This window comes from Centroberyx affinis, unplaced genomic scaffold (genome assembly GCF_046629955.1).
Source record: "Centroberyx affinis isolate AG114_WGS23_722 - 3 ecotype Tasmania unplaced genomic scaffold, CSIRO-AGI_Caff_v1 ptg003189l_1, whole genome shotgun sequence".
Classification (NCBI taxonomy): domain Eukaryota; kingdom Metazoa; phylum Chordata; class Actinopteri; order Beryciformes; family Berycidae; genus Centroberyx; species Centroberyx affinis.
Window position 1 is genome coordinate 21,007 of NW_027281232.1, and position 142,908 is coordinate 163,914.

At 42.2% G+C, this 142,908-nt stretch overlaps 2 protein-coding genes across 2 annotated transcripts; both read right to left on the bottom strand.

The window, feature by feature from the left end:
* Nucleotides 1-36,033: 36,033 nt before the first annotated feature.
* On the bottom strand, nucleotides 36,034-43,724 carry LOC139660004 (glutamate receptor U1). Its single transcript, XM_071538043.1, has 9 exons — nucleotides 43,650-43,724; nucleotides 40,932-40,963; nucleotides 40,436-40,615; nucleotides 39,658-39,881; nucleotides 38,085-38,182; nucleotides 37,536-37,753; nucleotides 37,103-37,322; nucleotides 36,704-36,954; nucleotides 36,034-36,608 (listed from the first exon to the last, which is right to left on the bottom strand). Exons 1-9 carry the CDS (start codon nucleotides 43,711-43,713, stop codon nucleotides 36,510-36,512), a joined length of 1,386 nt encoding a protein of 461 aa, XP_071394144.1. The 5' UTR covers nucleotides 43,714-43,724; the 3' UTR covers nucleotides 36,034-36,509.
* A 3,147-nt stretch (nucleotides 43,725-46,871) lies between these two features.
* Nucleotides 46,872-120,784, bottom strand: plch2a (phospholipase C, eta 2a). The gene is made up of 23 exons (XM_071538042.1): nucleotides 120,520-120,784; nucleotides 109,331-109,477; nucleotides 101,764-102,007; nucleotides 99,841-99,970; nucleotides 90,926-91,096; nucleotides 85,729-85,822; nucleotides 83,604-83,807; nucleotides 82,347-82,467; nucleotides 77,062-77,233; nucleotides 75,291-75,398; nucleotides 72,341-72,496; nucleotides 70,163-70,261; nucleotides 68,449-68,549; nucleotides 66,156-66,244; nucleotides 65,817-65,819; nucleotides 65,108-65,290; nucleotides 64,533-64,640; nucleotides 64,222-64,346; nucleotides 63,427-63,511; nucleotides 60,918-61,064; nucleotides 59,459-59,538; nucleotides 54,565-54,949; nucleotides 46,872-49,786 (listed from the first exon to the last, which is right to left on the bottom strand). Exons 1-23 carry the CDS (start codon nucleotides 120,782-120,784, stop codon nucleotides 48,102-48,104), a joined length of 4,902 nt encoding a protein of 1,633 aa, XP_071394143.1. The 3' UTR covers nucleotides 46,872-48,101.
* Nucleotides 120,785-142,908: the final 22,124 nt, after the last annotated feature.

Here is a 142,908-nt window from a genome sequence, read left to right on the forward strand (position 1 = left end):
TAATTCAAAGGGATTTGGGAGAAATTTAAGGACATTTTAAATCTGTTTAAAACATGAAGTTTTTTTAACGTATCGATACGAGGGGCTGGAAAATCGATACAGTATCATGGAAAAAAATATTGCAATACTCAGCTGTATCGCTTTTTTTTTGCACAGCCCTAATATTTTGGGGGATTTTGCTCCAGAAATCCCGAGAAATTCTAAGCAACGAGCCACATTAGTGACCCGTTCATAAAGGTTAAACACACCTAGAGCAAAGCCTGCCAAGACTACATTGGGGGGAATGTCAGGGGAAGATCTGGACACGTTACTGATCCTGATCCCTGCTTAAAATGCTGAAACCTACCCAAGTGGAAAAGCAACATAGGACTTGGTGCCGGTCGGGACATTCAAATGCGTTCAGGTTGCTCAGTCACCTCGCACATACAGTCCGTCACTTTCAAGCAAGAACGTCATGATTAAATCATCAGAGGAGCGGCTGAAAAGGAAAAAAAAAGAAAGAAGGATGTAAAGGATGGAGAGAGGGATGAAGGAGATAGGCAGGGGTACGTATCTACCTCGGCGCGCCAAGAGGAATGACCTTGATTTATCAAGTCTGCGCCACGTCAAGCCGCCCCCACCCCCCATAAATCCAAGGCTAGGTCCCTACGGATAGTTTTGATGATCAATAAAACATAATTGGATTTTTTGCACATATTTGACCAGAAGTGTTCCAAAACCAGATGGAAAACAGTAAATTCTGCCTTTTAATGCCAGGCAATGGCACTCGCTGTAAATAAATCTCCCGGAACGGCCTGCCCCTTGAGCCTTTATGTGGTGTCTACCGAGAATAATTATTTCCTAATGATGCCCATGTCGGGGCCTTGTGTTCAGTACAAATTGAAAAAAATCCACATACCTATTACAACACACCACATTTTGAAAAAACTGCTAAATGTGATTCTTGTCTACAATGTGGTCAGGAGATATAATAAGATGCGGTAGTTGTTCCAAAATCATCCAAAATCATTCAAAAAACATCCTGGTAGGCTAAAGCAGTGATTCTCAACCTTTTTCATATCAAGGACCCTAGTTTACATTAGGGCCACGGACCCCCATTTGATGAGATTTTGTCTCTCTGACCTAAATCTGAGAATATTTTTTATTGTTAGATATGATTTTGTCCAGAATTCCATGACTATCTGTATTGTAGGTAGAGAGATAACAGAGAAGCTATGATCTAAACAGTCATTCTTCTACGTTCTCTAATTGTGTTAACTTCTTGTAGATGAAATAATGCTGAAGTTTAACAATTCATCAATTTGCTGGGGACCCCCTGGAACCCCCTCAAGGACCACTGGTGGTCCCCGGACCCCACGTTGAGAACCACTGGGCTAAAGTGTACACCAGGAACTTACAATGGGGGTTGAAATTTGATATCTCTTTCCCATCTTTCCTGTCACTTTCCTTTCCATGCTATCTAATAAAGAAAAGAGGCCTTCAAAAATAAAGATCTCAGCTTCCAGACTGACATTTCCATGTAAATAAGTGTCAGCCTTGCTACTATTTATAACAGATTCATATAACACAATAGTGAGCCAAATCTATAGCCAGTTTATGAAAGCTTTGCTGTTCTAAACACTCGATGTCTGATAGGTCTTTCCCGCCAAAAATGCTCCGCCACACAGGAAGTGATGCGTTTTTACGTTTCTGATTTGTTTGGAATAATCAGACGAGCTGGGTAGTTAGCATGAGCAGTGATAGCCACCATGGCTGAACAGACAGAGAAAAGAGAAACTCAAACGGCATCAACAAAAAATTCAAGCTCCGCCCACACTGTTTGATTGACAGGTGATCTCTGGGAAGTGAACAGCAAAAAACACCACAGCAATGAGCGCTGAGCAGCAAAGATGGAGGCAAAATCGCAATAATCCAAATGAGATTCATCAAAAAAAATAATCAAAACGAGGATTTCGCAGATTATTACAATAAAGTCCCCACTAAAATCCCATTTCAGGCCCTGTGTGTTTCTTTCCTCTTTTCTCTCCTCTCCTGACTCCTTCCTTAGGTGCAGCTGATGATGACTCGTTAGCACCTTTGGGTGCAGGCCCTATGAAGACGACTGGTGGGTTTGGAGCGACGGACAGCATTCCCACTATTTTTGTTTTCTTCTTTCTTCCTTTTGGGGAAGGAGGCCCGGCAGTCCAGTTTTCACAGCTTTGTTTATTAGTTTAGTTTACTTATGGTTTTGGATTTTACTTTGAATATGTTTGTGATTTTCGTTATCAAATGGGGACATTACACTCAAAAATGACAGACTTGATGATGTTTTCAGAATCCATCTCAACATGCTATTGTCCACTAGCTTGCGGGTTGTTGGATGTGCGCTGGTGGTTCTCAAACTAGGGTCCCGGGATCCCCTGGGGTCCCTTGAGGGTGTTCCAGCGGTCCCCAGTAAAATATGGAATAGTTTAATTTCACCAGAATTCATTAGAAATTATCCCAATTAGAGACTGCATAAGAATGAATATGGTAATCCTAGGTTTCACTCTGACCACTATTATGTTCCCATATACAGTGCAGACAGCGGACAGTAAACATGCGCTGAAATATGTCAGCATCAGTAAAAACATTCAGTCTAGAGTTTAGACCCTTTCAACTCATTGACTCTGAAATTGAATCCTAAACTCTGATGGGAGGAAATGTGCTCCTGAAGCACAGGAAAAAATGAAGTAAGACAGAGAAGGAGAGAGAGAGAGAGAGAGAGAGACAGAGAGAGACAGAGAACACACTCCATTAAATCAATTAAGTCGGCATGCAGCAGGAGCCTGGGCAGGAGGATAATTACTTAGGGAGAGCGATCAGAGACTAATCTAATGATGATGCCCTTTGCTCCCCGCTACCAGACTTGATGAGGCAGCACTCCTGAGGGACTGGGCCCTGGCTGTGAAACTGAGGAAACACACACACACACACACACACATACACAGGTGGTAGATGTGTATGTGTCTCTGAGTAAGTGTGAGAGAGAGAGGGTGTGTGTGAGGAAACAGGTTGGGTTCAACCCATATTGGTTGAACCCAACTGCTGATGGCTGAATCCGATCAAAATGTCTCATGAGAATGAATTCAAGTTAAGGAATTCCCTCAGACAACCAGTGTAGTATCGATTCTACAATAAATATGTACTCAAACAAACTGCATCATATCCATCATATCAGAGGTGGATGACACTGACTGGACCAGATCCGATTTTATAATAAAAGGCCAATATCTATCCCGTATATCAGTCTAACCAAAATCAAGAGGAGAGGAGAGAACGAGTTGGAAAGCAAGAGAATAGGGTGGAGGGGCAGAAAAATTAGACCCCGGGGGGGCTGCTTCCTCACCCAGTTCAACTGCTGTGAAATGAGCTGAGGCCATGAGGGAATTAACAAGGTGCTGTTTGGAAGCCACTTAAAGGAATAGTTCACCCAAAATGAAAATTCTGTCATCATCTCCTCCCCCTCATGCCAAATGAAACACAGGTGAAATTTGTTAGTCCATATAACACACAGGGAGGTTGCCAGCACAACTTTAGTAGCAGCCTTCTCCAAAACAACTGAAGTCAATGGGGACCTGTTCTTTAGAGTTCCAAAACAAAAACAGCCAAACAATCACACTGTGAATAGAAAGACCTATACACCATTATTTGTTGCAAATCAATCAGCTGTAGTTAAGATTTGCACTAAATGATGGTGTAAATATACTGTAGGTCTTTTTGGAACTCTGAAGAACTGGTCCCCACTGACTTCAGTTGTTTTGGAGAAGGCTGCTATGGAGTTGTGCTGGCAGCCTCCCTGTGTGTTATATGGACAAACTTCACCTGTGTTGCATGAGGGTGAGGAGATGACAGAATTTTCATTTTTGGGTGAACTATTCCTTTAACCGTCCCTCCAACATTCCCTCTCTCTTTATCCCTCTCTCTCTTCTTCTTCAGCATGTTTTTTCCTCTGCTCCCTCTTCCTCAACCTGTGTTCAGAGGTTTCGTCTCACCTTATTCACAGGAGTTTGATGGCTTCACTTGAAAAAGTGGTTCTGATTGACATCTTTCTACAGTCCAGCCATTGCGATTGCTGGTTTTGGTTGACATCTTTCTTGATGAGACAACGTAGATTGGTTGAAACTCTGCTTCAGAATTATATTTTTAGTCTATCATGCTGCATATTAATCCTTTAACACCAGGCATGGCAGCAGCAAACCCAATGTCTTCTTTCCCAGATAGCAGACGATTCCGGGCCAAATATGGTTGAGTTTAGCCACTTAAAGACCCATTTTTTGCTTTAACTTATCATTATGAAGTAAATGTTGATTGCACAGTGTAATGTCTATAGAATAATGACACCATCTGCGTTTAGATTGGTTCCCTATAAGCCTCGCTTTCACTATGCAATTCTGTCTGCCACCGGGTACGATCTCCCGGGAGAATGAAGGCTCCATTTACGGCACAAAGGAAGTGCGTCATCCATTGCGCAACCAAAAGAGGAATAGGATAGGTTTTCCCCGGTAGCTATCGGTAGCTATCCCCAGTAGCGGAAATGGCGGACGGTGGAACAAGCAAAGTGACAGTGGAAACTCTGCCCGGCAAGAGAAAAAGAACCCCGTTGACGGAGGAGGCAAAGAAGGCGAAGAGGGAGAGTGATAGAAATAGAGGTAAAACAAGAGTGAACCTTGGACGGGTATTCACTCGGAGAGAGCTCCGGGACTTGAGAGGGTTCAAAACCGACGTTCAGTTGCCATTCTTTCTACTGGATCAGTAAGTAACACAACCTGCCTACTTATTAATACTACCGGATTTTTACTCTGCCTTCATCATAGCACTGAGATCGGGGTTTCTAGTTCAAATTGGGATTCTTACGGTTGTTTCTTGCTTTGGACAGTAGCCAAAGCAAAGGAACTCGGTTGCTACCTATAAATGGTCCTTGGTCAAGGTTATTGGTCACAAATAGCCAATGGACATTTTTCCTGCTGTTAATACTAGGAGGGGGGAGAATTTTAAGGTGGATAGAGTCCTTAGAGTTGAAGCTGATGGAATTTCACTTTACCAGGTTGGCCCAATTGCTCCTTGAACACCTCTTTGCCTAAATGTGTGCCACCTAGAGAGAAGTTGTGTCCACCTTGCTCCGTTGGCCTTGCTCCTTCCGTTGACTTTGCCTCCATTTGCGCCACCTCTAAGTGTTTTTTCGCTTCCCGTTTTCTAGACTAACACTCTCCTTTCTATTAGTCAGTCTCTCTCAATCTCTTTTTTCTCACTCTCTCTCTCTCTCTTTCTTCTCTCCGCGACATGGTGAAGGCAAGGATTATCCCTCCAGTATATTTCCACTTGACAGAGACGGGGCTGCTTTTGAACTCTCACCGGCTGAAGCGCCCTCTCGATCCGAGGCACGAGTGGCTGAGAGAGAGGGATGGAGTGGGCTGCGAAGACGGCGGTGATGTAAGGAGATAGGGTAAAGAGAAAGAAGTGGAGGGGAGGAGAGCAGCGGGGGCAAAGGGAGGGACGGCAGGAGAGGAACAATAGGAGGAGTTTACGCAGGGAGGCCGAGGCTCAGGTTGGTTGTTCAAGACACAGCTCAAGCTCCATCACCTCCCACTGATCCACTACAGCACCTTTGAACAACCGATCCCTAGTGACTTGTGGGTCACTGGGGATTGAGATGAAGAAAGAGTGTGGGCCTGCAGGGCCTAAATAAAAAAGAAGATGGTAAATTGACGGATTTTAAAAGGAGAGAACAAGGGGAATGCCACTAGAGTCATCAATGCCAGTGTTTACCTTTGGCGTACCGTAAAGGGCAATTTCTTACATTGGGTCGAAGACCATTGGGTCCAGTACAATGACCAACCTAGATTACTGTAACTTGTGCATTTGTATGCCTTGCACATCTTGCTGATTGCGAGAGTGTTTCAGTACAAAGAAGCAGACATTTACTCTGTGTACTCCTTCATATTCATGACATTACCAGTAACACACTTTAAACGCGCCCCAAAGTTGAATGGATGGTCAGACACGATGTGCCACAGTTCGCCATGTTACTGAATATTTCCTAGCTGCTTCTATGATAGATGTCAAGGCATGTGGCATCATCAGCTTAGTGAAATATTACACAATTTCCCAGAGAACCAATCAGAGTTAGCCGTTACTTCCCTCTCTTTTTCAAAGAGTCAATCGTCTAAGTGACGGGAGTATATACACATCACCTTCTATGCTATTGCCCTTCTCTCAGATCTATGCCGTATGCTGCTGTCATTCCAGTCGCTGTGCTTACCTTCATCCCTCCACCACCCCATCACCACCAATGTCCAGGCTCCAGAGGAACTCCCCAGGGGGACAGAGCTTCCTAATTCCTACGTCTGTCCCAGATGTACTCCTAACTTCACGAATGGGAGGAGTTCCTCCATGGAGCTTACGCCAAAGTTTACATCTTGTTTCATATCATGAATAAACTTTTTCATTCGAGCATTCATCCTAGTCTCTCCTGATTGAACTGCTCTCAGAGATACCAGGAGATGGACCATAGACTGTAAAAAAAGATGGATGTAGTGAGCGTGACGTCACCCATATGTTTCTGAAGGGACGTTTTGAAGCCAAAAGTTGGGGTCTACGAGCGCCGCCATGTTGACAATTTTTTGAGCCGGAGCAGCCAGGGCGAAGCCGGGGGTTTCCCACCATATATATATTATATTCCCGTTAAACGCCATATGGACACATTTTAGAAGAAGTAAAATTAGCTACTGAGGCCATAATCTCTTGTTGAAAAAATTTATTGACTTTATATTTTGAGTGAGAAGTTGGACTGTGGTCCCATTGACTTGAATGGAGTTGGGCAAGATTTGGAGCTTTTTGGAGCCGACTCTAGCGGACATTAGAGGAACTGCAGCTTTCAGCCACTTCCTTAATCGGCTTCAAAATTCACCCAGGGTTTTGGCCGCTTGGTATGGACACTTTAATCGGGCAGTGGGGGTGTCTTGGAATTCCACAATGCAAGGAATTTTTGTTCCAAAACTGGGTACAAGCCAGGATTCTTAGCAGTCATTGCTGTTGCTATACAACCCTATCAACCAGCAGATATATTATTGCCATTTTGTACTATGAGGCAGGAAAACCTTACTTATTGCACCTTTAAATTGACACAACTATATGTGAAACACCATATCCACACATTATCTGAGCTGTCCATGTGAATAAAGGGAGTTACTGGTGGCATAAAGGGGATCTGTTCATCTGAGCTAGACTGTGGATTGACCCTCTCCTGACGGGCCACCCCCTCCCACACCAGCGCCCACCCACCCCCCACCCACCCGACCCCTCCTTTCCTGGATAGAGAAAACACTGTCATAGTCAACAAGACAGATTTCTACGCTTGCAAAACACATTTGCAGATATTGAATGGGTAACATGCCTCTCGCAAAACACTTCCAAGTCAAATAAGTAAATCATGTTTTTAATCGTTTCGAGGCATATCTTACTTCTGTGGCTGCTCTGATGCTCTGTGGAATTTAACAAAAACAGATGTAAAATCTGTATCAATCCCATCTAGTACGTTTTCCTTTATTTTTCTTTGTTACTCATAATTTCTTTCTTTTCCCCCCTCTGTTTTTGTTGCTATCTGTGCTTACTGTGTATTGACTATTCGACTAAGTGTGTGTGCATGTGTGCGTGTTGCCCGTGGTATTGTGTTTGTGTGTGTGTGGGTGCCAGCGTGAGCGTTGTGCGTGTGGGGGGTGCATCTGTGAAGCGCTAATGAGGATTGTGTGTATATGTTGCTTTCAAGTGAATAAAGGTTTAATTTTCCATCTTTTTCTTTCATGTCTTCCAGTAGAACTCCGGAGATAATTTGTATGATCACATGGAACCTGTCAAACCCCTGGCAAGTTTTGGACTTTTTACCCTGCATGTTCATTCCAAACCACATTTCTTTCATGTAAAAAAAAAGAGATATATAAAGATGTACATGTATATAAAAATATATATGCGTTTTCGAGTTAAGATTACTTTATTATCCAGCGATTTCACTCAATCAACTGATAGAGAGATACCAATAATAAATAGACCAATAAATAAATGAAAAAATAAAAAAATAACAAGAGCCACACACATTCCTGGCAATGCAACGCTACATTTTTCTGCATCATTTATCATAATATATCCGCCAAAACACACACACACACACACACCCGCACACACACACATCTACTGCAACTACAGCATAATCATTAACATTCCCAACAGCGGGCGGTCTAGCCTTTTTCAACTCTGGAGGCGGGAGAGTGAGAAGGAGCCTCTTGTGTCTTTAATGGACCTCCATATGAAATATTTAACACCCTCCCCATCCTGCGCCTGGTAATTGTCTCAGGCATGCTAACGGCTAGCGACCGCCTGTAATAGGTGGCCGAGGAGGAGGGAGGAGGAGGAGGAGGAGGAGGAGAGGAGGCGGAGGGTGAGTACTGAGGTTAAAATAGCATTAACCTGCCAGCAGGTAAGTAGCATTTAAAAGGCATTAATGACACTGATCAAACACCCCCCACCCCCTCCTCCCCCGCCCCTCAGCATGCTTCTTTTACCCTTCTGCTGGTGCGGTGTCTGCCGGCCTGCCTGCCTCATGTGCTAATATGCTTTTTTTGTAGGAGTTGCTTGTATTTGGGTGGTACATGTATTACCAATATATTTGTTTGCTGATGTAACAGTAGTGAATTTACCATATATTTCCATGTCTGTTTTGTTTTCCTACTGGTTTTATTCATGCTAATCCTGGGGGCGGATTCACAAAACCCTCTCAAGAAAAAAAATCTTCTCAAGTGCCATTTTTTTCTTAGTCTTAAGAAGAAAAAAAAAAGGAAAAAAATGCTATTCTCAAAAACAGTTCTTATATATTTTCTTAACTTTCTTCTTATGTTTCTTCCTAAGAAAAAATTTAGGAATAAATGGTATTCTTGAAATGAAATTTCTCAAATTTGTTGTTGATTTTTTTCTTAACTTTAAGACAGCCCTTCACCTGTCTTAAAACTCCTACAGTGAAAAGGTAAGCCTCTAATATCATATATTTAAACACATTTTAGACAAGTAGGTTATAGTTCAAAGTCTTCATAGGTTCCCCTACACCTAACATTAAGATGAACATTTATTGTAAAGCTTTATTTGGTGTAGGGCCAGGTAGGCCTCTGTCTCATGTTTACTGAAAATAAGCTAGCAAATTTTATAGTTACCAACAGCAACCAATGTTTAAATCTTTTCATATACTTCATCCTTGTAGTTGCCCTAAATAGGTTTTTACCCAATTGTTTTGTAGATGGAAGCACTTTGGGTTGCCTTCTAGCCTTGTCTCCTAGCCTCCTAGCCTTGTCTCCTAGCCTCAATGGCAGTAAGCCTAAAGTTTATTAACCAGAATTAATTCAGGCCCTATTCTGAGAAGTTCTTATGTAGGAAAATTAAAGAAATTCGTAAGAAATGAGACTGTTACTAAGAAAATATTGAGGAATTGCACTTAAGAGCCTTCTTAAGAACTTCCTAAAATTTCCTCTTACGTCATTTCTTAAGATCTATCTTAAGAACACATTGGTGAATCCGGCCCCTGGCTGTGGTCAAGTTCTATGGTTCTGGTTTAAGCTCTGGTGAGCAGTGGTAGGTAGAGATTCAACCTCCGCTCCTTTTATTAATGTAAGATGTTGTAAAAACGTGAATGACAAGCCAATCTGTACATATTATGTGATTTTTAAACAAATTGTGAATGTTTTGTAATTGTCTTTGTGTTTCTACATAATCTCCATTTTAAATCGCTAGCTTAATACCATCAGACTTTTGTTTAATTTTTTGTTTTTTTATATGCATGTACAGGAGTAAGGAGGAGGATATTTTGTATCATCTTGACCGAGTTATTCTTTTTCTGCCAATGCGTCACCTGCCTGACCGAGAGAGAAGTGGTCTTCAAAATAAGGGTTTACACTGACACAAATTTTCTGTTACCCTATTAAAAAATTTTTCTGTGATATCGGACTCATGTTTTTACTCCAAACAAAGCTCCAGCGGTTTGCGAACGTAGTGAGAAACCTCGCTCTCGACAAGGTCTGCTGCGTTTGTATATGGCCAAAGGAACCAAACTAAGGGAGAAACTGAGCTAGAATTCAAAATAACTGCTCAAAACGCACCAGGTGTGAAAACGCCCTTCGTGTTCCGTGGTTTAAATGCTGTTTCAGAGGCTTTTCCGCCCAGATAACAATACAACTCTGAGCGAAACACCGAATACTTCAATATTTTGGGCATGAAAATGATCAAATTTAAAGATATTGAATTTTGGCACAAAATATGAGCTATCGGCAGCTTCTGTTCTTATTTTTGTTACTATTCTGGGTTTCAGTTGAGAGTTTCAGGACATTTTCAAACCAATTTGACTTTACTGCACTGGCTTGGTTACGTTTCAAACCATAATTTATCAACTAAAGCCACATTGGAGCAGTCATTTTCTTCACTGGTCAGAAATTCGCTGTGGGAAAGGACTAAACCAACACGGAGCATGAGTATCAGCTGTGCTTGTGGATCATTGCATTTGCTGTCAAACTCTTTGTGGGAATTTGTATTTCTGTTGTGGTCCTCATTATCCCTCTGTTGATGGAATGAGATTCTTAATAAATAATTGATAGCTTTTCACTTCATTTCTCGGTTTCACATTTCAGCTGGAAACGGGAGATTCTGCTGACGCTCCTGCAAGTTAAACAACCGTGAACATTTTTTCAATTTTCCTATTAAGCATGTTTCTGTGACACTGGACTCGTTTTTAACCCATAATGCAAAGGGCTTCCTGCCGTTGTGTGGGATCATGGTTGGACCTTGTTACCACTCCAGATGAAGCTCTAGGGTTGGTTTGGAATCGTGCCAAGAAACTGTTCTGTCAACAAGGTCTTGGTCTGACTGCTGTGTTCTCATATGGCCAAACAAACTAAGGGGGGAAACAACCAGGATTCAAAATAACTGCTCTAAATGCAGTAGGTGTGAAAATGTCCCAAGTGTCCCAAGTGAATACAATTCTGAGGGAAAGACTGAATTTTTTGCATGCATATTGTCAAATTTAAAGATACTTAAAGGAGTAGTTCACCCAAAAATGAATGAAAAAACAAAATTTGATCCATTATTTCATGCAAACCAAGTCTTTTCCATTCTGTTTAGCTTCCGCTTTGTGCGTGGAGGAGAGTGCGACAGTGTGCGACTCCATCTCCATCTGTGAGGTTTGGTATGCATGATTTGCATGAAATAATGTATCAAATTCTGTTTTTTTTTTCACTCACAGAGCAATCGTATGGCATCAGAAGACTTGGATTATGCTACATGAGCTGTATGGAGTAACTTTATGGTTATTTTTTGTTATTTTTTTTGGAACTCCAAAGTTCGGTCCTCAAAGACTTAAAAAAAAGACGTTTTCCAAAAAATATTGGTAACGGTTAGAGCTGCAACGGTTAATCGATTAATCGATTAGTCATCAACTATTAAATTAATCGCCAACTATTTTGATAATCGATTAATCGGTTTGAGTAATTTTTTAAGAAAAATAAGTCAAAATTCTCTGATTCCAGCTTCTTAAATGTGAATATTTTTCTGGTTTCTTTCCTCCTCTATGACAGTAAACTGAATATCTTTGGGTTGTGGACAAAACAAGACATTTGAGGACGTCATCTTGGGCTTTGGGAAACACTGATCCACATTTTTCACCATTTTCTGACATTTTATAGACCAAACAACTAATCGATTAATCGCGAACATAATCGACAGATTAATCGACAATGAAAGTAATCGTTAGTGCAGCCCTAGTAACGGTATTGGCCTTCAAACCCATATCGATTGAACCCTAACATTTTACCTTCGGCTCCTGCTCCTGATCTGCTCCTGAGTTCTAACAATGTCTTTTCTTTGAATGGTTCCCAGTAGCTTTGCATTTGTTCCTCAAAGTTGTTTTAGACAGCCTGACCCCCCCCCCCCCCCCGAAACCAGCCCACTGGCACTAAACTCCACAAGGAGGTGCGGTATCCCTGTGCTGTGAAAGCCTCCACTCCTCAACTAATTGAGACATCTGCAAATCCTGATAGAGTCACATCTCAGCCCCAAAACTTGGGGGCTCCCTGAGGGAAATCCTAAGTGTATAAGCATATTACAGCAGCCCAAACATCCAAGCTGCCTTTTAAGTCACAGACTAACAGAGCTGGGGGCACTCTGTGCATTTTTACATTTTCCTACCAAACTCAGCCAGCCACGGGCTCTCACAGCGATTGGCCTAGTAATATTCTCTGGTCTCTCTGAAATAAGCCTTTTAGGAGATGGGGAGTGAAAGAGGGAAGAAGCAGAGGATGACAAAAAAAAAGAAAAGAGAGGATGAAGAGATTACGCCAACAAGACAGACATTAGACAGATGTTAATGCAAGCTAGAGTTAGACCGATATATTGGTGTACCAATATACTGGGCCAACATGGCTTTTTAATAAATATCCGATATGTTGTCCACCTCTGATGGAAGTTCCTCCCTGACCACAGCTGCATAAAATCAGTCTGTACAATACACAATTTTTACAATTTTATTAATTTAATGTTCAATAATGGATAGGACCTGAACTCTTTTTTCCCCCCATCTTTTTTCATCATACCGATCGATTCTGACCAAAATATGTGTTGTTTTAGCCTCCCATGATGGTCTAAATTGCGATTATTTTGACTGACTACGATATGATTTGCAATTGCGATATGATTTGCGATATTAGAGGGAATCACAATTTTTACATCATTCTTCTCATTTTCATTGAAAAACGCATTAAAATGATTATGGTGTGATTTTTGCGGGGATCTGTCACAAACAAAGATGTTTTCTTAAGTCTGTAGAATATGATGTGTAGGCCAGGACATCTCTGCAGCACCACAATATTTCATTTAAAATGGTTTTTTGACACACATTTCACCTTTAACAAATATTTGAAAATTGCAAATTGCAGTAGGCCATATTGCGATTTCGATAAAATTTCGATTAACTGTTCAGCCCCAGTCTAAATGCTGTTTCAGAGGCTTTTCCCACCCTGATAAGAGTATAATTCTGGGGATAATACTAGATATTGAATACCTTGAAACCCATATCGGTTGAACCCGACTCTGAAATAAGCGGTTTAGGATTAGACGGGACGTGAGAGAAGGGGGAAAGAATGGCAAAAATAAAAGAAAGGACGAAGAGCAAAAAACAAGACACATGTTAATGCAAATAGAGGGGTGATTTAACACACGTCCACATGTGTGTGTGTGTGTGTGTGTGTGCGACTAAAGGGCTTGCTGCCATATGTATCGCTATCTTCCCTCACCGTCCAGGTAGCCGGGGGTGGCAGCTCTTCCGCCCCCGAGCGCCGGGCCGTCTGATCGGCTTCCAGACTCCCACTCGCCCTCCAGGAGTGATGAGTCAGCCTCCGCCACCGAGCCCGATTTAGCCCCCCCCGCCGCCGCCGCCACAGCCGCCACCGCTGGCGTGGGGGGGGGCGCCGGTCCTCTGGAGCTTTCAAAGGCTCTCTCCATCAAAGGGTAGCTGACAACCTGAAAGCCACTAAGTGAAGGCAGCGAGAGAGAGAAACACAGAGAGAGAAAGAGAGGGAGAGTGAGTATGTGTGTGGCGGTAGTGGGAGAAGAGTGATGTATTGTATGGGTGGAAGAGCGGGAGATGGAAATGTGAAGGAGGACAAGAGCGAAAGTGGATCAAAGTGGGCGAGAGAGAGACAGAGGGAAAGAATGGAAGAGAGAGAGAGAGAGAGAGAAAGAATATCTGACCTTACTAGAACAAGGGTTTCGACCGATACTGGTTTTTGAAGATTGATGCCGATATTTTTTACACTGAAGCTGCCAACGGCTGATATTTTGTGATGGTATTCAATATATTTAAAAATGACAATTTTCACGCTGAAAATGTTCCACCCTGAACAATGCTCTGTGTGTGTGTGTGTGTGTGTGTGTGTGTACTGTTGTGGCTGCATTGCATTCTGGTCTATTGAGCTTAGGGCTGGGCGATAATTCAATATTATCGTTTATCGTCTTTCAGTGGAATCATATCGTGATATGAAGATATTTTGATATCGTGACACACATTTCTGCTGTCTAAATTGATGATGACAAGCAAATTTTACTTAAAAACTCTCATAAAATGAGGTATGGTAGGAATATTATTTGAATATTTCTGTTTTGTTTGACATCACACCTAACATTACCATTCGGTTCAATGAGATGAACATTCATTTGATTATTTAACGTGATTTTGCATACATGAACCATACCGTGATATATATTGATATCGAGAAAAATCCTTATGATTATCGTGATATTGATTTCAACCATATCGCCCAGCCCTAATTGAGCTATTATCAGAGAAAAATTGCTCTCTCTGCCTCTTCTACGATGGATTTCTCCCTGTATGATTGTTGAATGTTGGTGCAAAATGGCGGCTCTAGAAAGAAGCCCTTGCTCTTGGATTCTGAGGGACATTTACGGTTTATAATAATAATAATAATAATACATGACATTTATATAGCGCTTTTCTCGGTGCTCAAAGACGCTTTACAAACACAGGATAAAACAATTTAAGAGAGATATATATAAAAGATAGAAATAGATGAGAAAAGACGTATACATAGGGAGGAACGGGGGAGGGGGGAGAAGAAGAAGATTAGAGGTCAAAAGAAAGAGTGAATAGGTGGGTTTTGAGGGCTTTTTTATGTTTTAGATCGCTGAAAAATGTTCTGTTATCAAACTGTATTGTAGCCCCACTGGCAATATCTCAATCTATGTTTGGCTAGTTATCCAGGGGAATAAGAAAAATACATCACCGAATAACAAAATGGGTCCTCAGATGCAATATACTATCGCCAATAGCTGTGTTTTTAACTTTATTAAAAGGTGTACTTTTCCTTTAGTGGACGACTTTGACTGGCCAATATCCGATTTTTATTAAAAGGCGAGTCTCGGCCCAGTATATTAAAAACCATAAAAACCAATATATCGGTCTAACCCTCACCAGAACACATGTACATACACAGCAAACATTTCTATCTAAATTCTTGCCAACTTGCCAAGAGAAACATAGACAATACCATTTTAGACTCAGTACATCCTGCTCTTTGAGATGTGTTCAAAACAGAATGGGGCCAAAAACAGGATTAAAGTCAAACAACTATACAGTAGCTATGTCTAAACAGCTAAAAGATGGCATTACAGACATATTGGCATGAGCCGCGTTAAGTAAAGGGATATTGTCGCTGCCTTTTAGTCACCAACAAACATGACTAGAGCGTAGGAGCACATACTTTGGCGGCGAATCAAACCAGGGTCCTTTTCTGTCCTGACATATACATTTGTTCCCCACCTCTCATGGATTTAAAACGCATTGAATCAGTTTAAGTGTGGGCTAGAAGGAACGCACCAATCCGGTGATTTTTTTTTTTTTAAATTCATAAGGAACCGTGGAAAAGGATTTTGTCAGGTAACCCAATTCAAACGATTCTGGCATGTTGGCATCTAAATCCGATGCTGGCATGGGTTGGCGTCACCTACAAGGGCGTCTGGATGGCACTTTCTTTGATGTCCTTGGCCATCTTCAGCAGACTGGCAGACGAGGTTGGAGAGAGATCAGGCATTCGGATGCCTGCTGATATCTGCAGGACCCTGCCGCTTTCACCTGGGGGAATCAAATCAAATGTATTTTTTTAAGTACAAATCACTTACAATACAAAAAACAAGCACAAGTGATTTCAAGTAATTTAAATCGTAGCCGTTACTCGGTTAGTTGTTTAGCAATTCTAAAACCATGAACCATAATTAACTATTTCAGTCTGCCAACTCATGTAAACAGATTATTGAGAATGAATGCAAATATAGCTACAGAGTTTAGTATGCCGTCTAGCCTCTGATCCTGTCACTCCCTGCAAGCATACACTTAGCCATAGCCAAAGAGAGCAGGGAGTGATAATAGGGAACTTCCCCCCGGGGGGAAACCTAGAATCAGAGCCTACAGGTGGATGCTGGGGTGGAGGTGGGGATGATGAAATGATGTATGGTGAGCAGCAGTAATAACTGAGCAGCAGTAACCAGCATATCATTGTTTTCCGTTTCTGTTTTAATTAGTGCTTTTTGAAAAATACCAATGTATTGGGGTCCTGGAGGGACCCCAGTCAAAAGCACCCAATTCCGCCTATGTAGTTTTAATAGATGGAATTATTTATTGAGTTCATGTTTGCCATGGGTCCTAATTTAAAGTATCACACACTATCAGGGGACACAGATTTCCTCATGTGTTCTGTCGATGACCCTAAGGTAAGATGATGTTCAAAGTCACAAATACAATACATCATTTAATTAACTGTAACTTTCCTAAAATAATAATAATCCGTTTTTTTTTTTCAGATGACATTAATTACATAACTAATAATGTTTTGAGAAGAAATAAGTTAACATTTTGCTATGATGGTTGTTTCTTACAGTAGTTTATTCTTGGGGTCCCCAGGAACCCCAGTCGGTAGTCCTTGTATGTTAAATATGTTGGTAGGATGAGAGTTAATAGACCGCCTTATTGAGAGGGGGGCGCTTGATAAGAGTTGCATGAGTAGTGTGTGTATCACGTGTTAAGTGTGTGTAGTGTGTGTATCACGTTTAAGCTTTCCTTTTCATCAGTCCCGTTAATCATACAGTATGTCCTTCAGAGTGCCTTGGATAGCATTTTTCCATGAGAAACTGATTCAAAACGTGGTGAGTGTTATTGTGTATATCACTAAGGGCAAACCACTCTGGAAAATTTAGCTGGTTGATGAACAAGATTCCTCCCAAAGCATTGAGCTCCAGATGAGGGACATCTTCATTCAAACTGTTATTTGTATGAAATGAAATAGGCAGCTATGACCTTTACATTGGTAGTTTGGTTGTATTTCTGTTGGAAATAACGGAACAGTAAGTAGAAAACGGTGCTGGATGGTGAGGCTGTGGCATTGTGCAGGCATTGTTGCCATAGTGGACCTTGGATGAACTCATCGGCCTTGAAGGTCCCAATTGTGTACGGATTGTGATGGGTCCACCTGGTGGTCATGTGCACATTGGCTGGATGGGCAGGTGTCACATGTCAGACCCAATCTGAATTGATGAGCCGTCAAGCTGCTTAGCACTCTGGTGGTGGGTCCATTGTGGAGGAGGACCTTGACCACCTTAACATGACTCTGAAAGTGACTGGGACAGTTGAGATAATACTAATACTTGTAATTTGTAGAATAAAAAATGTTGCTGCTAGGTAAATCAGGTAAGTATATTGTTCTTTTTCTCTTCACAGGTACATCAGGCACTAATTTTCTTCCATCCACCCATCCATCCAACCATTTTCTAGCCGCTTATTTGGGAGAGAGTCGCGGTGGCATCAGGGCAAGTAGAGCAGCCCAGATGTCCTTTTTCCCATGCAACTTCCTCCAGATCCCCAGGTGCTCCTTACATGGTACCCAACTCACCGAAACTGATTCCTCTCAATGTGGAGGAGCAGTGGCTCAACACCGAGGTCCTGTCGCGGGGTGGTACCGCATGGGACATCTGAGGCTGCTGGAGGGTTGCCAGATATCAGACAGAATTGTCAACTCGTTCCACTCCATTTCCATCTTCAGTCTGATGTTGCCTCCACTCTAACCGATTTCCGTGGGTCGAGGGGGATTCGATTTTCCCTAACCAATCACTAGAGACCGACGTATCCGCCTGAATCTAACGTCATTTTAAGTCGACACTGATGCGTAGCCATGACAACACCAGAGACGGTTCAGAAAGTATAGAGCATCTTTGACAACACGGAGCGAAGGAAAAACAAAGTATTTCGGATTTCAAAGTAATTGGTACTTTTAATCGATTTAGAACAGCCTCGATAGCAGCGTCTAAGTCTGTAGCGGTCGCCATTGTTGTTATTACTCCTCCTTGGTTCCGCTGTTACCCCTGTTTCATGTCACGATGCCAGACCAGAATCAGTCAACTCGGTGGAGTGGGCGGATTCAAAGGTCTGGACCCAGGCAAGCTGGAGGGAGCTGTGCCGCTGGACCAATGAAGTTCTGCGATGTCACGGGTGATGCAGCAGGGGACCGTCATAGCTGCTGGATAGCCCATAGCCCCGCGTCACAGGGGGGGTACCATGGGTGGAGGACCTGGAGTGGTCCAGTAGGAGGCGCCGCTGAGACCGGAGCCGCTGGTGGCATCGCTGTTGGGAGTAGCTTCGGGGGAGCTGCATAGCTGCATATGCTGGTGCTGGGGGAGGAAGTGCTGGCTGCTGAGGTGTAGAATGCCAGAGGTGAGGGAAGGGTGTCAGCCTGCATGCAACATTTGCAGGAGACATAGGAGGTCTCTGTGGTATTGAGGAAGGGTCTATTGAGTGCCGTCTTTAAGAAGGAGGGTGACTAGTTTGGTTACTTTCATATCATTATCTGCTTTATTCAGGCAGCGCTTCCCCTCCAGTTGCTTGGTTCAGGCGTCTCTGGCCTTGAGGGCTTCCTCCTCTAATTCCTTAGCTTGAGCCTCTAGCCATTGGCATTCGATATCGGCACTTAAGTCCTCATCTAGCTGGTGGCTAAGATCGTCTGCTTTATCCTCTCCTCCAGAATTGCAGTTAGGACACTACCCACTGAGCAATTTTACGTTGATTAGACGTTTAAAAGACGTCTAAATGGCCATAGCCGTCTAGGCTAAATTAAGTTTAAATGGGGTTGAAAAGTGAAAGTTTATTAGATGTCTATACATAGACAATATTATCCTGGACTATATGAGAGCTACGCATAGACGCAATGTTGAAATTACTTCTTGTCCTCAGATAATTATCTTGTAGGCTAGTCTACAGGACTTCTCTGGTGCATATTTTTGGTATTTACAGATGTTTATTCATTGTAATAATGTATTTACTGCTTGGTCTAAAATAGGTCTATACATAGCCGTAATGATCCTGGGCTATATGAGCGCTAAAGCATAGACGCAACGTTGAAATCACATCTTTTGCTCAGTGGGTAGAGAGAGAATGAGCCGGGCACATGTCTACAGAGGCTGAAGTGATATTCACCATCTGGAAGGGTGATATCCAATGTCATAGTCGGTCAAGTAAGCAGGCAAACAATGTCACCTGCGAGGTGGCTTCTGTGCCTCTGGTGCGTCTGCGGCTGCACTGTCCCTATCGTCTTGTAGGTTGCGCTAAATCTGGCTCGAAGGACCACTCAGCACTGAGGGGGAACGTCTCACAGGCATAAATTAATCTGCATAACAAGCATTACACTTTGGTGTGGAACTATGGCTAAATGACCAAAAATAAGCAATTATTAATTACAAGGAAATAACCTGCATATCGCTGCTAGCAAGCAACGTCAGGACCAGCAGGCTGCCACCTAGTGCAGTGGTTCTCGACGTGGGGTCCGGGGACCACCATGGGTCCTTGAGGGGGTTCCAGGGGGTCCCCAGCAAATTGATATTGTTTTATTAGATAAAAATTACAATACAACACAAAACAAACATAACTACATGGCAACTGTCGAACAAAATATAGTAAGTAGACAGAATAGAAATCACAGCCCAATTATGAACAAAAAAAAACCTTCAACTTTTTAAACATCACCATTATTTATTTACAAGAAGTTAACACAACTAGAGAATGTAGAAGAATGTAAAACACTGTTTGATCATAGTTTCATTGTTATCTCTGTTCCTACAATACAGATAGTTATGGAATTCTGGACAAAATCATATCTGACAATAAAAATATTCTCAGATTGGGGTCCGAGAGACAAAATCTCAGCTGCGGAGTTAACACACTATAGACAGGATAATTACACTTGCATTGTTCTCATGAACGCACAAACAATAGAAGATGTGGAAGAAAGAAAGTGTCCATGAATGTTGGAGGTAGTACTGGTGCACACTGCCCCTTTTCGGGGGGCAGCATCTCAACTCTGACCGGTCTTCTCACAGCATATTACGAAAGACAGTTACAGAAAAGACAGTCACGGGGTTGTTGGATGTTTCTTCAGTTGTTTCCATCGCCACTCGTCACTCTCCCAAAGGGGCCCCCCTCCTTTTGTTTCCTCACCTGTTGTCTTCTCCCCCTCCTCCGCCTGCAGCCGTACTTCCACACAAAACGGAGACTCCTGGAAGACCTCCAAGACGTCGCCTCCCTCGATCACCATTTTCGACGCGCCACCTGTGGTATACAAACAGGTTTCAATGTCTAATCAAGACCATTCACTGTCTACCCCCCCCCCCCCCGTGCCTCGCGCAGAAAAAAAAAAACACATTTCAAACCCCCCCCCCCCTTTCTATACCAACTGTGAATTTTCATAAAACTATACACGCTCATTAACAGCTCTTGAGCGCAGGCTGGAAACCCAGTGGATTGGGTCAAAGTGTTACAAGCAAGGAAGACAGCTCTTTCTCTCGCTGCCTTTCAGCCTTTCAGTCTCCCTGCCCTCAAGGTTAGCCGATTAGCATACAACATCAGATAAGGGTATTCTGAGCCATCCAGGAGGCTGGTGGGGTCCCAGCTCATGCATACACCGCACAAGTGCTATTAGCATGCACGCCAGTCTTCTCCCTGACAAAATGGGTCATGTCATGTTGTGTCCTGGTATGAAGTTACATTGTGTAGCTGTCAATGAAAATCTGGAAGGATGCGCAGTGAGCTTGTGCTTAGTGTATTTATGTAAGTGTTTCCTATATGTCATATAAGAAAGTCTTATATGAGTTTATGAAAACGTTTACAAATATAGTAAAGCTCACCACAAGACCTCTAACTAGGGTGAGAGGTCTTTTGAAGGCCGATACACATATTTTTGAATTATCTTGAGCTGATATTCAATATCTTTAAATTGGGCCATTTTGATGTCAAAACATTAATTACAAGGATTCCTCTGTTTTCTGCAGAATTGTATTCTTGTCAGAGTAGAAAAGCCTCTGAAACAGTATGCAGACCATGGGACACTAAAAGGCTCCACTGAAATCCAGGATAATAATTATTTGAAAGCATGAATTCATACTTGTGTGAAATCCCTAATCCCTTGGCAATCAATTATCAATTATACCAGTGATTCTCAACCATTTTCATATCAAGGACCCTAATTTGGCACAAATTAGAGCCACAGACCCCCATTTAATGAGATTTTGTCTCTCAGACTCAAATCTGAGAATATTTTTATTGTCAGATATGATTTAGTCCAGAATTCCATGACTATCTGTATTGTAGGAATTATTGTAGGTATTGTCGGTAGAGAGATAACAGTGAAACTATGATCAAAACAGTCATTCTTCTACATTCTCTAATTGTGTTAATTTCTTGTAATTGAAATAATGGTGAAGTTTAATAATTCATCAATTTGCTGGGGACCCCGTGGAACCCCCTCAAGGACCCCTGGTGGTCCCCAGACCCCACGTTGAGAACCACTGAATTATACAATAAATATGTAATCAAACAAACTGCATCATATCTATCAAATAGGAGGTGGACGACACTGACTGGCTGATATTTAATGTGGGGCCAGTATCGGCCTGGCAAACAGCTAGAGGGGTGTACCTTACCTCTAACCAGCATAAAACCATTACAGCCTACACACACACACACACTCTACAACAGTAAACTTTACTGCTGATGTAAGATTCACTGCAGCTTGGAGAAGTCCAGAGTTGATAAACCTGCCAACCCTTAGCTACCTGCTCATCAGCATTCAGCAGGGTAGCACAGGTGCAGGAGGCATTAGGACTCATAATAGGCGATGATGATCGGCCCGGAGTTGGGGGAGGAGGCTGTAAAACAATGGGGACACAAGCGATGAGAGGGGAGATCAATAACCTGGGGTGGGGGTGGGGGTGTGTGGCTCCTCGCTGACAGCAGGCATTAACCATAAAGCGCCAACAGATGCCACGGCTGCCGGATGCCTAATCTGGGCAATTTACACCCCTGTCAGGTCCGTGCAAGTTCCAACGAATCGCGAGGGGCGGAACTACCTACTCACTGCCCTCCCCGTGCACATAATGGCCCAGAGAACGCACAGGCACAGTGGGCGGGGGTCCCACAGAGGAACGCACGCCGCATTGACATAGGCAAGCACACTCCCAAACATTCACACTCGATTTTACGGTGCAAGTTACATTTGCACATATGGGCATACATGCATATGGATACACAGTACGCGGTCTACCCATACCCTTGATAGCACGCTTCCTCAGCAGGGTATGAACACAGCTCCTGTTCCAAAACTAGGATTCAACCGGTACTGAAGTCGCTGGTAGATGATATCCCATGCCGATATTCCAATGAAATTCAACCTCTTACTTCAAATATTCACTGTTTTCCCCCACAGTTTTATTCTTGTCAGGGTGGAAAAGCCTCTGGAACAGCATTTATACCATGGGACATTAAAACTCTCTGCTCCACAACGGTAGGGGGAAATTCGGGGATGCATTTGGCCTTAAAATGTAGAATTAATTTACAAACCAGAAAATATGCCTTTGTTTTATCATTGCAAGGACAGTCTTTATTTATTGAACATATATAATTGATGTCAATTAGGTCAACTTTGGTGTCTGCAAAAGTAAGTGACAGCACTTTCTCAGCTACAGTGGTAAGCAAAACATTATGATGTCACAGTGAAGTTGACCTTTGAACTTTTGGATATATCATGTCATCACTTCATCATTTTATCCTATTAGACATTTGTGTGAAATTTTGTCATAATTAGCGTATGAATTCTTGAGTTATGGCCCAAAAAACGTCTTTTGTGAGGTCACAGTGACCTTGACCTTTGGCCTTTGACCACCAAATTCTAATCGGTTCGTCCTCGAGTCCGAGTGGACGTTTGTGCCAAATTTGAAGAAACTCCCTCAAGGCATTCCTGAGATATCGCGTTCATGAGAACGGGACGGATGGACGTACGTACCGTAAACATAACCCGAAAACAGGCAAAACAGGAGGCATAAAAACATATCTGAACAAAGAAATGAATACATAAAATGTGCAAAGAAAATCTCATTTCATTGCAGGTTTTCCAGACTGTTCTGAGGAATCTCATCATAACTGCAGTGGACGATACCGACTGGCCAATATCCGATATTCAATCGGTCTAACCCTAATCCAAACCTCACCACCCGCCCCTCCACAACCTGCCAGGTAGATGTCAAGCCGGGTGTACCCCACAGAGCAACCGGCCTCTCCTCCCCCTCCTTAACCTCCTGCTCCTGCCGTCCTCCGGGGGCCTCACCTGTCAAGGCTGCTTTCTATAGAACCCTATAGCTGTCTCTGGATGTGGATGTCAATGCGTGGCAGGCCTGTTGGAATGTGTTAAAACACTCGGCGCTGTGATATCTGTCTCCAGCCACCTCCTCCTCCTCCCTCCCCGCTGCCGCCACTAGGCACACTTTCATCCCTCCCCGAGGACCATCAATAATGCAATACGGAGCTCCTCAAGCTGTGCATATACACACACACACACACAGGCGCAAATCTTCAAAATACATACACACACCGTGGACACCCCAGTCCGCTCTCCCCCGGTGTGATTTATAAGCGGGTACTGTAAGGGGCTCCTCTAGCGGAGGCCATTATCATGCAGGCAGGCACATCTGCAGACATCAATAAGTAAGGCGGGGGGTCCGGGGTCACCACCGTGGGGCGCCCCTGGTGTCAGCAGGCCCCCCCCCCCCCCCACCGTCCGACTGTCACAGCCTTCCACGAGGGGCCCCAGACAACAAACAGCGTCCCTCCTCGTCATTATGTTTCCACCGCGGCTGTCAGTCAGTCGGTCGGTCGGCGGCCCCGGGAAAAAGACCAAGGGGCCTCGCTGAGACATGTGTATTAACAGGAGAGAGGCCAAAGAGCAGTTCCAGCCTGCATCGGCGCCCACACACATTGCGTATGGAGGCTGTATCCCAGAACAGAGCCTGGAACAGGTTTTGACGGTTTCTCGTTAAATGATTAATGAGATCGCAACGCTAAACTCACCGGAGGAAAAGCAACGATGAATTATGCGGATAGCTTCGACTCGCAAAAAAATACAAACTGGATGGTAGGTCAATGGTGGAGCATGGTGCTAATCAACACAACATTATAGATGGGATTCTTGCTGGGGCTATTCATATAAAGTCACCTAACTGTGTGCTAAATTGTATAACATAATGTTTGATTTGTCTGAAGGAAGCAAAGACATTTAATATACAGTGTTTGACTTCTCTGAATGCTTCACAGTATGTTACACTGAAAATTATTAGGAGAAAACCTGGCGGTGAAATTGTCAATTTATATCCTTGATGCAACAGTAATGAAAATTTTATACATCTGGTACAATGGAAATACCTTCTCTCTTGAACAAGCCTAAGACATTAAAAAGGTCATTTTTCACAGCTCTCACAGCTTTTTGGTTCAAAACAATAAAAATGGTTGCCATGTGCTGCGTTTCTGTTGTCACTGCAATGACAACAAATGACAGATCATGATGGAAGGGCATAAAAAAAAGCCAATATCGATACAGGCTTTTACCAATACCGGAACAAACATTTGTGGTTTCAAGTTGCTGCTAGACAATATTTGTACCAATATTCAATAACATTAAATTTGACCATTTTCAACAGCATTTAGGCCAACATGGCACACTAAAACTCCATTGAAAGCTGTATTCATTCTATTAGGTGGGTTAGAAGCTCTGTAAGGCAGCCCCCCCCATCCCCCTCCAAACACACACACACACAATCTCACCCAGTGGCCTCCCATTCATCCACAGGCCTTCATAGGTGATTCCGGAGGTGTGGATCATCATCCCCTGGCCATTGAACAAGTTGTTCCGCCACTGGCCCTGAAACAGATACAGGGAGAAGAGGTAGCGCAGTAAAGACTCCATACACTGTGATTATGAATGGTATTTATTCACAGCAATCTGATCTAACAACTGGCACATGGGGAAAAAAAAAAACACTAAAGCAAACGCTAGCATTACTGCTTTGCAGCAACTCTACAGATTCATTGAATTCCAACACGGGTCTTTTTTAAGTGGCAGCCTTGCTGGCGCTACAGTCCTGCTTCAAGGCTCTCACTACGTTTCTGGCCATCTTATTGAGGCGATGCCATGAATTGCAGGCAAACCTTGTCAGTCTTAGATAAGACTTGGTCACTCAATGGCTTTAGGTGGGATTATCATCAATAAAAAATTGTGGAGGAGGGCAAGAGAAGAGAGAGAGCAATAAAGCACCACATGATTATCGCCGCTACCAACACCTCGCAACTGTAGAAACCAAAGGCAGGGATTAGATCGCAAAACACACAGCTTACATGAAAACGTTATATCAAAATATTAAATTCCAAGGACACTAATATGTGTATTACGGTAACACTTTACAGTAAGGGTACACTAAGTTAAGGGTTAATTAATGCTTAATAAGGGTTAGTTAATGCTTAATATGGGTTAGTTAAAGCTTAATAAGCATTAACTAACCCTTAATTCACAGTTAACTAATGTGTAATTTACTAATGGTGTTCATGGTAACTAAGGTATTCATTTATACATTATTTAATAGTTTATAAAGATTGATTGACTGATAATTTTTATTTCGAACATGTAAAAAATAAAAAAACAGATAAAAACAAATCAAGAATAACAATAAGATGAAATAAACAATAAACCTGTACAGCAAACTCAATAAACAAATTCTAATAAACTAATGAACTAATAAACATAATCTAACAAGATGACTATTAAATAAAGTATAAATGAATACCTAAGTTAACATGAACACCATTAGCAAATGATTACCAGACACATTAGTTAACTGTTAATTAAGGGTTAGTTAATGCTTATTAAGCATTAACTAACCCTTAATGAATGTACCCTTATTGTAAAGTGTTACCTGTATTACACATGCTGGCATGGTATGCCAACAGTTTTTGCGTTAAGGAGCTCGGAGTCAAAGGCAGTCAATTGAGAAATAGGAAGAAGCGCCTTCCCTGAATGACTAAAGGAGACACTTCAGTAAAACTGCTGAAGCCTGCACATCACTTGCACTGTATGCAAGGGATGCGTGTTCGTGTTCGTGTGTTTTGAACGTGCGTGTGTGCAAAATAGGGGAAAAAAAAAAAAAAAAAAAAAAAAAAAAAAAGAGGGCAGAGGAAAGGGAGAACAAGAAACAGAATGAGCGAGCGAGAGCGCGGACGGGAGAGAGAGAGGAGAGAAAAAAGAAAGAGACCGTCAAAGTCAAACAAATTCAGAGGGATCAATGCGCAGACGCTCGCCTGGCATATCCAAGGGAGCGCCAGACTCAAAGCTCTTCAAGCCCCCGCACTTCAAAGCGGTGACACGTCCATTAGAATTTCTAATTCTGATCGCATCGACAGGCCTAGGGCTAAGGCACAGGCGGAGAATGGGCTAAGAAAAATCTAGGCCACTGCTGAGTTGAGTGAGGGAGGGAGGGAGAGAGAGAGAGAGAGATTACTGTATACTCTTTTTTTTTATTCCTGTAAAAAAAAACAAAAAAAAAAACAAGACAGCCGACGTACGAGCCGTCCTGATTTTCAGATGGGTTCCCAAAAAGTTCAAGTGTAGCCTGGGAAAGTTATCTGAAAGGGGGGGGGGGGGGGGACGCTTTCGAATGCTGGCCACGTATTCAGGGAATCGTTGTCGTATCTTTGGTTAAACAATAACATGCAGTAGGGTTCGGCTGTTTTCTTCGAAGGTTCAGGATCTTTCAATTGAACCTTTTTGCCAATGCCAGAAAATTCAAAAAACATTTACAATTATTCAGCGTTTTCCACAGAATTTTGTTCCGGTCAGGGTGGAAAAGCCTCTGAAACAGCATTTAACGCCACGGAACACTAAAACTCTCCATTGAAACCAATAGTAATGATAATAATGATAATAACCTATGCATGCTTTCTCAGTTCTAGAATATATGTGTAATCAATCAAGCCGCATCGTATCGATCGTTATTATAGGTGGAAGACGTTGACTGTGCGATATCGGATTTTCAATAAAAGGAAAATATCGGTTCAATACATCGGCAAAGCAGTATATCGGTCCAATTTGCGAAAGGTCTAAGATGAAGAGGGCTGTCTGGAATTGAAAATAATAATAAGTGTTCACAGCAGACTGACTGTATGAAAAATGAAAAAAAACGCTATACTGCAAAAAATCTCCATACTAACAAGTCATTCTGTCCTAAAATACTGATTTTCTTAAAACAAGTGAAAAAAATCTGCCACTGCGGTGAGTTCATTTCACTCGTTCCCAATGCTTGTTTCAGGAATTTTCTAGAAATGAGTGTCAATGAGTGTGAATAAGGCAGATCACTGCACTACTATGAAGAAAATGACACTTGACTCTAGAAAATTCTTGGAGCAACTTGATTTGCATCAGAAACAAGTGAAATGATCTCACCCCAGTGGCCGCTATTTTTCACTTATTTTAAGAAAATTGGGATTTTAGGACTCAATATTAGACTGAATGGCTTGTTAACATGGAGATGATAGGGGAGGGAAAAAACAAGTAAACCATGGGTCAACACAACATGGCACAAAAAATACAAATTTTTCCACGTCTTCGACTAATACATAGGCATAGACCTCATGAATTCCATTTACACCCTCATTTCCACATTCATAAAAATCAATAAGCAGGCTTTTAATTTTTGTTGGGGGGGGAGAGAATGTGTGTGTGTGTGTATGTGTGTGTGTGGGGGGGTGGTGTCAGGAAATCTATGAGACTTTACGGCTTAATCTGTTTAGGCACTTCCCTGTCGGCTGGTTTGGAGGGGAGTATGTGCGAGCTTAGTGCAGCTGTCAGGAGCTGCCTCTACCTCTCTTTCCCTCTCCCTCTCTCTCTCTCCCTCTCTCTATCCCTCTACCCCCCGCTTCCTCGGCTTCAGCCCCGTCGGCTTCCCCCTGCCAGCGCAAAATCAATGAGTCCCGAAACTGATTAGCAGGTTCAAGTGCAGGTCATCTCCCACAGCCAGTGCGTTACTATTCCGATGGAAGGAGGAAAATTTCTCAAATGAACGTACTTGTACTTACTGTGGAGACACATCAGAGAAAGAGCTTGGTTTTATCAGTTTTATCCACCTTTTTATTTGCATTATTTGCATATTTTCATGTCTGACATAAATCATTATGGTGTGAATTCATAGTATATATCATAGTAAGTAGTGTTAAATTGATATTAAGTTACATGATAGGTATGGTTAAGGAAAACAACCCTGCTTTTCTGAAAGTATAATTGATTTTTGTTGATATTGGTGGTTGTTTGCCTTATGATGATCACCTGGAGGTCAGAGTTGATCCACCTTTGAACTTACCACTACATCACTGGTTCCCACATCTTATCTACTGCAGTGATTCTCAACCTTTTTCATATCAAGGACCCCTAATTTAGTCCACATTGGGGCCACAGACCCCCATTTGATGACATTTTGTGTCTCAGACCCAAATCTGAGAATTTGTCCAGAACTCCATGACTATCTGTATTGTAGGTAGAGAGATAACAGTGAAACTATGACCAAAACAGTCATTCTTCTACATTCTCTATTTGTGTTAACTTCTTGTAAATGAAATAATGGTGAAGTTTAACAATTCATCGATTTGCTTGGGACCCCCTGGAACCCCCTCAAGGACCCCTGGTGGTCCCCGGACCCCACGTTGATCTACTGGACCATGGACTGTACTGTGAACACACCTCATGCATACTTTTTACTCATGGGGGTCTAAATGTTCAGCAAACCGAGCCGCAGTAGGCTATGGCCTTGTTCAAGTCTAATATTAAAGGCAGTAGTGGGCTGCATGTGTGTGTGTGTGTTTTCTAAGTTGTTCTTCAGAAGTAGAATTTGCTAGATGATCAGAAAAGTGACCATAGGCATGAGTCAGACCTCACATGGGCCTCCATAAAAAATACAATAGCACCTCCAAGTGGCCGAACATGTGCATAACAAACCTGACATTGAAAGGCAAGGTGCACAGACTGGGCAAGAGTAAATCCATTTCTGTATTCAATAGCAGCCACTCTCATTCACTCTTTTTGCAGTAGCAAATCATTAACTGTGCTCCGCCGGTCCCTTGCATTGTACAATATTTATTCTAAATATAGATACTACATCATTTTTACTAGATTGAATACATGATATACCATACTACACACAAACACACTCATGTCTATGGGCAGTTTAGAGTCTTCAATTCACCTGACCTACATGTCTTTGGATTGTGGGAGGACTGATGCATGCCAGCTGATGTATATGATTTAGTATATGACATATACTATGTATATGATGTAGTTAATGATGTATATGAGGTATGTAAATGACGTAGTATATTCTCAACGTGGGGTCCGGGGACCACCAGGGGTCCTTGAGGGGGTTCCAGGGGGTCCCCAGCAAATTGATGAATTGTTAAACTTCAGCATTATTTCATTTACAAGAAGTTAACACAATTAGAGAATGTAGGAAAATGACTGTTTTGATCATAGTTTCATTGTTATCTCTCTACCTACAATACAGATAGTGATGGAATTCTGGACAAAATTATATCTGACAATAAAAATATTTGGGTCCGAGAGACAAAATCTCATCAAATGGGGGTCCGTGGTGCTAATGTGGACTAAATTAGGGTCCTTGATATGAAAAAGGTTGAGAATCACTGGTATAGGATGTAGTACGGTGTACTGTATATGATGGTATGTAAAGCCCTTTGAGACAAGCTTGTGATAAAGGGCATAAATAAACGTAGGGATCATGAATGCTAATTTTTTGAAATCACAGTCATGCATGTAATACCATATTTCAGTTTAAATCAAAGTGTTGCCATGTAAGGGATAGATAGTTAAATCTGTTCCAATTTCAAGACTTTGAAGTTTGTTGTGTACCACTGACTCATACCTCATACACTGATCCATCTCCAAAGCGCATCACTCCGTGGCCTTGCTTTTGATCCAGAAGCCAACCGCCTTCGTACTGATCACCGTTCCTGACGACGTAGAAGAAGAAACAGACAACACCTTGTAGGCTTTGACAGGAAGTCACACTTCTTCAGTACACTTAGAACTAACGACTAGTTAGTACCTGTAGCGCATTTGGCCTTCACCGTGCCTCTTGTTTTGATAAAACGACCCCTCATACGTCTGTCCATCCTTATCCACAAGGGAACCATGGCCTGTGTAGAAAGTGAAGAGAAATAAAGAAGAAGAAAGAAGAAAAAACAGAGAAAACAGTGCTTGCCTTAAAGGGGCATTAATCTATGACTTTTATAAAATACGTAACTATCAGCGACTCAGGAATTACAACTAGGGATGGAGAGTCAACTCCAAAAGAGTCGATTCTCGATTTCACCACGTCGATTCTGAAAATCGATTCTGCTAATAAACGGAATTGGAGTTGACTCCTGTTGCAATCTTGACTCCAAACTCTGGAATTGAAGAAACAGTTTATTTTAAACAATTTATAGAACATTTGTACCAACTTCTGTACCATTTTGTGGTGTTGATTTTCATTTTGGAATCAGGAGTCAGAGTCGGAATTGACTCCAAAAAAAGGTATCAGGATCAGTTTATGGTGGCCAGTAGCTGACACAAACAATAAAGTCACATTTATAGAAGAGAGATCCAACAGAAACGTCTTTGAAATGCTCACGGATTCACACTTAGACACTCAAAGTTGAATTTTAAAAGTAATGCTGCACTTTTTAATCCGTATTAGACTTTAATCCAGACGGTCACTGCTTAAAGGAATAGTTCACCCAAAAATGAAACTTCTGCCATCTCCTCCCCCTCATGCCAGTTGAAACACAGGTGAAGTTTGTCCATATAACACACAGGGAGGCTGCCAGCACAACTCCATAGCAGCCTTCTCCAAAACAACTGAAGTCAATGGGGACCAGTTCTTCAGAGTTCCAAAAAGACCTACAGTATATTTACACCATCATTTAGTGCAAATCTTAACTACAGCTGATTGATTTGCAACAAATAATGGTGTATAGGTCTTTCTATTCACAGTGTGATTGTTTGGCTGTTTTTGTTTTGGAACTCTAAAGAACAGGTCCCCATTGACTTCAGTTGTTTTGGAGAAGGCTGCTACCAAGTTGTGCTGGCAACCTCCCTGTGTGTTATATGGACTAACACATTTCACCTGTGTTTCATTTGGCATGAGGGTGAGTAGATGATGACAGAATTTTCATTTTTGGGTGAACTATTCCTTTAAATTCCCTTGTTCCCCCGGTTCTGCAAAGATGTTGCAATGCACGGTTACCCACCGTCTCTCTGGCCATAGGAAAACTGTCCTTCATATCTCTCACCGTTGGCTCTCTGCATCACTCCAAACCCATGGAGCTCACCTCCAGTGAACTGACCAGAGTAACTATCCCCTAAAATAAAGCAACAGAAGATGATGCAGATTTGGTCTATTCAAAGGAAAATGGAAATAGGAACACAAGTTGAAATATTCAAAAAGATTACAAGTATTCAGGGCTTTCCACAGAATTTTACTCCAGTCAGCTCAAAGTCAAGTCAAAGCTTTTATAGTTCTCTAATTAGAACCACTTTTGTTTCTGTGCCAGTTTATTATTTTGTGATCTTGGAATTTTTTTTTTTTTTTTTAAGAAACATTTGCGGTTACATATTTAAAAAAGACAGAAAGTAAATGCCAAATGATATGTCCAATCTTTGATGCTCAATATCTCTGAACTGCACTCAGAACATTGTAACTCCAAGGTCCTTCTCCCACATGTATGCAATTTCCCGTGAGATGACACATGATAGAGATATGAAAGTTGGCAAAGTTATAAATAATGATATGGTCGGATGATAGTGCTATGAGTAAAGGTAAAACAATTGTCACATTTGCATGCCCACAAACAAAGTCTAATTTGCATTAATTTTGGCACACATACTCAGCTGTCCTCCCAGATCTCCTCCTACATACTTGTCAAGAACCATCTATAACCAAGCTCTTTAAAAGTTATAGGTATAAAAATTTAGGTTTGCATCTGGGAATATGTAAGTGATGGTGAGAAACTCAGAAGGCAATTTAAATAGTGACAGATGATCTGTCTTTCTAAAATGTGGCATGGAAGAAAATTTGCATTTGTATGCAAACCTGAAATTTCCTGAACTTTGTATTTTTCAGTTTTTCTTAACTGTACCTTTACACCTCAAATAGGGCAAAGTAATAAGTCTAAATGTAGATTAGCAAGTCAAGTCCATGTCATTAATGTCAAGTCTCAAGTCTAAATGTAGAACAGCAAGTCAAGTCAGAACAAATCAAGAGTCCAGTATCAATTTAATATCTTAAAGAAAACGAAATATCTAGGACTTTTCAACGAAATATGGTTTTAATAGGATAAAAACTTGGTAAGAGCATCATGAGTTTGATTTCTAGAATCAGTTTCAACTTCAACTAAATTCAATCATTCCATACAAATTCAGAAAACAGAATTTAAATTCAGTCGTCTGCTGGAACAAATCTCATCACTTTCAATCTAAGTCATTTACACAAACACAGGATCTCAAATCAAGACTTTAGAAACCTTTTCAAGTCATCAGAGTACAAGTCAGAGTCAAGTCCCAAGTCACCAGAACCCAGGTCAAGTCGAGTCTCAAGTCTTCTCTTCATGCAGCAAGTCAAGTCTCAAGCAATTCAAACTACATGGACTGTCTCACCTGTCTTAGCCCAGTATCTCGACCCGTTTCCCTCAATCTCTCCGTGGCTAAACTCGCCCTCGTAGTAACTCCCGTCTTTCATCAACAGTTTGCCATGTCCTGGACAAAGAGGAAAAAAACTCAACATATGGACACAGTACAGGGACAATATGGATCTCACATATGGTGCAAAAATATCAACTTTCTGCAGTTCTGTGTGTTCAGCAGTGACATACAGTACAGTTGCAAAGGGGAAAGAACAAAAAACAGAATTCTACTGTCTGAATCCCTCAAATTTTGCAAATTGCTATTGATATTATTCATTTAAGAGAATGGTGAATTGCTGTGGCTTATTCAAATTGCGGTTGCTTGCTTGTTACATTTAATGCATTACCAGGGTTGTCAAAACTGTCATGTGCCACATCTGTAGGACCAGAATGCATGCTGTTGGTTATAGAAATTAACATTTTTCAAAGTTATGTCTATAACCTAGTTGAACTGCATCAGATCAATGAGTTTAATACGATGAAGTTTATGTATTTATGTATGCCTGAGGGGAAATTGGGTATGAGGTTTCTCCAGTCTCTAAGATGTTGAGATTTCTTTGGATATGGAAAAGGCTGTAGCCAAGGACAGGATTCAAACCCACGTGTGGACAATCCATCACCTTCCATTGGTCTCCAACCATGTTCCATGGAGGGTCAACAGTCTGCAAGTTTTCATTTCAACCACTGATTGATGCCCATGGTGTTGGACCTCCATGGCATATGATTGGAAACCACGTCAGACCTACTGAGAGTACTGCTTATCCTGAATCTGATTCATTTGAAACGTTAAGCTGCTAAGGTGAGCCAAATTAACACTCGCTGTTGTCTTTATTTAAATGTCCCAGGCTAAAATACTGAAACGTAAATAAATGTAAATGAACAGTGACATCTTGAGGCGTTTGATCTAACTTGCACCCAGTCCCAGTTCACTCTAACATCAAGTAACAAGTGATGAAGTGGGTCTCATCCATTTTCATATCAAGAACCCCCTAATTTAGTTCACATTAGAGGCACGGACCCCCATTTGATGAGATTTTGTCTCTCGGATGCAAATCTGAGAATATTTTTATCGTTGGATACGACTTTGTACAGAATTCCATGACTACCTGTATTGTAGGTAGAGAGATAACAGTGAAACTATGATCAAAATGTAATTCTTCTACATTCTCTAATTGTGTTAACTTTTTGTAAATTAAATAATAGTGAAGTTCAACAATTCATCAATTTGCTGGAGACCCCCTGGAACCCCCTCAAGGACCCCTGGTGGTCCCCGGACCCCACGTTGAGAACCACTGTTCTAAGCTACACTCTGTTGAGGTTTCAAAAGATACGGTATATGGTAATTTCCCCTTGTTCTTTTGAATATCAGCTTTAAATATTAATGTTGATAGTGGCCACAAACTCCATTCAAAAATGTGGCAATTTAATGTTGCTTTGCTTATCTGTAAACGTACATACCTAGTAAAAGATGACGTAAGACCTTTTAGGAATCGTTAGGACTAGTAGACATGTTCGGCATACATTCTATAGACCGAGCAGCATTTAGTTCATGAAACTTTTGTAATTGTGTGCGCCTGTTATTTCCACAATCTCCTTCCACCAAATAACCGTGGTGGGGGTTAGCTAGCAGTGTGAAGTAGTTCTAAAAGCTGAGATTTTATTGAACAACAGCCCTGATAGGTTCGGTTCTCTCCTGCAAATTCGGCAAGTGAAAATTGCAACTTTTGTAACCGATTCACCTACTCGGTACAGCTCAGCACGTCGTCTGTTGGTAGGAGATTCAGTACTAAAACTTGATTTGTATTATTTGTTTTTTAATAAAAAGGTGTTTAGTGTATCAGATGCATGCCGAATTGAAAAAAGGAGTCCTACAAAATCGTTAAACGCCAGAAGTAATGTTTTCGTTAAGTCCCTTTGTCTCAATTAAAATGCATCATTAAACAGACAGATTTTTGAATGATGTTTGGCGTGACTTTCTCTTATTTCAAGGGAGAACGGAACCTATCAGGGCTACCAACAGGCCACCTGACTCACCGTGTTTTTCTCCCATACTCCACTCTCCCTCATATCGAAAATAGCTGTTTGGGTATACATATATGCCGAAACCTAAGGACAGAAATGGTAATTAACATCAGCAGTGTTGACAACAACCAGAGTCGGCTTAGTCTACACGACTCGGCCTTGGTGAGAAATTCATCATAGCTAACAGTAACTTTAAAACCGTGACAAACGACTTGAGTTTTAATGAGAAACAGAAAGAATTTTCAAATGTGGTTACCGTTTCTCTTATGGTTTTTGACATCTCCAACATATCTAGAGTTTTCTGCTTGTTTTTTGACGGCGGCCATTTTGCTCAGGAGTGCGTCCTTGACAACAGTTACTATAGCAACCAACCGTAGGGGCAGTCCCACTTTGATGTAGCGCAAGTGATGTCTGTCTGTCTGTATCTGTCTGTGGGTACTTTTTATTGACTTTATTTACTATTATTTATTCAAGCAGTAGTAACACACTTTTGAGACATAATGGACAACATAGCAAGAACGCTTGCTATAAGGACTTATTAACACACTGTCCCACCCACCATACAAATCAACATTTGGCACAGTAAGCAATAAACAAATTATTTGTGTTCCCCATACAACATGTAAATATATTGCAAAAATCTACATCAACATACGCACAAACACAGCTCATATTGACATATTGCACAATATGGCACACTAACATAATGACGGTAACATATTGCATATAGTGACATGTTGACATCACACTGATCAAGGCTGATGCACCTTTTTTATACACCAGGCCTGTTCAACAATCACTGTACTTTAATATTAAAGGCAAGTAGTGAAATGCTGGTGTTTACATCTCTTTAACTGGTTTTCCTTTGCTGATACAGATCAAGGTTTTGTCCATCTCTCCTTACCAGCTCAACTAACTAGAAAGAGCTTTCATACTAGTATGCATGAATGTTATTAATCTTATTCTTAGGATCCTGGGTTTTACAGCAGAGTTTTAGCGTCCCATGGTGTAAATGCTGTTTCGGTGGCTTTTCCACCCTGATAAGAATAGAATTCTGGGGGTAAAACTGAATGCTTGTATTTTTGGGATTTTGTTTTCTTTATGCCCCTGAATGTGACCCCAGACTTTCACGTGAAATTATTTTGTATTTATTAGTGGGGGAAATGCATGGGGATTTTCTCAGATATGAACACAGATGAACACAAGTTTCTTCACAAAATGTAGTTTGCTGACGACACTTCTTGGTTTACATGACCGGCTCACAGTATAGCTGATAGGACACATATTATGAGACAAGAGAGCATTTTGGGATATTGAGGGATTTATTTGGGAAACACAGTGGTTAAAGTGAACCAACACTATTCTAATACTATTATAATACAAGAAGAAATAATTAATGGGAGGGAGGAGGGGTGGGGAGGTGGGTCAAAAGAGACGTAGATATTTGATAACACGGCACAAAAGTCATTACTAAACAAATCTGAGGGTTAGTAATCTTTGCAGTTTGAAGCAACAAGTCCCTTGGTCTCTTGCTGTTTATGTAGCGGCTTAACACATTGTAGCTCAGTCTGGAAATGCTAATTCATGTGATCCTATCCTATCCTGGAAAGAGGTACAAAACACAGATCTTGCAACTGAGCAATGGTACAAGACACGAGTCCTACTAATGAAACATAGACTGCTATCTACTGTATCTGTTGGAACTGAACCTAAGTTCTTGACGTAGGCATAGAGCGTACTCTCTTCTCGGACTCTACCCTGTTGAAGGCTCGCCTGTAAACATTTCCTTTTAAGCTTTGCTTTTGTCTGAGGTCTCTTGGTCGGCGCTCTCCCCTCCGCTGCCAAAACGCCGATTCAGCTCCGTCGTCAATGCTGAGCAGCACGATTTCTGCAGAGGACAGATTGAAAGAAGAACAGAAGAAATGGACAAAGATGAAACGGCTATGTGAATACACCAAGTACTGCTCTACTGCTCCACCCTACCTTGCCGTCCTTGGCTTGGCCGCGGGCCTTGGACACCAGCTCCAGCAGGGCCAGCAGCAGCCCCAGGCCGAGTCCCAGGCCCAGAAGGAGGAAAAGACCCCGCAGGTTGTGGGGCTGCAGGGCCCCGGAGGCCTGGGCTCCGTCGGCCCCCACGCAGCTGTTGGCCCACCACTTGTTCCGCAGGTAGGTCAGCTCGCCGGACTCGCTCAGCTGGAGGATGGCCACCGTCAGGTTTTTTACGAGCGGGGAACCTGGCGGAGGAACGGGAGGTTGATGAGGGTGATTGAGACAAGAAAGACAGAAAAGTCAGGCAGGATATTAAAGCAAAAATCGAATGCAAACGCCTTTATCTCTGGCTAACCCTCGTCAAAAAAGTTCTGACAGGCCCAGAGGACTCACCCAGTGGTGCTGCAATACTGTAGCCTCTCATAGCGATGACGTCCTGGGAACGGGTCAGTTGACAGTAGCGGGCCACAGCCAGGTCCAGGGACACGGCCTCACCGATGAAGGCAAAGTTTCCCTCCTGGGCACGGCGAATACCCTCCTCCATGTTGGACACATAGCTCTTCTTACGCTCCATATGCTGGTAGATACGCCGGTAGACAGGATTGTTGGAGTTCTGGAATAGAAAAGATTGGAAAAATGCATATAGATATACATACTCGCCTATAGACAGATTAAAGAACGAGTTTAAAGCCTTGAGACACCGAGACACAGATTGCGTAAAAGGGGTTGGAAGTCCGTATTGGGAAGGTGGTCGTATTATTTTGTCCATTCCGTATATATCAAGGGACTTTAGGCATTCATCCTGACTAGGAACTACTGGACGTACCTTGAAGAAAGACATTGAGGAACCAGCTTCAACTGTGCCATAATCTAGAACGTCCTGGTTGGCAAGGTCTTCGAAGCTCTTGATGGAGACATGCTGGGTGTCGGAGTGGAGCATGGAGTTGAAGTTGGCAAAGTAGCAGGCCAGCAGGACTACAGCAAACACCCACCAGATGGCGCTCACTATACGTCCAGACAGGGCTTTTGGGTGAGGACCAGCACCTGAGAAGGCAAAGACACAGAGAGCAAATAGAGTTTAAGTAATATCAAACCAAGGTAAGTTACATGAAGATGTTTTAAAGGAAACAAATCCCAAATCAATGTTGTTCTGAAACAACAATTGATTTGATTTCCTATTTGATGGTTGTTTGCCTGGTGATGATTGGCAGCTTGATCACCACCTTTTAATTTCCCACTACACCGCTGCCCACGCCAGTATTAAAATTATAAGGATGCAACTCAGTATATTTAGTCTGAGAGAGAGAAAGTACAGAAGCAGACAGCAAAATGTCTTTATGTGCCTGTGGTTCAGTTTTGCTGACTGCTGCGTTACCTTGCAGGGTGAGAGCTCCGGTGATGTACCAGAAGCTGTGCAGCAAGGTGAAGCTGTGTTCCTCCGTCTCTGGTTCAGCCCATTCGGTAGGACTGATCCTGGAAATGCAGGGAAACACAAGTGTCACCTGTCTTATCAGCCTGACTCATGAAGGGCTGCAGCAGAGAAGAGTGTCTCTGATTGAGACAATCCCCACTGACTGAGACGTTGTAGATTCACCCTATTTGCTTTAAACACCTTAAGTTAAGATTTTCCTTAAAGTCTGAGTTAAGGTTTCCTTAAAATAAAATCGGTTGCACATAACACCCTTAAGTCTTCTCCTTATGGTTTCCTTAAATTGTTCACTTAAGTATTTAAGGTTTTCTCCTTATCTCGGTCTTATACTTAAGGAGTCCCTTAAAGTTAGTTAAACCGTTGCACAAAAGACCTTAGCAACCAAAGTAAGGAAAAAAACTTAAGGTACCTCTGACTCTATCTTAACCTCAACATGGCCGTGTTTATGGCGATAAATGAAGAAGTTGTCATATTTTTTTTTGACCTCTTGCATGGACCTCTTCACCAGACTTCGTGAATTAATTTTTGTTGCAATTTCCTCCCACATTCGTTGTTTTCTGTTTGCTGTTATTTGCGGATCAAATTTACTTTTTAGTACGTGCTTTCTTTTATTGTATTCCTCCAGAAGTATAATCTTTTCCTCCTCTGACCAATTTGGTGTTCTTGTCTTCTTTTCTTCTACCATTTTTTTACTATCTATAGGCCAACTTTGTAAGACGATAACAGGTGAGGCGATAACAGGTATCACAAGCGCAAGTGCAAGCAAACAAACGGTCTCCATGGAAACTGTAGAATTTTACCGCTGTAAAATCTCTAAAATCTCTTAATGTTTTTTCCTTACCTAAGGAAACCTTTTAAGGGATTCTGTGCAACACCCTTAAGTAAGTCCCTCAGCTAAGGAGAAATTAAGCCTTAAGTGTCATACTTAAGGAGAAAACGTAGGGTGTTTTATGCAACCGGCCCCTGGTGTGGGTATGGTCACTGGCAGGAAAATCTTCTCCACACAGGAAGTGACAAATTGAAACTTAAAGGCAAAAATACAAATGTGTCTCCTAAACAGCAGTGAGTGAGCACTCCGTCCAGAGAAATCTAGACTCACCAATGATGGCTGAACCCCCACCACACACTAAAAAGAAGACACTTAGGACCGAGGAGTGCCCATATTCTGACAGGATTTCAGGGTAATCAAGTTCATCAAACTTTCAGAAATTCAAACAACGGTCTCCCGCTGCCAGTTGGTGCCGCCAAAGTGCGACATTGCCTAGAGCAACTTGATATTCATGGCTTGACGGTCATTTTTACTGAACAATTTCTTCTGCCTGTCCTGGCCCAGTTCATATACTTTGCACACCCAGTGTTTCTGAACCAGTGCTAAATTCTTTGAGTCTGTTACCAGTCGAGAGGCTTTTGCTGTTGCATGGATAATGACAAGGAAACCACCATTTTTTACATATGGTATACTTGAGCATTTTGCATGATCAAGTTAAAGTTCTATGGTCAGGCATGTCCAAGCACTCACCGGGCCACCAGAAAGATGCAGAGGCCAGTTAGCAGGAAGGCGATAAGGATGCCCACCCACATCTCGGTGGAGAAGGGCGACAGGAAGCTGAAGTGGCTCTCGTCGGACGCCAAGTCTCGGCGCAGGATGAAGCCGATTCCCGTTTGCATGAAGGGAGTGGTCATCTCCACGAACTGCTCCCTGACCGCCGTGAGGGTCAGCGGGGCCACAGCCAGGTCAGCCTCCTGATATATGATGCGGGTAAACACATCAGGCCAATATCACTTCCAATATTTTAGAGTGAACTCGTCTTATACGCATTATATTAAGAATTCACTTTTTCTCCCAGACTTTGATTCTTGGCAGAGTGGAAAAGCCTCTGAAACAGCATTTAGACCATCATGGGACACTAAAACTCTCCACTGACACCCAGACTAATGAAATTCTTTTAGGGTTAGCAGCTCTTTAAGGCATGGTGACCCACCACATCTATTGAAGGGAACATCTGGGATACATTACTGCCTTTAAATGAAGAATTAGTTTCCAAAAAAACTATATTGTCAGCAGTGGATGTCGCTGACTGGCTGATTTTTAATGAAAGACCAATATTGGCCCCATATATCAGCAAACCTATATATCGGTCTAATCCTACACAGTACATATTGATACATATGGTACATGGACAACAGGACAAGTGCAAAGGGTCAATGTAAGATATAAGATGGAGAGTATTCAGTGACTATATCACATACATCACTGTAGAGGTGGTAGACCCGACCCTCTTCCCTGAGCGACTCACCCCTCGGATCACCTCGCCAATCATTCCATTCCAGTTCCCGCTGGGATCGAGCGAGCCGTAGCGGTTGTCCTTCACCAGGTTGACTTTGTACTTGAAGCCCAGCTTCTTGGAGAGCTCATATAGCAGGTCGACGCAGTAGCCCTCCAGATCAGAGCCTCTGGACATGGTGTACGGGTCTTGCTGAGGGGGTGACAGAAAAAAAACCGGCCTCGTTCAAACGCCTCATGACTTTAGGGTAGATTAGACACATGAAAGACACATCAAAGAATACGATATAAATAAGAATATACCAAATGGGGGTTATATAAACATATATCAAATGACTATTCCAACACTCAGACATATTAAGTTGAAATGCATGAATGGAAATGTGCAAAAAAAGTATGGATTCCAAGACGTGTTGTTCCTATTGACGGACTAAATCTTTGCTGAGGCACGATCACTCTGTTTCACAGTTGTGCAAAGTCACTGAAAGGGAGGGAGAGAGAAAGAATACCTTTATAGTGGTGATGGATAACTCCTTGGCGTCTAGAATGGAAAAACAAACACCTCAGTAAATTCTCCTATCAAAGCAATCGAGCACGAGATGAGAGGATTTACCCGGAGCCAGTTCTTTGCTTTTGGCCCGATGAGCCGCGTTCGTTTCATGTCTACAAGCGGGGGACCTGAAACCCTAATGAACCCATATTGTCGCTTTTGTGTCCCTCTATGTGTTTTTTCTCTCAGCCACACGGAGTAAATAAGCCAGCGGAGGACAATGGCAGTCTTGTTGTCAGTGCTTTTTCCAAGGGGGCTTGTGAAAAGGGCTCCATACAGAAGGGACAGTTGCAAGGTACAACAGAGGGGACATTACGAAACATTCTAAGCCCCATGTGGTGAGATCAAAGCGGGGACCCTTCCCTAAAGATGTGTTCCGGCGCTCCTTTCGCACCCCCCCCCCCCCCACCATGTAATCAGAACAGGGGGAGAACCCTAACCCTAGACCCCCCCCCCCCCCTCTCTGTCTGGTAAGTATTGCACATTTATCCATGACTCTCAAACTTGTTTTCTTTTCGCCGTCAACTGTGACCAATGGCATTCGCAGCGTGTCCGGCGGGACCTAACATGCCCTGCCAGGGTTGGTCAGAGAAAGGGGGGCGGGGGGGTGCGGGGGGGGATAAGCGGAGGTCCCAGGGGTGCCACTTCTTCATAATTTCTTGCCATACAAAAGCGAGCCCGGTTGGGTTGGAGGGGGGAAAACGTGCAGGGGCACCCTCCTGTCCCCCGTCTATCCCCCCATATAAAGCCGATGACACCCCGTCAGCCTCCTCTAGAGAAGATGGCAAGACCTATGAGCTGCGGAGATGCCTGTCAGTTCATGGCCCTGCCTGCCGAGTCTTCCCCCCACATAGTTAATTGATTTATCACAGTGCTTTGTGGACCACAGCAAGGCATTATCCCCCCCCCCCGCTCCACCGCCTCGACTGGTGAGAAATGGGACGCTGCCACAGTCGAGGCCCCCCCACCTCTGCACTTTGATAGGGCTCCAGCAGTCTCATCCAGCTGCCAATGGGGAAAGAGTCAAATGTGGAGAATGATTTTGGAGTGCGCCCCTTTCCCATAGAGCAGCCACAGCCTGCCAGCAGCAGATTGGGGTTTTAATCAAACAGACATTTCTCGGAGGCGGAGGCGGAGCCGCTCCGGAGGCAGAAATTATCTTATTTGTTGAGCTAAACCTCAATGGCAAAGGAGGAACTCAGGTCAAAATATAAATTACATCTTTTTTTCATTTATTAATTCATGACCATGGCATTCATGATCTTGGATGGTTCGAAGGCTAGCTAACTAGCTTACCTAGATACAGGCTAGTATGGGTAGTTTGAACTTGGAAGGTCGGCTAGGCTATTGGTGCGTTCCATTTGAACTGGGAAGTCGGAATTTCCGAGTTCCCAGTCGGAAATTTCAACTGGAACACCCCCTGAAGTCGGATTTCCGACTCGGAAAGTCGGAAGAACCTCACCAACCCTGACCTCAAAATCCAAGATGGCTGCTCCGCACCTCAAGCTGTAGTAATATACTGTTTATTAGCATTTCTGTCTTATTTGTGTCTCATTAAATCAGTCGTATACATAGTACTGTCCAACTTCTATCTGTGGACATGTTGCTACGGTGTTTGTATGCGTAAAATACCGCGTAATGCGTTATCAACTAGTATAGCTAAAAACCTGGCTAGAGCAAACCCCACTTCCCCCACCCCGTGAAATAAAAAAAAAAAATTGGTTTTCCGACTTGTTGTACTGGAATGCGGTCAACTCGGGTGTGACGTCATTCCCAGCTCCGACTTCTGACTTCCGAAGTAAATGGAACGCAGCATAACTAGCTAAGGCCATTCTGCGTTGTTCTTCAGTTAGAGCGCTAGGCTTCAAAATATTAGCTAACGTTAGGCGACCTCCCCTCTCGACGCCTTGCCTTTTTCCTCTGGGCTTCATCACTTGGCCAGAAAAACAATAGTTCTTTGACTCCGCCCACTGAGGTTTAACCCCAGTGAGACTCAAACAGGATTTACATTATCAACCAATGAGATTATTTCGGCCTCCAGAGCAGCTCTAGCTCCGAGAAAATTTTGTAAAACTAAAACTCCAATCTGCCTGCTGACATGCTGGAGGCTAGTTTTAGCTCAGTTATTATTGTAATTACTTGAGTTGCATCATCAGCATAGTCTTCTACACAAGTGGTTCTATACCATTTTAGCTAACAGCCCCAAACTGCCTTCTGTTTACGTCCGATATGTCTTGTTTTTCTTCCCATGACCACTCCCGGGCACCATACAATGTTAACAAATCATATTACCATAAAAAAAAGCAATATATCAATGAGAAGTGGCGACATGGAAAGCAAGGCAAGATGCACAACTGGTTGTTTTTTTAACCATCTGTCAAACCATGTATCAATATTTCACGTTTGACATTGACTTTAAAAAGCGGCTGGTAAAAAAATGTGAGTGGCTGGTAGAAATTAGGAATCTAGACACAGTGGCTATATGACAAATTAATTTCCCACCCTGATAGCAAACCAATACACCAATGATGCTCCTTTACCTTTTCATTGAATAAGCGGAGTTAAGACTAGGCTCTGTAAATACTTCACAAGAAAAAAAAAAATTATTATTAAAACTCTAAACATGATAATATATTTGTCCAAAAAGGTATGGCTGGTAGTGTTGTACTAGTCTTACCTGCAGTGTGTACACCTGCAGTCAGTGCTGCCACACATAAAATGAGAGCCAGGTAGCCTTTCATGATGCCACGCTCAGCCTGAAAATGACACCGAGGATGATCATGACTTTCTGGCACTACTTCTTGTCATCATTTCAAAAAAACATCTAACCTTGACATTAACCAAGAGCAACATATAAAAACTTGTACGCTTTGAAATTTAAAGATGTGCTGGTAACACTTTACAATAAGGGTCACTAAGTTAAGGGTTAGTTAATGCTTAATTAACAGTTAACTAATGTGTAATTTACTAATGATGTTCATGTTAACTAAGGTATTAATTTATACATTATTTAATAGTTTATAAAGATGACTATTAAATAATGTATAAATTAATACCTTAGTTAACATGAACACCATTACTAAATGATTACCAGACACATTAGTTAACTGTTAATTAAGGGTTAGTTAATGCTTATTAAGCATGAACTAACCCTTAGCTTAGTGACCCTTATTGTAAAGTGTTACCAATACGCTTAATTATGCCATATATTTTGTTCAAAGTTTTTCTCAGAGATGGAAGAACAGTTCACTTTAACCACTAACACGTGTTAAAATTGGAAAAATAGTTACACTCCAGTAAGAGTGTCCTTACCTTAGATGCACTGTGAGTAAAAAACACCTTGACTGAGCTTGCTGATTTGGGTGAGTGGGAGGACTCCAGGCAAAAATATGAGAGTTACTACAACTCCTGCAAGTGGCCAGTGGGAAGGGTCGGGCGCAGCACAATCTAGGGGGGATTTATATGGGGGTGGACGCAGAGGGATGAGATAGGGCTTCAAAAGGAGGGGAAAAAAAAAAGCATGTGACTGTTGGGAAGTGGGCTGGGAGAAAAAGGAGAGTTTGGAGAGGGCTGTGTATGAAATTACTATTGGCCGGATGTATTCCACTGTTGTGCAACATCCACAGTGAGAAAAATACCATGCGTTCGATGGCGGGGAAATAACCCAAATAAAAACAAGGTACCAGGATGTTTTTAAAGTGAATCAGTACATACTATTATCTAAATTCAAATTATTCCATTACCAAACTACAGAGCTTGGAGGCCAGTAAAAGCCGTTTTTTTTTTTTACCACCTTTAGATTGAAGTCATTCCTGAACGGTAACCATACTTGTTTTTGTAAGATTACATAACAGAGCATCTCAAGCCAGCGGGGGGTGCAGGGGTGAGGGGATGGACTGGAGGTCCCAGGGCGTCTGTGGTGGAGGGCTAGATTGTTTTTCGGGGCCAGATTTTCTTTCCTGACAAACCCTGAGGGACTCCTGCAAACAGATGTATGGTCAGTGGGAAGTAAGCAAAGTGTTCTTTAAATCCCATTTTCTAAATGTGACAAAATAACTGTGCAATGAGCTGATAGCAATTTCACAGAAAAGTCCCTAATGTAATCTAAAAGAACACATTGCTTGCAGTGCATTATGATGCATTATAAACAGATTAGAAACCCAATAATAGGGGTTTCTTTTCTTGCAATATGAACAACAGAAAATTAGATTGAATTCAATCTCATATTAACTATACAGTTTTTGCACATCGTTAATTACGCCATCATACCGGCTTATACGAGTTTAATGGGTTTAACTCTATAAATGTGCGCTTCCACAAAGCCTTTTAAAAAAAAAACAAGCGATGATTTCATTTCGAGAGGGGGGGGGGGGTAGGGGGGGGGACGGGCCGCATTCAGCCCTCGGTGACAAAAACATTCCCCCTCGGCTCCCGAAGTGCTCGACGGGGCTGGAGGTTTTCGGGCCGAAGAGGGGGCCGAGCCGTGCCAAATCGTCTAGATAAATACGGCTTTAAGAGGGAGTCGGCGGCGTTCCTGGAATCCTAATGAAGCCGTCTTTTGTGTTTTAGTGTGCCGGCGGGGGGGGGGGTGGGGGGGGTTGCTTTTGGGGCCCCCGAGTCTGTGGCACCGAAAATGAGCATGTCGCGCTCCAGAAAGCCCCACAGAGGCGAGGAAGAGGGCCGGGCAGCGTCTGACAGCTCGCCAGAGGTGGCCATCAGCCTGGAAAGCAGAGACTTGACAATACCCAGGGCCTTTGACTGACAAGCCAGTGAGCAGAGAAAGCATGGAATAGCTGCATGGCTACTTACATTTAATTGTGATTAGGGTTAGACCGATACATGGGGCCCGATATTGGCCTTTTCTTAAAAAATGAGATATGATCCAGATACCGTTGTCCACGTCGGTTTGTTTGATTACATATTTATTGTAGGATTGATCAGTACTACACTAGCTGTCTATGGCAGTGGTTCTCAACGTGGGGACTGGAAACCACCAGGGGGTCCTTGTGGGGGGGTTCCCCAGCAAATTGATGAAGTGTTAAACTTCTGCATTATTTCTTTTACAAGAAGTTAACACAATTAGAGAATGTAGAAGAATGACTGTTTTGATCATAGTTTCACTGTTATCTCTCTACCTACAATACAGATAGTCATGGAATTCTGGACAAAATCATATCTTAACAATAAAAATATTCTCAGATTTGGATATGAGAAGAGAAAAATCTCATGAAATGGGGGTCCATGGCCCTAATGTGGACTAAATTAGGGGTCCTTGATATGAACAAGGTTGATAATCACTGGTCTATGGGGGAGGAGGGGGGGTGAAAATGTTCAAACGTAAAGCACAAAACATCGGCTATCAGGAGCTTCAATGCAAAAAATATGGGGCCTTCAAAAACCCACATCGGTCAAACCTTAATTATGACTGGCTTTTATTCTATATAAAGCAACATGGGAGGTAAACAGCTTTTTCCAGAGTCTAAGCAAATAAACAAAAAGCCTAAAAAAAAAAAAGTATGCTTTTTAAACTCACGGGTGGGCAAGTATTACTGAAAACATGTTTTTCTCTTCTTCAACAACTGACTGAGCTTGTCGTCTATTGTGCGGCCGTAAATCTTTGTTCTGGAACATTCTCCCTTCCCGCAGGGGGTCCGGAGGGTTTTTGCCAGAGAGGTTGAGAGAGGTGATGGCTGGTAAACACAGACCCAAGCAGAGTCCATAATTAGAGCAGAGAGCGGGGCCAAGGGCTTTTACATGTCAACTTGTGTAAGGCTCATTTTAACTGGATGCCCAGTTTGTTAACGACTTGTCTTTGTTTCAGCGCTGAGACAACAGTCAACCGATTAAGAGTGAATGAAACAAATGAGATGTGAAGCATTGCATTAATATTCATTTGAGATTTATTCAGGTCATAATTACACATGGTTTGAATTAAATATTGTCCCTAAAATGTTGCACGGGGAACTGGCATGGCAGTGCAAACGATACAGTAGGCCTACAAATAAACGTGCTTTGATACGAGTCATTCCCATCTCGTTTTGCCACAGACCAATGAGAACACGGGGATTCAGACATGATGCTCTAGTGACCCATAACCATTAGACGATCTGGAAAGAGGTTGGAAATATTAACAAAATCTTCATATAAAAAAAGTCATTGTAAAACAAAGCAGACCCTTGGGATAAATATTCCAGTGCATAAAAGACATGCAGTCAACTTAAAAAGGGCTAAGGTTGGTAAGGTGTCTACTCTACCGCTACTTTAAAGTAGAAGATCTTGGTGGAGTAACATGCCACAGATATGGAAGGTTCGCAAAATATTGGCAGCTCAGTCAAATTACAATGTATCCACTACACAAAGAATACTAAAAATCAAGACCTTTTATCCTGCATTGTAGGAATAATTCCCTCCTATTTTTGCAGCAAAGACATGAGACAAGCCTCTGCTTTTTAGCATCCAACTGTACATAATCTTCAAAATGATACAATGCCGTCATTTTCAAAATATTGCTAGCGCATGGCTGGGCTACTGATGATAATGAAGTCTTAACATAGAGTAGTCAGGTCTAATTTTCTAATCAGTTAAAAGTATATCATTACAGTTCAAGTAAATAAAAAGAATGGGATCATTTAAAATCCAGTCCTCTGCTTGTGATCTATTGCTACTGTATGCTCATGTTAAGTTCCATAAAAATACTCAAAACATAAGAGTAGATCACAATCAACTTAAACAGCCATATAAAAACTCCTAGGGGAGGGTATTTTTTTTTTACTAAATTCATTCTGGCATTTATACAACATTTGGTGCAAACAGATGACAGGGCTGTAATTGATGCTTTTGCTCTCCAAGAGAATATTTCTATATGGCATTGGTTAAAAAATTGGATCTTGCACATCCTTAAGAGTTAATCAGTAATGTATAACTAATACAGTGGAACACAGTTTTCTGGAAGATGTAGAAATAGTCTGTATTATGAACCAGTTTCTGCAGCAAGTTTGAAGATATACAACTTTTCCTTTTCCTGAAAAAGAAAAGATTACAATTTCCACTTGAGAAAAGCTGGATCGTATTCCAAACAAGTTTCTAGCTGTGTCTCTCACGCTCAGTTCCAAAGCAGTCAGTCAAGTTCTTAGAGCTTGAGCATGAAAAAGACTTCATTGTTGTCAGGGTCTGGGGAGGACTGGGACTGTCTAGGGGAGGGGGACCCCAGGGAGGTGAGCTGACTCAGCAGGTCCAGACTGGTGCAGGGACTCCGGGCCACGCAGCACGCCCCCTCGGGGTTCCCCCGCTCCTCGATGGGACTCGCGCTACTGCCGCTACTGATGCTACCGCTGAGGCTGATGCTCGCGCTCCTGCCCTGGACCAAGCCCTGTAGCCTCTGCCTTTCTTGGGCCTGCTTGGCCCTGTTCGCGATGTAGCGCACCCGGCTTTGGCTCCTCGAGGACGTCCTGCGCGCCAGGGGCTCGTCCGCGGCCTCGTCCTGGGACTCTCTGGGCCTGTTTTCCGGGGCGAAGTCGCTGGCGGTCAGGGGCTCCACGTCGGTCAGCCTCCGCAGCCGTTCGGTCAGGTCGCCGGGCGGCCGGGGTTTCTGCGGGCTGCCCTTGCGGAGCTGGTCCCTCGCGGGCCGGACGATGAAGCTGCGGCTGATGCTGCGGTACTTGCTGTCGAAGTTGCAGGAGATGTCGTCCGAGGTCAGGTCCCCCAGGCTTTTGGACATGGAAGCCGCCGCGGAGGGGGCTGCGGCCGCCGGGGAGGGGCTGCTGGCCGCCGACTGCTTCAGCCCTTCCATGTAGAGCCGGCTCCAGGTGTGCCTCCTCTGGGTCGGCCTGTCGGGCGAGTCCGCGGCGGCGGCGGCGTCCCGGGGCGTCCGCAGGGGGCGGGGCTGCAGCTCGTCTTCCGGACACTCGCCCTGCCGGAGGTTGGGGTTGGACTTGCTCTTGCTGACCCGCAGGGCGTCGCGGGAGACCGGGGCCGAGCGACGGCGGCTGACCCAGGGAGGGTCGGAGGGGGCCGTGGGCAGGCTGGTGAGGCTCTTCCGGACCAGGTTGGGCAGGGACAGGTCGATGACGGTGTCGCTGGAGGAGATGCTGGAGGAGGAGGACATGCTGTCTCGGTAGCTGCCGGGCTCCAGCTTGCTCCACAGGCGGTCGTTCATGGTAGCGTCCGTGCAGACCTCCGGTACCGCCGACTGGCCCTGCCCGACCGAGGCCGCGGCCGCGCGGACGTGGCCCTCGCTTTTGGCCCTCCTTACCGGCGTGTGTGACGGCAGACCGCTAAAAAGTGCTCTCCTGGCCTGGGCTGTCTGGGCTACAGAGACTAGAGGGGTTTCAGTGGGAAGAGCCACAGCAGGAGGCCGCCCTCTATGGTCAAACTTAGGCTCTGCCATATCGTTTTTCCTGTCTGTCGGTGTTCGTAGGGTGTCCTTCCAGTCTGGTATGTGCTCCATGGATGGTCGCGTGCCTTTGCTGGCCCAGGGGTCTTGACTGCACTGTGATGGGACAGTTTTGGAGTGTGGCCCCTGAGGAGGAAGGGGTGTCAGAGGGAGCGAAGTGGTCCTGGGAAGGGCGAGGGGTTTGTTGCAATCTCCCTTCACTCTGGCAGGACTGCCCACCGGCCCGTTGGAAGGAACGGGCGACGGGGAGGCCGCGATTATTGCTGTGGATGGTGAGTGCAGTGGCGGAGGTGGGGAATGAGGTGAAAGTGGCTCGTCTTCTGGAATGAAGGCGGAGCGAATGAGACGTCGGTTCCTGGCTTCTTCAGAGATCGGTGCAAGCGATGGAAGAGGGGGAACTGGTCTCTGCACTGTGGAACAGTCTGTGGAAAGACAAAGAGGACAAGGCAACGGTGAACATGTCATTCCCCTGAGAAGTACACAAACACAGCGCTCCCCTCGGGCCAATCGATGCAATTTTAAAAATGTCAGAATGGAGCAGTGACACGCATCATTCCACAAAGTTTCATCAAAATCAGTGGTGTCTGAGATATTGTGTGTGGCAGATGGATGAATGGACGGACTGGGGCCGATCCATTGTCCCCTGATTTCATCATGGGGGACAACAAATCACTACATCACTGAGACATTAAAAGTTACTCTATGAAGTAGCTTAACGCTTTAAGGAAAATTCAACTGTCAGACACTCTTATACCAATCTGTGATGTTTAGTGCATTCCAGGAATTATTTTGTGATTGTGTTGTCATTTACACTGCATTCTAGTCTATTGTCGGTGGAGAAACCGGTGTCTCTTTCTTTCTCCCGGTATGATTGTTGAATGCCGGGTACGAAACGGTGAGTCTGGAAAGAAGCCGGTTCTCTTCAATTCTGAGGGACCGACACCAAAACCTGATGTTGACACTGCAAAAAATCTCCATCTTAACAAGCCATTTTAGTCTGTTATTGAGTCCTAAAATCGTAACTTTCTTCAAGTGAAGAAATCTGCCAATGGGGTTAGATAGCTTCACTTGTTTCCAATGCAAATCAACTTGTTTCAAGAATTTTGTAGAATCAAGAGTCATTCTCTTGATAGCAGTGCAGTGATCTGCCTTATTCGGACTGACTGCATTGGAAACTAGTGGAGTTATCTCACCTCACTGGCACAATCTGTCACTTGGTTTAAGAAAAATAAAGTCTGGAGGCTGAATATGAGACTAAATGACTCGATAAGATGGACGTTTTTTGCAGTGCACCACTGATGTTTTATATTGTTGAAAGTTTTGGACCCAGGACTGCAAAGTGCATTGCTCGCAGCTGTGTTTTAACAGTGTTCAGCTGTTTCAGGGTGGATTTGTCCTTTAAACGCTTACACGACAAGAATCTAATTTATAGAAATTCCTGAGAATAACTGGCCAATCATAGATGATGTCATGTTGAGATAAACGGTAAATGTCGGGTTTATCGTCAGGTTTGCACCACCGATGTTCAGCCATCACACCGGGAGCAATCCATCGTCAAAGAGGCAGAGATGACCAATTTCTCCACAGACAGCAGCCTTGATAGACCCTAATGCAATGTAATGTTGCAAGACATGTTGTGTTTTGAGTAAGGGGCACGACTCTCGCTTTTCCTCGACTGGAAAAACTTGCTCTCTTGCACCTACATGCACTACGCCTACTAAACGTTCCGGCATTCATATTCGAGGGAGAGATGATCCTTTAGGTTGCAATTCTTCACTTCCTGTGGGTGCAGAAGTGACTATACCCGACGCCAGAATTACATTTGGGCAATTAAAGGAATAGTTCACCCAAAAATGAAAATTCTGTCATCATCTACTCACCCTCATGCCAGTTGAAACACAGGTGAAGTTTGGTCTTTCGATTCATTGTTTGGCTGTTTTTGTTTTGGAGCTCTAAAGAACAGGTCCCCATTGACTTCAGTTGTTTTGGAGAAGGCTGCTACCAAGTTGTGCTGGCAGCCTCCCTGTGTGTTATATGGACTAACAAATTTCACCTGTGTTTCATTTGGCATGAGGGTGAGTAGATGATGACAGAATTTTCATTTTTGGGTGAACTATTCCTTCAAGACAAATCTACAGTGTCTCAATTAGTGTCCAATTAAGAATTGTCTGAAAACACAAATACACAAACATAAACAAACACAAATGATGATGCCACTCCCAGTGCCCATCTACCATCAACTAAGCCTTCCCATAACACAATGGAAAATGGTATACATTGTACACATTACAAGCTTTCATGAATTCTAGAGCTTATTCGGTTATAGTGGAGCCAAACTGAATCCCAAGTATTTCCACAAGTGTACTCTGACCCCGGCTGGCTCTGCACCCTTGTACACTGATGTGAACCGAGTGAACAAACCAAAGCTGGCATGGTGCCCTCATTACTTCCACTAATGTCGTATCGAGTTAGTGCAGGGTCAGAAAAAGAGAAAAGGGAGTGGAATATAGACGCTCGATCCCGGCGTTTCGCGGAGAACAAGAGCGGTGACATACGGGTCGTGAAGGAAGCGGGCTGGCAGATGGAGAAGAAGTGTGAAGGTGCAAGGTGCACAGGAGGCGTGCGACTGTTTACCTGGCTCTGGTCATCCCCTCAATTCTGCACTAGGAACAGAGAGAGCGTGCAAAAGGGACAGAAAGGAAAGAAAAAAAGGAGTTTAGCACAATTGGAGGAGAGAGGGAGAGAGGAGGAGAGGAAACCACGCACGAGACAGAGAAAGCACATTAAAAAAGAGAAGCATCACAGATTGCCTTCCAGATTTACATGAGAACAAACATTACAGCATTTGAAAAGAGAACCAAGATCATTGCGGGGATCTACTGGTAACGTGTCTGGGAAATCTTAAATTCAACTCTTGAAACATACTTTTCCCCCAGAAGGTTGAACTTGTGATACATTGATAGCGATCACATGACGAAATTGGAAAGATTAGGGGAGAGCGGGGGCGGGTAGGAACAGCTGGTGTTTATCAGGGAGTGGACTGCTCCTGAAACATGTCATGTGAAGTAGGAGGACGGCGTCTTTTACTGGACCCAGCAGACAGGCCAGTGGTCATTACTTGAGGCTTGCAGTTTCTAGTGCTTCTTTGGTATAAGACAGTGTACTGAAGTATGCAAAACCATGCATGTTTCAAGATTTGAATGTAAGATTACGCAACTGTGTAAATGTGCGTGCTTATGGATACTGCTGTACTTTCACACTTAATACAAGAACAAGAATCTGTTTGTCAGCAGATTTTATCACCATACTTCCACCGACCATTGCGTTTTTTTCTTAGCATTTTAATCTGTGGCAAAGACAAACTAACAGAATTTGTATACACATTGTCTTTGATTCGGAGCCCCGAGCACAGCATCCCATCACAAAGAGATTTCAAACAAAATGTACAAAAAGTACAGACCAAGCTACACTTAACAGGAAGACTGCAGAAAAATTACTTTTAGGCTATTTTGAAATGCAAAGTTCTTGTTGGCTTAATTATTTAGAATTTTTTGTTGTGTTCCATCTCATAAGGAATTCATAAGGAGAAGCTTGTAGTTAGGTACATCGCTTAAACACTCAAAACATTGTTTCACCTGATCTTTAAGCTTGATTCTTGCAACAAAATTGGTCAAACTTTTTTCCCAAAAGGCTTTAAAGCAATCACATAATGATCGTACTAACATTAGGGCAGAGTGGGGTGTAGGAATAGCTAGTGTTGGTTGGTAAAGTGGGTCTTTATTTGAGGCTTACAGTTTAAAGTGCTGCTTTGGTTTTATACAATGATATTAGTGCATACTATATCGTTTATCAAGCAATCTAGTTAAACTGGAAAATATTGCTATTCATTTTGGGTTATACACTTACCAGTTCTTTCATCTGTCAAGCATGTGAGTGGGTTCAGGTGTTTTTTAAGGCAAAAGAATGCAAGCAAAACAACTTAATTGAAATATTCTTTGATATCTTTTAGAGGTTTAAGTGAATGCTAGAGAAACAAATTGATGAGAAATTCAATTCTACCTGGTCATACTAGGACAGATTGACGGGTTAAGAAACTATGGCTCTAGATTTTAGGTCAAATCATCAGGGGCACATGGGATCACAAGGTGTGCTATTAAGAGATACACAGCAGAGGGACGCATTCTACAGCACGTGCTACAAAACCAGTGGTCTTGCGATGTATGGAGGCTAACTGGAGAGCTATCATCTGCATAAAGGACGCACTACAGCCACTACAGCAGGTACTGGGCGACTGATAAGCAAGGCTGCGTCGGTTACATCTTACCAGCGAAGAACATGGGGGATTTAGAGCGCAACTCTTCCATTTTCTGGGCAAACAGGGCGTTCATCTCGCGCTGCAGGGTGCCCACAGCCCTCTTGCGGCTGTCGAGGACAGAGGGTGGAGGCAGCATAGGGGGCGACTCCAGGCAGCCCGGGCTGCCCAAGCTGTCGCAGCTGCTGGCGCCGCTGAGCGACAGGCCGTCGTCGGCGTTACCGTTCGCGAACGGGGCGAGGGTGGAGCCGTACGCGGCGCCGTAGTCGGGGGGCGGCCCCTGCTGCCGACGGAGGCCGGTCCGGCGGTCCGGGGTGAGCGTCGGGGCCGGCGTTACAGTGTTGGGGAAGCGTCTACGAGGAACGCTGCAGGACCGGGCGTTCCTCTCTGACGGGTCAGAGTGAGGTCGGGTGTGGTGGGCGCCCAGAGTTTGCCGGGCTCTGAATCTGGGGAGGGCGACGGGCCGGAAGACGGCCTGGGCCGAGTGTTGGGACTGGGCCTCCGGGTGGGACTTGAGGTGGGGTAGGGGCTGCTGTGAGTCTGGCTGGGCGGCTAGGGGCCGGGGCTTGGCTATGGGCTCTGGCTGAACCTGCCTGTCGGTCGAGGAGGAGAGGTTACTTTTTTCTTGTCTCTCGCTGTCTCGCATTGTGGCCCTATCTCCCTGCCTGTCCTCCGCACCGCACTTCCTGTCAGTCTCCGGACTCTCCTTGGAGCCGATGACGCACGTGATGCAGTTGGAAGACACCCCCACCCTCCCCGAGCCGCTGAGCGCCACGCGGGCGAACACGCCCTGCTTGGCGTCCGGGGGGGGGTCCTGGGAGCGCGGCCGAGCGGCCCGCTTCAGGGGCTCGCTCATGGGACACCGGGGAACAAAGCGCGGGCTCTTACCTTTGCCCTCCTCGGGGTGAAAAGCCCCGTTGGTGTCGGGACGGTCCCAGGGGCCCATGGCTTGACGGGATGCCGGTGTGTCCCCGTTGTGGTGGCGTGGTGGCGTGGGCTGGGCGGCGGCGGCGGCGGCGGCGGCCTCGTCTCGGTCCTCGGACTCTCGCTCCTCGCTGGCGCCCTCCGAGCTGTAGTCTTTGGTGTCGATGGCGATCTCCGGGAAGCCCTTCTTGACTTTGGGCTGGCCCTTGGTGGGCGCGCTGGCCGTGCGCCGCAGGAGGTGGGCGCCGAACGGGTGCTTACGGCTGCGCTGTGCAGCAGCATGGCTGTCCAGGGAAGCCTGCTTTGGGTTTCTGTGAAAGAGCCCTTTTATGCCGCTGGCTGCCCTGGCCTGACAAAACACAGAGAACCAGAATGAAATGGTCAAAACACACACAATGAATTTTAAGAAACCAAAAGACTCGTGAAAAGAAACCTCAGAAAAGACACCCATTTAAAAAAAATAATAACGTTTGCCATAATGCAGGTGGTTGTTACTGCATTATTGCGATAATAAATGGGCAGTTATTGTACAATGAACGTGCTTGAAAAACTAGTTTCAAAACTCTTAATTACGTCAATATCCACATATTTATCAAAGACATTTTCTGCAATAACACTGTCAGACAATACTACAATGTAATAAACACATCCTATCAATATGATAGAATGTCACAACACAACATAATTACAATGGTTATTCAGTTGTAATCCATGCCGACTGGCTTTGAATTCCGTCTGGATTCAAGGTCTTAGCCACTGTTAAAGGAATAGTTCACCCAACAATGAAAATTCTGTCATCGTCTCCTCCCCCTCATGCCAGTTGAAACACAGGTGAAGTTTGTCCATATAACACACAGGGAGGCTGCCAGCACAACTCCATAGCAGCCTTCTCCAAAACAACTGAAGTCAGTGGGGACCAGTTCTTCAGAGTTCCAAAAAGACCTACAGTATATTTACACCATCATTTAGTGCAAATCTGAACTACAGCTGATTGATTTGCAGCAAATCATGGTGTATAGGTCTTTCTATTCACAGTGTGATTGTTTGGCTGTTTTGGTTTTGGAACTCTAAAGAACAGGTCCCCATTGACTTCAGTTGTTTTGGAGAAGGCTGCTACCAAGTTGTGCTGGCAACCTCCCTGTGTGTTATATGGACAAACTTCACCTGTGTTTCAACTGGCATGAGGGTGAGGAGATGATGACAGAATTTTCATTTTTGGGTGAACTAAGTTGTTACATGTTGAGGGTCGAGGCATTCTGTATAGCTGTAATCCCCGTAGGAAACAGTGCGTTAGTGTGATGGAATTATGAAAGCAGGCGCTTGGAGACTACAAAGTTAAAATGTTAATTGTTATTGTTGGTGCTTGTTAATCCTGGCAACACTGAATCATGCTTAAGATACCATAACTTTATATATGGCATTTACAATGTTACGTGAAAGCGTTACTTTCACTGGTCTGACATTCAGAGTATGCAGACAGTGTGTGGAGATGTCCTGTGCCATTGAGTACTGCATGGCAAGGTAAAAGGTCACAATGGTGGGGACGATGATGAGGACGATGATGAAGACATTCAGAGTGGGGACGGTGACACTGATCGCACTTTGACAGCCACTCTCACAAATGACACTGGGCAATCTGTAGCGCTATTCAAACCAACACACATAAATGTTAAGTGTGTTCTGCAGCCAACTGGAGCTTTTCTGGGTGAAGGTATCGGATACGTTACCCAAGAATCCTTGCCATTTCTCGGACATCAGAAAACTTGTGTTTCAAAGCATGCGAGTAACCCAATGTCATTTCAGAAACAATATGAAAGAAGTAGATCCAAATAGTCGACAGAAGTTGACAGCTGGGTATAATGGTTTGCTGGGACATCTATGTGTTCAGTCAACAAGGCAGTGACAGTACAGACGAAAAAGACAAGACAAGAAAGGAAGAAAAAAAGAAGTCTTTGGTTGAGTGGAAAAAGGAGAAAATGGGCTAAATGCTGCAGAATGTGTCAGACAGGGAGCTGAACATGCACTCGTTACCAAGCTACCACAAACTTCAGATCGCCATCTGAGCTGGAGTGTGAAACCGGCTTAAATTGAACAAAACTTTGCCTTGAAGCACTGCACTTTAAAACCTGATAAAAGCTAAAATGCTACATTCACAAAACCCTCCCCCCAAAAAAAGGATCTACTGTATAGAGCCGTGATTTAAAAACCTTATAAAATCCTTAAAAGTGCAAAAGATAAAAAAAAAAAGATTTGGAGATCGGTGTTACTGTGTGGTTGAAATGGTGTCCTCTGGGATTTTCATTGATCGGGGAAAAAAAAAAAAAAAGGGCGACGCAATATGATACTGCAGTGCAGTATGCTGGGGGGAAAAAAAAAACTCCTGAGTTAAGGGGAAAAAAATGCTCTCTGCAAAAAAAACAAAAAACAGAAGTCATTGCAGCTTGGCAGATTCCCTGACTCACACGCTTGCTCTTCTCTCTGTTCTAATGCTGCAGGTTAGTGACATTGGATCTACTTTGGGGGTCAATGAAGATGCAGGCGGGGTCAAGCTTTCTTCACAACTCATGTGAAGCATGAGTTGGCCTTTTTTATTTTTTGGAATGTTTTGCAATTGGCTGACGAAAAGGGGGTGTGTGTGTGGGGGGGGAGGGGTCGTTTAGGTGGCAAAGAGGGTGGTGGTGGGGGGGGGGGAGGTTGTGGCTCATGCAAGATGCCGATTGGGTCTCACTACACCTGAGTTTTGAGTGGCAGCTTCAGGGCTCCTAACAATTTCCTGCCTCTAAACGCAGCGTTTGGAAAAAGAGGGGCCCACTGAAATCACAAACAAGACAGAGGAAGAGAGCAATAATCAGAGGAGGAGGAGGAGGAGGAGGAGGATGAAAGACAGCAGAAGAGAGAGAGAGAGGGAAGGGGGGGGGCGGAGAGAGAGAGAGAAAGAGCGAGAGGAAGCACACGCACAGTAACAGCGGAGGAAAAGGAAGTTGAAAGCCAAAGACAACGCGAACAACAGAGTGGTCATTTTACAGCGTGGCTGAAGACAGCTGAGAGCATTGAAATCAAACTCCTGAAAGCCTGTGTGTCGATGGCAGAGATTTCATTATGTATGCCCAAAGAATACAGAGAAATGACTGCAATAATACACAAAGCCGATAACAATCTATGATTACATCTAATCTGCTGCGATCCCATTTTCGTTTCGCTGTGCACTCGTGTCCTGTGCACTGAAGCAAGGTTATTATCGTTAACGAAAACTAACGAAATAACGAAAACTAGGGGTGAAAAAACATTTTCGTTAACTGAAATAAAAATAAAAACGAGGCTTTACAAAAAAACTATAACTAACTGAAACTGTATTGTACGGAGCCCCTAAAGTCCCGAAAAGTGATATTTTTTTATTTTGTGCGCACAATATAATTAACTTGTGCGTACAAGATAAAAAAATATCGCACAAGGTGATATTTTTTTATCTTGCGCGTACAAGACAATAACTTGTTCCCACAAGTTAATTAACTTGTGTGCACAAGATAAAAAAATATCGCACAAGGTGATATTTTTTTATCTTGCGCGTACAAGACAATAACTTGTTCCCACAAGTTAATTAACTTGTGTGCACAAGATAAAAAAATATCACTTTTTGGGACTTTAGGGGCTCCGTAGTATTGTGTGTTTACAAAACTAACTAAAATAAACTAAAATTATAGAAAAAATGTCTTTAGTTTTCGTCTTTGTCAATTTATTTCGTACATAAGCCTAGTATTTTGAATTTTTGAATCTCGCCCCTGACAAATACCCCATATTACAAAAAAGACAAAACTAAGCATTTTCAAAAAATAAAAACTAAACTAGCAAACCCGCTTTAAAAACTAATTCAAACTAAACTGAAATTGAAAACAAAAAGTCAAAATGAAATAAAAATAAAAACTATTGAAAAATGCAAAACTATAATAACCTTGCACTGAAGCCAAATTTAGTGAAACTATCCAATGAAGTGTTTCCCATGCACATAACTGCAGCAATATAACTAAAACATAGCAGAGGTACGGCTATTTGTTCACATGACTTCCAAATTAACTGAGAAACAATTTCGGAACTTCTTTTCTTGATTTTCTTTGTGTTTTTTCAACATTTGCTCTTGTCAGCTGGTAGTAGTGGAGGAAACTCTGGTTTTAGAGGAATGATCGACATCAATATTCAGCCAATGGGAGAATCAATGGGAACACACAGATCGCACAGATGGTCTATCGCAGTGATTCTCAACCGTTTTCATATCAAGGACCCCTAATTTAGTCCACATTGGGGCCACGGACCCCCATTTGATGACATTTTGTGTCTCAGACCCAAATCTGAGAATTTGTCCAGAACTCCATGACTCTCTCTATTGTAGGTAGGGAGATAACAGTGAAACTATGACCAAAACAGTCATTCTTCTACATTCTCTAATTGTGTTAACTTCTTGTCAATTAAATAATGGTGAAGTTTAACGATTCATCAATTTGCTGGGGACCCCCTGGAACCCCCTCAAGGACCCCTGGTGGTCCCCGGGCCCCACGTTGAGAACCACTGGTCTATTGGGCTATTTCCCCCTGACAGTTCCAAATACTAGTCTAATACTAATTCTAGTCCATGTCTTTTGTAGGTTTTCCATTACTTGAGGAACCCTGCATAGTTCTGACATTTTTGTGTTTTAGCGCTCATTAACAGACCCTGATTGTAGTTTCAAACAATCTCACAACAACTGGGGATTTAAGATATATGATTTCAGAAAGTGGTCATTTTTTTGGAAAGTGTGTGTGTGTACAGGCAGATCTTTATGAAGTCATGCTGGCAGTAGTCGGCCGTCTCTCTCGGTGGTACCTACCTTACCAGTGATGTCATTCACAGCTACATGAACAAAGATAGAGGCCTCCTCCATACCTTCCAAGTAAACGTGGCGATAACCTGCAGACAAACATGCAAGCATTATCAAAGATGCCATCTTGTTTCAAAGTGTTGTCAATCAGCAGTGAAACTAAGAGATACTTCAACATGCAAGCCCCAAATACGGTGTGTTCGAGGGTTTCACCGATATGGGATTTTGTAGGCCGGTAGCTGATATTGAGTATATTTTAAATTTGACTACTTTCATGTCAAATTCCAAATATTAAAAGTATTCAGTGTTTCCCCCGGAATTTTATTCTAAGCCTCTGAAACAGCATTTGGACCATGGGACACTAAAACTCTCCACTGAAACCCAGGATGATGATAGTAATAATAAAACATATCTGTGCATACTTGTTTGCCGGTCAAAATGTCTCATTAGAATCAATTAAGGTTCAATTCTTCCCATAGACAACCAGTGTAGGGTTGATCAATTCGACAATAAATATGTAATCAGTCAAACTGCATCATATCCGTCATATCAGAGGTGGACGCCGCTGACTTGGACAATATCTGATTTTTTAAATAAAAATCCAATATCAGCCCCGTATATCAGCAAACCAATCTAGTGTGTCCTTACTAGAGTTGTTCGGTTATCGATACCAGTATCTGAAATGCCTCCGATACAGCCTAAAATGCTGGATCGGGTATCGAGTACGCGAGTCTATGCACCGATCCGATATCACGTAATTTATAAAAAAAAAAAAAATCAACTTTAAAGTAGTTTCACCCAGATCATCCCGGAAATCTATACTTATATACTAAATTTATACTGTTACTGTACTATTTAAAAATTTAAATCTCATATATTTTACTAAATTGTGTTTTTTTTAAAGGAATTGTTATTTATTCCTAGATTTATTTATTTATGTTCTTTTTCAGTTATGACTGACTGTCAAACTAGATAATAAAGTCCTATAGCATTCATTCTCTGTATGTATTTGTTCATGTTTTACAAAGGGTTTAACCTGAGCCAAGCCATACAACAATGATAGCGATCACATCACATCCATACAGGGTTAGTAGTATACAGCTGTTAAAAAAACGCACTGGTATCGGATCGGTACTCGGTATCGGCCGATACGCGAGTTCAGGTATCGGAATCGGAAAAAAAATGGTATCGGAACATCTCTAGTCCTTACTCCTCTTACTCTGCAGCCCTCACCAAAGTGAATTTCCATGTCTGTGGACCGATAAAGCATCAGATCTTACTCAACGGGCACTTGAGTAGAGTCTAAAAACGTCCAAAAAACGGCACTAAAAAAAAAAGGTTTTAGAGGTCAGTGCGGGAACGTGACCCGGGGAGAGGTGGGGGGGGGGGGGGGGGGGAGCGGATCGATCGGTTCCGTCTAAACGCCGGTCGGGGGGGGTGGGGAACGGGGTGCTTTACGGTGCCTTACCTGGGATCATGCTGTTGAAGGCGATGGTGCGCTGGCCGATGAAGTCCTGACCGATGGGGTCATGGTCCCACACTAAGAAACGCACCAGGGCCAGCTCCGGCATGTGGAGGGTGAACACCAGAGTCTCCTCCCACATCGGGTTGAACCCTGCGCGGGACGGGGGGGGGGTGGGGGATGGAGGGATGGAGGAGGAGAGGGGAGGGGGGGGAGAGAAAGGGGTAGAGGGAGGACAGGAGAGGAGAAATTGAGAGAGACGGCAGGAGAGAGCGTGTGACAGAAACAAATAGGGGAGAAGGGAAAGTGAGGGGCGAGTTGAGGAGAGAGGGAGAGGAAGAGTGATAGAGATGGAGAGAGAGAGAGTGGACAGTCCAGGAGGGAGTTGGAGAGCGAGCTCAGCAGTCATGAATAATTCAGGTGTGTGTGTGTGTGTGTGTGTGTGTGTGTGTGTGTGTGTGTGTGAGCAGCCGGAGAGGTGCTGCCTGTGCACATCTCCCCATGCTGAGCTCATCCATTATACATCAGAACCCGCACAGACAGATAGCTCGAGTGTACACACACACACACACACACACACACACACACACACACACACACGAATAGACAGAGTCATATTCAACACATGCATCGCTCCCAACCACCACATACATGCATTAATCACATGTCACAGTCACACCACAACAAACCACATACAAACACTAGGAAATCCTGTGTGGTTCAATTCCCACAGGAGCCAGCTAGCCGTGTTTATTCGCTCATTGTAGTGTAAGGCACTTTCGGGGGGGGGGGGGGTGTAATTTTATTGGGATGTCATTTTTATTCAGTCCAAACAAAACACTGGCTATGTTAACATGCACAGAGACAATAAGCAATAGGCTTAATTGTAGACGGGGAGGCTTGGCTCGATTCGATGCAATTTAAATTGGTTTTTGCTGTCTTTGAAATCTATTTGACGTGTTTCTCAAGTAAAGCCAAAGATGGGAGAGGGAGAGGGAGGACAGGAAGCGGCACGGTTTACACTAGGGCTGAGCGATTTTGAAAAAAAAAAATCTAATTGCGATTATTTTGACTGATATTGCAATTGCGATATGATTTGCGATATTAGAGGGAATGATCATTTTTACATCATTATTCTCATTTTCATTGAAAAACGTATTAAAATGATTATGGTGTGATTTTCTGCGGGGATCTGTACCAAACAAAGATGTTTTCTTAAGTCTGTAGAATATGATGTGTAGGCCAGGACATCTCTGCAGCACCACAATATTTCATTTAAAATGGTATTTTGACACACATTTCACCTTTAACAAATATTGCACCTCCTGCGATTTGAAAATTGCAGTAGGCCATATTGCAATTTTGATAAAATTTCAATTAATTGTTCAGCCCTAGTTTACACTGCCCGTCAAAAGTTCGGACACACCACTTTTTTCTTTATTTTTACCATTTTCCACATTTTAGAATGGTAAAGACATCACAACTATGAAATAACACAAATGGAGTTATGCAGTGACCAAAAAAGTGTTACACAAATCAAAACTATCTTAGATTCTTTAAAGTAGCCGCCTTTTGCCTTGATGGAAAGGCAAATTTGTATATAGGCATCAACATCTAAGAAACTAATCAAGCATTTAAGCATAAGCCTTTAGATTAAAATGGCTTTGAGATACAATTCAATCAGGTGGATCCAAACTTTTGAGGGGCAGTGTATGTGGTGCAATGTGGTCTTGGAGGCTCCTCTTCATCTCGATTGTGGTCTTCAATGTTTACAGTATTTATACCAAATTATTACACGGCTTTGTTGAATACTCGATTCTGATTGGTCAATTACGGCATTCTACGGTCTGTTATTTCTGAATAGCAGACCGCTGCTATGAATAACAGACCGTTGCTATGGACGCAGTTCTGATCATAGACTCTGGAGGAACACGTCCAATCATATCAATCCGCAGAAAGAAGTCCGGTAAATTTAACGGTTAATTTAAATTTACCGACGTCAGCTCATTCGCGACACCCTGTGGCAAAAAAACGTTAGCTTTCCATTACTCCATCAGAAAACACCATGGAAGATTTTTCGAATATTCATTTTAATATATTTGGAGAGCACGAAACTTTCGATTCATGGTTAATGGCTGAACTGTCCCCAGTAAAGACGGGTAAGAAGGCTACAGAGTTTACGTTGCTATGGACGCAGTTCCAACCGTGGAATCTAACGGACTATTTTTTGTAGCGGAAGCAATAAAATCAGTTTTAAATCAATATTTTGTGTCAATTATTGATTTCTTTAGTAAGTAGCCGTGTAATAAGCGGGATAATGTACGTACGTATCAAAGAGCGAGGGGGAATATTCTGTTAACTGGATTATCCATGGTAACAAGGAGATTCAATCACAGAGTATCAAAGCCTCATGGAAACAGATAGTTCTCAATAAGACCTGAACCACAGTATGGACAACAGCCGGGTTACTCTGGTGTGGAAACATATCCACTGATTCAAATTCCATCCAGCTCACCGTTGTCGTCCACCACCCTGGTCTGCTCCTTGCAGCAGTCCACCGGCAGGCCGATGATCTCCACCTCCACGAAGGGGTCGATGATCTGACAGACATAAGCAGGACATAGTATGAAGTCGTCACTTAATACTCTAGTTGTTCTGATGTGAAATTCCATGACTTTTCCATGAGGGCATTTTGCCGGTCGTCACCTCTTCAAAGGGCTGGTTTAGGGTTAGGATTTGGGATTAGGGTTCAGATTAGAATTAATATTAGGTTGAGGTTTGGGTAAGGATTAGGGATGGGACGATATGCTTATGTCACGATACTCGATATGGGGTTCCCGATCCGATACAACCACGATACGATGTAGTAAATAAAAGTTCAATGACAACAAAGTATAACTGTGCAGAATTATGTTTATTTCTGACCCACAAATCTTTCTAGCGATGGCATGGGCTTGCTAGAATGTAAACAACAATTGAAAAATGTCATTACAAAGTGCATATAATATAATTTTTAATGGATTGTGATGTGGAGGCCGTCTCATTTGTGATTACTACAGTTGAGTAAAATGCAAAATTGCGATTACATTTTCTGCCCCACGATATATATCAATATATCGCATTTTGGCATTGCGATATATTGAATTCCGATATATGTGGTCCCATCCCTAGCAAGGATTAAGGTTAAGGTTATTTTAGGATTAAGATTTAGGGTTAAGATTACAATTAGGTTTAGGGGTTAGGGAATAAATCTAGTCAATATTAGGTCCTCACAAGTATAGCAATACCAGGATGTGTGTATGTGTCCTACCTCTCCCCTATCCCCTAGCATGGAGTCTTTGGGTTTGGGCAGCTGCTGCCCACTAATGATCTTCAAGACCAGTTGTTTCCTCATCTGGCCTGGTAGCGGGTCCTCCAAATTGGGGTTAAAGGCACCTATGGTGGACAGGAAAGGACGAAAACACCCATATATAAAAACACTCTTTACATATGACCATTTTAACCCATTTTAGTATGTACTCTAATTTATGTCTGAACAGTGCTTGAGACTGCAAAATCAAAATATCCATGCTATCCCTATGTTAAAAATGACATGAATGAATCCATGTGTTATGAGCTGACCTTCGCACATGCAGGTGGGCTTGAGGATGTAGCCACAGTTGCCATTGCTGTAGAACTTGGCTCTGTTCAGCTGGAGGACCCGGCCCTCTGACTGGTAGTTCAATGCCACTGAAATCAAATCAATTCATTATCGTCTCTAGGCTGAACTAGCCGAATACGCAATTGACTCAAAATGACTGCAAGAAGTACTGTTTGCAAAGTGCTTTAACAATCAAATAAAAGTAGTAAGAGTAGTACTAGTAGTTTAGCGGTATCAGTAGTGATAGAGCATGACTAGAGCCTGGTTACCTTTAGTCTTCAGTTAGACTTTGGCTCATATTATATGTTATATATCATATGTGTCTGGGATACGGCTTGGGTTCAAACCTAACAGTGCTTTAAAAGTGACCATTAAAAACCTCAAAAATCAATTCTAAACCTAACAGGTAACCAGCAATGTGATTTGTTCTGTTTGTACCAGTCAAAATCTTCAACATTTGCTCATTCTGAACAAGCTGGAGACATGAAAGACTCTGTGGGTCGATGCCAGAATACAGAGTGAGAGCACCCCCCCCCCCCCGCCCCTCCCGTCGTACCGAGCTGGCATCCGTTATTCCAGAAGGGCTGGGGGTTGAAGTTGGAAGAGTCCACGCGGTAAGAGGAGGGGTAGATGCGGGAGAGCTGCCGCTGGTTGAAGTGGATGAAGGAGGTGGCTTTCTGCTGCATGATCTGGTGGGCTTTGGTCTCGCTCAGCGACGACACCTGCCAGCTGCAGCTGGCTGCAAAAGGACGACACGTTGACATCTGGACTTTAGGCCGGTTCATGTTCTTCACTAGGCACTCGTAGCATTGGGGGGGGGATACGTTTCTAGATTTGCCATTCAGTTGAAAGGCTATTATCGAGTACGGTTCGACTGATTTTTTAAAGGCCAAGCTGCAGAGAGACAATACTTTGCGCCTTTATATTTGACCATTTTCATACCCAAAAATAAACAAGACTACAAGTATTCAGTGTTTTCCCCAGAATTGTATTCTTGTTAGGGTGGAAAAGCCTGTGAAACAGCATTTAAACTCTCCACTGAAACCCATGATAAAACCAAGAGTAAGAATAATATTTATGAGTACTTGAAATCTAATCAAAATTTCACATTAGAATCGATTTAGCCTCACAAGCCAGACGAGTCATTAAAAGACAAACAAATAACTGAAGGCTCTTCTCAGGAGATGTTTTCACTCGTCTCCCCAACAGATTCAGTATGTCGCACACAAATGGCAAATATTGCTGAGCTACGTCACATTGTCTACCAGCTAACCTTGTGATTTCCATGACAGTGGAGCTTGAACGCTTGTTGTAGGGCTTGTTCTGATTTGTTTGAGCATTTAGTATAAGGGGAGGCGACAATCTCCCTGAGGGAAATCGCTCCCAGGGAGAGGGAGGCCAGATGTGTCTTGCGATCAACTCGCAAACTGCATCATATCCATCCTATCAGAGATGGACATTTTTATAAAAGCCCAATATCAGCCCCATATACCGGCAAACCCATATATCCGTCTAAGCCAATTATGAAGGTACCCATTTGTTTGAATGAGAAAAGCTGACAGTGCTACAGATAGAAGTTTATCCCAGTGGGTGGAGCTGCTCACCTTGTGCCTCAATATCATGGAGGCCCACAGACCGGGTGTATTTGACCAGGTCGGACAGAGCTCTGGACAGCTTCATAGTCTTCTTCTTCCTAAAAGGTCAAAAGGTTAAAAAATGACTCTCACATGGAAACAACAGAACAGGGCACATTTATATAGACTCTTAGTCAAAACATATGGCACAGATCAACTAAACGACTAAACGCATTTGTGTTTTTGTTGGCCTGTAGTGATTATGTTTCAGCCGATATGGCTTTTGAAGGCCGATACAGATATTTTGTGTATCAAGTCAATCATATTTTAAGTACTCAGCATTTCCACCAGAACTTTATTCTTGTCTGGGTGCCTCTGAAACAGCATTTAGACCATGGGACACTAAAACTCTCCATTGAAAACCAGGATGATAATGCACACTTAAGTGGAATCCATTACATTACATTCATTTTGCATTACAATTCATTCAAGTTAAGGACTTCCCATAGACAACCAGTGTAGTATTGATCAATTGTACAATATGTAATCAAACAAACTGGATCATCGGATTGTTGATAAAAGGCCAATATCGCCCCCATATATCAATCCAAGTCCAGTAATGATGTCATCTTAGTTGTTGGACTGTCAGCCAACTGTTAAACAGTAAAAATAGTTTACTTTTTAATATTGAGAGCCATAAAGTAAGACTGGTAGCCAGTTAGGTGTATCTGATGTGCCATGTTTATCTACATATTGACTAGAAGATCATATGGAGATCAAGTCAATTTTCACTGCATGGTATCTATCACTAGATGAAGGGTTTCACAGCAAAATGCTGTATTTCCAGTTTGGTGAAAAAAAATGTTACCTTGCCCAATAATCAGCCATTGGTTTTTATGGAAGCCCATTTCCGCCAGTGTGATGAAAAAAAAAAGATCCTGTAAGTCATTATAATGAGAAACTTCCTCAAAATAATGAGAAACTTCCTCAAAATAATGACTTGGTATCTCAAAATAATGACTTTGTATCTCAAAATAATAAGAAACTTCCTCAAAATAATGACTTGGTATCTCAAAATAATGACTTAGTATCTCGAAATAATGAGAAACGTTCTCAAAATAATGAGAAACTTTCTCAAAATAATGAGAAACTTTCTCAAAATAATGAGAAACTTTCTCAAAATAATGAGTTAGTATCTTTGAGATACTAACTCATTATTTTGAGAAAATTTCTCATTGTTTTGAGATACTAACTCATTATTTTGAGATACTAACTCATTATTTTGATAAAGTTTCTCATTATAATGACTTACAGGACCGTTTTTTTCATCACACTGGCGGAAATGGGCTTCCATAGTTTTTACATGTAGGTGGAGAGAGCAATAACAATAGTGATAGTAATAGGAAGAAAGCTAGGGAGTTTCCAGTTGGGAAAAAGCTAAAGTAGCGGCCATCACTCAAAACACAACATGTCTTGCAGCTGCATTGCATTATGGACTACTGAGGATACTGTGGGTGGAGAAATTGGCCTCTCTGCCTCTTCTATGATGGATTTGTCCCTGTACGATTGTTGAATGTCGGAGCAAAGTGGTGAGTCTAGAAAGAAGTTCTCAGCAACTGACACCAAAACCTGACATTTACTGCTGATGTTTTCGATCACTGAAAACTTTTCTCCTATTAAAACTTGTAGGTGTGCTGGAAATATCTTGACGTAACGATCACATCATCTACATTTGGCCACTTATCCAAGGGAGTAAGAAAAATACACAAACATTTTGGTAACACTTTACTTTAAATGTATGTGTAAAGAATATAGAAGTATACAATAATCACATCATAATGATATCATAGTATTATGTATCTGATATGACATGTTATGAGTTTGTTAAAAGTCATATATTCACCCCACGTGTCATGAGTCGCAAATGTATTATGAGCTCTGAAATTCATAATGTCTTATAAGTAATTCATGAACAACATATTGAAGTCAAGTGGTTTGTAACAACATTATAATTGTGCCATACCAGATTCACAATGTTCAGATGTTTGGTCATTTTCTAATGTAATTATGATCTAAATATTATGCGATTATGAGCATTTTATTATTATGACTATACAGTATATAATTGTTCCCTACCATATTCATAATGCATTTTGATACATTTTCTGATTTGATTATGATGAGCTTATATGGGAATATAATGCCTTATGACCAACATTTCAAGTGTTAACAACTTTTTTCCTTATATTAAGTGCACATCTCTATGGGAAGACAGCCGTGGTGTGTGTGTGTGTGTGTGTGTGTGTGTGTGTGTGCCGCATACTTGCTGTGGTGTAAGGGGGCTCGGGAGGCACTGCTGCTGCTCTCTTGGTCTGTATCCGTGTCTTCAAAGCTGGACGCCTTCTTCAGCTTAGTCGTCTTTTTCTAAAGCAGCAACAATTACTCGGTTATTCCTCCACAAACACAAACATAACAAGTAGGACACCTGGGAATATCGATGTGGGAGATCTTTTCATGTGTCACAGGGCTTCAAGGGAGGGCTCTGCAGCGAGCTGGGCCCTTTGTTTCCAGGGAGAAAATTGAAGAAAATTGAACATGAAAACTTCAAAGTATCCTTGAGGCTTTTGAAAAGATAATCTTACCAAGATTAAAGAGGAAAAGCGGAAATGTGTTCAAAGGAACACGGCAAGTTTCTGAGTTTTTGGGAGATTATTTGGTTGGTACTCTTCCCCGTAAAGTGATGAGAAAAAAAGACACAAAACTATCCATATGTATATACTTTTTAGCATACACTGTGTTGATGATAGTAGACTCCATGCTAACACATTAGCATACACTATGTTGAGTGAGAGTAGGCTCCATGCTAACACTTTAGCATACACTAGGTTGAGTGATAGTAGGCTCCATGCTAACACTTTAGCATACACTATTGATGATAGTAGACTCCATGCTAACACTTTAGCATACACTGTGTTGTTGATAATAGACTCAATGCTAACACTTTAGCATACACTATGTTGAGTGATAGTAGGCTCCATGATAACACTTTAGCATACACTATGTTGATGATAGTAGACCTAGTAGACATAGTAGCAGTAGTTTTTAGGCTGTATGCTAATGAGTGAAATCACCTGCTAGAGTCTATATGACCTGTAGTCATATATTTAAAAATTTTAATATTAGCTCAATGTAGCAGATGTAGCCAGGTGTATTTTTTTAATTATTTCAGGTGAGAGTAGCCCATGTGAGTTCAAAACAGTGGTTATTTTGCATCATATTTCATGTTCATTTAACCAATTTACACCAAACTGCCAGACTTGGCCTCATATCATCTAAATTATACATGGCTTTGTTGAATACTGCTCAATTGGCCAGTGAAAGCGGAGATGTGTTATTTCTAAATAACAGACCATTGTTTCACATCTAACCATATCATTCCAGTCAAGAGGTCTGGACTAGTGACACCTTGTGATAAAACTAATCACTGCTTGGTTACTACAGACAGTCCGGCTGGTCTATTGTTTTGGCGGAAGCTTGTAAATTAATTTAGCAATATTTTAAAATGAATATTTCATCAATGATTAATGCCTTTAGTAAGTAGCTGTGTAGGATAATGTAGTGCGAGTCAGTCATTAAGACTTGAATCAAGACTTGAATGACCAGCTGTACATTGTCCCTGGCTTACTGTTTAGCTTCAGAACTGCAGCAAGTTCTCATTTTCTCACTTTTGAGATAATCGTAATCACCTACTATGACTCAACATAGTGTTAGCACAGAGCACCAGAGCCAATAATCTATGATGATCTGTGTTCTGATCACTTAACAAGCAAGTTGACCAACAGGACAACCTGACAAAAACTTGGTGCATTCCTTTAAGGAAGGTGAGGGGAGAGAATACAATTTAGGCATTTAGCAGACTCTCTTATCCAGAGTGACTTACAGTAAGTAACAGAAAAGCGCAGGATAAGGGAAAGGGATGAACCAAGGAAGAAAGAAAAAGACTGAGCAAGTTTGGAGAGCAAAACAAAAGGGCCAACCTTGCGTTTGGAGAAGCTACCCATGAAGGAACGACCGGTACGCTTGTTGCTGCTGGGGTTCGCCTCGTCCGCTGTGTCCGTCCCATAGTCAGTTTTGCCCTGAAAGCAGAAGAGAAACTGATTTAGTAAAGAAACAGTTTTAAGAGAGCTGAGGAAATCAGACATCAAAGAAATACAGTTCCCCTTGACAACTCAAAGAACTTGTATTATAAAACTGGAAACGGGTTATTCAAGATGAATCCCTTGTTCAGTCAGAAACGCTTTCGTCAAAGGAGATTCGTAGAAACAAACGGTTATGCAGTTGTATTTGGCGGAAAAGGCTCTGCTCTTGAGGACGCTCCCCAACTGAATCCAAGCAGCATGTGAGAGATTTTGTGGGGAATATAAAAAACCCCATGGGTATACAGAACAGAACCCAGCAGGCACATATCACCGAGATATGGAATATACATAATGCAGAAGGCAAGAGATGCCATTGCAAATATGATTCATAAGAAACCAGAACAGGAGGAGGCTGGGGTGGTGGAGGGGGAAAAAGCAGCAGGAGGAGTTAGGAGTAGCAAGTAGGAGAAATCAACATAACCAGTAACAGCAGCAGTGGCATGAATGATCAGCATGCAGTGCTCCATCTCTGTTAGGCAACTTTCTTATACTTGAGAGCTAACTTATTTGTTGGTGTTTGCTTTTCAGTCTCCTCCACGTTGACTTCAGTAATGCTACTGAGCGCGTGCAAAGCCCACCATCCTTTCTTCTCATTATCAGTTATTGGATTATCAGTTATTTCAAATCTACAGCAGTGGTTCTCAACGTGGGGTCCGGGGACCACCAGGGGTCCTTGAGGGGGTTCCAGGGGGTCCCCAGCAAACTGATGAATTTTTAAACTTCACCAGTATTTCATTTACAATAAGTTAACACAATTGGAGAATGTAGAAGAATGGCTGTTCTGATCATAGTTTCACTGTTATCTCTGCCTACAATAAAGATAGTCCTGGAATTCTGGACAAAATCATATCTAACAATAAAAATATTGACAGATATGAGTCCGAGAGACAAAATCTCATCAAATAGGGGTCTGTGACCTTAATGTGGACTAAATTAGGGGTCCTTGATATGAAAAAGGTTGAGAATCACTGATCTACAGTACTGAAGGGCTAAACTCAAAGTGGTCTCTTAATAAGCAAACATGGAAATGTGTGTTAGAGTACAAAGCAAGAAGCAAGTCACTTCACCATATTTGTTTTCTTCCAACTTATCAAATGTGACAGAGTCATTTGCATGCTAATAACCACAGTATTGAAAGTGATTAAGAGTTTGGACTGTGAGGCCTGCACTAAGTGACGTGAAACACTTCATTCGGTGCCACTCTTTAGTGCAGTATGGGTAAAAGACATGGCTTTCCCAACCACTACCCACGCTTCACACATTCACACTAGGAGCTGTCCAGTAAAACCGCAGTCTTCTACTGTTGGTCACTGAGCAGCTCCACTGGAACAGTTGGGGTTAATCGCCTTGCTCAAGGGCACATCAACAGTAGTTTTTGAGGGAGAGGAGATTGTTACTCTAACCTCTAAGCTACTGCCATCCGCCAAACCTGATTACAGGAGGAAGACAGAAAGAGACGGAGAGGCGTGAAAAGGAGGAATAGTCAGCACCAAGTCTGGCTCTATTGCAATGCTAATGCATCATGCTAAATGAGAAAAAATCTCAATAAAGACAGAATAAAGACCTTTCTCTGGGGAGGGGCTGCCTTAAAAATATTGCTAGAAGGACTGAGACTGACTTTTTAGCACATCAAGACAACAAAGCATTGAAAATCTGGGCCATTAAAGCAGAAACGTATGGAGATATTTTAACATGAAAAACATTTCATCCTCAGTGTGCGCTCCTTTCCAACTAAAGCCAGATAAAATCTAATGAGAATGCAGAGAATACAGGATGGGAAGACACGGAGTCTACAATACCATAGATGGCAGTGTGTTATGGGCTATCACTTAAATAAAAGGGACTTTAGACCTCTCTACTTGCTATGCATCATTAAAAGAGATGAATGAGCCTCTGTGATGGACTCTTGCACTGTCCAGGGGGGGGTAAGCGCGTACCCCTAAGTCACTTCTCACCACAGAAAAAGCAGGTAAAGTCAAATTATTGGTTCGAACAAGAATGACTTCCTTTCTTTACCTTCAGGCCAGCCGTGTCCGAGGGCTTCCCGGCGGGAGGCAGCGCAGCGATGGTGAAGCTGTCTGGGTCCTCTCTGTCTCGGATCTTGGACTCCTTCATCAGGTTGTCCAGCTTCTTCTTGGCCAAGTTCTCCATCTGCTTTCTGTTGGTCGAGGTCTGGAGAAGGGAGGGAGTAAGAGTTATAGAGAGGGAGAGGGTGAAGGATGGAGATATGTATGTGGTTCAAGACATGAGGGTAACTAAGGACATTCAGTAGAACCTCAGCTATTGAGCCTCCTCTCTAGAAACAACTGAGAAGTCAACCTACCAAGTGAAACTTTACAATTTCATATATGGTATAAATTGGATTTATTGTAGCAGTTAAGCATTTCAATTGATTGACTAGTGTGTTTCAGTAAGTTTCCAACATTCATCCAGATGTCCTATTTTGCATGGGCCAAATAATGCTTTAAATGAATTTGTTGTTCAGAACAATCTACTATGAAAGTATATTTGGGTTTCTGAGGTCCTACTGTAAAAACAATGTCTCTTTTAGCCTGGTCTGACCAGATCAAGAAAAGAAAAAGAAAAACATCATGCAGGATCTTACAAGAATGTAAGAGCTCAGGTTCCATGGAGAGCAAAGATGAAGCAATACACGGTCTGCTACATAATGCATAACCTCCCAGAGCATTTGATGGATGACGAGGCATTCCAGATGTGATGGAAAATGGAAAGTGTGACATTATATAATAACGGTGAAATGGAAGATTTCCTTGGTGAGAGAGTGCTGCTCTATGCCCACCTGGAATAATAAGCACATGCTCACTTCAGCCACTAGGTGGCATAGTGTATCCACAAACAAACTCAGCTTGGCACCAGAATGCACAGGGAGTATACTCTTTCCTAAACATAGGTACTCATTATAGATGTATTCCAAATAGGATTAGACCAATGGAGGCAATATTGAACTTTTATGAAAAACAGGATGTGCTCCAGTCAGTGTCGTCCACCTCTGATATGATGGATATAATGCATTTGAAGATACTGAATATTGGCTAAAATACTGGCTATTGGCAGCTTCAATCCAGAAAAAACCCCAAAACAAATGAATAAAAATTTGACTCGCAAAACCCCAATTCTCACTGGACTTTTGGGCCCACAGTGCAATCATTTGGCTTCAGAACCCTTGAATTATGCTGCACCAGCTGTTTGGAATAATTCTATGGTAATTTTATGCCCCTTTTGGAACACTAAAGAACATTCGTTCATATTATGTGGACATACAAACTTCACCAGTGTTTTAACTGACATGAGGGTGAGTAGATAATGACAGAATGTTCCTTTTTGGGTGAATTATTCCTTTAAGAGCCTGAAGCCTCAATATTTATGCCCCATTTTGTAGTTATGGTAAAACTAGTTTGGAGATTTGTTTGGTACCAGATCCAGAATCCTTACCTTAAGGTCAGAGGAATACAAGACCTCTATTCCAACATGTTAAAGAATGTAACACTTCGTTGGACCTCGCACTTTGAACAGAGAGTTTCTCAGGCAGTATGACAGAGTATGGCAAATGACTTGGATGAGGGTTTCTAAAGAGGTTGAGAATGGGCATTGTATACAATACCTTCCACTTTCAAAGAAGTAAGCAACATTGAAAGGAGGAAGGGAGGGGACATAGAGGTGAGAGAAAGAAAATGAGAACGGATACCCACACAAAAAGGGAGAGGCAGAGGAAAAGAAGAGAAGGAGCAAGAGAAATAGACAGAGATACCAATATAGGAGATAAACAGAGCAGACTAGGACCTCATGGACACTCACAGACGCTTAAATGAGGCACAATCCATCAAGAACAGACAAAATACAAATTCACATTTCAGCTGCTGACAGGGACGTGCAGAGAGTTGTTCAGGGGCAGGTGCTCAGATGAAAAAAGGGGCATCTACAGTGTCAAACAGTCTGTGGAAGAATCTCTGTGTTTTAGGAGTGCAGCAATGCGGTATTGTTCTATCCCTTTACTCCTCTGTTATATTTGCTTCCATCTCTTGTCTTTCTGTCTCACTGTCCTCTTCTTTGTCCCCCTCATCTCTCTGCATTTCTGTCTGCCTGTGCTAAATATTAAATACAATAATATATACATATATCTTAGTGATGAATACTCAATTATCTTATTATATTTCTATCATAATAGCACAAGCTGAAGATTCTAAACAAAAAATAACAATCTTTGTTGGACAGATTTTAAGATAAAGTCACTAAATCTATTTTTTTCCTTGCATGATGAAGGTAAGTCAGGTGCCCTGACACCGTCTGACTCCCAGTCTGCCTCTCACCTGTTGTCTTGAGTCCCTCTAGCTGTCCTTGTGCTTTACTTTCTCTTGCAGCCACTCACTATATAATATGTAAAATGAAAAAAATAATGTTTGCAAACGAGAGAATCTGGGCTACTGGGCAAAGAAAGTCAATATTAGCAGCAGCATCAAACTAGTTAGCAATAGTCAATTTGGTCCAAGTTTCAATTAGCTACACTGATTCACTGATAGCCTACATGCTAAGAAATAATTGCAGGATATGTGATTTTTTGCCAGGTTTAACTAATGGCTGCAGCTATATTTATTAAACTAACCGATACCTATCGCAGTAGGTGTGTAAGTGTGATTCTGTTGATAGCGCAGCTCTGTCGGACGGGGTGGGGGTGGGGGGCGTCCACATGTGAGAAGGACAGAAAAAGGGGCAATGTGTTTTGCAGTTGCTCAAATACTTTCGCTAGTATCACTACAATTTATTAACTATTTGGAAAAAGGCCTAAAATAAAATAATACGTTTAGATTGGAAGGGGCATTTTGTTCAATTAAGGAAAAAGGACCCATAACCCCCCCCCGCACGTGCCTGGCTGCTGGTAGTTTAGAACAGATAAACACAGGAGGAAAAGACAAGGAGAAAAAAAAAAAAAAAAAGGAAGGTTACATACATCTCCGTTCATCAGCTTGTAGTCGTCGTCCATCTCGTCGGCGCTGTCCTCGTCGGACACGTCTCCCTCCTCGGCGTCCTCGTCGATGTTGGAAGGCAGCTTCTTACCCTGGCGGCGAAAGGGGAAGGAGCGAGAGAGACTTCGCGTTAGTCACTCTTCCGTGTTCGCCGAATTATTTTGCGGGCGACGGACAAATTTAGAATCGGACTAGAGCGGCAAACCAGAGCTACTGTGAGCAGAGAGCGGGAACTGGCTTGTTCTCTTGGCTTGCCCCGAAAGCCGTTCAAAAATGTAAATCCAAAAATTCCTCATCATCCTCATGGACCTGTTGCTCTCGGCCATATCAACCGGGGTACACTGGAGCTGTAGGATCGAACGCCCTCATTGACAGGCCTCGGGAGGGGGGGGAAGAGGAGGAGGAGGGGAGGCACAAGGAACAGACAGAACAACGAAGGACAGAAGGGCGCGATCGATACCGAGGCTGCGGCCACGGATTTTTTTTCAGCGAGGCTTAACGAGTGCGGTTGCCCGTCCGGTGGTTAGCGATAATTCTCGATCACGGGGTCGAGGAGGTTGGATGGCCCGCGGCGACGGGTGATAACAGCCTGACATCGGCACCCGCGGTGAGGCTGGAGCCCGGGGTAGCCGCTGGAATGCCCGCTGACTGCGTTGAGCATTGCGCGGTCGGGGCGGTGAGAAAGCCAAAGACGCGAGGAACCCAACGGTTCCTCGCGGCGTCAAAACGTTAGCGAACGCGGCGGGAATCGTACACAAAAGGCGGCAGCTGGCAGCGGAGTCCTCGGGCGTGCCATGGTGTTGGCGCCGTGCCCTCCCTGTTTAGCGACAGCATCTGGTGTCAGTAAAAACCCTCATTAACCTCGATAACTTCCGTGCTTCGCTGCTGCTCCGTCCCCTCGCAGCGGAGGGGGCGGGTGCTGCTTATCGACTGCTTGATCTCCTGCTTCGCTTTGTTGAAGGTGTGTTTAAACGCTAGAGATTCCTTTCATGTGGTAGACTGCAATTTATACCACAGCTGCCCACTTGGATAGATCGATTACACCCGGGGGGGGGGGTTGCACTTTCACGATTGCCGTAGAGCAGGGGTGCCCAAACTTTTTAGGCAACGCAACCCCTACTACATCCCGACCGGGTTGATGCAACCCCAAAATCCCCCACACCTTCAAAAAACAAAGAACGCAACATAGCCTATTGATAGCTTGGATATACACTTTGGGAATCCCTGCCATAGAGAATTGGTCATCTGCAATTTTCACTGATAGAGCAGGTTTGGTACAATAGTGTTTAGAAATGTCTAAGACGACTGGTAATTGGCTGGCTCGGTTCACAGACTGTTAATAGGCACTACAGCTGGAACGACTCCTGACCTGCAGCCACGAACACACTTTGACCAATTAGCCTATCTGTTGTGAACTGGACTGATGGTAATGTGTTTTGGTCATAATGTGGACCAGTGTGGCCAAATAATTAATGAGCCTGCTGTCAGCTATTGCCCCACAGACGCACTCCGCAAAGAACCACATCAACAGACAAGTCTTTCATTCTCTTCTATTCAGACGCTTTCTAATCACATCACTAAAAATCAGTCCGCCGTCTCCTTTCTTTGAAGTCTGCTCTGACAGGTCAGAAGCTCCGTGATCAAAACAAGAAAAATGGATAGATTGAAATGATAGCCTAAGGACTAATGCCTCTCACCAAGGAAAAACCCATACATTTTTTAAACACTCCCAAACACCCATGCTCTTAGCTTTACCTTGACGAGGATCTTGCCCTTGAGGGTTTCTGGCGAGGGCAGGGACCCGGACTGTTCGGCTTTGACGCTGGACAGGTCCAGCTTGTCCCCCAGGATCTCCATCAGGTACTGGGCCATCTTCTTTTGCTGAGCAACGCTGCAGTGGTTCTCGATGGACAGGATGACCGGGTAGCTGCGAGACGAACACAGGGGAGATTGGAGTTGTGTAGGCTGACGGATGGACTCAAAGGACGCAAGTCTGACTTCACTGGGATTCTGTATCTCCGTTAAAGATTTGACAGCACTTCACGGATTTGAGTCCCTTGTATGAGATTAGGTTCGATTGGATTAGATGAAAATTGAATGATCCCCGTGGGGAAATTGGGTCATTGCGGCAGCAGAGAATAGGATATAGATATGAATAGGGCAAATACAGTGCATTAACGACTAATTACATCAAGAGACCCAAGCGCTCATTGCTGTGGTGTTTCTGCACTGCACTTCCTAGAGATCACTTGTCAGTCAAACAGTGTGTCTAGTACTGTGATGTCTTTTTCCTTGGATTTTCAACACACACACCCTCACACACTCGCTCATCGTTTAGCTCGCCATGCAGACTGCTGCTTTGCTGGTGAAAGAGTCTTGCTGCTTTTGTTCACCCTCCGCCCCTATCCAGCTCCACCTGCTTAGATCTGCTTCTATGTACTGTATGGGGGGGTTATGTACTCCATGACTAAAGTCTTAAAGGAATAGTTCACCCAAAAATGAAAATTCTGTCATCATCTACTCCCCCTCATGCCAGTTGAAACACAGGTGAAGTTTGGTCTTTCTATTCACAGTGTGATTGTTTGGCTGTTTTTGTTTTGGAACTCTAAAGAACAGGTCCCCATTGACTTCAGTTGTTTTGGAGAAGGCTGCTACCAAGTTGTGCTGGCAACCTCCCTGTGTGTTATATGGACTAACAAATTTCACCTGTGTTTCATTTGGCATGAGGGGGAGTAGATGATGACAGAATTTTCAGTTTTGGGCGAACTATTCCTTTAAGCATGTGCAGCAGCGAGCCATAGAAGCAGATGTATCCCTCCAAAACCAAAACTTATCCCTATGTCTGAACTATAGTACTTATACATGAGAACACACACTCGAGTGGTATTCTTTCACTGGTAAAATATTAATTGGGGGAGACTTCTTCAAAAGAACACTGGCCTGCCAGACTGAATTTCATGATTGATTCCTCAAAGGCATCGGGCACAAAGTGATACGAGCTACATGCTGCTAAAAAGTACAAGCAGTCTCTTAGGCAGCACAATAACACATTAAGCCTCTCAGGAAGCCAAGCAAGAGTAGGGAGCTGCCAGGCAGCCTAAAGAATGACAGACAATGCCAGATGCTTGACAGGAAGCAAGGGAATACTGGGGCAGCATGCAGCTACATATGAATTTAGCCTACCATACAATTACAGATCATATGAGGTTTCTAACACCACGCATTCACTAAACAGACAAGCTGTGCCTAAAATCACTTGAAGTTACAAACATTTGGTGAGGTTTTTGGAGGTTTCTGGATTTCATAGGCAAAGTGTGTCGTTTGCAGCTTTTTCATTGGCTCAGAACTACCATGTGGTGCAGTGTGCTCGTCAATTGTGGTTGGCTCATTGCGGAAAATGGTGTGGCATCCTTGGAGGAGGCCGCTTACTGAGGGAACAAAAGTCCCTCGGGCTATCAGCACGCATGATAACTATCCAGTTCTTCCTCCGTTTATTAAAAAAAAAAAAAAAAAAAAAAAAGGAAACACAAAACGCATCACTTCCTGCGCACCTCAAGATTCATCCGGGAAAGACCTGCCAGACACCGGCTGTTTAGAACAGCAAATGTAAAAGCTTTCATGAGCTGGGTAGGTTGAATCACTATTGTGTTATTATGTCAATCGGCAATAAGGAGTTGCTACAACATCGCACACTTTAAAGCAGTGGTTCTCAACATGGGGTCCGGGGACCACCAGGGGTCCTTGAGGGGGTTCCGGGGGGTCCCCAGCAAATGAATGAATTGTTAATTTTACCATTATTTCATTTACAAGAAGTTAACACAATTAGTGAAAAGATGATCGAAATAGTCATTCCTCTACATTCTCTGTTATCTCTACCTACAATATATATAGTCATGGAATTCTGGACAAAATCATATCTGACATTAAAAATATTCTCAGATTTGGGTTCAAGAGACAAAATCTCATCAAATGGGGGTCCGTGGCTCTAATGTGGACTAAATTGGGGGTCGTTGATATGAAAAAGGTTGAGAATCACTGCTTTAACGCATCTTTGCTGCCAGATTTACAGATCAGCGGTATTTACATTTAGCGTATCAATAAACTCCACTGTTACATTTTAAGCATATTGGAGAGCAGTTTTAACAAGCCATGACTAAAGCAACTGACACTATTTAAGCTCTTTAGCTAGCAGCTTCGGATGTCGGTATGGTTCAGTAAACCATCTTTCCTTTCCAGTGCCCACCATGTAGCAAGAAAACAACGTGGTTGGGTGGGTCTGAGCACGAGTTTCAATACAAGCCTTTGACCTTTCCAGGGATGTGCTGCATCATTGGCCATGCTACCAAACAGAGATCAGTGTTGAAAAGGGCAACACTGAATGTACCGAGCTTGGAGGAATTAAACCCAGGGATAGCAATGCTTTAAATGAAGACACTCTGAGCCATTTTATAATGCATTGATTAAGCTGCACATGACCATACAAGTTCTAACTGCACTGAAGTCTCCAAACTGTATTTCAGCCCTGCTCCTCTGTACATTCCTGGGGCCGGATTCACAAAAAAAAAAATCTTCTCGAAGGCCAAAAAATGCTATTCTCAAAAACAGTTCGTATATATTTTCTTAACTTTCTTCTGATGTTTCTTCCTAAGAAAACACTTACGAATAAATGGTATTCTTGAAATGAAAGTTCTCAAATTTGTTCTTGATTTTTTTCTTAACTTTAAGACAGCCCTTCACCTGTCTTAAAACTCCTACAGTGAAAAGGTAAGCCGCTAATATCATATATTTAAACACCACATTTTAGACAAATAGGTTATAGTTCAAAGTCTTCATAGGTTCCCCTACACCTAACATTAAGATGAACATTTATTGTAAAGCTTTATTTGGTGTAGGTCCAGGTAGGCCTCTGTCTCATGTCTGTTGGAAATAAGCTGCAAATTTTACAGTTAACAGCAACCAATGTTTAAATCTTTGCTCTAGTTGCTCTAAACAGGTTTTTCCCAAATTGTTTTGTAGATGGAAGCACTTTGGATTGCCTCCTAGCCTTGTCTCCTAGCCTCAATGGCAGTAAGCCTAAAGTTTATTAACCAGAATTAATTCAGGCCCTATTTTGAGACGTTCTTAAGTAGGAAAATTAAAGAAATCCGTAAGAAATGAGACTGTTACTAAGAAAATATTGAGGAATTGCACGTAAGAGCCTTCCTAAAACTTCCTAGACTTCCTCTTATGTCATTTTTTAAGATCTATCTTAAGAACACATTGGTGAATCCGGCCCTAGTTAGTATGCTTGGCCTGGCATGCAGAGCTAGTCTTCAGACTCTAGCCGCATTCGAGAGCAAACTCCCCATTGACGACGTATCAGCCGTGACGCTTCATAGTCTAAATCGGAGAGAGAGGCTTTTCATCCCAATCTCATCCCTTTCAGCCCGTTTTTTTTTTTTTTTATGAGGTGTCCTGGAAAATGATATCGTCCTTTGATGTTGAATGCAGCCTTTCACCCTTCTCTTTCCAGGCAATTATCTGCGGAATGTGGTATCCCGCAATTTTGTTTTCAAAAAAACATACACACTGGAGCACGGCGAGACCCCCCCCCCCCCTCCCCTTTTTTATTTTACTTGTGAGACGGGGGTCTATAAATAGTGCTTTTCACAGCAGCCTCCAGATTGTGTGCATGTCGATGGGATTATCACCTTCTGATGCAGCTTCTGTGATGAGGCGGGTGTTAGGGAGTCTGTGTGTGTGTGTGTGTGTGTGTGTGTGTGTGTGTGCGGTTTAATGTCTATCTGGATACAGGTGTGTGAATGTTTGGAGTATGTCTCTGTGTCTGGATAGGTGTGTGTGTATGTTTGTTATGTCTCTGTGTCTGGATAGGTGTGTGTGTATGTTTTTAGGTCTCTTTATCTGGGTAGGTGTGTGTGTATGTTTGTTATGTCTCTGTGTCTGGATAGGTGTGTGTCTTTTTTATTAAATCTGGGGTATGTGTGTGTATGGTCTGTGTTTATTTGCATCTCCTGTATGACAAACCGGTCCGCTACGCATAATCAAATTCATTTGTGAGGCGAGAGTGACATGGCAGAAAATTACACTGCTACAAATAGGCTTGTAAAGGGAGCTATTATTGCCAGTTATTTACAGAAACGTTCCTTGGTAATTTTATATTTTAGGAACTCAAGAGTGGGAATTATACACTGAACGTAATGTCCTGCTGTCCTGCATGAACCACATCAGTTGTCATTTATTGTGTTGTTTAAAAATGAATATGAACTTGTTTCCTTTGCATTATTCGGGGTCTGAAAACACTGCATCTTTTTAGTTATTTTGTAATTTTCTGCAAATAAATGCTCTAAATGGCAATATTTTTATTTGGAATTTGGGAGAAATGTTGTCAGTAGTTTATAGAATAAAAAAAAAAAAGTTCATTATACTCATTTTACTCAAACACAATACCTATAAATATTAAAACCAGAGAGACTGATAATTTTGCAGTGGTCTCTTAATTTTTTCCAGAGATGTATATGAGGCGCTGTACACCAATAAAGCAGAAATTCTCCAAAAATAATGACAAGTTAGAATAAAATGTTTTTTTTTTTTAATGAAGACCTGCTTTGCATGTCAGACCACTGAAGCTTCAGGCAAATAGAAAACACCGATGAGAAAATATTGATATTTCCCTGGCTATGTGCATTAAGATCTTTCATCATCAGATCAAAAGCCTTAATTAATATTTGAGTTCATGTGAGTTGACTCTTCAACCAGGCACACCGCATCAGAATATGGTTTCAAATGGATAAAAGCTTTCCAACCTATAATGCCTGGAAAGCCCACAGAGCCCTGCAATTGTATTCCAAGCCTCATTCCCCCCCCCCTTGTGATTTGTCAAGTGCAACCGATGGAGGGGTGATGAAAAATAATCTATTGAAGCTATCTGCTTGAGTGACTGAGTGATTGGGCGTGTGAGAAAGCAACGGAGTGAATTAAAAGAGCGAGGGAAGTGAGAAGGTAGTAATCGCGGGAGTTCACGCGTGTCTGTCCAAACTCACTTGCTCTTGACGAAGGCGTACTTGTTGATGGTCTCGATGACGTCTTTGAAGAGGATTTTGGAGGTGAGGGTGTAGCCGTGATGGACGATGGGCTCGCCGTCCTGTCCGTCCCAACAGTCCACTGTGCAGAGGGACATATGTGAGCGTTATTGACTTAAAAAGAGAAAAAAGAAAAAACACTCAATAGTGAGTGATACAGCTTTGTACAGTCACTGCTAAAAGAGCAGTTTGCACACATCATTTTGTGGTGATTGTGTTTTATCAACTAGGGTTAGACCTATATACAGGGGTGGAAGAAGTACTGAGATCTTTTACTTCAGTAAAAGTAGCAATACAACAATATAAAGATACTCCATTACAAGTAAAAGTCCTGCATTCAAAATCTTACTTAAGTAAAAGTACATAAGTATTGGCAGCAAAATGTACTTAGAGTATCAAAGTAAACATACTCATTATGCAAACTGTCCCCATTTAGAGAGTTATATTTTTCATAAATTCTTGGAATATTAACACTGATTTAATGACATACATGTACATGTAGGCAGCATTTTAAAGTTGTCAACGTGAAGCTAATCTTAACAATTTAGCTATACTTTTGGGTAGTCTAATCTATAACAATGCTATTTTATAGTTATTTTATAAAGATGATCAAATGTTTTAAATATAAAATATTGATCTGAAAAGTAACTAGTAACTATAGCTGTGAAATAAATGTAATGGAGTAAAAAGTACAATATTTCCCTCTGAAATGTAGTGGAGTATAAGTATAAAGTAGCATAAAATGGAAATACTCAAGTAAAGTACAAGTACCTCAAAATTGTACTTAAGTACAGTACTTGAGTAAATGTACTTAGTTACTTTCCACCACTGCCTATATATTGGTTTGCTGTTATCTTGGGCTGATATTAAAAATCTGATATTGGCCTGTCATGTTTTCCATTACTGATATGATGGATGTTCCTCCCTGACCGCAGCTTTTCCAAGTTGATATATCACTCTAATCTTAATTCAAATGTGGCGTTTTGATCAAATTCCACACATGTATTAATACGTGGAATTTTTGGCATGAAAATGGTCAAACGTCAAGATATTGAATACTGGCACATAATATCGGCTATTGGCGGCTTCAATCCAAAAAGATCAGCCTTCAAAAAAACATATTGGTCAAACCCTATTATCAACTGTGTCTGTATAAGTGTATGTACACCCATGTATGTGTGTGTGTGTGTGTTCAAGTCCGCGTGTCCGAGCCCTGACCTTCCACACAGCGGCAGCCAGCCTGCAGCACCCAGGCGTACATGTCCACCCGGGACTGGGACATGAGCTGGTCGCCCATCAGGTAGGTGTTGTGGGACGAGGCCACGAAGTAGTTGCAGAGCGGCTGGCCCATGTCCTGGTGCACCTCGTAGTGAGCCGGGTTGAAGATGTCCCCCGCCGGGCTGCGCATGTAGTTGGTGAAGCCTGGAAACGGAGGAGGCAAACGGCTATTTCCACCGGGACCGGTTTCTAATTTACAGGGTTCCTACACATTTTCAATTAAAAAAAGAAAAAAAATTCCATACTTTTTTTCCAGACCTTGATTTGTTTTGAAGATTTTGTCCGGTGTTGAATATGATTTACGCAGATAGACATCTTGCCCCCTGCTAACTAGGTCATATCACTGTATAGATGAAGATTGTTCGAATATCAGAATATGTGAGATGATTGGCAGGGTTCCTACACGGTTTCCATTTTAAAATTCCATATTTTTCCCAGACCCTATGTTCTTGACCGGATTTGGTTTTGGTGAGTATTTGATATAATGCATGCTGACAGCGGCTGGGTAATAAGAGCGTCCCTCTATCTGAACATTATTCTTCACATCAACAAAAACTGTGGACTCAAAGTGGCTCCACAACAACATAAAAGCTAGAATTATGTGTGTATCGGACCTGAACCGCAACATTTTCCATACTTTTTCCAGACATTTTTTCAAATTCCCAAACTATTCAAGACCTGGAAATGATCAAATTCATTTTTAATACTTTTCCAGGCCTGCGTAGGAACCCTGCAATTTCTAATCTAACCGTGTTTTTATTCCTGGAGCTGAGAGGATGTGCTTTGGAGAAATGTCATCTGTGCATTTCACTGAAGTGGAGCCCTGCAAGTGGTGAGTGTGTATGAACAGGTGAAATCCGTGCCAAACGCCCCCTTACACCAAAGGAGAATTGTAGCCTCGGCACAGGCATATTTTCACATTACAAATGATAATGAGTTAAGGTCTCAGTGGGGCAAAGTTAAAGGGGAAAAGCACTCGATTTCAGAACGAGCAAAAGCTAGTCATATGGCCTTGGATCATCCAAAGTGAGCAGATATGAACCACTCTTTCCCAAAGCTAGAAACCTGAAAGACAAGAGCCTAATTTGTGTCATATTCTTTACGAGTAGTATAGAAATATTGGCAATGGGGACTGCAGTACTTTGCAGAATAGCAAAGTACTGCAGAATTTATTTTCATAATGAGGTAGAAACAGGAGTCACACTGGTAGAACACGCTACTGTACCTTTTGCATCTCGCTGACCTTCTACAAACCATGAATACCAACAAGGGACTATGGACTTTACCATTGCACACATCTATACATATCCAATCTGTACTGTTTTCAGTGAATAAGGCAGTGGTTCTCAACATTTTTATATCAAGGACCCCTAATTTAGTCCACATTAGGATTCCCATTTGATGAGATTTTGTCTCTCGGACCCAAATCTGAGAATATTTTTTATTGTCAGATATGATTTTGTATAGAATTCCATGACTGTCCTACTGTAGGTAGAGAGATAACAGTGAAACTATGATCAGAATAGTCATTCTAAAATGACAAAATAATGAAGTTTAACAATTCATCAATTTGCTGGGGACCCCCTGGAATGCCCTCAAGGACCCCTGGTGGTCCCCGGACCCCACGTTGAGAACCACTGGAATACGGAGTAAGTCAGTGGTCAGTAAGTAAGACTGATAAGTAAGGTGGATTCTAAAAGGCAAAAGTGATGAATCTAGATAACGCCAATGGATAATGTCAACAGAGCCCGCCAAGCAGAGCAATGTAAAAGTAAAATGTAAAAAAAAAAACTGAATCATCACAATATGGACCGGGTTTCACTATCAAACCAATATGTTCCTCATGCATAAGATGACAACAAAATATAAATGCATAACTAAGCAATTGTTGAAACAGCTATTTAGGCTGAGAGGAAATTCCCTGAATAGCGGTACAACTTGAGGAGTGTACATTATGTGCATGGCAAGACTACAAACTTCCAGTGAAGAGTTGATTACAGTAAACTGATGGAGGGTTCAATTCCAAACACCGGAGAACTTGAATGTGAAAGGAATAAGGACTTACCATCAATACCCAGAACCGCTTGCTTCTGGTTATCAGAGCATGGCTCAAATTTGTTGATGATCTCCAGGCAATGGTCCTTGGACACCTTGGTCATCTACAAAGTATAGCAATACAAAAGTAATCAAATATTGATAAAAACAATAATACATGTTCCCTGAAGGAAGATTAAGCCTGTGTCCTCAAGATAGAAATCCTCAGGGCACAATTCAGCATCAAGGAGCGTTTGGTGAGGATAAGTGAATGATAATCCAATTAGGAGGGCTTCCTACATGCCGTTTTTCTCCCCATCTAAGCTGCGGGACCCGGTTGTCTGCTCGACAACTGGCCTTTTAAGCCGCCCGATCGGTCGATCAGATTCCCATCTGTGTCAATCATCGTCAGGCCGATACTTTTGGATGGGGGCGGGGCGGCACCGGGTCTCTCCCCCTCGGTATGGGACACTCCTGTGTTTGTGAGAGCTTAAGCCGTGTGAGAGAGACGAGGCTTTGGCTAAGCAGCTTGGTGGACACTACTTCTGAGAAACTGTTTTGATCATAGAATCACCGGCATAACTACCAGTTCTCCCCCCTGTTATGATACAGTCCTCTGGACAGTTAAAGGAAAAATCCATTCTCAAGTACTCTTACAACTGTTATCAATCTGTGAAGTTCAGTGCATTCCAGATTTTGTAAGTTTTGTTGCAATTTATCTTTTTGTTGTATCTACTTTCCCTCAACCTTGCCATGTATACTGTTCTTCTGTTGAATGCCTTTCAACAACCCCTAGAGAAGGGTGTGAACTTGTTGCTTTCAAACACAGTTGGCATTTGGGAATATATATATATATATATATATATAGACTAGAATTTATAACTTCCTCCTCCTCTCCTCTCCTTGTCTCCTCTCCTCTCCTCTCTCCTCTACCCTCTCGTCTCCTGTCCTTGTCTCCTCCTCTCCTCTCCTTGTCTCCTCTCCTCTCCTCTCTCCTCTACCCTCTCGTCTCCTCTCCCCTCCTTGTCTCCTCTCTCCTCTCCTCTCCTTGTCTCCTCCTCTCCTCTCCTTGTCTCCTCTCCTCTCTCCTCTCCTCTCTCCTCTACCCTCTCGTCTCCTGTCCTTGTCTCCTCTCCTCTCGTCTCTCCTCTCCTCCTCTCCCCTCTCCTCTCCTCCTCTCCTCCTCTCCACTCTCCTCCTCTCCACTCTCCTCTCTCCTCTCCTCTTCTCCTGTCCTTGTCTCCTCCTCTCCTCCATGGTGGGACACACAAACACACAACAGAAGAAGAAGAAGAAGAAGAAGAAGCAGACGAAGCAGAAGAAGCAGAAGAAGAAGCAGAACAAGAAGAAGCATCTATGGTTTGGCCAGTTAGGGTTAGCATAGCTGTTTTTAACAGAGGTACAGGTGGATTTTTCCTTTAACTCTGGGACCGACTTCATACTGTTTTTTCATAAACCATTGATTCCCAATTCCCAGTTCATTCATGAGGGTGATGGTCTTCAGGTTTGTCAAAAGGTACGACTAAATCCAGGTATTTATCAGATTTTAAATAGGGTTATCCTGGCGACCTAATGTGCTCTGCCAGGAACAGTTTAAATTGGACTGCATGGGAATTCATTCCGGCTCATCCTTTTACTCTCTTTGTTATCAGTTACAAGAGCAATACAATAAGTCACACAATTAATAGATACTCTCAAACAGAGGCTTGAACACATAATGGAGCCTTACACAGTCTTATTTCTTATTTGAGGCACAAAGTAGGAGAAAGTCAGTAGTTAATGATGCCAGCAGAGACAACTCCGCCGCATCTTGGCGTCATTTCAAACAAATCGCTCCGCAAAAACTGCCTCCGCTGCTCTCCAGTAACGAGAGGGAGGAAAACCGTCTAATTCGCAGTGCCAGAACTAAACGCTGAATATAATTAGAGAAAAATATTGGGGGGGGGCTGACGTCTAGCCATCCACACAGAGCCCTCTTCTTTCCAAAATGACTGTTTCTTCACATTAAAATGCTCTGCTCGAGTGCAAATGAGCTGAAAAAGCATGCGTCGGGCGGAAAGAAAAACGGGCCGTTTTTTGCTCATTACCTAATTTTTCTTTTTTTTTTTTTCCAGGCGGCGGTATCATTAGTGAGGAGATGTACTTTATGCAAAAGCTCTCTAGAACTTCAACTGAAGTGTTGTTGATGGTGCTAATGCTAACAGCCTTATAGGGCCCTCACTGTCTACATTTCCCCCACAGCTATTAAGCATCACTTCAGGGCCCCATGAAGCATCTGGTCTCCCACCTTACAGAAACAAGTAGCACCTTATGGGTGATTCCCTGTCATTTAGGCACCAAGGCTGAGATGGCTTGCTGTAGCGGCCTCAAGGGAGCTTTTGACATTGATTAGCATCCAGACAGCGTCATTTTTGGGGCCCTGAGTAGCTGTGAATGGCCACTACAGAATTGGTGAAATGGGATGATCACAATGTAAGGATGCAGTCAGTGCCAAACATAATGCTTGTTTTATTAAAATTAAAAAAAATTTAAAAAAACTGAAGACTATGTACAACAACCATTACTATGGAAGAAATATTATGATTTCACATACAGTCAAGTGGATATTTTTTTAAATCACATCCCATACAGTAACTTTGGAAACGGTCAAGTTGTTAATGCTAATTTTGAAGCTCTGCGGCCGGAACATGATGATTTAAAGATGAATTCAAATTACTTATTTACTCTCAGAGTAAGTAATTTAGAGCAGTGATTCTCAACCTTTTCCATATCAAGGACCAATAACTTAGTCCACATTAGCACCATCGACCCCCCAAAGATTTTTATTGTTAGATATGATTTTGTCCAGAATTCCATGACTGTCTGTATGGTAGGTAGAGAGATAACAGTGAAACTATGATCAAAATAGTCTATATTTGTTCTACATTCTCTAACTGTGCTTCTTGTATATGAGTTTAGCAATTCATACATTTCCTAGGGACCCCGTGGAACTCCCTCAAGGACCCCCCGTGGTCCCCGGACCCCACGTTGAGAACCACTGATTTAGAGCATGTAACGATCAAGCATCACAGCTGAATCCTTAATGAGATATATTTAAACGCATTAAGGCTGAAGGAGCTGATAATAGTAATAGTGTGATTTTTTTTTTTAGGGATTTTAGACCATTACAAGTTACTGGATAATAAGAATAAAAAAGATCGCCTCTTTATGTCTAAATACATTTGGCACCTGGTTAGATATACATATATAGATAACTTTAACTGTTCAACTCATATAGTGGAAAATGACAGTCTGTATCACTGGAATTCTGTTGGTCAGCGGGTGTGAGAGTCAAATAAAGGGCAGTAATAGCTGACTTTATTTTTTGATTTAATCTTTTCAGAGCTATAATTGGATATATAATGGGATTACACACTGCATAATGTTTTTGTGACAATAGGATGTTTCCCCAGTAACAAACCTTGTATCACAAAGGTCCTGTTAAATAAAAAAAAGAGGGCTTTCAGGGATTTTTTCCAGAGCTGTAAAAGGAAGAAAGGAAGCTCGGGCAGATAATGTCAGGAAGGAAATACAGGGGGGGGGGAATTACAGGGTTGAAGTAGTGAACAGGGGCCGAACTGAACTTTCTTTTTCCAACAGATTTGCCACCTAACCCCGCGGCGCGCACCCCATTCGACTCCAGCACAAAAGGATGGATGAGCCGCGGCTGCCCTCGGCCTCGCCCGACCCAGAGACAGTGTTTCCTCAGAGCTCCGGGGCGGTGAGTATTGATTTCGAGCGGTCCGCTTGGCCGGTGATGAAAAAAAATATATATTTTGTCGGTCGTAAAATGACAGAAGGACGCTCTCCTCGTTGAAATCGAGCGAGGAGAGACAGAGGAAGTGTCAGCGGTGGCCGTGGTCAGGGCGTGATGCGGTAAAAGACGAGGCGTGGCGTAAAAAATATGCGGAGGATTTCCTGCATATGCAAATAACTGAGTAGAATTAGTGTAGAGTGAGTCTTCTGTTCGGTCTCATCAATTTTGCATGGTATTGCTAGGTCACATAAACCAGATTTATATGCCATTTGTCAGGGAAATGTAACCAAGTCATGAATGACAAACATGTACTCAGCTGTTATTAGGCAGATCTGATAGGCTAATAGGGTGCTGCTGCTATAATGAGTAGCAGTTTTTATTCATGATTTGATGATTTGTAGGGATGCAGCTCTGTTTATGGGACAGAGGGTGGGGAGATGTACAGGTTTTCACATTATCAGAGGTGAGACCAAGTCAACTTTGCTTGATTCAAGTCAAGTCAGAACAAATCAAGAGTCTAGTATAAATTTAATAACTAAATATCTAGGACTTTTCAATGCAATGTGGTTTCAATAGGATAAAAACTTGGTAAGAGCATCATGAGTTTGAATTCTAGAATCAGTTTCAACTTCAATAAATTCAATCATTCCATACAAATTCAGAAAACAGAATTTAAATTCAGTCGTCTGCTGGAACAAATCTCATCACTTTCAATCTAAGTCATTTACACAAACACAAGATCTCAAGTCAAGACTTTAGAAACCTTTTCAAGTCATCAGAGTACAAGTCAGAGTCAAGTCCCAAGTCACCAGAACCCAAGTCAAGTCTCAAGTCTCAAGTCTTCTCTTCATGCATCAAGTCAAGTCTCAAGTCTAAATGTAGAACAGCAAGTCAAGTCAGAACAAATCAAGAGTCCAGTATCAATTTAATATCTTAAGAAAACTAAATATCTTGTACTTTTCAATGCAATATGGTTTTGACAGGATAAAAACTTGGTAAGAGCATCATGAGTTTGATTTCTATAATCAGTTTCAACTTCAAAAAATTCAGTCATTCCATACAAATTCAGAAAACAGAATTTAAATTCAGACGTCTGCTGGAACTAATCTAATCACTTTCAATCTAAGTCATTTACACAAACACAAGATCTCAAGTCAAGACTTTAGAAACCTTTTCAAGTCATCAGAGTACAAGTCAGAGTCAAGTCCCAAGTCACCAGAACCCAAGTCAAGTCCAGTCTCAAGTCTTCTCTTCATGCGGCAAGTCTCAAGCAATTCAAACTGTGACTTGAGTGCCCACCTCTCAAAGAACGCATCTCAAAGCGGCAGCTGATACGGGGCCAGTAGTGAAAAACCACCGGCCCACGCGGTCGGTGGAGAACTGAGCTAAATATCAACCTCTGTAGAGCGTGAAAAGATAAAATGAAAAGTACCTTCTGCTCCGTCTCCAGGAAGCGGGCCAGGTCGTCGGTGTCGAGGTGGTCTTTGTGGTTGCTGTAGGTGAGCATGAGCAGGTACAGGTCCCGGCGGGTCGACATCATCTTGTAGAAGGAGCAGAACTCCTCGAAGCCCAGCGTGCCCTGGTTGTCGTCCGTGTCCGCCTCCTGCACACCGGACACAAGTTACAGCTTTATTTTTATTTTTTTTCAGACATCAGCTGGTTTCCCACGGTGGCCCTGATGTAAAATTCCATGACTATTCCAAGACTTTCCAACTTCCATGACCTAAAAAACAAGCTCATTCTTGGTTTTTCTAAAGGGGTGAACAGTCTGGTTTCCACTACAGTTTGGCTTGAAACCACCATCTAATGCAATGAATGTGTAAAACGAGTTGAAAATACATTCCGCTATATTCCTGGAAAACGACCCATTTGTAAAATTCCCTGATATTCCCTAGAGTTCCTCAGAGAATTTATCAAGTTCCCTGACGTTCCTAGTGTGGAATACAGTATGTACCTCTCAAAATTCCATGATATTCCAGGAGATTCCATGACTAGTGGGAACCCTGCATCACAGTCATGTCATGTCAACACATCAGACACATCACTGGGGAGCCTCCACTCAGCAGGTTTAACTCATTTGAATGAGAAGAACCAGTGCTGTAGGCCAATCAGGGTTCCAGTATTGTGACTGTTCTGCCTGTGAGGACTTGGTATTCAAATTCATTAAAAATATACCCTTTACGCATGGACACCCCCCCCAGTCAGTGATGTCAAAGCAGGTATTTTGCCTTTGACAGTTTATGAAAAACCAGGGGGACCACCAGGGTTCCTTGCGGGGGTTCCAGGGGGTCCCCAGTAAGTGAAATTGGTGAATTGTTAAACTTCACCATTATTTCATTTACAAGAAGTTAACACAATTAGAGAATGTGGAAGAATGACTGTTTTGATCATAGTTTCACTGTTATCTCTCTACTTACAATACAGATAGTCATGGGATTCTGGACAAAATCATATCTAACAATAAAAATAGTCTCAGATTTGGGTTTGAGAGACAGAATCTTATTAAATGGGGGCCCGTGGCCCTAAAGTGGACTAAATTAGGGGTCCTCGATATGATAAAGGTTGAGAATTACTGGTTTAGGAGACAGTTTGTATTTCTCTCTTAAGTTTCAATTCGTCCCTTCCTGTGGGTGGAGAAGTGTACATACCTGACACCAGAATTGTATACGGGAAAATAGAGTGAATCTACAGGGTCTCAACCAGTGGGAATGGGACGGCCTTCTCTGTTGCAGCCCCACTTTGTGATTTAGGCTGATAAGACAGGTGGATTTTTTTTACATATAAAACTACTTTAAACAACCTTTATTATTCCAGGTAGGTCAACTGGCCGTGGGTATAATGGTGGTGGTGCATTCCTGGACCGTCCCATAGTCTAGCGTGGGCGTAACATTGACATTCTGCATCATAGAACAGCTAAAAACTTTGAACTACAGTAGGAACCCGCCATCTTTAGCTACTTATACTGAAGTGACAGGCTTTGCATTTTTATTCTTGGGAGTTGGAGGGACTAGAACAAGGTTAACACGTGCACTGCAGTGGATCACACCATGTTTCCGTGTAATCCTCGGTTCAGTTTAGTGAGGCGGTCTTGTCTGTGACCGGGCTCCATATGCCACGCGGCACTAGAGGCGACTACATGCTGTACAGTGATGACGTCTGTGCCGGTTGGAGGTTGGCGTCTGAGCCTGGGGTTAGACCGATATATAGGGACATGATATATTAGATATTGTCCAGTAAGTGGAGAGTTTTTGGTCTAAATGACTAAATGCTAGAGGGTTTTCTTCCCTGCAAAGAATACAGTCATTGGGGAAACACTTAATCTTTGTGATTTGTGCAATTTTTTGGGCATAAAAATGGTCAAATGGTCACAAAATATCCATTTTCTGCAGCTTTATTACAAAAACATTGGTATTGGCCTTCAAAAACCCTTATCATTCAAACCCTAGTACACTAACACAGTGATTCTCAACCTTTTTCATATCAAGGACCCCTAATTTAGTCCACATTAGAGCCACGGACCCCCATTTGATGAGATTTTGTCTCTCAGACCCAAATCTGAGAATATTTTTTATTGTTAGATATGATTTTGTCCAGAATTCCATGACTATCTGTATTGTAGGTAGAGAGATAACAGAGAAACTATGATCAAAACAGTCATTCTTCTACATTCTCTAATTGTGTTAACTTCTTGTAAAGAGAGTTTAACAATTCACAAATTTGCTGGGGACCCCCTGGAACCCCCTCAAGGGGTCCCTGGACACCATGTTGAGAACCACTGCACTAACACACTTAGCCTGCCATCTCCCACCACCAAGTTCTCTGCTGCACATGGCTAGTGTACCGGAACTCTTATGACACGAGACAAACACCTCATCTTTTTTTTTTTTTTTCTGCGTACATGTCACTTGCTTCTCACTATGGTGAGACTGTGTGACACACAAGTGACGGGCACAGATGCATAGAGGCAGTATGACTCATATGACAGTTTTAATAAACACACTAAGAGTTAGTGAACTACAGAACTTTGCTCTGACCAGACAGCACTGTGTGTGGTGGCAGGTCATTAGCTTAACTTGAGGGACATATAAAGACCGATACAGCATGCTTTTTTGATGAAAAGCACCGGTGAGGACCAACACTGATGAGGTAAAAAAAAACTTTGAAAGCACCTCTTCTGTAGCGCCAGTTAAACCGCATCGTTTTTCACACTTTGAACTGAAGGAATTCTGTCCGGAAGCCACCAAATCCTCTTATTCAGGACAAATCTTAGCCCCAGGAGGTTAGCATTAAGTAGAGGAAGCTCAGCCGGAGAAAGTAGTCTTTTTTATCGGACAGAAAACATCAATCTAGCCTTATTCATTCCCATTCATTATGTACGAGCCCAGGCACTTAAGCCGTAAGCATACGAGGGCTTGGTGCTTTAGCTCTGCAGCTAATATGGATTAATTCATCAGTTAGAATTGCTGTTCTCCCTTTCTAACATGCTTTCCCTCTATCTGGAAAGTCTCAGCTGTGATAAATCATTGAGCAAAGCTCTTGTTTGAGGAGCTTCCCCCCTTTGCTCTCATTTAGCTGGAGCTGGAGCTGCAGCAATACCTTCGGCTATCATATTCAACCAACCAGAAAGAGACGGCATCTGCTACGCGCCAACGAATGTGCTGCACCTCTGCTCCACAAATCCAAAATCGAGGAAATCTCTGGAGGCCACATCTTAAGAGTTAAGACACTACACTTGGATAGGTGGCCCTTGGAGTTCCTCATATACAGGGTTCAGAGGAGATAGGGACTTTTTTTGGTCAATGTTAGTGGTGTCCAGGGACTCCCAATGGTCCTTGACGGGGGTTCCAGAGATCCCCAGATAAAAAAAAAAAAAGGAATAATTGAATTTAAAGCTGGGGTAGGCAACTTTCTATTTGTATTTGGTGAAAATTTCATAACGCCTTTTGAGCTATCATTAATTCAAATTGTCTGAGAGGAGATCGGGGTTCTGTGAGGCGGTCCTACTGCCTCTCAATCATACACACAGTACTGTGCAAAAGTCTTAGGCACATGTAAAAAACATCCATAAAGCAAAGATGCTTTCAAAAATAATGAAATGAAAAGTTTCTCCAATCCATATCAAAGAAATGTACTATAAAGAACAATCTACTGGCACACCAATGCAGAAAACAAATAAACATCAAAGATACATTTTATATAAAAACGTCAGGGGGCCTAAGACTTTTGCGCAGTACATCACACATATTTCAGTCTAGTCCTCCCTGCCCTGCAAACCGCAGAGAGAAAACAAATTTATCCACAGAGGAGATGACATGAAACAGCCACAATCCTAACTGAATACTGGGACTGGAATACACTTATTGTCTAAGGAAGCCAGTTATTTTCCCCACTGCACAAGACCTGGTGATAATAATGTCATTTTTATGGCCTTGCACCACAATATATCACATATGCTGACTTGAGGCGTGCTCCGAGAATATGCTCATTCAAGAATAAACCTAAGATCTATTTATTCAATATAGCTTAAACATAATACGTTAAGAATGATAGTATTTGTGTGTTGTACTATGGGGGGGTGGGAGTGCAGTGGTGGAACTTAGGAGGGTTGGGGTGGTAGTAAATGTATGGATGGGGGAGGGCAACTTTTGTGTATATTTTTATGTATGTATTTTTCCGCCTTTGTTGCATTTCTTCCGTTTCTTCTGTGAAAGCACATTGAGCTGAATTTGTGAGGAAATGTGTTGAACTTGAACTCGATTATGATTTCTATATCAGGAGTAGGGCTGAACAAAAATATCTTATTGCGATTATTTTGACTGATATTGCAATTGCGATATGATTCGCGATATTAGCGGGAATGATAATTTTTACATCATTATTCTCATTTTCATTGAAAAACATATTAAAATTATTATGGTGGGATTTTTGCGGGGATCTGTACCAAACAAAGATGTTTTCTTAAGTCTGTAGAATATGATGTGTAGGCCAGGACATCTCTGCAGCACCACAATATTTACTTTAAAATGGTATTTTGACACATTTCACCTTTAACAAATATTGCCCCTCCTGTGATTTGAAAATTGCAGTAGGCCATATTGTGATTTCGATAAAATTTTGATTAATTGTTCAGCCCTAATCAGGAGTCTCACCAGAGAAATCATTCAGTTTCAGCACATAAACAAGAGGCACCTGAGCTGCCTAATGTCCTGCTAGAATCACCATGATATATGAACCAGTCATGCTAATGAGATATTAATTAAGCTAATTAATGTGTTAATTAGCAAATATTTCTATGTTAGCATACTTGTCATCACATGACACAGTATTTGCAGTATTAATATGACCCCATATCTTAAAGCAGTGGTTCTCAACGTGGGGTCCGGGGACCACCAGGGGTCCTTGAGGGAGTTCCAGGGGGTCCCCAGCAAACTGATGAATTGTTAAACTTCAGCATTATTTCATTTATAAGAAGTTAACTCAGTTAGAGAATGTAGAAGAATGACTGTTTTGATCATAGTTTCACTGTTATCTCTCTACCTACAATACAGATAGTCTTGGAATTCAGGACAAAAGCATATCTAGCAATAAAAATCTCAGATTTGGGTCCGATCAAATGGGGGTCCGTGGCTCTAATGTGGACTAAAGTAAGGGTCCTTGATATGAAAAAGGTTGAGAATCACTATCTTAAAGCATCAGTTTCAAGAGAATCAGTTCTTCCTCATTAATATGCAAATGGAAGGACATAAAAAAAACAACTATCAGCTTAAATCCAAAAATAATATTATCAGTTTTCAAAAACCTGTATCGGTCAATACTGACAGCAGAGCAAGGAAGTTTTAGGACCGACAGTTAATGTCTTTCCACTAGGCAAAGGGTCAAATCCACAGGTTTCTCTTTGGCGTAAGCAGGTTAAGCCAAGAAACCAGCCAGCAGATTGTAAACACACAAGTGTTCAAGTATGTCCATACACACACACACACACACACACACACGTCCAGATTGATCCCTGGTGTGTTTACCCTGCATTACACCAGAGGCCATCTGTGTCCCAGCAGCACCATATGGGTGACCGTCAACAGGCCGCTGGGCTTAGTGTCAGCGAGCCGACCGGTTCCTCCGCGGGGCCGAGGCTTAAGACAAACATGCCTAACACGCCTAACACGCAAACATGCTAATCCCACTGCTGCCTAAGGGGAGTTAGCGGCTGAGCTACATGTTAGGCCAACATCTGGAGCGTTTACCGGTCATTCACAATCTGCCTTTGAGTGACTTGGCCCATTTATTGGCCTTTAATGAACTGGTCAGCACGGTGTACAGATCTGTTCAAGAAACTAATGATCATTATGAGAACCAGCAGTACATTTTGGCCCGTTCTTACAGTGTATTATTTCAAATAGATGTAAAAAGTTGGAAGGTTAAGACATGAATACTTAGATCCCTTTTACACCCTGGCATTGACTTGGGTGGTCGCATTGCAATCAGCAATTTTATTGGTCAGGTATGCATTAACACAAATTAACAGCAACGTGTAAATGCAATCCGTTCCCAACCCACATATAGGAGAATCCAGTCAGGAAACATATAACACAAATAAAAAAATAAAAAAATCTGGAAATCGGATTTCAATGTACATACCAGACACAAGACACAATCTGGAAAACGAGATGCATATTAATTCCAGGTGTATAGCGGCCTAAAATTTCTTCATTACATTTGTTCACTTGGAGCTGTTGGAACTGGAACACACACTGGTGACATTTCCTTATACTCTGGCCGTCTGCGAATCCACCTCAAAACTCTGAACGGTAAAAACTCATCTCAGGTCCTGTCAAAAGAGCCCTTTAAAGGGTAAGGCTGCTGTTTTTAAATACATTTCTTATCGTCAACAAATCCTATGAAAATAACAAAATCAACAATGTGTTTGCTCTCCTCCCGTTACTTTCCGACTTCAACGTTTTTAGCCGTTAACCCGGAAGTCATTGGCTCCAATTGTAAGCTAAAAACCTTGAAATACAGCTCACAAAGACATAGTTTACATTTTAAAAATCACTAACTATTACCATGAAAAGTCAGGCTGTTGTCAATTCAAATGGGAACAAATTCTTCATTACACCGGGGACTATTTTCGGTGCTACGGAACTACTTTCCTGAGATGGAAAGCGTGTGTCTACAGCCGGCTTATTAAGTTGTTTGAGGAAAAAGTCGGCCGGCCCGGTGCATCGTGATGATGAAATATGCTGCTAGAGCAACGGCATGGCTCTGTGACGTGTTTTTAATCGTCTTTTAATACAATTGAGTTCTATGGCTGCTGGGACATGGCTTTATTGGGCACCGGCTACATGGACGAGACTTGTTGGCAAAACAAAATCATTGCTGATTTTGTTATTTTCATAGGATTTGTTGACGGTAAGAAATGCATTAAAAAAACACCAGCGTTATCATTTTGGAGGGTTCAAATTCTGTATGGAACAGCTTTGAAATCAATAGTCTGGAAGTCATGCACAAATTCATTTAAGCGTTGTGGAACAGTGAAGAGAAAGCACTTTGTCCGTCCCTACTTCATTGTCACTGGATCATTTGAAGGACACCGTCTCATAAATAAGACTCGGCGCTGCTGGGTAAGAAAACCACCGGTGATCAACTTCCACAGAGCAACAAAGTCAACAGTCTCTCTTTCTCTTTCCAAGGACTACGGGATAAAGAGATGACGGAAACTCTCTTTCGACAAACACCCACACGCGGTTATTCATTTTTCTTGGTTTATTGACTTGACTAGCCTGGTGTCCAGCACTCATAAGGGTTCATAAGGGTCTGGACGCAAGCCTGTCCACGGTTATTTCGGACAGATACTGACTCAGTGGCCTAGTCAGAGAATTCCAGGATGCTAATGCTAACCCTTTCCACCAAAACAAACAAGCAGCGGATAGAAAACGGAAATAGGCAGACGGCAATTAGATGCCCGCATACTGTATATTCTCACATCGGCATGTGTAATTTAATGCACGCGCAAACACACACTCACGCAACTCAACATGAGTGCCATCATCGCCGACAACACTTCCTCCCCCCCCGCTGTTCCGTTCCCTTCCTTCGCTCCATTCTTCCCTGTCATTTGTTTTTTTTTTTTACACCTCTGTCTCTTCATTTCATCTTTAAAGCCAACGGCGGCTTTTATCAACCGCAACAGATGTGCCGACTGCCCACTCATCTATTGCGTGTGTGTGTTGCTGTGCCAACTCTTGATTTTAAGATACGGGATGTAGTAAAAAAAAAAAAAAAAAACATTTGATGGCTTTCCATGCCTTGGCTTATCTCCTCTAGACAAGAACCCCATCGAGTGACTCAGAAACTCGGTTGGCTTGCAATCTCACAGACATTATGACAGAAAGGGAATAGAATACCAAGACGTAATATTCACAGTTGCCTTTTCTAGTGTGTGAGAAAATACTCCATGGCAGCAAAACACAGTTTAGCTCATTTTTCAAAATACTATCCAACCAAATTATCTGACTACCTGAATGGCCGCCAGTCCTGCAGACCAGTGATTCTCAACCTTTTTCATATCAAGGACCCTAATTTAGTCCAAATTAGAGCCACAGACCCCCGTTTGATGAGAATATCTGAGAATATCTTTATTGTTAGATATGATTTTGTCCAGAATTCCAGGACTATCTGTATTGCAGGTAGAGAGATAACAGAGAACTACATTCTACATTCTCTAATTGTTTTAACTTCTTGTAAATGAAGTAATAGGCAAGTGTAACAATTCATCATCATTTGCTGGGGACCCTCTGGAACCCCCTCAAGGACTCCCTAGTGGTCCCCGGACCCCACGTTGAGAACCACTGCTGTAGACCAGTGATTCTCAACCTTTTTCATATCAAGGACCCTTAATTTAGTCCACATTAGGGCCATGGACCCCCATTTGATGAGATATTGTCTCTTGAACCAAAATCAGAGATTGCCTTTATTGTTAGATATGATTTTGTCCAGAATTCCATGACTATATGCATTGCAGGTAGAGAGATTGTCATTCTTCAACATTCTCTAATTTCTAACTTCTTGTAAATGAAATAATGCTGAAGTTTAACAACTCAGAAATTTTGCTGGGGACCCTCGGGAACCCCCTCAAGGACCCCTGGTGGTCCCCGGACCGCACGTTGAGAACCACCGCTGTAGACTCCTAGCGCCATCAGCTTCACAGCAGCTGTGTGTGAGAGGTTTCCATTCCAACCAAAAGACCACAACCCAGGTGATTTCACTGATCGGCTGTCGTCATCGGTTGGAACGGAAAACCTCCGGTGCACCGTTTACTCGCGATGATTCCCACGATTCCCGTTTTTTTACCTTGAACATCTGCTTGACCTTCTGCCGGGGCAGGTTGACGTTGAGCTTGTGCAGCAGCTGCAGGACCTCGCTGATGCTCAGGCTGCCGTCGCCGTTCTTGTCGGCCTCGGCGAACGTCTGCTTCAGCCACGTTGACGCCGGGTTAAGGAAGAGTGACGGAGACCTTTGATCTTTAGCTCTCGCTTTTTTTAGGGGGGAAGAGTTTAATATGTGGTCTGATGGAAAAGCCACTTGACAGCCTTTACTTTCCTTTCATGAGTCAGCCTGGTACTGACTGATTAGGGGTCTGGAGTTGCCGATGTTGGTCTTTTATTAAAAATCCGATATCAGTCAGTCACATATTCACCTCTGATGTGATGACCACTCCTTTTTTTTTTTTTTTTTTTTTTTTTACATCAGCATCATCAGTTGGTAAAACTTCGAATGAAACCTGACCCAGCCTGCCTTAAGAAGCTGCCAGCCTACATGCTACATGCCACTGCAAAAACTGACAGACTTGTTAAGCTATTTTATCTTGTTATTCAGGAGACTGTAACTTGTTTCAGGACATTTACTTGGTCAAAGTGAAATTGTCTTGGAGAAAGTTTCTTGTTTCAAGATTTTCTTCATTGTTTTATGACAGTTTCTTGAAAGAAGTCATATTGGCATGAATCAAGTGAAATTTACTGAAACCAGCAAGATTATCTGCCAGTGCAGTGAGATAATTTGACAAAAAAAAAATCATGAAATAAGCTTGATAGGTCTGGAAACAATAGAAAATCACTTGATAACTTGATCATTTTTTGCAGTGTGTGTCAGATTCTATTCCACCAAGAATAATTCTTGTGAATGCTTGTAATATTTTGGCATGAAAATGTTCGAATTTAAAGATATTGAATATTGGCACAAAATAGCAATTATTGGCCATTTCAATCCAAAAATATCAGTATCACCAGCAGCCTTTAAAACGCCATCTAGCTTGATCCATATTGCTAGGGTTGATGGACTGTTTGTCTGTGTGAGTTAGGCTTGGTTCGATACTCAGTAATACTGAATATCGCGATAACATCATATATTGCGATATTTTGGCAGGACAGCATCACAATATTACATTTTGGATCGCCCTAACAGGAGTGACAGAGCGTTCTGAGTGCATGTTATGTTCATATTTAATGTTGATACCTTATATTTGATACGTAATAGCTACACTTCCTTCTTGCCTTTGCTTGCCTCACCATCACCACCTCAACCAACTGCTGTATGAATGACTATTAGTATATATAGAGTAAATATAATAAATACAGAGTATATAATTACCCCCGCCCCCCGCCCCCCGCTCCTCCTCCCCCATTATCATCATCTGTACAATATCTGATTTGTGTATATGTGTGTATAATGTATGTAATGTGTAATATCTCATGTGTATAATGTAACCTGTTACAACAACAACTCCATATTTAATCCAGCATCTTTGCACTCTGCACCATTGGCCTAGTGTTGTTTACATATGTATATATATGTACAGTACTGTGCAAAAGTCTTAGGCACCCTAGATTTTATATATAAATTTCTTAGAAGTCTTAGATGTTTATTTGTTTTCTATATTAGTGTGTCAGTAGACTGCTGTTTATTGTAAATTTTTGATATTCAGAAACTTTTCATTTCATTAGTTTTGAAATCATCTTCGCTTTATGGATATCTTTGACATATGCCTAAGATTTTGCACAGTACTGTATATATACTTTTTTATATATATGCATATTTCTACATAGTAGTTAAATGTTTAGGTTTACCTCTGTTCATCTTGTTGTCCTTGTTTTAGCTGTATATTTATTCTGTGTAAGTACATTGAGAACAACGAAAAACCAGAGTCAAATTCCTTGTATGTGTACATACTTGACCAATAAAGCGGATTCTGATTCTGATTCTGATTGTGAAGGATATTGGTCGCGAGTGCGCTGCCTCTTGGCCAGGCTGTCCTCGTCGCTGATGCCGGCCATCAGGTACTTGAGGCCGGTGATCCAGGTCCGCGCCTCCTCGCCGGTGCCGGACACCAGGTCCAGGGACTCCATGTGCTCGCCGTAGTACAGGCTGAAGCAGCAGTTGGGGTCGAAGCTGCCCTCGGCGTACCGCTGGAAAATCTCTGACTGCTTGCCCTCGCACACCTCCCGGATGGAGTCCACGGAGACTGGTGGGAGGAAAAAGCAAGCAAGGGCAGCAGGGTAAGTAAACCTGAGTTGGATAGCATCTTTCTAGACCAGTGATTCTCAATGAGATTTTGTCTCTCGGGCCCAAATCCGAGAATATTTTTAGTGTCAGATATGATTTTGTCCAGAATTCCATGACTATCTGTATTGTAGGTAGAGAGATAACAGAGAAACTATGATCAGAACAGTCATTCTTCTACATTCTCTAATTGTGTTAACTTCTTGGAAATGAAATAATGCTGAAGTTTAACAATTCATCAGGTTGCTGGGGACCCCCCTGGAACCCCCTCAAGGACCCCTGGTGGTCCCCGGACCCCACGTTGAGAACCACTGTTCTAGACGTACAATCGTAAGTGCTGCAGATTTTAAAACCATATAAGCATAAATACACAACACAAAGGCATTACACAGATATTGCATTCGTGTGCATGAGGTGGATGCAGTTGAAATCCCACTTAATAAGGCACACTTGCTGAGTTAAACCATTTAGATTGGGTAATATAAAAGTGTGACTCACCGAATATCATACAACAATATGCCCAACTTCCAAATTAATTGCTTTATTCAGGAGAATGTTCTTCTCTTACATACATTATGTCGTAGAAATAGGAAATTATGGCTGCAACTAACGATTATTTTCATTGTCGATTAATCTGTCGATTATTTTCTTGATCAATCGATTAGTTGTTTGGTCTGTAAAATGTCAGAAAATGGTGAAAAATGTGGATCAGTGTTTCCCAAAGCCCAAGATGACGTCCTCAAATGTCTCGTTTTGTCCACAACCCAAAGATATTCAGTTTACTGTCATAGAGGAGTAAAGAAACCAGGAAATATTCACATTTAAGAAGCTGGAATCAGAGAATTTTGACTTATTTTTCCTAAAAAAAATATTCAAACCGATTCATCGATTATCAAAATAGTTGGCGATTAATTTAATAGTTGACAACTAAACGATTAATCGATTAATCGTTGCAGCTCTATAGGAAATTGCCCAATGTAATTGAGTAGAAATGTTACTTCATCCTTGTTAGAATATACTGTATGTTCTTTTTAAATTAATATACATTTAGATGTACATGATTGCATTTAGTGTGACTGAAAAACTGCAAAACAGAATCACTCAGCAGACACTATTGTATGTCCTATTAAAACAGGGCTGAATATGGTATGTAAAAAAATTGCAAGGCGATGGTCAAAATGGAGGAGGAGCAGGTGAAGAGCGAGGAAGAACGGCGGGAGATGAAGAAGACGCAGTCAGCTGCAGGGAGATGGAGAGAATGCAAGGTTGAAAGAGTGAAAAAGGGCAATGGAGAGAGGAGGTCGAAGAGAGAGAGGGGAAGGAATAGAAGCCTGTACAACTTTTATTATTAGGAGAGGAGACGAGAGGAGGGGCGGGTGGGAAAATAAATGGTTACTTTCTCTTGTAAGCCTATGTAACCCCACCTATCCTCATGCAGTCTTTTGCATTCTACTGTTTTTTTATTATTTTAGCACCATTGGCGCAACATTGAATTAATGCTTCTGGGCATAGGGACAGTCTTAATTATGAGTTCAGGCAAGTTTAAAAAAAAAAATAAATAAATTAAAAAAAAAAACACTCAACAAAATGAGTTGTGCCCAGAGAGCTCGGTTTATTAAGACAAAACATTTATGAGCTGGTACTGACATTTTACAGGAATACATTGCCTCTAGTCTTTCATTAGCTTCATATTTTTTCTCCCAAGACAGCACGCAGACGGTATATTATTCTTCTTGTTCAGTCTAGGTGGCCACTTTAGAATTTCCACTGACTGATTCATTCCCTGGTACCTAACCATAAACAGAGCAACTAACCATAAAGCAAACCTTAAAACCCCCAATCCAGTATTTGAGGAATTATAGGTATCAACTATTGGGCTTTTCTCTAATTCTAAAATAAGCCCTGTTCTCTTAGCAGGATTGAAGAAATGCCCGCCTAAATTTAACTTTCTAACTTGTATATACACGCACACAGTGGTGGAAGAAGTACTCAGATCTTTTACTTAAGTAAAAGTAGAAATACCACAGTATAGAAATACCACAGTATAAAAATACTGTTACAAGTAAAAGTCCTGCATTCAAAATGTTACTTAAGTAAAAGTACAAAAGTATTAGCATCAAAATGTACTTACAGCAACAAAAGTAAAAAGTACTCATTATGCAGAATGGCCCATTTCAGAATAATACAGTATATATTATATTATTGAATTATAATTATTGATGCATTAATGTGTAAGCATCACTTTAATGTTGCAGCTGGAAAAGGTGGGGCTGATTTCCACTACTTTATGCTTATATACTGCTGGGTAGTTTACAGTAATCTATAATAATACATCACATTTTATTAGTTGATTATATTTTGTATTAATAATCTGAATCTGCAAAGTAACTAGTAACTTAAGTTATCAAATAAAGATAGTGGAGTAAAAAGTACAATATTTCCCTCTGAAATGTAGTGGAGTAGAAGTATAAAGTAGTATAAAACGGTAATACTCAAGTAAAGTACAAGTACCTCAAAATTGTACTTAAGTACAGTATTTGAGTAAATGTACTTAGTTACTTTCCACCTCTGCACACACACACACACACACACACACAGCACTGGAGGTAGAAAGTGCCTGTTACTCTTTTACGGTCATGTAATCTACACGGGGATGAAACATTATTTGCATACACACACTCATGCATAATGCAGCGATACAGTCATGCGCTCATCCATGCTCCCTTATGACCGCATGCCAGCAAAAATCCAAAGACACACACACACACACACACACACACACACACACACACACTCCCCCAGGCTGCGGGGTAATACAGAGCCTATGGTTGCTGGGCGATTGTATACTATTGGATGTCAAAAGGTGCTGTCAACAAGCTGCTCGACATGCTTCTGCTGTCTTGGATGCTCTCCCGTGTGGCTGGCAGTATTCTCTGTGAGCCCTGCATGTGGATGTGTATTGGTGTGTGTGTGTGTGTGTGTGTGTGTGTGTGTGTGCCTTTTCCCGATTGTAGCCCTGTTATAAATTATGCAGCAGTATACACATGTTCTCCGGGAGCTCGATGAGGGCGACCGCTTTCACAATTGGCTGACTTTTTTTTTTTCTTTTTTTTTTACGCATTTTTTTTTTCCATTCCATATTTTTCTGCAATTCAAAGTGCCTGTGGAAGTGTTTGGCTAGCTAGTAGAAGATTCATTTCAAGTGTCCTGATAAAGCAGGTTGACATTTTTCCAACAATAAATTGTTTGATTTATTGGACTTCTTCATTGTAAGTGGTCTTAATCCTTTGTTGGGGATGTAAAGTTAGTGTAGCAGGCCTTGCTAGCAGTGGTGGAAAGTAACTAAGTACATTTACTCAAGTACTGTACTTAAGTACAATTTTGAGGTACTTGTACTTTACTTGAGTATTTCCATTTTATGCTACTTTGTACTTATACTCCACTACATTTTAGCGGGAAATATTGTACTTTTTACTCCATTACATGTATTTCACAGCTATAGTTACTAGTTACTTTTCAGATCAATATTTTATATTTAAAACATTTGATCATCTCTAAAATAACTATAAAATAGCATTGTTATAGATTAGACTACCCAAAAGTATAGCTAAATTGTTAAGATTAGCTTCATGTTGACAACTTTAAAATGCTGCTTACATGTACATGTATGTCAATAAATCAGTATTAATATTCCAATAATTTATGAAAAATATAACTCTCTAAATGGGGACAGTTTGCATAATGAGTATATTTACTTTGATACTCTAAGTACATTTTGCTGCCAATACTTATGTACTTTTACTTAAGCAAGATTTTGAATGCAGGACTTTTACTTGTAATGGAGTATCTTTACATTGTTGTATTGCTACTTTTACTTAAGTAAAAGATCTCAGTACTTCTTCCACCACTACTTGCTAGTTAACGTTAGTTATTAAGTTGCTTAGTGAGCCATGATTGGTGATTTTATTTTATTATTATTATTTGCCAAGATGAAGGGAAGCATGTAACTAGCACTAGGGCTGTGTAATGCCATCTCTGAAATGTACCAAATCACATCAGTACTACCAAGTACCTAAAATGTTCAAATGTTCGGTGCCAAAGTTCTGTTCTGGTTAATCTTAAAGGTCCCATATTCTCCACTTTCCAGAGTTTTATTTTGTGTCTTTCTGTCCATTCAAAGCTGTGTATGTGGTGTCATGAACCAAAAACACTCTCAATCCATTTTTCCACGTTCATTTTCCAGCATCTCTCTGAGCCTTACGAAGAACAGGCTGTTTCTGTCACTGTGTCTTTAAGGCTCATTAATATTAACGACCCTCTGTTCCTATCGGCTAACCGTTTCCAGAGTGAAACGTGAGACGCCGCGGCCCGGCAGCTACAGGTAGGGAAAACTCTCTGGTCAATAAACAATGACAACCGCTCAACCGCTTTGAAAAAAACACTTTGTTAGTCTATTATTCCTTACAAAAATGATAATGAGCGAACCTTTGTGACGCCACAAAGTTACGGAAGTCCAAACGGCTCGTTTAGAGGCTCGCTGCACTAATATGGATTGTGTGGATTTAGTTGGCGACCGTGCATTTTGATGCTTTCACCGTGTTTAGATAGACCATCCAACTCCTTTATAATCACAGAGGCAAGGGGGATCCTGTTTTCACCATATGGGACCTTTAAATCCTCTTTCATCCAATCACCATCCCTGTTCTTTGACTAAAGTGACTGCTGACCGGCTCGCTTGGTAACTACTTACCACAGGCAGGAAAAACAAACTAGTTCAGGCGTCTCTACATCAACATCTCTGGTTTGCTCTCAGTAAAGTACACAACGTTGCAGAAACGGTCCAAGGTCTGGCTACATTTTACTGAAACTGTCACCGTGCAGAAAATAACTTGAACTCCACAATGTCTACTTGAGGCAAGAGAGCTGTACCGTGTTTGACTGCAAGAAAAAACAACACAGTGACAAAAATCAAACTGCTTTTTACATAAATGTACTGGAAATGTACTTCTTGAAATAGATCTAAACGTAAAGTTTTGTTGACATGAAGATGAACAACAGAACAGCATGTCAACAACGTGGATTTGTTTACATTCATAATTTCACTGATACAGACAGTATGTTGTTAGACCCCAATGAGCATGTTGAATAAATATATAAACCTTCAAAGATGTTCGGAAAGTCTTACATTTTTAAAAGGCTACAAACAGCCGGATATCATTTGATTGACAGCCTAAGTTGCAGGAACTCATGCCTAATCTATATGTTGTGCTCCCCAGTAACACAGCAACATTAATGGTAAATATCTACATGGCTTTCTTATGAGCTCTTCATAAAAAAAATGGATCTCAACAAGTCAAGAGAAAAGGAAAGAGTTGCAGAGTTTCAGAGTTCTTACTGGTCAGATTGTGGCTTGTTTTGGTTGTTGGCTTGTTTTTAGTCACTGATTCAGAGTCTGCTGCCGGGATACAAAACTCCATCCAACCAGTACATCACCACCCGACCAGAGACTCTTAAGCTGTATCTGTCCCAGTAGGTTTTATGTGATGAACCTCTGGATTGAAGGTTCAGTCCAGAAAAGGTAGAAGGTGGTGTGATATTATGTTGCATTTTCTTTATTGTTGTTAGGATGGAATAAAAAGCTACAGGCGCGCATTAAAAGCCTGTTTCAGTTAGGGTGCGACTGATAAGGGATTTTGAAAGCAGATACGATACCGAACTATTTGGATTGAAGCTACGTTTATATTTTATACAATTTTTATGCCTAAAAATTCTCCAAAAATACAAGGCTCTGCTGTTTCCCACTGAATTATATTCATAGCAGAGAGGGGGGGAACTTCTGAAACAGCACTTAGACCATCATGTAACACAAAAACCCTCCAATGAAATCCATATTAATGAAATCCTTTTCGGGTTAGTGGTTTCTTCGAGGCGGGGTCACCCACCGCGCTTATTCGAATTCCGGGATATATTACTGCCTTTAAATAAAGGAATTTTACAAAAAAAGCATTACTGAACGATACAATGAATAAATAAAATGTGCAAAGAAAGATGACTTTTTTTTTTTTTAAATGTAGCTGTGGTCGGGGAGAAGTCTACTTTCAATTAAAGGAAAATATATATCGCCCTGAAATATCAGCAAGCCGACAGGTCTGGTCCCGGTTTCGAGAGACTGACGAGCACGTGTGTGAAGACACTGGTCGGGCAGATTGAAGCTGATGAATAATTGAGGCCGCTTAAGAAGCTTATTAAGTCCAGGGCTACAGAGGAGGGAGAGCAACAGGAAACTGAACCCCTAAGCCCCCACGAGACGCCCAGCCACACTGGCTCAGCATAAACAGCTAAGGGGCTGAGGAATCCATTTGCCCGGGCTATATAATAATACAACACTGCAGGGAACTATTTTATTTGCTTGTTGCAGATGCTGTGCGGGGGACAAATAGATGTTCAATTGACTTTCCTTTCAGCTCTGATGAAACTGTATAGGGATGAGAAATACTTTTAGCAGAACTTCAAGCCAGTCCAACATTAAAAGACGCATAGACTAGGCTTGGGCCGATATTTGATATTATCGAATATCGCGATATTTTGTGAATACTGTGTTGCTTAAATCACAATTGTACAAGCTTTTATACTTATAAACCTATAATCTACTAGTGGTTGGATAGTAAAGAATCAAAAATATTCATACTTGAAGTGAGAATATTTAGAGATGCAACGATTAATCGATTAGTTGTCAACTATTAAATTAATCGCCAACTATTTTGATAATCGATTAATTTGGTTTGAGTAATTTTCAAGTCCAAATTCTCTGATTCCAGCTTCTTAAATGTGAATATTTTCTGGTTTCTTTCCTCCTCTATGACAGTAAACTGAATATCTTTGGGTTGTGGACAAAACGAGACATTTGAGGACGTCATCTTGGGCTTTGGGAAAACACTGATCCACATTTTTCACCATTTTCGGACATTTTATAGACCAAACAACTAATCGACAGATTAACCGACAATGAAAATAATCGTTAGTTGCAGCCCTAATAATATTGTATATCACGACATTTTGGTGGGACAGTATCGCGATACAAAATTTGGGATATCGCCCAAGCCTAGAATAGGCTGGGAAATAGGGGTTGATTGGGAATTATGGTAGCAGAAAAACAATTCATACACCTGATGTTGACATGTGTACCCAGAGAGAGAGAGAAAGAGGGGCGGATAAAGCATCGTTTTCCCACAATCTAAACCCAGTCCCTCCCCACATTATGCCCCCCCCCCCACCCCCCACTCACTCTTGGCCTTCTCATTCTTGCGCGAGGGCCTCCAGCGGATGCAGGACTTGTGCTCGTCCAGGTAGAAGTAGCGCACCAGTCCCTTGGAGCCGCCGCGGAGCTTCACCATCTGGGTCCCCGTCTGCATGGAGCTCATGCATTTCTCCACTGGAGGCGAGAGAAAAAGAAAAAAAAACAAGCCAGACAGAAGGGGAGGGGGGGGGGGGGGAGGAGGAGGAAAAACGGGTTGGAAAGTTGTCAAAAAGAACAGACAGAAATGTGTGTACACATCATGTTCGAGAGATTGTGTGTGTGTGTGTGTGTGTTTTGTCAACAATCAGCCTGGGTGCCATGCAAAACACACTTATTTAAACCATCCGATGCAAACCAAAACACATTGGCTATGGCTGTCACCGCCGACGGGGCTTTGCTCGTCTCGTGGGAGGAAGAGAAAGAAAAAAAAATCCCCCCCCCCCCCCCCCTTAACGAGACCTCGACTTTCGCACCGTGAAGAAACAGGATAGAGCGACGACAAGGAAAAATAATCAACCAAAAAACACGGAGCTGGTTTTTTTTTTTTTTTTAGATGTGTTGAGGATCCAGCTTTTGTGGAGGCCAAAGCCGAAAACGCAAGGGAGCACCGCTTTGGAAATCCTTCTGCACGTTTTTAAGGAGGAAAGCGATACCCGGAGAATAGGATTTATTTTTTTAATGAGGCGCCAAAAATATAGAACGGGCGACGCTGAAAATATAGCCGAGCCCCCTTTCGAAGTGTGTCATCGTCATCGTTTTGGGGGCGAGTTTGACAGCTCCTCCACAGCCAGCTAATGGTGTGGGTAGTCTAACACTTGCCTAACCTAGCTGGTGGGCACAGCCACCTGCCCATGGGCTAAGGTTAAATCCTGTGAGGCCGTATTATCGATTGTCAGTCATGTCCCATCAGACCATTTGGCCGAAAGCTGTCTACTTGGTGCACAAGATGAGGCCTGGTCCCAATACACCGGCCACCTCAGCAGACATTTCTAAACAAGGTTAGCGAATCACTGATGCAGACGAGTCAGTCCGCATCCAAAATGTCTGCTGTGTGAGTAATGCTGCAGTCAGGTCATATAGGAAAGATGGGAGATAGGAGCTTCCTATTAGAAAATCACTCAACTTCCAGATGGTAAATACTACTAGAAAATACTGTTCACTCAGCTTTCAGATGGTAGATAATACTACGGAGCAGTGGTGGAAAGTAACTAAGTACATTTACTCAAGTACTGTACTTAAGTACAATTTTGAGATACTTGTACTTTACTTGAGTATTTCCATTTCATGCTACTTTATACTTCCACTCCACTACATTTCAGAGGGAAATATTGTACTTTCTACTCCACTACATTTATTTGACAGCTTTAGTTACTTTTCAGATGGAGATTTGACACAATGGATAATATAACAAGCTTTTAAAATACAACACATTGTTCAAGATGAAACCAGTGGTTTCCAACCTTTTTAGCTTTTGACGTCTTCCAAAAAGCAGTGTGTAGTCGGGTCACATTTCAGATGTCTATGAGTTGTTAACAGCTCCACCAAATAGTGATTTTTCCCTCTAAACCTCACATGGTTTCATTTCAATAAATGTTCAAATGATCCAATATTTCAGCAAAAATCAAAGATTCGAGAAAAAGTCCAAAAACTGAAAACAGATTTGTCAGAACTTAGTTTTTTCTTCTTTCCTCTCCTATTAATCATCTCACGACCCCTCATATTTATCTGGTGACCCTTTGGAGGGGCCCGACCCCTAGGTTGGGAACCACTGGACTAAACTAGCTAACTGTATATAAAGTAGTTCAAACTAGCTCCACCTCCAGCAGCTACAACAGTAACATGCTGCTTACACACTGATGCTTCAGTATTAATAATCTAATGATGTCATATATAATAAAATATCAGTCAGAGGGACCAAACCACTACTTTTACTTTAATACTTTAACTACATTTTGCTGCTAATACTTATGTACTTTTACTTAAGTAGGATTTTTCATGCAGGACTTTTACTTGTAATGGAGTATTTTTACATTGCTGTATTGGTACTTTTACTTAAGTAAAGGATCAGAGTACTTCTTCCACCACTGCTACGGAGCTTGGGGTTTGACGATGTAAGCCGATTTCTCTGACTTCCTGAATTCTGACATCACCAACAAGGAAATACCTGTCCTCCGGTGTAGGGGGTGATATATTCATTTCATATAAAACTAACAAAATTAACGATTTTTGTCACAGAAGTCATTTTGCGGTCAGGACTACTTGCTGGATTTTTCATTTGTGGTTGACATTGTAACGATTGTTGCTGTAATACATGAACTCAAACGCATCATTCAAGTGTGAAAAAGCTGATCAGGAGCAACCAAAGTCTACAGGAAGCTTCCATCATGGTGTTGTTGACACACATGCAGCATACATACAAAATGTCTGCTATGTGAATAACAGTCACAGCAGCGATGGATTGCTCTAATTGACCATTGATTTGGCTGGGCTGTAGTCTCATTGGCAATTTGGGTGGGCATGCCCCCCCCCCCCACACCGCCTCCTCGCCCTCCAGGGTATTGTTAATGTAGTTCACTCCCATGCCATGCTCCTAACCTCTCCTATCGAATTCCCGCTCGGGACGGTATCGGCAGGGTGCGGACTGCCTGCAAGACTGATTTCGTTATGTTCTGCTCTGTGTAGCTTCCGACAAATTCCAACAGTCCTTGGTACTGAAAAAATATCTAATTGTGATTATTTTGACTGATATTGCAATCGCGATATGATTTGCGATATTAGAGGGAATGATCATTTTTACATCATTATTCTCATTTTCATTGAAAAACGTATTAAAATGACTATGGTGGGATATTTGCGGGGATCTGTATCAAACAAAGATGTTTTCTTAAGTCTGTAGAATATGATGTGTAGGCCAGGACATCTCTGCAGCACCACAATATTTCATTTAAAATGCTATTTTGACACACATTTCACCTTTAACAAATATTGCGCCTTGTGCGATTTGAAAATTGCAGTAGGCCATATTGCGATTTCGATAAAATTTTGAATAATTGTTCAGCCCTAGTTAGTTGCAGCTCTATTGTAAATATATCTAAAGAAAACCGCAAATGAATCGACTTTTGACCCAGGTTTCATTGTGCCATACTGGATATAGCAGTATATTGAAACTAATGCAGTGAGGTAGCTGGCATAGCGATGCAGAGCAGCTGAAGCGAGTGACATGACCTTTGACCTGTCTGCTTCCTTGGCACTAAGCCAGCAGCAGACTGGCAGACAGAGAGAGGACAACCGTCGCTTGGCAGGATCAATAACTGCAGCCGCCACAGTGCCCACGGGCCAACTCTTCACCACAGGGTGGCCATCGATCACACGTGCAAGCAGGCACACACACACACACACACACAACACACCCAACCGATATGAACAGGCAGGCATTAAAGATCCAGTGCAATGATTTTAATTCAGTTGGGACAAGCGTGCTATGGATTTCTAACAGGATGAGGGTCATTTTTTCAGTTGGTCATCTAACATGTTACTGTGTTTTTGTGTCTCTTTCTCTATGCTCAGCCAATTCTCAGTAGGTTAAAGGGGAGAGGAGCCATCCATCACCCTTTTCCTGTCATTTTAACAAAAAAATATATACCTACTGTGAAAATCGTGAAATATTTTTAAGGCCACATGTCAAATTCCACGCCAAATAGAACGTATAGGCCGAGGGCTATCAACACAGAGGTCTCTCTCTCTCCCCCCGCTGCCTTACTCGCTCGCCCCATACACAGACCAGCTCCGGGGGGAAGGTTTCTCAAAGGGTGTTATTTCCACAACTGCCACTTTTAACATTTTGGGTAACCTGACATTGTCAGACCCTTTATTAAGCAATCCCATTCTCCGGTTCCATCGACACCAGTGGTGCTCAACCATGTGCCGTGGTGACCCGAGAGTCCACAGGTTTTCATTTCAGTCAAACACTACAGCAACTGATTTCACTGAATAACCCTCAGATTCCGCTATGTTGCGTAGTGTTAAGGTTTCATTCTGACTGATACACACAGAAAGAGGAACACCGTGTGCACAAATGTAAAGGAAGGCAGAGCGGAAACAAACTACAGTAGAGCCTGATGTATAGTAGTAGGTTGGTTACAGGACTAGGACTCTTCCATTGGATGCAATGCAACGCAAATACAGTGTGGCTGTTGAGCAGTTTGATCGCTTTCACTTTGTACACACAAAAAAACTCATCCTGAATCCACAAACTCTTTGTTTATTATTGCTTTTAACATGTGCTAATCTTTTTTTTTTTAGTTCCAGGACAAACCAACATGTCATAAAACAGAATCAAACTCAGACTTTCCTTCTTTCAGTTTATATATATCTCTCAGCAATAAAAAAAAAAAGACAGTATAGAGTGACTTAAGTCAGGACATTCACATAAGTGTCGGCAACAATGCAAGGGACTGCAGAAGATCCCATTTTTATATAATTACAACCCAGAAACAGGAGAAATTACAAATAATCATAGTCTGCACCAATGAAGTGGCTCGTCCTTTCAAAGAAAAGAAGTTTCTAAAGAAAAAATGTTTCTAAAGTTTCTAAAGAAACTCTCCATAATCGCGCAATTTTGTCATTTTGATTGAAATTTAAACATCTGTCTCACTCATTTTTTTCCCCCACCCGCATTCCGCCTCTACCTCTGATTGGCTAGTGCTCGTCGACATCAGGGTCAGAGCCAATCAGAGGCAGAGTAGAGCGGGTCTTCGCGGAATGCGGGTGGGGGAAAAAAAATAAGGCCTCACTGACTGTCACCTGTGTGTATGGGGGAAGGGGAGGGGCGGAGGGACCGGGGTTGTGGACGGATCCTGCGACGGGACAAACTATCGAAAACATCTGCTTGGCAACAAGGGAGCAAGCCCAAATAAGCAACTACACTTTAGAACAGTGGTTCTCAACGTGGGGTCCGGGGACCACCAGGGGTCCATGAGGGGGTTCCAGGGGGTCCCCAGCAAACTGATGAACTGTTAAACTTCAGCATTATTTCATTTCCAAGAAGTTAACACAATTAGAGAATGTAGAAGAATGACTGTTTTGATCATAGTTTCTCTGTTATCTCTCTACCTACAATACAGATAGTCAAGGAATTCTGGACAAAATCATATCTAACATTAAAAATATTCTCAGATTTGGGTCTGCTAGAAAAAATATAATCAAATGGGGGTTCGTGGCCCTAATGTGGACTAAATTAGGGGTCCTTGATATGAAAAAGGTTGAGAATCACTGCTTTAGAAACAAGCCCAAAAAAACCGCAACCCTACCAATATTTATAAGCGACTTTACAGAAAAACAAGCCCAAAGTCGCGTATAATAAGCGGACTTGGCAACTGTGGCTGACGCCCAATAGCTGGTAACGGGTTGGGGGTTTGTGCAACTTCAGCCGCGGACGGGGAAAGTAATCCATGAAATGAGCTGCAGTCAGGTTTGGCCGGAATGAAAACTCTCTTCCTCCTGTCCAGATTAGCTCCACGGTCTCCTTAACAAACCATCGCAGCCTCCCCCCCCGGCACCCACATTAGCATCTGCTGCGGCGTGGAGAGGGAGACGAGCAGCGAGAACCCAAAACCCAGAGCTCACCCCCCCCCGGGCTCAGCACCCCCGGGGTCCTGCTTCCTTGATTTTCGCTACAGTGCAGCCAGAGGCAAAATCTAATCAAATCACAACCAGAGGCTCGCTTCAAAGTGGGACTAACTCCGGTTTTTGCTCGCCTTGAAAACAATTTATGGATAATTTCAGTTGTTTTCCTAGTTTTTTTTGCCATCATGATGATTGATTGTTTGAAATTTTATCACTTCCTCCAATACACACCCAGGGGCCGAACACAATCCCCAACCCAAAAAAAGCGAGTAAAACACATCCTTTCTGCACATTAACACTCACACTGCAGTTAAACATGTCTTTAAATGTGCTGTGATTGAACAATTATCACAACGTTTCAGTTCTAAAAATCTATTTTTAAAAATCAAATATTTTTTTAGTGCTGCTCACACACTTCCTTTCACACACTTCCTTGTTTAGTTTGCTAGCTGGTGGTTTCCTGCTGTGTCAGGTCATATTGGAAGAAGCAGAAGATTTTGTCGCTTCAGCTTGAAAGTGTTCTTTACACGTTTTACTCATTGGCCCAACGCCCACATCTAAAATCATTTGTATGTATGATATTAAAAACGTGAAGCATATTGATTACTAAATTAGAGACTATTGGGAATGAACGAGGACCTGGATCTCAGGGTCTTCCTGTGAAATGTCCTGTGATACAAATCCGACCTGCTGTCACATCCCTAAATAGATTTTTGATAATTGACCTGCGTGTTTTATATATAAAAAGTTTTTTCTACCATGGTAAACTATTTTACATAGAGATGGACTTCTTTTGCCTTTTGTTGTTTTTGTTTTTCTGTTTCCCTTTTTTTGGGTGGGCATGTCCTCCCGAAAATGTGTTTTGGTATATATATATTTTGTATATTTGTACATGGACGAATTTGAAGTTATAGGACCCCATGGGGCATTTGTATACTGTAGACTTGGCCTATGTCTTATATATACACATACCACTAACCTGAAAAAACCTGTTTTTTGTGATGCCTGGTGGGAGATACATGCAAAAAAATCCCACAAATCCTACTTAGTTAGTTAAAATAACATATCTAATACGGCAATACACACACGTTTCAGGCAATAGATCGGAAATCTGATACAGGCATGTCCCATTGCTGTGTGGGTGTTGAAAAGACGTGTCCGAATAACTTTTTGGGTTCAACTGTGTGTGTATTGGAGAGCAGCACTCCTGGCAAACTGGAGGTAGGCAAAGCTCCAGAGTTAAATAAGTGATGACATTTTTTAACACAATCAATCATCACGATGGCAAAAACTAGGACGATGAGGCCCAGGCTGAAGATAACTGGAATTACCATTTAAGTCACGAATGATGAGGCAGGTAAAACCCACATTCCCCCCGCCGCTCCACTAGAAGAAGAATGTATTTCTCAGGTAATATGGCCGATTCTATGCGGTGAAACCCCCTTGGGAAGAGAAGGGGATATCTTCCGAGTTCAACAAGGAGTGGTCACATATGAGTGAGTGGCTCATGGGGTAAAGCACACAGTGAAATCTGGTCTATCTCAATGCAGATAGGGGAATGAAGAAGCTTTGGGGCCATTGGGCTTCTGCACTGCTTGATAAGGGCGAAGGTTGTGGGTGTCCCAAATTATTCATTACTTGTGAATGTCACAGATAGATATTGCACATTGATGAACATCAGTAGGTGGGTGCAAAATAGGGCTGAATGATTTTGAAAAAATATCTAACTGCGATTATTTTGACTGATATTGCAATTGCGATATGATTTGCGATATTAGAGGGAATGATCATTTTTACATCATTATTCTCATTTTCATTGAAAAACGTATTAAAATGATTATGGTGGGATTTTTGCGGGGATTTGTACCAGACAAAGATGTTTTCTTAAGTCTGTAGAATATGATGTGTAGGCCAGGACATCTCTGCAGCACCACAATATTTCATTTAAAATGGTAATTTGACACACATTTCGCCTTTAACGAATATTGCGCCTCCTGCGATTTGAAAATTGCAGTAGGCCATATTGCGATTTTGATACAATTTCGATTAAGTGCTCAGCCCTCATAGGTGGGTGCAAAATATGCTGACTTTCATCTGTAGCCCATTGCCATGTGCTAAAAATAAATGAAAATCAATCACGGGTAAAGCACAAAAATATGAAGTTTGACTCCCAAAGATACTTTGGGACCGCACAAAAAGAAAAAAAGGAATATTCAAAATTCTGTATCGGTTGGAATTCAAGAAAGGATCATTGGGAAAGACACCACACACACGCATGACACATACACTTAAGACCACACACACATTCGGCAGTAAGTGGTGGAAAAAATGCATTTGACCTACTTCATCAGCCCATTGGAAAGGTTACTCATAGCCTATGGAATGCTGATTAAGCCGGAATAATCATCAAGGCTCTTGTAATCAATTAGCCAACGGTCCAGCGGGTTGGGACGTAGTGCTCACAGTTGGCGCCGAGGCTCTAGGAGGCTACACATGGCGGCCGCCTTCCCATGGACCAATTAAAGGTGCTAGTCCTGTAGTCAAATGCACTTTGTGATATTATGAGGGAGGAAAATGGCAATTCCCCTCTCTTGCTTTTGGAAAAAAAAAATTGAAAAACTATGAAAGAGAAATGGGCTAAGTAGAGAAGCTATGGAGAAACTAAGGAGTGGAAAGAGTACAGAGGGAACGAGACAAAAAGAAGGTATGAACTGCCGAAAAAGGGAAAGGAGAGGGGACAAAATGAGGGAGGGAAGCATGGAAGGAAGGGAGAAAGGGAACGAAAGAAAGAACTGCAGAGGGAGGCAGAGGAGCAGGAAAATAAAGAGAGGCAATGGGGAGAGCTTAAATGTAAGAAAAAAACATAAAAAGGTTTCCAGCGCTTATCCTGATCCTGGTAAAAAAAAAAAAAAAAAAAAAAAAAAAGGCTTTTTGTTTTTTTCTCAGAGAACAAAGACGAGGGATAGGATAGTGGCAAACACTTGTAACATGCCTTGTAGAGGAAGAGAGAGACATAAAAAGAGAGAGAGAGACTCTAAACTCTTTACTCGCGGGGGTCTGGGCCCGTTGCCATGGTAACAACATCAGGGTTAAAGTGTGTGTTCATGTGGAGAAGAAGCCTATTGTGGAGGAATACTCGATGTTAACTGGATGTTAAAACAGAGGAAAATGTTCACCTCACATAAGGCGGGGCGATATGGTTTAAATCAATATCATGATAATCATAAGGATTTTTCTCGATATCAATATATATCACGATATGGTTCATGTATGCAAAATCACGTTAAATAATCAAATTCATGTTCATCTCATTGAACCGAATGGTGATGTTAGGTGTGATGTCAAACAAAACTGAAATACTCAAATAATATTCCTACCATACCTCATTTTATGAGAGTTTTTAAGTAAAATTTGCTTGTCATCATCAATTCAGACAGCAGAAATGTGTGTCATGATATCAAAATATCTTTATATCATCACGATATGATTCCACTGAAAGACGATAAACGATAATATTGAATTATCGCCCAGCCCTAACCTCACATATTCACCAATATTCACCTCCAAAAACACAAGCAAATAAGAGAACACACACATGCATGCATTATCCTATTTCCCCCAATGCCAAACATGGGAGCCTCGGGAATAATCAACAGTAGCGTTAACAAGTTTCTTTGAGAACAACGCACAAAATCGAGCCTGTGAGCGAAAAAACATAAAATGGGTCCAATTGAAATAACACGCAAAGTGGTCAATTTATTTTGCCTATATTTATCTGCATAAGCTCCAGATGAGGAGGGCGGGGGAAGCGTAAATGCAATTTTCAGTCAGGACCACGATATGCGTTGCTCGCCCTGACTGAAAAACTAATCAAAGTAATTACAGTGGCGGACTAAAAGCACACACCAATTACTAGTGGGCTCCAGTAAATTCCCGGCCTCTCCATCTCCTGACCCAGTTATTGGACGGGACTTTCAACATGATTGCCATGTAATGGGACGACCTACATCGCTACTTCCAGTATTTAACTGGCATTTGCCGTCCTGCTCGAGACGGCAGCTGCTGCGGCTGGTTAATGGGGCTAAAGCAGGAAGCAGACAACAGGTGGGCGGCTTTCCACCAAAAGGCAGCTGAGGCCGAGGCCAGGTAAAGGGGGGGGGGGGGTCAGGTGGCGGTGAGTGACTGCTGTCCTGCCGGGAGAGCAGTCCCGAGTAAAAAATATGGGCCGAGGAGGCGGGGTTAGCTCCTCTTTCCGCTCTGTCAGGGCACCAGGTTAAGCCTAGAGGGATTGCCTGGACTCCATATGTTGCAGACACACACACACACACACACACACACACACACACACACACAGGTGGTTCTACGGTGCAGATGGCCATTTCGCTGACGTTGAGCGGCAAAACCAATAATGAAGGTGACAGAGCAGGAGTCTAGAGGTTAGAGAAGCAGGATCAGGTTGGGAAAATGAATGAGTAACACACTCCCCTCGCTCAACTACTGCTGAGGTGCCCTCGAGCAAGGCACTGAACCCCTGACTGCTCAAGTGGAGCTGTGAAGCGGCAACCAGTAGAAGACTGTGGTTGTACTGGGCAGCTCCCAGCGTGTATGTGTATGGATGTGTGTAGCATTCAATCTGCTGGAAAAGAGCATGGTGCTCAGTGGACTTTCCAAAAAAAAAAGAAAAGAAAAGAGGAACTCATTTGCTGACCTGGAATATATGCACCTTCCAGTACAGTCTTACTGAAGCTCCCCCTCTCCTAGGGAAAACTCATTAAAAATGTCTACAAGACATCTTTAGGTTCTATTTGCATGAGACTGTATAGCCTGCTGAACCAAACAACCTCACCAAAGCAGTGTGCCATCTGTTGGCAATTAACATTTGCGTCAAGAGGCTACCCCCCGGGGAAGAAAAACGATTGTTCACACAATACGTGATTCAGGCAACAGTAATATAATAACCCTAACCCAAACAAAGACGCTAATCCTAAGTATTATTACCACGAGATTCAATTTCACATATACCTGCACTTTAAGTCACCATGTACTTGATGCTAGGGTATGACCAATATGGTTTTTTGAACGGCAATATGGATCATTTTTGGGTTGAAGCTGCCAATATTCAATAGCATTAAATTTGACAATTTTCACACCAGAAAATTACAAGGATTCAGTGTTTCCTCCAGAATTTCATTCAATTGTCAGGGTGGAAAAGCCTCTAAAACCGACATTTACTGTCCTATGGTCTAATAGGACAGTACATGTCTCCATTTAAACAAACACTAATGACATTCTTTTAGAGTCAGCAACTCTTTTATGGCAGGGTGACCCACCATCTTGTCAATTGTAAGGGAAACTCTGGCCTGTTAGTCAGAGAAACATGAGACCTTTATAGGAAGAATTTACAAAAGATACTTGCGCAAAATTCACAAAGAAAATAAAACGTTATTGCAGGTTTTATGGACTTTTATGCAGCTGTGGTCAGGGAGAAACCTCAACGTTGACTTCCAAACAAATAAGTGTAACTCTGCCTTGACACGTCTAACAAATCTTACCCATGAAGCCAAGCCTCCACCTGGAGAAGGCCACGATGCTGCTGCCTATCCAGAAGAACTCGTCCACCAGGTGAGACAGCGAGGCCTGCTGCCGGCTCTTACGCCGGGCCAGCTCCTTCTCTTTGGCCTCGTCGCTCTCCGGGAAGAAGGCCCCTTTGGCCGGGGGCCCGGGCTTGTCCCCGGTGGCGGCGGAGGTGGCCGAGCGCTTCAAGGCCGAGGACACGGGGCCGAGGGGGAAAAAGCTGCCCATCGCGGACGCGCTCATTTTAGAACGACTTGGGGGGGGGGGGGGGGGGTAAAAGTCGAGAGGGGAAAAGTTCGATTCTAGGTGCGGGCAAGTCGGGGATGCAAAATGGACATCTAAAATAATTCGCTCATTTCTATGTATCCTCTGTTATTCCAGCTCCTTGAAAGACCTCAGAGAGTAATAACGCCACTTGCTGATAGTTGCCTTCCCAAGCTCTAAGAAGGTTCCAAAGATAAAATGCCCGCACAAAGAATCCCTCTCCGTTCCCAAATGATATCAACAGTTGGTCAATAATCTTGTGCTCTCTCCTCGCTGCTTATTGCACTGCCAGCCTCTCTTCAATATTCCTCCATCTCGGAGAGTGCGCCGAGCGTCTTTTCAAAGCTGTGATTCGTCTTCATGCGGTGCCATCGTTTCTTTTTTTTTCCCCCCTTTTCCTCGCCGAAAAGGACTGGCGCCTCAGAAAAGAAGGAGAGAGAGAGCGCACCCGACGGAAAGCAGAAACGAGGTGGAAGCACCGCACAGAGGAACACAATCCATTAACTGTGCAACATGTGTTGGGCGGGCAGAAATCCTAAATCCCTAGGAAGCAGTAATCCTCCGTCTAGGAGATTTGCTAAACGTGCGGAGGGGGGAAAAATAGAATGACACAGACAGAAAGAACGAGAGAGGAGGTAGAGCATGACAGATCCCTAATAAAGATGTAACATTTTTTTTTTGATGCCTGCGAGGCCAATTAAAAAGTCGGTTTCATCTCGGGGAGCGTTTCCTCTGGAGGGCTCCGGGGCAGACATCAAAGTTATGACATCCCCCACCTGTCTGTAGTCTTCATGCAACCCCGGGCTGAGCAGGGCATGAATCTCTCCTTTTTTTTTTTTTTTTTATAAATTTGCCCTTCACATGCTCTGGCTTTCTGGCCGCCCCGCTGAGGCTCTGCAACATCCGCCGTTCTAGCTGGAAAGCCCGAGAAAAACCAGCCTTCCCCTCTCCCCATCTAAATACGCGTTTAATTGCTTTTCTTTAACACAGAAGTGTCACTATGTCTCGATTGAAGTCCACTGGGCAAAACACCGGGGGGGGGGGGAAGCACACACATGACTGATGACTGATCTTCCAAGCTCGAGCCATAGTTCATTCAACAAAAAAAGCCCATGCCTTCTTCAGGGCCTGTGCTGTATAGGAGACCGCATCGCAAAAGTATATGGACAAATCTCAAGTGTGTTAAGTCATCAAGGAATGAGCTGACGTCTCTTCAAAACATCCAGCAGATCCCAGTCCACCTCAACCGGTCGACAAACTGGTGCCGGGAACTAAACGTGGAGCTGTTTCACTTACAGAGCCAACTAGAGCTGAACAGTTAATCAAAATACTACTGCAATTTTCAAATCACAGGAGGCGCAATATTTGTTAAAAGGTGAAATGTGTCAAAATAGCATTTTAAATGAAATATTGTGGTGCTGCAGAGATGTCCTGGCCTACACATCATATTCTACAGACTTAAGAAAACATCTTTGTTTGGTACAGATGCCCCGCAAAAATCCCACCATAATCATTTTAATACGTTTTTCAATGAAAATGAGAATAATGATGCAAAAATGATCATTCCCTCTAATATCGCAAATCATATCGCAATTGCAATATCAGTCAAAATAATCGCAATTAGATATTCTTTCAAAATCGTTCAGCCCTAACGGACACCGAACCAACATCAAAACCTCTGTGAAAAAGTGTCTATAAAACTGTCACAGTTAATGCGGTAACACTCAGTATTTATATTGAAGTCAAAATTCTGGTATCCTGACACCACTAGTTTTCTTCATACAAATAGTCAGTCCTATCATTGTCATAAGGCAAATCTCAGTTTACTGCTGAGAAATCCAGGTTAATGAGATTAAACTATTCACGGTTGGACAATTAGTGCAGGCAAAATGCGCATATAGCAGTTTCTAAGACTCACAACACAGTCTACAACTGTTATTCTCAACCTTTTTCATATCAAGGACCCCTAATTTAGTCCACATTAGGGCCACGGACCCCCATTTGATGGGATTTTGTCTCTCTGACCCAAATCTGAGAATATTTTTATTGCTAGATATGATTTTGGCCAGAATTTCATGACTGTCTGTGTTGTAGGTAGAGAGATAACAGTGAAACTATGATCAAAATAATCATTCTTCTACATTCTCTAATTGTGTTAACTTCTTGTATTGTCTTCTTGAATTAAATAATGCTGAAGTTTAACAGTTCATCAATTTGCTGGGGACCCCCTAGAACCCCCTCAAGGACCCCTGGTAGTCCTTGGACCCCACGTTGAGAACCACTGGTCTACAATATAGTGTAGGAGAAGAGTTTTACAGTATGCAGTGAAATACTGGTTCGGTGATTGAAAAAGCTGATTATGATCACAAGTCACAGGTAGGCCTAATAGTTCAGAGACACTCGTGTCCTTTGAGCATTTAAATCACCTAGTGTAAGCCTTCTTTATCATCATTAGGTCCTCTAAGTCCATCCTGCAGTGCAATACATGCAAAGCATTTCCAAACAGGCAAAAGCAAACCAGAGACTGTTTTAACAAAGGGAATGAATATTGATGTTTGGACAATTTGCCCCTTTTATGTTGAATTCACCACAAATTCGAGCTGCCGACTGGGAATAAATGCTCAAGTCAGCCTCCTAGTAGTAACTACCTCCGCCAACAGACTTGGATGGGGGTTATGTTCCCCCCCAATCCGTCTGTCTGTTTGTCTGTTAGCAGGATGACGCCAAAATTTATGAACGTTTTTGCGTGAAACTTTGTGGAAAGTTTGGTCATGGGGTAAGGAAGAACTGATTCACTTTTCACATAAAAACACAAATAACTTCCGAACAGATTCACGTAACACCATCAAAATTCTGTGTGCCTATCAGCAGATATAAGAAGACGCAAAGCCTCCATTATTGGCCCAATCAAACAACATGGGGGCACTGGAGAGCTCATTTCCAGTTTAGAAAAAAAAAAAATATATATATATATATATATCAGTTAAATTCACACTAATGCAATCAACTCCACTAACAAAAAAGCAAGCAAGATCTTTCAAAAGTGTAAAGCAAAAGGATATCAGCAAATATTTGATGGGAAGGGTGGGAAGATTTAAACATAGGTTACAAGAAATTAACATTGTCGGGTTTTTTTTTTTTGCCATAAATGGTCAAACGTGTGTATTAGAATTGTGCATTATTTGTTAGAATGACAACTTGACAAAATGATCAAATGAAAAGTAAAAGTCACTTTACCTTTACATTTAAACTTTGTCTCAGATCACTGCTGTATTCAGCCCATTGCAGAGGCTATAAGCATTCCCAACCTGGGACATTTTCACCAGCAAAAATGTTAAAATCTGGCATTAGGCAGAACAATCCTTCCCAGTGTTCTACCTACAATTAAACAAAGTGCTTGACCTAAAATTGTGTGTAGTGATCCAAATTAAAGCTGTGTGGGCCCTGTTAACTGCCTTTTCCAAGTCTTCTAATGTGTGAGAGCCAACTAGGTTGCAAAAAGAAGACTCTAGCTTTAGCCCCGATATTTTGTTCCAAATCTGGCAATTTGTATCCGACTCAGTCTGACTCAAACCCTTTGCTGAACCCTTAGGATCCACTCTTCAATTCGGCATACATCCAAAGCATCAACCAGCACTTATTGCAATACAATTTTAACTTTTACAGTTGGTTCACCTGTTATTCCCACATTCGTCTTCCACCAGAACACGTTGTGGTGGGCGGTAGCCGAATGTACCAAGACTTAAACGGCTTGTTCTGTCGTATTCTGTCAGGTAGCCTACCTTCGTCAATAAGCAAAGAAACAATAGCTCGATTTTTGAATGGAGTTTTGCGTCTGAGAACGGAATTTATCCGGGGTTGAAGCATACCTGGTTATCAATATCGACTTACTTAGCCTACCATTCACAAAATATATGAGGGAAAAGCCGAAGAGAAAGAATAAAATGCTGTAAACTCACCATGGCCGCGAGGCTTGGAACTTTTTGTAACGGTTCTGTCGTCGAAACATTTTGAAACGCAGTTTTCAAACACGAAGTGGAGGTGCAGTTTACTGTGGCGTTTTCGCACCTTGGACCAAGTCGCATAAATATGAACTTTCGACGACTTGTCATTGAGATACCAGAGATGAGCTGGGTCTTGGAAGCTAGCATGTGGCATTACTCAAGAAGTCGCATAAAACTACGGCAAAACATGCGAGCATCTGCTTGTGAAGACGGAAAATGTCAACCTATTGCAAAAGTAGACTATTACAAAGACCGATATTCCAGGGGATTCACAAATAGTGTGTATTAAATCAGATGCGTCCAGTGTAAATACAACAGGCCATAGTAGCACATTTTGCCGGATCCTCTTCATCATTCAGGTAGCAGACACCTGTTCACACCTATGACGCATTCAGGTCATATGGGGAAAATGGTAAAAACGAGTTTCCTACATGAAAGAAGACAAGACAAGAATTTAATGTGGTAAATAGGCTACTACTATAAAATACTGTTCACCTCAGCTTTCAGGTCATATACGACTTGGAAACTTGACGTTTGGCGTTGAAAGCTGATTTCTCTGACTTATGCTGCATTCAAGTCCTATTGGAATGACGTCATATCGGATTAAACGAAAGTAGGCCTACAAACTGCCGCCTGGGGGAAAAAAAACTTTCACGTCAGCCTGCTAGTGTTAGGCTAATTACGAGAGGCTTATGTGGGATTTTTTTGTGGGCTCCAATATCTCCCACCTGGGGTCAAGAATTGCAGAAATGTGTCAATACAGGCGGCAAACGTGGCAGGAAATACACCGATGTCGGCACTCCAAAGTAATAAATATCTAATTTATCTGCTATTTTCACACTAGTACAATCAACTCTACTCACAAAAAGTGAGCAACATCTGCTGCAGTTCATTTATGCTTCATTTTAAATCCATAAATCAAAAATATTTTGGATGTGATGTGGACGTTTTAACACTTGAACGCTTCCAAGTGGTAGCCACGTGATCATCGCCCTTCTTCCGAGTCCTCAAATATGGCATGAACGCAGCATTCTGTCCAATGACATCAAGACTTGATGATTAAAAGCAAAAAACTTGGAAGAGTTCACACATTCACTTCAACACATTCAACTTGTGTAAAGCCACTTTTTCACACACTCACACGACTCACACTTCACTTAGTGACGATACATTTGAGTTCACGTATTTACAGCAAGCCAAACATTGCAATGTCAACCACAAACAAAAAAAAATCCAGCAAGTAGTCATGTCCTGCAGTTGTGACCTCACATGCCTCACTAAGTGTGTGTTGAGACTGAAAAACCTGATATTATCAACCAAAGTCTACAGAAAACTTTAGTTTCAGTGTTTCCCCATATCACATGAACGCAGCATTACACTCTACCTGCACGAGACAGGTGGATCTACTTTTTAAGGCGCTGTTCGACCTCAGTACAGAAATCAATAAAGACTCACAACAAATTCGAATGGATGCCCATTAAGGGAGAAAAGAAATAGGCCACCGGAAAGTAGGCCAAAGCCCAGGTGGCTAATTTCACTGAGAGAAAACGTCTAGTCACATTGTGTTGGCCGGGTCTGTTTGTCCAGGTAATAGCTGCCTCCAGAGTCAGGCAATCACAGAAAGGGCAGAGGCATTTGACCATTAAAGAGGAGGCATCGGTGACCTTCAAGCCCGATTACGGCGACCGAATACTCCCCGAGGGATTCTGGGATTTCAGTACTTATGCCATTTAATTATTATTTCCCTTAACCTGGTTCCCTGGATGTGAGCTTGTGCTGTGGGCTAGTGGAGCATTTCATTTCAGCACCACGGCCAGCGCACCCTCCATCCCCTCTACAGTGTACTATAGTGAGAGTGAAAGGTGTTTGGCTGTTTTTTTTTCATTTTTGGATACAAAAAAAACAAGAAACTGAAAAAGCAGGAATGGGCGTTGCGTCAGCTTTCATGGGGATTTCAGGACAATAGCGTAAAAAAAAAAAAAAAAAAAAAAAAAAAGGATAAACCCACACAGGGATTTCTCAAAAAGCAGGATCTGCATTAATAATCCGCAGGTTCACTGACACAAAAGAGTTCAGACAGTTACTGCAGAAAAGTAAGTCAACTTTTGCCCCTTTGTTCACATTCTTCACCATATCTATTCAGTACAGCACACCCGTTAACTTTAACACTAGTGGATACATTGAATACACATGAATACCATGATATGACATGATCACATGATATGAGATATATGACATGATATGATATGATACATGATCTTAAGTTCGCCCCTCTCTCTTTTCCCTTTAACCTTACTAAAAACAGATAAAATAAACACATAAAAACCTGCCTTCATGCCTCATTTCATTGTGGTTTCTGTTCTCCTTGTGGTGCCACAATTTAATATAATACAATACGATACAATATAAGATGTCATCCAATATATGATATATGATATAAGATATATATATATATATAATCTGATATGATACGATATATGGTCTGATATGATGCAATAAAATAAGATATGATATAATAGAATACAACATATGATCTGATACGATATGATACCACATGATACAATATGAATATGATATGTGATATGATATGCTACTTGAAGACTTGAGACTTGACTTGACTTGGGTTCTGGTGACTTGGGACTTGACTCTGACTTGTACTCTGATGACTTGAAAAGGTTTCTAAAGTCTTGACTTGAGATCTTGTGTTTGTGTAAATGACTCAGATTGAAAGTGATGAGATTTGTTCCAGCAGACGAATTTAAATTCTGTTTTCTGAATTTGTATGGAATGATTGAATTTATTGAAGTTGAAACTGATTATAGAAATCAAACTCATGACGCTCTTACCAAGTTTTTATCCTATTAAAACCATATTGCATTGAAAAGTCCTAGATATTTAGTTTTCTTTAAGATATTAAATTGATACTGGACTCTTGATTTGTTCTGACTTGACTTGCTGTTCTACATTTAGACTTGAGACTTGACATTAATGACATGGACTTGACTTGGACTTGACTTGGTGATCTACATTTAGACTTGGGACTTGACATTAATGACATGGACTTGGACTTGGCTTGATAATCTAAATTTAGACTTGGGACTTGACTTGAGACTTGTGCCTCAAGACTTGAGACTGACTTGGGGCTCGAGCAAAAAGGACTTGGTCACCGATTCAAGTTGCCGATAGCTGATATTTTATGCAGATGTTCAAGTCTTTAAATGTGATCATTTCATGCCCAAAATATGACAAGAATCAGAGTTTCCTACAGATTGGTATTCTTCTAAGGGTAGAAAAGCCTCTGAAACAGCATTTGGACCAGTGGTTCTCAACGTGGGGTCCGGGGACCACCAGGGGTCCCTGATGGGGTTCCAGGGGGTCCCCAGCAAATTGATCAATTGTTAAACTTCACCATTATTTCATTTGCAAGAAATTAACACAATTAGAGAATGTAGAAGAATGACTGTTTTGATCATAGTTTCTCTGTTATCTCTCTACCTACAATACAGATAGTCATGGAATTCTGGACAAAATCATATCTAACAATAAAGATATTCTCAGATTTGCGTTCGAGAGACAAAATCTCATCAAATGGCTCTAATGTGGACTAAATTTGGGGTTCTTGAAATGAAAAAGGTTGAGAATCGCTGATTTAGACCATACTGGGAGACTAAAACTCTCCACTGCAACCCCAATGAAATTCTTTCAGGATTAGCAGCTCTTTAAGGCCCAGCTTGAAAGTAAAAATTTCACGCATATCATCCAATTATTCATGAACCTCTGAGAATATTTCCGGTTAAAGACGCTGCGTCTTTAGGAAACAGCGGCTCCACTGATCTGCTTTGCTCTGTCATTTGGTCTGATTTAGGGATCCTGCAGGTTCAATTACCGGTGAAATCTCTTCTGGTGGAGTGGTAAGTTACACATGGAAAACCAGTAGGGAGAAGAAATGAGGAAATAGGGGATACAGAACATTGCCTTGATGGTTAATATCACATTTAATTCCACGGTAATATATACAGGAATCCAAGCCACATTTTTGACAGTTACTGAGAGAGATTTCTCCCCCAAAAAGCAACTCAGCCAACTCAGCCAAGATGGAACCAGGTGAAAACTTCACTTCATACGCGATTCCAAGCCCAAGGTGAGATCGGGCCCAGAGAAAGACGCTCCGATGGTCAGATGGGATTTACGTTTGAAAAAACAAATGCTCCAAGCCCTCAAAGTCCCCGAGGCGAGAATGGAGAAGGAGAGAGAGAGAGAGAGAGAGAGAGAGAGAGGAAGACGGAGAGAGAAAGAGACAGTGTGTGTATGAGGGAGAGAGGGAGAGAGGGAGAGAGATGAACTCCCTCTTGGCAGCTAAAAATAACAGGAGCAGGATATTACATCAACCTCTGCATGGGCACAGGGAATATTAGGGGCAGACCTGTATCACCTGTATGAACTATAATGTCCATATACACCTATAGGAAAAATTTGGTCATTTATATTGTTATGATATTGTTGAATGAATAATCAATCAAAGAACTTTTGTTTTTTTCCTAAATGTATTTTTACAGTTTTCAAATAATATAAAAACCTCCTCAAATGAATCCCTATACTTTCTTAAAGTACTAATGTCACTATCACTGATTTATTTGTTATTGATATATAATAACATAATAGTGATTGGAATATACACACATTGGAATATTCATGTACTAGTGGGGCTCGACCCATGTGCCAAAATTATGCAGTGATGTAACAGGAAATAACAAGATGTCCCGCCATAATCATATCCAGTTATGCCAATTGGGTCGTTAATTAAGCTAATTAACAAACATTAGCAAATATTTCTATGTCAACTTACTACTTGTCTTCACATAACACATAACGTTCCAGTCAAATATCCACCAGAAATGCATAATACGTAAAGTTATTTCCACATAACTTACATCATTTTAATACTTCTTACTATATTGTATACTATGATTTGCATAATGAGGATTTCTTTCAGGTGGTAAGGTAGTAAACTCTATTACACTGATAAAAAAAAGTGGGGTAAACTGAGTTTAAGTGGGTTTACCCTCCACTGCATCCCTGATAAAGGGCCAATACTGTCACAGATGTTCATTTTCTTAACAATTATCAATTTCTGTTACAGAAAACATCTTTTTTTTTTCTTTTGAATAGGAATCTTTCAATAGAGAGATGGCCAATTCAGAACGCAGAGTGGAGAAGTTGCTGGTTACAAAAAAAAGCACTTCCAAAGCCTATCTTCATCTCTCTCTTCTTCTGTTCCACTTAATGATGCACAACACACACACACACACACACAAACACACACTTCAGAATATTAGTATCATATTGAATGCGATTCTCTCTGGAGTTTGTCAGCGGCGCCGTGGGTTCGGCCAACAATTTATAATAATGGGATTTATTTCGCACGGTTTGCAAGTTGGGAGAAAAAAAACCCTGCTGCCCACACTATGAGAAACGCACACACACACACACACACACACACACACACACACACACACACACACACACACACACACACACATTTTAATAGCAGTGCTGTTTGAATTGGCATTTATCCGCATGAAATATCCCTGTCAAGACAGGCCTTCCAAACTCATTTAACACACTGGGCGATCATCTCTCTCTCTCTCTCTCTCTCTCTCTCCCTCTCTCTCTCTTCGTTTCCGACGGCAGGATCAAGTGGAGAAACAACATATTTACCAGCCAGTACTAGAAGGAGGCGGGAGAAGTGGCATCGAGCGGCTGCGAAAGCGACAACAGAGCTTAAACTAAACTGCCTTCTCCTCCCTCATTTGCATTTCGCTTCTTATTCACTCTAAAAAAAAAATCTGCCTCTTCTTCTTCTTCTTCTTGGAGCGTTTATTGAGTTATCTCCAAGTCGGAGCCAGGGGGATAAAAATAAACTCGGCTCCGCTCGGAACTTCCCAGAGCAATTTTGGAGCAAATATTGGCAATATGAACGATCAAAGAAAAAGAAAAAGAAAATCCTGCGTTTATGAATCCTGCACTTTGGGAGTCTTTCTCTCTCTCTCTCTCTCTCTTTCTCTTTCTCATCCGGTGATTTGGTGATGACGAGACCCGCTGGATGAAAGAGCAGGACCCCGGTGTGGACTTACCAAACCCATCTGAGTCTGCCAGATGGCATAGTGGCACCATGGATGCCAAGGCCTGCAGCTTAGCTCTATGGGGGGGGATGACAACCACCGCAGTGTGTGTGTGTGTGTGTGTGTGTGGAGAGTCAATGCTAAAGATTAGCTGCGGCAGAATCCCTTGAAACCCTCCTCACACACCCGCAAATACACACACACACACACACACAAATGGTTTCCCCACTCCAAATCCTGTTCTCAATCCAGTGAGTACCTTCACTGCTGACTGCACACACACACACACACACACACACACTACTACCAAACTAAATCCAAGCTCAGTCCCTATCCATATGGCTTCTGTTGGTTCAGGGAAACTGGAGGTAAGATATAAGCCTCAAATCAGCACAGATAAGTTCAGCCAGACTATCAATGATATACTGGTGCTCCCTAATGCGGCAAGTCCAGAATCTCCAAGACTTATTAAAGTAAAAACTCCTTCACTAATACTCAACCAGTCAGTGTCGTCCACCACTGATATGATGGATAGGATGCAGTCTGATTGATTACATATTTATTGTAGAATTGATCAATACTACACTGGTTGTCTATGGAAAGCCCTTAAAGAGTAACTAAATTCCAAACCCAAATCTTTACTGAAGCCTGACACCTAATGGTGAAAAGTAGGGTACTGCACTGGCTGGTGTTTGTGCCAGGTGATGTCACCTTCCGTAGAGTACAACAGGTGGTGACATCACCTGGCACAAAGACCAGCCAATAGCAGATGAGCAGTGCAGTACCCGACTTTTCACCATTAGGTGTCAGGCTTCACCAAAGATTTGGGTTTGGAGTTTAGTTATTCTTTAAACTGATGTGACACTTATTCCACGTAAGTATGAATGAATATGTGTTACAAAAATTCCAGGGGAAACGCTGAATACTTGGAATGTTGGGGATTTTTATGGTTACATTCAAAAAATTGAATATCAGCTATGAGCAGCTTCAATTCAAAAATGTCAGGATCAGATTTAAAAAAAACCCATATTGGTCAAAACCGTACTTTCAAAGAATAGCATTGTCAAGAGATGTACCAACTCTTATAGATCCCGGATCCATACTTTTACTGGTTTTAAAAGAACGTGTGTCTTTGCGCGGGTGCAAAGCTGGAGAGAAAGAGCAAGTGAAGGAGAGAGAGAAAGAGAAAAAGAGAGAGAGAGAGACTAGACTGGAAAAAGAGAGAGAGAGTATAGCACTTAAGAGGCAGAAGGTGAACTTAAGAGGAGTTAAGAGTGTCACCGAAGAGGAAAGGAAACGACTTTCTCGGAAAAGAAGAGGATGGCGGACAGAGGTGTAGAGATGAGGAAGGAGGGAGGGAAGGAGGGAGGGAGGGAAGGAAGAGATAGAGCAAGTAAAATCCACAAATTTACGTCTGAACATTATTGGTTTCAATCGACATTTCCTCGTTTTCTTTTCCCCTCCCTCTCCCTTCTTCTGTCTTCTTAATTTTTTTTTTATCTTTAGAACTTCCCCCTCCTTCCTGCCTCGCACCTGCCAAAGCTGTCACTGCTGCATTCAAATCAACTTTACTTTGGGGCGATGAAATGAAATGATAAAAACAAAACTCAAGAGCACTCGTTACAGGGCCCAATTATTATCTTTCCTCCGAAAACAATGAATAAATCATTTTTTTGTGCTCGGACAAAGACAGCGAGAGTAGTGTCTGGCCTTTCCAGGGCTCCATTCAGCTTTTTTAATTCAAACAAAAAAAACATGGCAAATGTCCTGAAGCTGTTTAGCGCAAGTGTTCACATCCTCATTACCGTCATTACCATAAACCAAAGAAAAATGGACTGAATAACTACTTTATTCATATTTTCCAGCTTCAGAAACGGCATTTTGGGTGCAAAAATTTCAAGACAACTTATTGAAAGACCATGCACTGCCATGAAACTCTATGAGAACATGCTAATGTCATTAAGTTGTTAATAAATATGATAAGTGGACGATTCACTCGATGTGAGACATCACTTAGGAATATAAGAAAATGTAATTTGTGTGCTATTTAGGCTTTGGCTGCCTGATTACACACAGAGTCTCATGAGGAAGCTGCTGGGCCGACAGCTGGCTGGCTGAAGCTAAACTGCGGCTAATAGGCAGCGGTGGGAGTTCAGTGGTCCCAACGCCAGGAGCGCTCTTACCATTAGGCGAAGGTAGGTGACGGCCTTGGGCCCCGGCAGCCAGAGGGCCCCACAAAAGACAAGAATAGAACTGTCAACTTATGCCTACCATACACTAGAAGACTTTGAAAAGACTTTGAAAAGACTTTGAAAAGACTAAAGTCTGACACCCTCTCACATCCAGCTCACATCTAAAGACAATGTGTCATAAGTCACTGAGTTTTGAGACTTTGAAAAGGGCTTCCCCTACTATTCAGAGTTTTCCAATAGATTGTAAACATGGACTGACTTGTGAACACCTCTACAAATCCCCCTTCTACTGTACATACACACACACACACACACACACACACACGTATGTATGAGAGAAAGGGAGAGGGAGCACTGCGGCCAGATTTATATGATTGAAGCTAGCAATCTTCAGCTGAAACGTACGGTTAGCTCGTAGGCTAATAGCAAACATTACAGTAGCTAACGTTAGCTATAGCATATAGCATACTCACCGGGGATTTCGAGGGCTACAGCAATTTCTGTCCACTTTTTTTCCTTCGGAGAGAGCGCAACTATTGGTCGTTGACAATGTTCACGTCATTGAACTTCACTATTTGCATGAGCCAAGACTAAAGACTTCCGATAATATTAAACATGTTTAATTTTATCGGAAGACGAGACAAAGACTGACTTAAAACAGCTCAGACTGAGTTTTCTGACCTTACACCAAACCATCGAGATGACGGGAGCGCGCCACAACTCCAGCAAAAGTCTCATGATTTTATTCCGACATTGGAAATTTGTCTGCGACAGTGAAATCTCAGTGAAGTCGTTTGGTGTAAGGTCGCCATTAGTTTTAATCAATTTAAAAGAAATGCACAATTACTAAAAAACTATACAACTTTGAGAGAGATTTTGCCACTTGACTTAACTCATTTTCCTTACCATTGCATCAGTCGCTGAGCTAGAAGTTTAAAAAAAAAAAAAAAAAAATTAGCAAAGCTATCCAAGTTTATATATAGAAAGGATGGATTAAAAAGCAAGAGAGTTGGGATTCAGGGGGCCCATGCTTGCCTTTGCCCAGGGCCCCCAAAACATTACGTCTGCCCCTGACAACACTGAACTTAAACTCCATGGAAGCTAGTTTAGGATTGCTGGCATAGCATTACAAGCTGGACAAAAACAGCTGTCTCATTGCTAATGAGCTAAACCAGTTAGTCAGGTCAGTTAGCACTTTGAATTAGGGGAGAGCGGGGCATGTTGTCACGTGGTTATGTTGTCTCTGTGGCTTTCTCAGTAGAAATTATGAATCAGAATTTAGGTTTGTCTTAGCATCCCAGGATAGGTGACGGAGTTGCTTTACTTATAGTGTGTGTCGATTTCTGAGATGAAGTATATTTTCAATACAAGATTATGTTTTTCATGATATTATTGTATATATACTTGTAAATTGTGACAACATGCCCCGTCAAGTGGTATTTCATCAGTAATAGTTTCTTCTTCTAGTAAATTATTCAAAATGTAAAAATTTTTTAGAGACCTTGAAAAATATATATAGTATCTCAGTAGTAAGGCACTACTGAGAAATACACCAGTGAGTAAAACCTGTGACAACATGCCACCGCTCTCCCCTACTAGCAAAAACACACCAGCAGTGGAGCTGTGGGTTGAGAATCAGAGAATCCCAGCCAGTGAGCCAGGCCAAAACGACTTGACTCGATTTTTGGATGTGAGTGTCATTTCCTGGGACGCGGGGCTAAAACAGCTCAGTCAGTCGGCCTGTTTGCCAGGGAGGTGGCACCGCGGCTCCATTAGGCTCGGGTCCAAGCCTCAGATAAGGTGAGCCAAAGCCGACGCGCGGGGAGCCGTCTCTTTTGCGCGTGATCACATTACATGGATCGTTTTATTCCGATTCCGACTGGGGAAAATCAACAGGTCACGGGTTCGATTCATAGGAAAGCTGTAGACCGCTGTCGGTGGGTGACTGCACCTGCCAGGTTCATTTCAATACGTGCGATTAAAGACTGCTGAGCATCGAAGAAAGAGTGCTAAATATAACGCAGGCCTGCATTCGCAAAGACATACGCATCTGGTATCCCCGTCAAAAAAAAGACACAAGCAATAGGCTCGCTTGTCATTTTGGCCAATATGGACGGACGGGTGGCCCCTCCAGCTGACACATGAGCCACAGTGATTAAGGTTGCTGCAGGACAGACAGAGAACCGCAATCAGGGGTGTGTCAGTGCAGGTTTAAAGCATTCTGAATAGAGACATGATTGAAGTGGCACGGAGAGGAGAGATGACTGGAGATGTCCCTGATAGAGATCACATTGCAGAAAGGCTGTCATGTTACAGCAGGTATTTTCAGGAAGTGGCGGTGTAATATAGGCTCGGGTACCATAAAGCGATTCTGACACTCGGAATAAATCCATTCCACGTCGAGTAAATGAATTAGATCCGCGTGAGTTATTGTGCACAGAAAGAGAATAGAGCAAGGAAATAAAGCTCATTACTTAATGCCCATTTGCATCTTAATCAGCAATTGTGTTTCCTCTCAGCCATCTGCAGTGAATAAAGGCTGGTGGTTTTTGGCCTTCTTAAACCAACACTGGAAATTGGGCGTTTTACACATAGTGCATTGCAATTATGTGCGAAATTGTGCTGCTTTCTGTAAATAAGGCGAGCAGAAATATGTCTTAACTTGAGTTAGGTGTAATTTTTTTTTTTCCCCTAGGACAGCGGAATCTCACTTTTCTCTTCTGAGGGGACATTTATCAACGTCGCGCAGCAAAGCCCGGCCAAGAATTGATGAATAGTTCCTTTCTCAGAGAGTAGCACGATGCAATAACAGCCTCAGCGACAGCTGACAATAACGCCGATGTCTACATCACAGAAAAAAAAAAAAAAAATGGAATTACTGTATAGACTATCAATCTTCCCAAATGTTTGACAGAAGTTGCATGGTTATGGAATTCAGCTGGAATTGAGTGGATTTCTGTTGCTGCTCAACAGGTAAAGACACGGTTGTGTGAGACTACAGAAGATGCATTTAATAAATAAATAAATACATCAAGTTTGGGTTTCTGTTTGTATCGTCTCTCATTTAAAAGTGTACACTCAGCCCCAAAGACCTAAACACATGGCTCTATAACGAGAAGTGTAGCCTCACCGTTTTCAGTACGTCTTCTGCATTGATAAACTAAAGATTGTAAAAATGCAGTGAGCCTTACCAGTCAAACTGTTTATTTCAGCCTATTCCTCAGAGAGGTAGAGGATGAAATAAATTCCTACACTGCAAAAAAAATCCCCATCTTAACCACTCGTTTAGTCTATTAGTGAGTTCTAAAAATCGTAATTCTTTTAAAACGAGTGAAAAAATCTGTGTTAGATAATTCCACTTGTTTCCAATGCAAATCAACTTGTTTCAAGATTTTTGTAGAATCAAGTGTCATTTTCCTGATAGCAGTGCAGTGATCTGCCTTATTGGTAACACTTTACAATAAGGGTACATTAATTAAGAGTTAGTTAATGCTTAATAAGCATTAACCAACCCTTAATTAACAGTTAACTAATGTGTCTGGTAATCATTTACTAATGGTGTTCATGTTAACTAAGGTATTGTTTTATACATTATTTAATAATCATCTTTATAAACTATATAAATTATTACCAGACACATTAGTTAACTGTTAATTAAGGGTTAAGCATTAACTAACCCTTAACTTAGTGTACCCTTATTGTAAAGTGTTACCGCCTTATTCTGATTTATTCTGTTTCAACATACTGCCACACACTTTTTAGAACATTCCTGAAACAAGTGAAGCTGCATTGGAAACAAGTAGTGATCTCACCTCACTGGCAGAATTTGTCTCTCGTTTTAAGAAAATTGAGATTTGAAGGCTGAATATGAGACTAAATGACTTGACATGACAATGACATTTTTTGCAGTGTAGTTCACACTTAAAGCACTCCAAGAATTGTAGAGGAGTGAAGAAGTGCACAGTACAGAGAGGAGAGATTGCCTGCTATGCCATTGCGATGTGTGAGTCGCTGAGTCGGTCATCTGTGAGATGTTTCTGTGTGGTTTGATAGTTTTCATACACTCAGCGAGCTGATGATTTGCCTTGGCAATTCCAATTCACCAATGCATCAATCAATTTCCACTTCTTTACAAGCAAATGTTGCTTTCTGCCGCCGTGCAGCGTTGGAGGCAGTTACCCTAATGGCAAAATAAATGGTTTGAGATCAGCTTTGCAGGGGCATCATGGGATTTGAAAGTGACAGCTGGGGATTGTTTTTCACGGGAAATAAAAAAAAAAGAGCCCTAACTATTTGAAGTGTCTTTGTCGCTGTTGTTGTGGCTGCTGAGGGTTTTTATGGTTTAATGTCTATTTTTTTCCACAAATTGAAGGCATCTCAGGCGGAGGACCTTGTTATCTTGTTTTCTGAAGATTGAAAAATCACCTTGATTTTCTCCGTGCACACAGCGATGTGCAGCGCCAAGCCATGCAAGTAAACATGGGTATTGTTCCGAACTCCCACTAGTGCTTGACAACTTGTATTGAGCTAAACAAAGAAAATCCATAAAGGAGATTTGGAAAAAGAGCCCTCTGCGCAGTGATTAAATCCGACAGAAACCCACTCATTTTCCCATACACAAACGCATACTCTCTCTCTCACACACTGTATATCCCACACATATGACTATTACCCATGAAGCATTCCTCATTCCCATCGTCTTGGAGCAGCGTTCCAGATTAAGAGCGCGTGGGCGGCCCTTATGAAGCCTCCTTATCTGCCAGATAAGGTGCTCACGGAGCACTCCCCCGCATCATCAGCGCCATCCTCATTAAATCTATTAGCATAACAACCAATAGCCGGTGGTTAGCTCTCCGGCGCAAACACCCAGAATAGAGTCTTGTCACGTTATCGGGACTGGCGGCTGGTAAGCAGCAGTTTATCGAGTCTTTGACATTGCGAGACGTGCTTCTGGATGGAGCGGCGGATAAAATGTGTTACTGTAGCTGTTATCTGCAACATGGAACAATTTAAAACACAGAAAACGGCTAATTTGTGTTTCTGTATAAAGACTCAGAGACGTAAGTGATTCATTAAATAGAGAAACGGAAGAGTTTTGCTCCAAAATGAGTTCTCCATCTTTTGGTTCCTCTATATTTTTAGACCTACTGAATGATGAACTGATGAACCCCCCCCCCCTAAACACTTTGAAAAAGAACTCTTCAAAATTTGCTCTCACTTGTGCCTACTGGGTGGCTTGGCAGCACAACATTGCACCATTCAAATAGCTTTATTTAAACGGTGCTCCTCAAGAGTTTTTTGGAGGACATTTCTCAGCTTCCCCCCCGCTCCCCCTCCCCCAGACACAGATTGGATCATAAAACTGTTTTTGGGATGCGTGAAAAGACACGAGCGGCACTCGATTCCTCTTACGGGAGATGATGCGCGCTCTCCTGCTCTGCGTGCCGGATGAATCGAGCGCACCTGTCTTCTGAAATCTCACTCAGAAGACACATCAGGGAACGGGAACTGTTCACGGAGACTCTCAAAATAAACGGAATGCTTTAGCGGTTAAGTTGTACCTGAGAGAGGGCTGTCTGCCATCTTGAGATCCTCCCAATATAGCAGGCTTTTCCGCACCTAGACAGTTCCAGAGGCACCTAGACAGTTCCAGAGGCACCTAGACAGTTCCAGAGGCGTCCTTGTCAAACTCTTAAACGTAGACGGCAGTTTGATAGTTTCCCAATCCCCGCATCTCTACTCAAAGACAGCTGCGACCCGTGTCCGCCCCTATCTGGCAAGAAGTCCCCCGCAGAAAGGGAAAGTTTTAATCATAGCTTTGTGTTACTGCTCAGTTGTCGTCCGTTTCACCGGGGGCCGTGCCCACAGCCGCCGAGGGACGTCTGGTATTCCGCGAGGGGCATTCTTCTCACATAGCCGCTAATGAAACACCAGGGTGTGTAGGGGCCTCGGAGAGCTATTTCACCCAGGAATCAACTCGGCGGCCTCTGCCTGCTCGGTGAGGCGAGACCCATCCGTTGCCGCCGCCGCCGCCGCCTGGATTAACTCGCTTTCTCATTCCTCCTCGCAGAAAATCCCTGAATGCAACATCAACTGCGATCTCTATAATGCTTGAGCTCGTTTTCTGGAATGGAACGCCAGAGATTTCGACCAGTGATTCTCAACCTTATTCATATCAAGGACCCCTAGTTTAGTCCACATTTAGACCCCCATTTGATGAGATTTTGTCTCTCAGAGCCAAACCTGAGGATATTTTTATTGTTAGATATGATTTTGTCCAGAATTCCATGACTACCTGTATTGTAGGAAGAGAGATAACAGTGAAACTATGATCAAAATAGTCATTCTTCTACATTCTCTAATTGTGTTAACTTCTAGTAAATGAAATAATGCTGAAGTTTAACGATTCATCAATTTGCTGGGGACCCCCAGGATCCCCCTCAAGGACCCGTGGTGGTCCCCCGACCCCACGTCGAGAACCACTGGTTTAGACGGCGGATGCAGGTGTACGATTGCGTTTATGCGTGTGAGTTTTTCCACATGCGTGTGAATAGTTGTGTCTTTGTACAAGTGTGTGTGCAAGTTAGGAGGTAGAAGTTCTGGGTACAAACTCCTTGACTTCAGCTGATGACTGATCAGCAGGCCAGAGCAAGTAGGAGGTGACGACGAGCTGCCGCCAATGTCCCTGGAAACTCAAGTGACGAAGAATGTGTGTGCGTGTGTGTGTCGTGTCAAACTCTCTCTTATCAAATGTGACAGTGAGGAAGTGAAGAAAAGAGAAAGTAACAGCAAAAGACAAGACCTTCAATGAAATGTTGCCTTCATATTCATATTCTTGGGTCAAATTGAGAGTTTTCGTGTCCCATAATTGTCTAAGTCAGTGACTCTCAACATTTTTTATATCAAGGACCCCTATTTAGTCCACATTAGAGCCACAGACCCCCATTTGATGAGATTTTGTCTCTTGGACCCTAACCATAGGTAGAGAGATAACAGAGAAACTATGATCAGAACAGTCATTCTGCTACATTCTGTAACTGTGTTCACTTCTTGTAAATGAAATAATGCTGAAGTTTAACAATTCATGAGTTTGCTGGGGACCCCCTGGAACCCCCTCAAGGACCCCTGGTGGGCCCCGGACCCCACGTTGAGAACCACTGGTCTAAATGTTTCAGAGGCTTATCCACTATGACAAAAAATCTGAGGGAAACACTGAATACTTGTATTTTTCTTTATTTTTTTGCCATGAAAATGGTCAAATTTAAAGATATTGCACAAAACAATCTTCAACATGTTCAATCCAAAAATAGCAGTGTCACCCTTCAAAATCCCATATCCGTCGAACCCTAGTGTGAACTGTGTGTTCGCGTGTGTGTGTGTGGGGGGGGGCATGTTGTGTCGGCGTCTCCGTTTTCAAACGTGACAGTGAGGAAGAGAGGAAAACAGAACATAACAGCGGAGGACAAGACCGTCCATAAAACGCTGCATTGCTTCTCGCTGGGAGACGCCCATCGGTGCTTCTGCTTCTTGACCTGAGATCTAATGTGACATTTTCACAACGGCAATATGCAGTGAACACACATACTCACTCGCACAGATGGGAACACGCATGGCCGCACGCGCGCACTCACACACACACACACACAGTTCGCTCTACAATTCAAATATGGGATTTTGAAGGCCGATATTGATACTCTTGAACTGCCAATAGCTGATATTTCTTTCTTTAAATTTGACAATTTCAGGCCAAAAAAATCCCCAAAATTACAAGTTTCTAACAGCATTATATTCTTGTCAGACCATGGGACACTAAAACCTTGGAATAATAATAATAATCATCACATTCATACTGTATGTGTTGAATCTGATCAAAATATCTCATTAGAATCAATTCGTACAATAAATATGCAATCAATGAAATTGCATCATATCCATCATATAAGAGATGGACGACACTGAACCAGAATCCTATTTTTAGTGAATGGACAATATCAACAAACTGATCAGTAGTTCACACTCACAGTTCAATGGAGTTCATGTTCATATTACTGTCATATTAGGATGCTATCCTGAAGCACAAAGCACACAAGTTGATTTTATCATTGATGTATTCATGGATATAATACTATCAAATCAGTCTTTCATATTGGCGATGACAATAACACAGCGTGACATGAACTAGGGTTCAGCTCCCACAGGGGACACCCATGCTAAAACTGTTACTATCGGAATTGGAATATGTTGCATTGAAGTAATAATCCATGACATTTTCATATACATAAATGTCTGGGTAACACTTTACAATAAGGGTCACTAAGTTAAGGCATAGTTGATGCTTAATAACTAACCCTTAATTAACAGTTAACTAATGTGTAATTTACTAATGGTGTTCATGTTAACTAAGGTATTAATTTATACATTATTTAATAGTTTATAAAGATGACTATTAAATAAAGAAATTAATACATTTAGATTTTAAGCACTGGCACTTTAATGTTGGCTTTTGCAGTATTATAGTAAACATGCTAAAATGCTGAACTGTGCTACCCAGATATGACAACCAGCGAAGAGGATAAACTACTTTTTATTTGGAATCCCAAAAAAACTGAACAAACCGTCACTGTCAACAGATGAGTGACATTTTCAAAAGCCGTCTGTTGTCAAATGCAACAAGCTCCCACACTGTGCCTTCCAGCGGCGATGAAACTGCCACACATAATCTGAGAACAAACACCCAAGATTTGATAACCATCCAAAACACAAAGAATGACTTTAAACGATTTTTTTCCCAGAGATATCTAGCAATCCTGCTACTTCTGAATGCAGCTGTTAGCCAAACCTCATTCCCGTTGCCTCGAGAAGCTCAGCGTGTACCCTTACTCTTCAATTCATATTTCATGATGACGTCTTCAGACCGATTCACAATGTGTTCCTTTCAATAATTTGGGCCTTTGCGTCGGGAAGGGCCTCTTAATGCAGTGACCCCAAACTAAAAGCCTCCTCTCATCCACCGAGAAGGGGATAGAGAGAGGATGAGACGGAGAAAGACACAGCATGCTTTTATGCTCAATAGAAAAACATCAAATAATGGAGACGCTGTGAGTCTGGTGTTTGGTTATAGATGATGGTTGTCCATTTGTACACTTTTTTTTTGGCATAGTGTCAAAGTCAGGTATGATGGCAGAGGCGGAGAGATAGATGCAGGCACTCAAACTTGGGTTAGACTGATATATCCGTTTGCCAATATTGGCCTTTCAAAGGGTCTATGTGCAATTTCTGGTCCAATGCTGGCCTCTATAGATAAGAATGGTGTGACGTTTCAAATGGGTCATGCCTACAAGGTGCGGTAACGTGTGCAAAACCCTATTAAATAATTCAATCTAATAATTGATGTGAAATGTATGTGGTGTTCTCAATCGCCCTTAACCTTTTCAAGTCTGTCAAACAGCTGCATGATCATTATACTTAAATTATCTGGAAGTCGCAAAATGCTAGCAAACTAGCTAGCAAACTTCCGCGCAAACTTCCGCGCAAACTTCCGTTCAGGAGAGGAGTCGTGTTCGGATTTTGAGACTTCAAGAAAAAACATTTTAACGATCTTGCTGTTGTTTGACAGCCATGAAAAGGTGACGACAAATTATTTACACTATATACATTTCACATAAATTATTAGAATACAGGAAAAGCAACCACAGAAAATGTTGTTGTCGATGTCATTACAACAACAAATCAAGAACCCTGGTGTTCTCTCTACAAGCGGTGTGGAGGCGTTAGCCGGAACAAAG

Coding starts and splice junctions, on each gene's coding strand:
- LOC139660004 (XM_071538043.1), bottom strand. CDS start 43,713: ATGAAAGGCTACCTGGCTCTCATTTTATGTGTGGCAGCACTGACTGCA. Junction 40,616..40,931: donor TATCCATCACCACTATAAAG/GTATTCTTTCTC, acceptor TCACCCCCTCAG/CAAGACCCGTACACCATGTC. Junction 39,882..40,435: donor TTGGCGAGGTGATCCGAGGG/GTGAGTCGCTCA, acceptor ATCATATATCAG/GAGGCTGACCTGGCTGTGGC.
- plch2a (XM_071538042.1), bottom strand. CDS start 120,784: ATGAGCGCGTCCGCGATGGGCAGCTTTTTCCCCCTCGGCCCCGTGTCC. Junction 83,808..85,728: donor AGCGGTTCTGGGTATTGATG/GTAAGTCCTTAT, acceptor CTCCGTTTCCAG/GCTTCACCAACTACATGCGC. Junction 63,512..64,221: donor TGCTAGGGGATAGGGGAGAG/GTAGGACACATA, acceptor TATGTCTGTCAG/ATCATCGACCCCTTCGTGGA.